Source organism: Leptosomus discolor, chromosome 6 (genome assembly GCF_034619465.1).
Source record: "Leptosomus discolor isolate bLepDis1 chromosome 6, bLepDis1.hap2, whole genome shotgun sequence".
NCBI classification, from domain to species: Eukaryota; Metazoa; Chordata; class Aves; order Leptosomiformes; family Leptosomidae; genus Leptosomus; species Leptosomus discolor.
Genome location: NC_141396.1, coordinates 62,534,026 through 62,678,204, shown reverse-complemented (window position 1 = coordinate 62,678,204; position 144,179 = coordinate 62,534,026). Strand labels below are relative to the sequence as shown.

At 40.1% G+C, this 144,179-nt stretch overlaps 2 protein-coding genes across 2 annotated transcripts in view; both read right to left on the bottom strand.

Annotated features, from left to right (window-relative positions):
* AQP1 (aquaporin 1 (Colton blood group)) overlaps positions 1-3,896 on the bottom strand; it is an 18,099-nt gene extending 14,203 nt beyond the window's left edge. Inside the window, exon 1 of the mRNA XM_009949427.2 lies at positions 3,507-3,896. Within this exon, the coding sequence (XP_009947729.1) occupies positions 3,507-3,896 (390 nt within the window). The remainder of the gene's footprint in view (positions 1-3,506) is intronic.
* Positions 3,897-59,730: 55,834 nt separating this feature from the next.
* On the bottom strand, positions 59,731-137,679 carry MINDY4 (MINDY lysine 48 deubiquitinase 4). The gene is made up of 18 exons (XM_086467056.1): positions 137,617-137,679; positions 135,470-135,589; positions 132,922-133,130; positions 129,090-129,348; positions 127,557-127,975; positions 112,948-113,006; positions 112,490-112,599; positions 111,257-111,373; positions 108,215-108,303; positions 103,488-103,589; positions 102,437-102,500; positions 101,005-101,070; positions 100,679-100,746; positions 83,042-83,105; positions 81,065-81,226; positions 68,913-69,093; positions 64,028-64,100; positions 59,731-59,779 (listed from the first exon to the last, which is right to left on the bottom strand). Exons 1-18 carry the CDS (start codon positions 137,677-137,679, stop codon positions 59,731-59,733), a joined length of 2,274 nt encoding a protein of 757 aa, XP_086323182.1.
* Between the last annotated feature and the right edge of the window lie 6,500 nt (positions 137,680-144,179).

Below are 144,179 nucleotides of genomic sequence, written 5' to 3'. Positions count from 1 at the left end.
AGGTATTCTCTATTCTTACAGTTTTACCTAATGGAAATTTGTAACATGTAGTAATCCACTTGCCAAGAAAAGAGAGAAGATTATGTAAGGAAAATAATTTAAATTTTTAGAACAACAAACTCACTGTATACTCTTTTTCAGCTTTTCCAATTCTCAAAGTTTTTACTTTGGCACCCGCACCACTACTAAAATATATGGGAAGTTAAGTGTCTTAAAAGGATTCAGTAATCTAAATACCTCTCTGAATATTGTCCAGAATGTCTTATTTGGAAACAGCCAAAGTAACCCAAAATATTTCCATTGACTTCAGTAAAGTTTGGATCAAACTCTTCATATGTGACTGCTCTGCTTGTCTTAGTATAAAACAGATCTTAATACTGAACATGTTAAAAGAGCATCCTGCTTGTTCATTCTCCCTCCCTTCTCTTCAGCCTTGCACCTTCCATGGCTGGTTTTTTGTGCTTCATTTGTTTGTGTTTCTATTTTTCCCTTTGGGCAGTAAGAACGGCACAGATTCATCCTACTTCATTTTGGACACATAACAGAGGGTACCAAGCCTTGGAGCCTCATCATGCCAAAGAAGAGCTGGCTCTGTCTGGAGAACAACTCCTCCAAGGATCTAAAGACTGAAGTACCTCTCTTTATCTCCTTCTTTGTGAACTAGAAACGAATCTATGGAAATGGGTTCCTCACTTGGCCCCTCAGTGCAGGACCTACAGCTGGGCAGGCTAAATCTAAGTCCAGGCATGCAATCCCACCCAGTAGCCACTGGGGACGCTGGATAGCCACCGACTCCATTAAACTGCTCCCACCACATTTTTCCTGTAAAAAACACCCCTCCAAGAGCAAGTCAGGATCAGAACAGAGGGCACAGTCATGCACATCCAAGCCCTCTTCCCAACCTTGTCAAACAAACAGCACTCCCTTTCTTTCTATTCTTTTTCTCAATAGTGAGTCTACACCTCGTCTTCCACAGGAAGGGCAGGAAGACAAAGCAGCTGGCAGGGATGCCAGCTCTGTCCGTCCCCTCCTTGTTCTCAGGTTAAAAAGCATGACATAAAAGCAGATCTCTGTGGTTTCTCCTCAATGTCTGTTTGTCAAAGGAGGGAGCACGCTCTTGGTGCAGGGTTGTGGTTTCAGGATATCCACCATTGTGATCGGCCCTGCCCAAGGACAGCCGTTCTGCCACTCTTCCCTGTGTCGGGATCAGATCCAACCCCCACCTCAACCCTCACCTTTCCTCCTCAGACAGTCCAAGATTGTCAGTGGGAAATGAATGAATTTGCTTTCCTCTCTAGTTCTTTCTTACAAGGGAGAACAGCTGCTGCCCTGCCATCCCCAGGGAGCTCTCCCCACGCTTCTCTAGCCAGAACATTTATAACTGGATACGGAAGAGAAAATTAAAAAAATCAAAATTCTGAGTACTTGACAGTAACAAGCACTGAGACTGGGGGTTTTAGGAGGTGTTTTATCCATTAATTCATGCATTGAAACTGTTGCCAGATTTGTAAAATTGGCATGATGGAGACTTACACTATCGGGTTTTGCCTACAGTGTATTTTATGGCCTTGAAAACAATGTATTTGATTGTATTCCAGAGCTGTTCCCTAGGGGGAACAAGGCTTCCACCCTAATGTGCAATTTTTGAGACTCATGAAGTAGTCTCCTAAGCGTACTGAAATCGGTGACTATACTGATCTTTCCTGATCTTTCCACTTGTCCCCATAGGCTCTTCTCTTCTGACATGTCCCTGTGCAGAGCTCTGAATTATATTTTTCTAGCTTGGAAAGTTACTAACCAAGGAGTAAGAACAGTTTGGGGTGATGATCTACACCCCCTTTATATATGTCCGGTTTCAGGGCTTTTGGATACAGGAAGGAGCCACGCACCAGCATTTTGTGGCAAGCAAAAGGGGAAGACCAAACGCGAGTGCTACTGAAACCAGACCTCCCGAGTTTAATGGGAGTTGGACCTCTCGAGGAAACCACTTGGGCGGATACCCGCTCCCATGCGGTTGAGCAGTTCCCTCTGCCAGTGGTTTCAGAGGAAAAGATCATGTATCACACACAGCCAGAGCCTTCTGGAGTTAATAAAATGTTTCACTCTTCTTCCCCAAAATGTTTTGGATTAACCCACCAAAATTTCTGAAATGGTGGTCCGATGGAATGCTTGCAGCCCCTAGGCTCAAGGGAGGTGAGCAGCCAGCCTGCAGAGTAACACTAAGATGTTCAGGAATCACCTTCTTAATACCAGGTGTTATATTTTCAAAAACTGCCTCCTTTTCTGAATTAACTGCAATGCCACAGCATGCAAAAACATATTACTTTAGTTCTTAATTTAACTTATTTTCTCCTTTCTTCCCCTTTTGCCTAAAAGGTTTCTGAAGAGATACTGTGTTTGTAGCTTTATGTCCCAAATATCCCTGTGACTTCAAATGGGCATAAGATTTCAAATTATCTCAAGTTTCAAACTGCATATTCTGCAAGAATATTCTGCAAGAAAGAGGCCACAAAAAAGATGTGAAATACTTATTCCTAACAGCATCAGGTGAAATTAGTGACTAGAAGGCAATTTCCATTTCTAGTGCTCTGTATACTGCAGCGGCTGTAGCACTGCCTGGCAGCAGGATGATTTCAAGTTTAAAAGTGCATCTATCTTTTTTCTCTTGTTACGGTACAATGACAACTGTAAATGACAACATTTTGAGTTGAAGGAGTTGTGGCTGGGCAGTTTTAGTGCAGCATGATGTAAGCACCTGGCTGGGAGAGTGCTGAAACCTGCACCCCTGTTAAATGTAGCTGCCTCACATCTTTCTCCAGTCTACACCTGAGAATCCAGGGGTTTTCCCATTTTTGCACAGCAAAAGGAGAAATACACAGAAAATGCAGCTGGGATTCTGTGTCAGGCAGGATCTGAGTGCTCTGCCTCATGCAACAGGTAATGCTCACACCTTTGGTGATAGGGTTTCTCTTGCTACACACTGTTCCCATAGGTTTTCACTGCAGTCATCATCAGGTTACACAAACCATTAATTAGGTATTGAAAAAGAACCGGATTCACAGAAGCAAAAACAACATTGGTATATGCACATTAATCAGCATGTTACCTGAGACCTTTAGAACCACGAAAAAGGCTCAAACATGCAACTGCCAGTGATTTCAATGTTAAATTGGTGCCAAAAGGCACCTTTCAGCAACTTGGATGTGCAAAATTGAATATAAGCCAAACCGATCAAGACCATAATGTCTCAAAGATCCAAAATGGGGGTGGTGAGGAAGGACCATCCCTATGGCATAGATCCATCCTGGTATCAGTTAGGACTGGATCCCCTGTTACAATAAGTAATTGGCTGCCTGAGGTCACCATCACCACCACCACCCCCACCCCATCTCCCCACCTCCCCCATCTCTACTAGATTACAGGTGTTACATTGCTACTCAGAAAAAAAAAAAAAAAAAAAAAGAAAAGAAAAGAAAATGAAGGAGGAATTAAGAGTTTCTACTTACCGAGTTGAGCCCCAGGAGGTTGTTTGGGAGAGAGGAGGTGACTCCCGACAGAATAGCTGTGGCCACCACTGCCCCCAGGCACTGGGCAATGATGTACATGAGCGCCTTGAAGATGCTGATCTGGCAGCTCAGCAGGAGGCCCAGGGTCACCGCTGGGTTCAGGTGTGCACCGCTGATGTGGCCCACGCTTTGTGCCATGGTAGCGATGGATAACCCAAAAGCCAGCGAAACCTTCACATTGTCCTGAGACCTTGTTGATGTTTTGTTGCCCACCACTGGGAAGCTAAAACCCAGAGCTGAGCCAATGCTGATAAAAATAAAAAGGCTCATGGCAAGGAACTCAGCCACCACTGCCCTCCAGAACATTTTCTTTTTGAATTCACTAGCCATCTTTCCCTCTCTCTCTCTCTCTCCCCCCTCCTCACTTTCCCTTCTCCCTCTCTCCCTTCCTTTGCCTGATATTTTTCCTTTGAGGTCTGAAGAGAAATCTGGAGAAAAAATACAGTCCTTGGATTATTTATAGGGCTTTGGGTGGTCTGTAGGAGGGAAGGGGTGTTGCACAAAAGGAGGAAAGAACATCTACATAGATGCTGACTGCTAGATTGATGTAAGACACTGCATGCCTGCCAAAGTTTTTTCTTCCTTTTTTTTTTTTTCCCCCCTCCCTTAACAGTATTCGGTCACTGCTGCCGTTTTTAGGAGGCTTTTTAAAATTCTTGGAAAAGTCTTTAGGAGTGCCTCTGGAATTCTACCCTCACTTCTTTAACTCCTGTATCGTCATTCAGCACACGGATTGGAATGAAAGCTTTTATGGGATTTCTGTCTCGAGCAGGACTGAAACAAAAAGCAAAGTTATCTGTGCAGGCTGGTAAGTTATTCACGTTCAGCTGCACCGGTGGCAGATAACATCCGAAAGTAGTAAATAAAACTGGCAACTAAATCCACGCTCTGGAGACTGAAGTACCTCTGTTTCATTTGCAAACAGGTAGAAATGTCTCTTCTGCTGGCTCTGTAGAGACCTGGACTTGTTTCTGATGCCAAGCCTGACGGCTGCACGGACAAACACAGGCATCTGCACAGGCTCTCGCAAGCTGATGTTGACTGATGAGTGGTAGGGGTCAGTTTTGATCTCTGCAACCACCGTGTAACTCTGACATGACACTGCAAGTGAACTGGAAGCTTTCTATGGGTGCAATTTGGATGCTGAGGGGCAGATGATGTGGAGGGGTTGGGGTTTGTAATTTTTTTTTTTTTACTTTAAATAATTTTTTCACTTCTTTTCTTTGAAGCACAGAGGTGTCTCAGGGTTTCCCCAGGCTCACTCTCCTGCACCCCTTCAGACTGGTGGTGAAAAAAGCCAATTTGGGGGCTTCCTAGCCCACGTCCCGCAGTGAAAGAATATCTCACACCACCCTGCTGAAGGTCAGCTGTCCCAGTTGTCACCAGGGAGACTGGCTGCTCCCGCTGAGCCACAGGACTGGCCGGAGACAGGGACAGAATGGCAGAGCAAGGGAGAAGGGAAATTACATGCTTGATTTTGCAGACAAAATGAATCTCCTGGCAGTGCCAGCGTGTCTTTCGGAGCAAAAGGTCTAACCGCTTCTGGTTTTATCACAGCAGGACTTGTGTACATGCCTCAGATTAACCCCTGTGTTATCAGATCTCTGCCTGCTTTAACAGCTGATGGTATCTTCACCTGTAAATCAGGGGGGTTTGCTCTGACTTCAGCCTACACAAAATCTGATCCAGAGTCAGAAACTAACTTCCCAAGCACAAGTCTTGAAAGACAGATATTTAAAATCACCCTGCTTCTCTACCTCCTGTTTTTTTCTCCCTCTTCTTGCTTTAATCTACTGGTGTGAACTTCTACATTGTACTTAAATTAATTCAAGGCTTTTTCACTTGGACAGCATGTCAGTATGAAGATAAAATCAAATACACACCTGGATAGTATTAGACAGTCAATAAGCGTTTTCAAAATATATTCAGGTTTCAAAAGATGATTCAGATAAAGCTGAAGACTGTTTGAATAAAAATCCAGATGTCTGCAGCCTGCAATCCCTGTTTTTATTCTTTCTAGACATCAGATGTTCTTGATTTTCCATATAACCAATTTTATTTGCTTCTGTTTTATAATACACTTACACAACAGAACTGTACCAGTGAAAAAAGGAAAAAGTAAAGAAAGGGGAATAGTTTAATTATCGGTTTTACCCTTCTAATTGCAGTGGTACTTCAAGGAGGAATCATGTGACAGACAAATCAAAGTTCAAATTTAGCCAAACATGGTACATGGTGGGATTTTAATATAAGATATAATTGATGCTAGTTGTATTCTGTCCAGTGAAACTTTTTATTTACTGCAGTCTCTGAGATGTGAAGATCTTAACGGACCAACTTTTCTGGTCCTACCATGCAGATGCCCCAGACACAGGGCATATATCACACATGTTGAGGAACTAGGAAAAGCAAAATTCTATGAATAGTTTACAAGAGTTTCCATGAGTCCCAAATTGGCACCTGTGGCATAGGGCTGCCTAGATATTCAGCTGTGTCCACAGGAAACTCCCTCTTTACTCACTTCTTCCTACAATTAGGATCTGGATGACCAACCAGCCTCTGTACCAGTACTGATAAGGTGAGAAGGAATCCCTCAAAGGAAAATTTGTAGAAGCCAGGAAAATAGGCTGGGGATGTATTGCAAAGTGCTTCTCTGATTTCTACAGTCTCCTCTAGGTATCCCTGACTGCCCTGTGCCAGAGACAGGGTACCAGGCAAGCAAGACCTTTACTCTGACCAGTGGCATGTGTTTACCACACACAAAGTTAATGTGCATTGAAAGTATCAGGTTGGTCACTCCCCTTTGACAGTTAATACACTTGAATTTTCATCCTGGGACTCTCCACAACTACTACCCACCTTTCATTTCATATTTTAGAACTTGATACAACAATAGCTCAATAAAATTGTTATGCAGACAGAAAAGAAAATAATCTGCAACAAGTTAAAGACAGAATCTGTACATAGAAACAGGGAAAATACACTGGCCAGTCTTTCCCGTCTGTTCTTTGATGTGAACAACATCATGATCATCACTGCTGCACTGTAACTAACTGCTTGCATGATGATGATACCCAAGGCCCCTATGCCTTCAGTGCTGCACAGAGACATCAGAGACAGCCTTGTCCTGCGTGTAGAAGAACCATCAAGTGGAGTCAGCAACAAAAGAACAAATATCCTGCAGAGGAAGTAGAGGGAACTGGCAGAGTGGACAAATTAAATCAACAGTATAGACATAATGAAGAAGGAGGAAAGATAAGACATAAGGAGAGCAGCAACATGTCGGCTGGACCTCTTCAGAAATGTCCACCACAACACAGATTTAATTGGTGCCCAACTCATTATGTCACTTTACCACAGCATGAGTTCCACCACATCTCAAGCTGATGGCAAAGACCCCAGCACCTTGCCAAGTAATCAGAGGCCTGTGTACCCACTCCCCATAAACCACCAGGAACCAAAACAGGGCAAAATCCAGTGTCCTGCATATCAGATGAACCAGTGTTTGTGCAGACAGCTTTTCTAGTCTTGGTTTTAGCTTATGTGCCAAATCACTCTTGAAAGTGGGGTTTGTTTTTTTCTGGAATTATGTATCTAGAAATAGACAGAGATGACTGACAACCTCATGTAAGTGTTTAGGGCAGGCAATGAGGAGCATATCTGATGGGAACAAGAGGGAGAAAGTATCTTTTTAGCTGAGGGGTGGTTCTTCACAGAAGATTTACACCGGTGTACTCTCAACAACTCTCTAATTTACTCACACTAGAGACAGTTGAGTGAAAATTCAAGCTCACAGTACTGGACATTTAATTGCCAGGATCCCAGAACCAACTCATTTTTTGTCTGAATCAAATCAGGTTTTGAAGGGCTGTGGCACAGTCCCCATTTACATTTCAGTCAGAAAACAAATGTACCTGTTGTTTAAGCGATAGGCTTTGCTCTGTGCTCCCACATGTCAAGTTGCTCAGGATATCTCTGCTATTTGAACAAGAAACAAATGTCAGCAACTGCAAATTTGGTCTTGGCTAACATGACGTCTCTGGGAATTTTCCACTTCGGTGGACGAACAGTCAAAGTCGAAGGGCAGAGGGAATGTATGTCAGCCCAGCGGCCAAATGACTGGCAGAACCAGGGGAACTTCAGCAAACTACAATTATTCTTCTCTTGAGAAGTATTAGTTATTCTGCCACTTTGCCAGCCAAGTCTTTTAGCCGGCAAGTGGCAATTGCTAGGAAATCCATATTACTCACAGTTTCAAGGACAACAGCAATTCCTACTTTTTGCCCATAGATTTTCACCCCTCTGAGGCATCACTGTCTCTCACCACTGTGGAGAATAGCAAAGCCATGAAGCAGGGAAGAGCTAGAGGACCCATGTATTCACGCCGCAACATCTCAGATGTGCAAAGGAGTCTGGCACTGACAGCTGGAATGAAATGTTTCCCCATGTGTTCTGTTCAGTGCTCTCCATACAGAAAGTTGGGGTTGAGAGGTGGGTTTCCTCTGAGAATAATGACACTGACTGAAACAGATTTAGACCAATATTCAGGAGCTGCTTCCTGGGCTCAAATCACTTTCTGGCTAGAAGGAGAACCTGTCCCATTTTGCTAATGTAAAAAGTACGAGGTGGCAGTTGAGTCAATGTAAAGACACTTGGGAATTTCTCTGCAAGAGAGGTGCCTGAGCACAACCAGGTGTCCAAGAACTGGGAGAGGTTTTAAACTGAATCCCTGACTCAACACTCCTAAGTCCAGGAAAGATGGAAGATTTCAGACACTCCCCCTTCCTTAGTATTTGTTATCAGACAGGCTAAGCACCCACTTGCTCCGTATGTTGACCGCTGGAAATTCCCTCCTTAGCCTCTCAGCTGACTTTATTCCCTGTACAGTAAACTCAGAGCCTGTAATATTCTCTTACAGAGCTGGACACTTAAATCACTTTGTGAAGTTGGCCCTGAATTCTCAGAAACTTGTCTAGGAGTATCAGCAATTATTTATCAACCACATGAATCACCTGCTGTGTTGGGAGCCAAGTGGCATGTCACCCTCTAATGAGTAAGATTCAAAGGCATAAAGTTCACATGATTAATTTTCATTTGGGTATTTTGTGATTGAGTGAAATCAAAGCAAGTTCTAAAGGCTGATCAAGTTTTACCTTTTCTTAGGAACAAAAAATATACGTACATTCCTCCATGTTCACCTAGTTGTCATAATTCTCTTTTGATGGATTTTCTTTTTCTAAAAATTTTTTTCACTACATATGGATATGTGAGCCTCCTTACCATAGCACTTCTCTGTTTCTGCTCTTCATTTTCCTTTTTCTTTTATTCTTTTCCCTCAGGCTGTAATAAGACAATAGAAAAGTTTGTCAGTGAATATAAGGTAAGACAAAGTCTGTGATTGTACAACTAAATGAATGAAATTCAATATTAGCAGAAGCAAAACTATTTACATCAATCACCAATTTAGTCCAGATAGATAGAGAAGATGATTAAAAAATCATTTTCTCTTGAAGGAGGCATTGAGGGCATCTGAGGAGAAAATCTCTCACTAACATCCTTGGAGAGTTTGCTTCAAACTTCATTTCAAGTTGTTCTCTCCTGTGAGAGTAAAAGACTCTACTGCACTTCCTGAAAACATATACAATGCAGTGACAAATGTGTTAGCACAGCACGATTTTTGATCACAAGTACAACAAATCTATGTGGGTGGCATTTGTCTCCCCTAATTGTAGGTATCTACCGTGAAAATGACTCCAGCTGAGCTGATGTGCTTTGTCTGCCTCTCAGTGAGTGCATGGTGTATGCATTTTCAGAATTTTCAGCCCTCGATTTTAGACATCTGCACTCCATGGGCTCCACGTACGCAACTATTTAGGCTGCCTAGCTCCAGAGTCAGCATTTACCTTTCTCTGCAAATCCCATTTCCATGGCCATGAGAGCTGTACAGCTGACAACTGTGTCAGTGAAAGGACTGTTATTACCTGGTTTTTGACACTTCTGGGACATGGAATAAAAAAGATGACTGTCTTCCAACCATGGCACAAAATGGAATTTCCAAGACAACTGCTAAATCAGCCTGCATCAGGAACCAGATTTTTCCTTCAGCCTGATTCTCTTGTACCACCAAGTGACAGCAGCATCTCCCCAAAGGAGGTAGCGTTGTGGACCGTGAAGTCTTTACCACTGCCTGCTCTCGTGACACACAGCATGTAGTGCTAGAGAAAGGGTACAGAAAAGCTGGCTCTCATCAGGGTCATCTTTTGTCTGAAGGCATCTTCCAAAATCCACGTTTTTTCTTTCCAAGCTTATGCTGGAGAGAGAAACCACATGCTTTCCTTCTTGGCAGCAAGCCATTTGCACCAGCATTAATATACCAAGCAATGTCCCTCTCATAGTAGGAATGGATGTTAACCAATAATGTTAACGTACTTTAGGATCAAGCCATTTTTGTGAGAAAGGGGATATGAATCCCTTACCATAAAATGGGAGAAAATCTTATGTCTTTCTCCAAACAAAACCTCTCACATACATGTTATTTAAACACAGCTGTCTTGTGAAATGCTTGGTTTCTCTGACAATCCTAGAAAATACCACCATGGTGAGGGTTAAATTCCAATTATTTCTTTTTTCTAAGTGAACATATTTAGCAACAATTGTCCTTTTGAATTTCCTGTGCCCAGTGCATCACTGGGAGGTTGACCAATTTTTTTTTTTTTTTTCGTCTTTTCTTTTGCCCTGCACATTGTGTTACATAAATAACAAGTCTGCCAGGAATACTGGGCATGACACATCAGTGACTGTGCTAATGAAAGCCTTGGTAGTTCATTACAAACAGAGGAGGTGAATAAACCATTGTAATTGCTATAGGAAAGTTTTCAGTATGGATCACTGTTCACTGGCTTTTTTTAACGTGCAGGAGAAATCAGGTCCAAACTTCTACAGCTATAAGTTGCAAAGCTCCACTGGAACAATGCTGATTATTTGGTTGTTTTGAAGCAGGCTTTTTTATGTAATTTTCTTGAGTTTTGCTACCCAGATTTCATCATTGCCGTATGCTCTCTGCTCTGTTTCACCATGGATTGGCTGCTCAGGCTCACAGCTTGTCTTTGGCACAGTCCGAGGTGCTGATTCCACATCAGAGACTTCATTGTAATAGTGAATTTCTTTTAACTGCCAAGTGTTATAGGGCACTGGATGTTAAGCTGATATGAAAATAAAAGGGAGACCCTGAGGTGAAACTTGTGACCTATTTCCCAAGCAGGAAAAAACCTTGAGGTGAACTTTGTCAGGTTTATCACACAGCCACAGTCTGTGAAGTGTCAGCTGGACTTGTCAAATCTATGAGATCACATTGCAGCAGCAAAGTAACTCACCATCTTAATACAGGCTGCAGAAATTAAGCAATAAAACAAAGTAATCGTAGGCAGAGCACTTGTATGCCTTACAGAATGCCCTGCAGAACCTCATAGTAAGTGGATCGTCTTGAGAAGTTACTTAGTCTTTCCTGCATCTCCAATTACACTCACAGTACTCCTGACGGCAGTTTATCTAGTCTGTCTTAAAGACCTTCCTCAAGGATGGAATCATCCCCTTTAGATGACTGATTCCAGTGCTCACCATTAGAAAGGTTTCCTAATATCTAAATTTCCCAAATCTCCCTTGTTGTAGTTAAAGCCCAACAATATGCATCTTGGAAAACAATTTATTCCCTTCCTCTCAAAAATGTGTGAGGTTTTAAAGGATTATTAGTCTTATTTTTCCTAGACTAATCAACTAATTTTCTTACAAATGTTCCTTTTTTGGTCTTCTTGACTTCTGTACATGTGGTTCTTTACCTGGTGTATATATGATTATAACACTGTGAATTTTCTCTGTAGGATAACCTCCTTTGTACTTCAGACCAGTCGTACACTTCACAAGGTTCATCTTAAATTCTAATCTTGCACCTCCAGAGTACTGCTGTTCCTTTTAATTCAATAATGTTGCACCTTTAACACCTGTTCGCTACTCCATCACTCAAGACATAAAACAATTGAAAAGAACACACCAGAACCAGACCCTAGCAGAGCCACTGTCTCATTAACATCCTCAGTTTTGACAATGAACCACTGCTAACTCTCTCTCAGGTGCAGTTTTCCAACAGTCATGCGCTTACTGTAGTTTCATAATCCTGACTGGTCCTCCTTTGTTTACAGGAACAGAAACCCCCAAGTTTGACTAAGGTCAAGAGATAACTTATCTATTGCAACTCAGCTATGCATAACTCTTAAAATAAAAAAAAATCCTTAGCAACAGTGGCATTCATCTCATCCGGCTTCAGAGAGCTACCATTATGTCAGTTGCACTTGTTTCCCTCACAGTCAGTGGAAAGAAACAGGCACTTTTGGCACTTGACTCATGGACTCTTTTTTTTTTTTTTTTTTAATAAGGTTTATACGTACACTTTGGATGCAAGACAACAGAGACGCCATTGACCACGTTGACCAGACCTTTACTTCAAAGTAAACTTTGATACGTAAAACTACTCTGCTTGTTTGTGACACAAATTATTACCAAGACCTCCCATATTTCTCCAGAAACAAGTGTAGAGCAGGTTGTCACTTGGGAAGCAGTAAGAAGATCTGTCTACTCAGGTTGTAACAAAAACATGAGTTACAATGGGGAATGGTTTATAATCTTGTGGACACGAACTATTACAGATTGAATCAGTTTCCTGGTGGTTGTATTTCAGCAGGAAACACTATATTTAGCACATGATTAACCAGCACACACACCAGCAAATCTACTGAACCTCAGGAGCCTTGTTACGCCGTTACTTTACAAACTGAAAACCTATGTTGCCCAGTTATACCGGCACAAGTATGCAAAATATCTACAAGGCCTTTAGCTAAGATTTATCCTTTTTCACATTTATACTGACTGCATTCAGTAGCATTTGGGCTTGCACAGCCATGGCAGAAGAGGGCACAGTCATTTGTCCCATAACTGGCATCCTGCAAATCCCCTTGTGATCTCCATGTGAAAGGGCTGATGACTCTAAACGGTACTTTTCATCAAAGGGGTGGATTTAAAGGAAATGCAATGATCACCACTCTGAAGACCTACTTTTCCTTTGCCATACATCAAGATGGACACAAATCACTTTCAGAAAGTGTCTGTCTTCCTCCAGTATCTATAGAAGGACCTCAGATGATCATCTTCAACTCAGTGTTTAACCTCTAGATGGCTCAAGCTAGGTGAAATAAATCTCTCTTTCAGTGAAGATCTCAGGCAGAGAAACTTCATCCAAGCCTCAAGCTGTCCATATGCTTAAGCTCAAGTATTTCTTTATACTCAAATGAGTGGAGGTGGGATTGTCTCTAGCATAGCCAAAACACAGCACTGCACACACTACTCCTTCTCTGTGTTCACTGACATGGTCTCCTAAAGCATCTTTGGTGATAAAGCTCTCCTATCACCTGTCTTCTCTCTCTTTTTATTGAAGGCATCACCTGTCTTCCCATTTCTGAACACTCAGGAGGAATAACCATGAGCATTTGTGCACCTTTGAAGGCACAGTTTCATCCCTGTGCCTCGTAGGTACGTTAATTCCCTTTTCCTGAGCACCTAACTTTGTCCTCCTTGGGATCACCAGCATCTTGCAACGTGAGTCCATATGTGGCCATCTCACTGGTTGAGCACATCTCCCTTTCTCTTTCACCTTTTGTCCTTTTCATCCTTCTTCCTCATTTTTCTCAAACAGATCCTTTTTTTCTTTCTGGGTTGAAAATCCTGTTCGTTAGAAGCCAGCATCACAAGCAAGAGTTGCCCTTCATTGTGGCTTGTTTTATCTCTAAATGAGAACATGAGGACACCAGCAAAGACATAAGCATTGGAGCCAATTAATTAAAAGTGAAAAACATAGTGAGTAACCTTCAACTACCTCCCTACATGATAACGATCATTGCAAATATCTTACCATCATTACAACTTGGGATCCTATCTGAATGTAAAAAAATAAAATTAAATAAAAACAGATTGGGAGAGATTAATTATTCCTTGCAGTTGTAATTCTAAATAAGTTCACACTCATGATATGAATATTTATAGGGACAACCATTTTCCTTCCTTTCAGGAAAACATTAATGTGCAGAACCGTGGAGTCTATCTAGAAAGTTTGCCAAAAACGAGATGAGCTAAGTTGCTGCAGAAGTAGTCTGAGATGCACAACTGAAAAAGAAAGAAAGTCTATAAATTATATTAGGTCCCAGCTTTCCTTCAGAGAAGCAAAGCTGAGATGTAGGAAGCATTAAAAGTTTTGGCCTTCCCAATGTCAGGTTTTTTATGGTTGTGTTCCCATTCTCATCTCACCAGTAATGAATGGTCCCTATCATATTCCCTCCTATTTTTCCATCTCTTCCTGATGTTATAACGAAATAAGAGTCATGAGTTAAGCTCATGCAGGTTTGTACTCTGTAAGGCACACTAGCACCTCACTGAGTGTGTTCACACTGGTTCATTGATGCCGCAGCAGGACATAAAACAGTGATTCTGACACAAAATGTGCTTTTCTAGAGCTTGCTGTAGGGGTTCAAGATATGCCTGTATCTATTGCCATGCCTGCACTGGACAGTCCCTATCCCACAGGTAAATTGGGGTCAGGGTCTATGTTCAGAGGAGACTCAAACGTGCTCACAAGGCAGTGACTTAAAATAAAACCCCTTTGACTTGGACAGAAATAGAATACAAATGGGCACATTGTGTGGTGGTGTGTCTCAGCTAGCTGGGTAGAAACTTTCCTTTAACGGATGGTAAAAGACAGCTTGAGAGGAAGCCACTATGGCTAATGTGGCATAAAGAGAGCTGGGCCACACCCTTAATTTGTGCATTCATTCCCTTCATTCAATGAAGGCTATGATAATTATATCTCCCACCGGGGTTTGCAGAGCTCTCAGTAATTCCAGACTAAGTATTTATATTCTTCTGTGAAAGTGTGTGTGTGTTGTTACATCACGCAGTTTTCCAAGCTGTTTCTTCCAGTGGGACTATCAGAATACCTGTGAGTGGTTCAAACACTGTCTTTGTATGTGCTCATTACTGTTTTGCCAATTAGAGCATATAGCCACATAAATTTTGCATTGATCTGTTAGATTCCCAGAAAGTGAAATAAAAAGAAAGACAAAAACATTGCCTTATGCCACAAGATTCCTTTAAAAGAAAGAAGACATTCTGAGAAGCAAGGCTTGTAAGGCAAAACCTAAGTAAAATCAAGTCATCAGTGAGCATGTAATTTTTAAATCTGAATGCCTGTTAACAGGGAGAGTGGCTTAAATGAGCTGCTTTTGAGCGAATTGCAGTTTGTAGGCTTTAGAGATTCGTCGCTGCTCTGCATTTCCACTTTGTCACATGGATTATATGGCAGGAAGACTTGTGTGTCTTCAGGGAGGGAGGAAAAGTAGGAGGAAGGATGACATTCAGTGGCTAAGACTTTCTGAACAAGGACAAAACAGGAAAAAGCAGACAGCTGTCTAGTTCATTTCAGATAGCAGACCTTTCCCTCACACAACAAGTCTCACTCCAACAAGATTTCTGCCATAATGTGGGATAGTGTATCCACTAGCTCTAGGACAAGGAGAAAAGGGAGAAGACTGTGTCAACATTCGTCTCCCATTGATATAAGAAGGAAGAGTTGATTTGCATGAGAGTTGGATCAGACCATCATGGAACTGGATGGAAGTTCACTTTCTTCGCATGTGGTGGCTCTGGATCTCCTTTTTGCCTTTGCTGGGCAGGAGGGGAGATGGGAATTTCCTACCAAGTGCCTTTGGTTGGCCTGAAAGAAAGGTGAGAACACCCCTAGTCTGGTGGCATCCAGCAGAACTACTCAGGATTTGACTTCCAGCTTCCAAGGGATTTCCGAGGCAAACATTTAGACCCCCTGCCCGCTAATCTGCTCCAACCTGTGGAAGAAGGAGCCATCTGATATGGAAATATGTATAATGACCAGGGATTTCAGAATTTGAGCTGAGAAAGATGTGTGTCCTGGAGGGATGTGTCTCTGCTCAGCTGGTTATTTGCACCACAGGTAAGCAACAGAGCCTAAACAGTGTTGCATAAATTAAGTCTGCCCCAGTAATTAATTCACTTTCTTGTAGTGACTGAATCAATGGTGGGAGGAAAAGAAGAGAGAGACTGGATGATTTTCTGCATTCTGAAAGGTGATACAAATAATAGAATTTGTCTGGTTTTGGTTAAGCACGTAGCTTCAACTAGTGGATCAACAACATGAATAGAAGCAGTAGCTATGGGGGCTTCTTATATTGATTGTTCTGGAATTCAAAGCCTCCAAAGCTTCTCAAGGCACAGCTGGACTCCTTAAAAGTCAGGGACAGTTGCCGCTGCCACAGAGCAGTGGCATTTCTATTGGCAAAGCAGCTGCAGATCTGGACTGGGGTGTGACTCTTTTCTTTGGTTATCCACCGCCATAGATCCAGACAGGTAAAGAGCTAGGAAGGTAAAACTAATAATCAAGCAAATTATCAAGTTTGGCTCATATACTTCATATTAGAATTATGGTAAGATTGAATCTGGTGTAAGGAAAAATGTCAGTTTATCTGAGAGATGGAACCTCAAGGGAAATGAAAAAGGAACAGCTGGACTTTGTTGCTTGCATATGCAGGCAGTTCTGGCTGGTAAAGTTGTTGCACAAATTGTCTGAGATACAACATCAGCTGAAGCTCAGCAGGTCTTGCTAAACAGCTGCCCCCAAAATCAAGATTGCACTGGGCCTCTGGGAATATCAAGCATGCCTTCCAGATGACAGTCCTTTTAGCATCATGTAGGTGTAAGACCAACCATGGCATAGGTCTCCATCATTTTGTAATCATGCAGAGGTGATCAAATTGTTATAATCATTTTGGCTTTTATGGACAATGAATTACAATGGCTGAAAAGATCAGTTCCCCTAGCCCAGCTGACACACCATGACAGGCACTGGGACTGACAGACCGCAATTCAAGTTATTTAAAATAATAGTTATACCAAGTGTAGCCCTCAATCTTTCTTCCTCTCTCTCTGTGCAATGTAAGGAGCCTGAAATGGGGCTGAGATGTGCACTAAATATGCAAGCTGAACAGTTTCACACCAATTAAAAGCCTGTTCTTCAAAAATATTTCAGATGCTGTTTTCCAAAGAATTGGCAGTCTGCAGTATTTTGTTTACATTTGATGCCTTCTATGCCTTCTACTCCTAAAAATCAAGGGATGTTAGGGTTGTACTGTGGGCACAGAAAGTAGATGGCTATCTCTAGAATATCTCCTGCCATCTGGACAGCCTGAACATCCAATAAGATGTTAAAATTTGGACAGAAATATCTGGTGCCTTACCCTATCCCAAAACATAGTTGAATTCTAATACTTCAAGGTATCAGCACACTAGTGTTTATTTTCATTTCCTGCTTTCATCTACTGGAGAGTCACTTATTAAGCCTGCTACAAGATTTCTCCAGCCTTCTCGAAGACATGGAGATGATAATTCCAGGTAGAGCCACTGGGACAGCTTAAGGTTGTGAACCAGGAGGTGTTTTCATCAGATTGCATTGTGCCTCAGCCTTCCTTGCAACAAGCTGAAAAAACTAAGCTTCTTAGGCTTCATAATGAAAGATTTGTTTTCCTGCCATGGATTGTATTTGCAGTTCTCCTTTGAACTCTCTCCATTGTTTAGATGTCTTTTCTGAACTGTATACTCCAGAGCTGGATACATCATCTAACAAATGTTTTAAATAATGTAGTTTATAGAGGCAAAGTCATTTCCTGTCTTCTACTAAATGTTCCCCCTGTACACCCAAAAGATTCACTTGTCTTTTTTCATTTTTTTTTTTGGTAATAGTTCATGTTGAAACAGTTATCAATACTTAATTTGCCACTTGCCAGATTAATTCCTCCCCTCCCACGCAGAGAACCTGTAGTCTTGTCTCCCAGACATTTTAGCCTCAGTTTGACTTTATTAAAACAAATTTGATTGGACTGTATCTATTTAGTCATTCTTGTCCTATTGATTATTTACTAATCTACCTTTGCTGTGATACCCCAAATCTGAACGCACAAAGATGTATTTTCATGGGGTTGTTCCTAAGCATTAGATAGTGTGGGATCAAGATTACTTTTAGCTTTTTCTCTCTCAGGTGCTTTCCTGAAGCCCTGAGAACTTGACAGGTTCTGGCAAACTGGATAATGTAAAGTCATTGGTTGACATGATAAATCACTTCCAAAAGTATGTCTTCTGCTGACCACATGATCTTGTTTATTCTTGATGAAGGGTCCTTCATTTCCTTATCAGGGGAACAGATAACTGTACTGCTGTTGGCTCATTGAACAACATTCTGTCTAGTTTTTCCATTTTTTAATATACAATCTTTATTATTTTAGTACAAGGATAATCTGTCTTTCCTACCCAGTCCTGGAGGCCTTTTTAGTTCTGTATGACGTCTACTGAGTTTAAGCTAAATAATTTCTCCATTCCCTCCTCTGTATCCATGTCTGTAACTTTTCCTGTGGCAGGTTCTTGCAGACTGTTCTCTTCAAAAGTTTTATCTATTCCTTCAGGTTTTGAGGATACACTTTGCTTTTTCCAACCTTCCTAATGTTTGTGTGTTCCGTAGTCTCTTCTTATCTCTTGACTCTTTTGAACTCATGTGCAATCTGCAGCAGTCTTGGGAAAGTCCAAAAAACTCCATATCATCCCTTCATACTCTTTGCAAGGTGGCCAGCAGCTCATGGACACCTGGACCATTTGGTTCCTTCAGGATTATTGACATGAAGAGAAACACTTTGACTCACACAGAAGTTTCCAAAATTATCTTTATGAATCTTTATGCCAAAAGCTATAGTTACAAATCAGACTTGCTGAACAAGCAACTGGTGAAATTACTTCCCTGGCTCACTGTGCTGTGTCCACATGGTCTGGAGAGTGGGTGAGGAATGGCTGGAGTTCAAGGCTCACACTCCTGTCCTTCCCTGTGCTCAGCAATACCCCAAAACTCTCCAGCAATTCCAGTGTTATGGGTTTCATTCGTGGCAAGGACAGGAATTGGGGCACTTGAGAGGTGGGGGCCTCAGTGTCTCACAATGTAGTTGAGGTCCAGCTGAAACTGTTGATCTTCTTAATGTTCATTTGCATTGGATTTTCCAGGATAAATGCTCAGAGAGGCTCACTCTAATCAGAAAAACCTATGAAAGAAGAGGAGAATAACACATAATGCAGAGTCCTAAATGATAAAGAACTTTTATACTTACAGGAACTTTTGCTTACACAGTGGTGGGTACTGAATTGCTCAGAGAGCTCATATACTGCCAATTACCTAAAGCTGTGATATCTTTGGCAGGATCGCATAAATAATGTTTCTCCTAGAATAACATGTTCTTGAACTGTTTCTCCAGTGTATTTTCTGCACATATGTTTCCCATCAGTAGCAGACGGGGAAGTCTTACCCAAGAGCAGTTGTATATTCAGTTTACAGAGGTGGAAACGAGAAAATGGAAAGACTTGCAACACTGTCTTTGATTCTGGTTTGAAAACTTCCTGGTTTGCCTCATGCTTCTTTACAGTTGTGTGTTAAAGGACACAGAGCCTGTGCAAGACTTTTGATGCTTTAGGACCACTTTCCACACTTGTGATCTCTGAGAATTAGATAATTCTGTAGGAGTGAAGCAAAATATTAAACACCATTATCACTGCAATATTATTGTAAAATAAAACAAAGAACCCCTCAACATCAGTCACTGTGACATGGGGTTAGAAAAATGCTGGTGGATTAGCAGGCTTATATCAGGAACGCACTGCATGGAAACTTCATATTGCCCAATGAATTGAGACAGCACAGTCAGTGGACTCTGGGGAGTCAGTCAGCAGACCAGTACATGGGGAGTCAGTCAGCAGACCAGTACATGGTGCAATTCTTCTGCCTAAACTTAATTATCTGGCACCATTTTATGCATTGCAGTCTCTTGTCTGGTCTCCGGCAGCTATGCCAGAAATACAGGGTCTCCTTGTGCTGTCCCTCTGTCATATCTTCCAGCCTTATGTGAATATCTCAGCTACCCAATGGTAAAGATGGTAAAAATGGTAAAAATGGTAAATCATAGCTTAAATGGCTAACTAGTGATGTCTGGAAATGTAAAATCAATACCCAGGTGTACGAAAGTTGTGTGGGCCCCTTCGATTGATAGTAGATAAAGATCAACACGGTCAGATGGTAACGCACCCTATCCCAGCACAGTGTCCAAAACAGGTGACGCAAAACAGTCCCTGGAAGTACCAGCTTCTCTCTAGAGAGGAATCTGCTCCTTCATTTTCAGATGGCTAAAGGTGAGGTGGATCCCAAGCTTTACACTGCACTCAGTGAACATTTATCCATTACTGTTTCTCTTACCAGGAGAGGAAGAAATGTAACTTGGCCATAAGGAATCACTTCAGCCTCACATCATTCCCTTTGGAAGCCCCTCTGACACACACACAGGCTTGTGCTAGCACTTTCCACCTTGAAAAACACACAGGACTGACACAATCTCATTCCAGGGTTGGAAACATAATTAATGGTGTGTCAGAATGACTCACATCACCACTTACCTCATGTTACCCCTGCTATATCTTAACTCTGCATAGTCTCATTTTCCAGCTGTGCGGGTGGCACACAGATCTGTCCACTCTGAATTCTCATCCTGCTCGGTGTGGCTTCTTCTTTTGACCTCCCTTTGAGGGACTAGAGATAAGCTGCAAGTTTCATAGTTTTCAAAGTTTCCATGTTATCGGGAAAGGCTGTCAGGTCATTAGCCATGTCCCCTTGCCCTAGTTAATCCATAATTGGAAATTACTTTTTCTGTCCATCCACAGAAGGGAAGATCTCATTTGGGATCTTATCATCTTGTATCTTTTGTCTCAGATATTAATCTGCTCAATCTTACCTTGCTACTACACATCCTGAATTTTCCTCCACCTTTACTTAACTGGGAGTTAATGATGTTCTCCTTTGATTATCTTGCCTCACTCCTTTTCTATCACATGAAGCAAACAGCCTGTTTCGATCTCAGAGTCTTTCATGGAGGATATTTATCTTTTCATTCAGTATTAACGAGTTGATACAAACCTCTAAGCAGGCAGTGAGGACAAACCTCTTTATCTATTGGTTTCATTTTCAAGTGATCTCATCTGAGATTTTTTTTCCAGGATATGTTTTGCACACCAGAAATTTATTTGTACGTATGTTCAAAGTATTTTTGTGGTTCTTTACTCGCCTCTTCAGAGATTCTCAGAATGATTGAGGTTGGAAGGGACCTCTAGAGGTCACCTAGTCCAACCCCCTGCTCAAGCAGGGCCACCTAGAGCTGGTTGCTTAGGACTACGTCCAGAAGGCTTTTGAGTATCTCCAAGGATGGAGACTCCACAACCTTTCCTTTTGAAACCAACTTTCACTGTGAAGCCTGCAAAGCACATGAGAACAGACAGCTTATGCTGAGTTGTGAGATGGCCATCCAGCGTAGCTCTGTAAGACAGAAGCCATCTTGTCATTTTCGCAGCTATAACCTCCTCCACGAGGGATGATGGTTCAAATCTCCGTGACAGACATCAACAACATGCAACTCAGTATTTTATTTGGCTACACATTTCAAAGGGTCAGTAACTGCCAGAAGGCCAAGTAATGTGATCTCTCACAATCTCTTCTCATGTGATATACCCCTCAGATACCACACAAGCTAGGATTTTGGGGAAAATCCAAACAGTACAGTATTGTGATTTAAATATATCTCCACGGATTCTCTTTCTTTCCTCTAAGAATACACTGTTTTGTTATTGATAGCCCTATAATCTCTCTTCTAAGACCAGCTGAGAAATCATGAGAAGTTCACATCTTAAACTGAACATCCCAAAAAGTCTGCTGAAAGAAACAAACCTACATGTTGAAAAACTTGTTACCTATGTCAAAATCTGTGCACTTGTTAGGAACGCCACGATTTTTATCTTAATTTTTTTTATTAATGGTGGGTTTTGGCGGCATTCAGATCAAAAAATCTGAAATCTCAGTGTTTGTGTCTATATGTAAAGCAGGTGCCCATGATCCCCTTACATTTAGTTGGGGTTTAATTCAGTTACCTTAATATAGGCATCAAGGTAGCATGTTTTTGCATCAAGGGCATTTGAGATTCCTTTTCCCATCTGATAACCAGTTGCTAGTCCATACGCGTGTATATCCTCTGTAAGGGCCACCATTTCTGTGTAGATTCATCCTAAATGGCACTAGACCCTATCTTTAGGCAACTGAATCAACTAGGAAAACCAACAGAGCCTGGGGAGTTTTGAAGGTTGTGTTGTAGAAAACACATATTTTCTAGACTCCACCGATTATGTTAACTGGACATCCACAGAATGCAATGGGAGATGGGTCACAGTTCCTTGTAGACATGTAGATGTAAACATCTAAATATAAGTTTCTTAATCTCTGAGGTGAAACACAGCACATATTCCTAGACAACCTGCTTCATAGCATGCTGTCTGCATCCCGTTATATTTCTTGAGAAGGCACAGTTTCAAGTTAACAGTTGGAAAAAACACATGTAGAAGAAAAATACCAAATATTTTTCTTTTTTTTTTTTTTTTTTTTTTTTAAGCAGAATGTTTGGAGATCTTCCAAGTAAAGTGTAATCAGTATATATTAGGTTTTGTTCAACAGCCAAATGTTACAGATGATTCCAATTACATACGAAACTGAAAGAGTCATTTTGAAAGGATCAGTTTATTTCTTGTTCCAAGAAACTTCTCAAAAATAATACCTGGATGCAAACACTCAGCAAGTGAATACATTTACTTCAGACCATTATGAGTCTCTTTTAATTGTAATGTTTATGTATCAATTGTACACTTGCTTATTACAGTATTTTTATACTCCTTTATTTAACCCGACTTTAGATCTCTTTGTGAAGAGTTATTTACTACCCTTGGAAAACTGTTCCAGGACCTGGCAGATGTCACTATTGTAAAGTTATTTATCGTATTCCATTTTGTTCCATCCTCCTGATTACATTCCACTGCATTAATAGCACCAAGTCTGTTTTTCTCTGTAGCACTTATCACTCTCATTACTTTAAGACTGCTTTTAGGCCCCTCAACCATCACTGGATTAAGCTATCTATAAAACATCTTGTTTTTTGATAAATCTTAGCCTTTTCATAGCCTGTGCTGTTTCTCTGAATTCATTCCAGTCTGTCTCCATCTAGAATAATGCAGTTCACAACAGTTTTTCCAGCCACAATATGTCATATATAAGTATTAAGTATGAAAAAAAATCTTTCTGTGGATTGTCTCTCTGTAATTTAGGATTATGAGGTTGCTATTTCCTGCACATTTAGCACCCTTCATTATTGGACAAACATGATAAGTTTAAGTGCCTAAGTTCTGTACTTCATCAGTTTCAAATCAAGTATTCTCTTCCGTAAGGAGCTGTATCTATTCTGAAGAGAAATAAGAGGTCTGCATAACGTTTTCCATCATGGATTTACAGTGCCATTTGGCAAAGTAATATGCCAGTTATTCATAAGAACAAAAACACAGTGAACTCAAAATATCCAGTCTATTTTTTTTTTTCTTACCACAGGTTAAAATTAGAATAAAATAATCGGCTAGATATAAACTTGGTGAACTTACAGTTTCCAGCTGAATTTTTCCTTTACCACCTGAATATGTGAAGCTAACTGCTCTGGGTCCACTTTTGAACTTGTTTACCCAAATGTCAATAAGCAGTAACTCTGTTGGAACTGAGAACACGGAACGTAAGAATAGTAAGTTGGGATGCCTAGGTGATACTATTTGCCAGCGCAGATTTTCACAGTACAATAAATGGAAATGATCCAAGAGAAGAAAACAATGAAGCTATCTATGGTGGTGTACTGCGAAAGAATAACAGAGAAGAAGCATTGTTGTTGGAGAAGGCAGCTGGAGTTGTAAGCTACCCTTCTTGCAATGTATTTATGATGCTGTAATCAATTCTCTAAAAACCAGAGCATTAATGAATGGGCTATTATACAGCAACTTACTCCAAGTCCTGGTTCTTTTCCAAGCGATTGTCAGCTTCACCCTGCCTGCAGTGTGAATATGTTGGCCCTGGGCCTTTGATTCAAGCCTAAAAGTACTCTTCAAAGATGCTTCTTCCCAGTGCAATTCTCCCATGCACTATAAATTGCAGATTCATGGTTAGTTACTCTGCCACTGACCGCAGCAGGCCACGGTCTACAGCAAAGCCTGTATTCAGAGAGATTAAATAACACACACACTTTCTTTAGGGCAACACCACACCATGCAATTAATATACTAAGGCCTTCCTTGAATTGTGGCAAGCCCACCCTCTGCTTTATGTCTCCTAGGATAGTAGAACTCCTCTTCTGTAGGGTCACAATAAAATGGGCTTAGGAAGACAATCTTTGATTTTCAGGGGCCATATTTATTATTTTCAGGGGCCATAAATTATTACTATAACAGCCAACAGAGGTTGAAAAACACTCTTTGATTTTGCTGCACTTCTTATGAAGTACCTGTAAAAAGTTAAATTACCGCAAAATACTCTCAATAGCTATTTCTACAATAACAATGCATGGAAATAGAATATGAGAAAAGAGGCAAAAAGAGTCCTAGAAAATGAGAAACAGAAATTAATCTGTGATACATGGCCTTGTTGAGGATACAGAGTGAAAGCAGATTTCTTGCATTGTTTTGAAGGTTTCAAAGAAGGAAAAAATAGCATATTTCAGGCTGGGGTTTAACTGGTATTTGGAAGACTTCCAGTGGTCACCAACTGATTGAGCCTTGTGCTTTAAAATAAAATACAAATGGCTTGACAAACCACTGGGAATTTGTGTAGCCAAGGAAAAGAAGGCAGCAGAGTGGGCAGAGGCACATTCCTACATCTCATCTTGGATGGGATGCTAGAGTGCACCAGTCCTTGTCTTGTGTCAAGGATTTCTTGCAAAAGCAAATCTGGGGATGTAAAGGGCATGGGGGCACAGAGCTCTGAGAGCATTTCCTGGGTGATCTAATAGCCAGGGCCTCAGTCTTGGCTGCTCTGCACACCTACTTCTTCCATAAAAGCATCCAGAAATTCTGTTTACATTTTGAGCCTGCTAAGTAAGAAATGCACAGGACAGACCTGCTTCAATGAGTAACAATTCAAATGCTGTTTTCTAGGATTTACCAATACATTCATTCAGTACAGAGAATTAAAGCCTAAAAATTGCTTTTAAAAAAAATCACTTAAAGCAATTTAAAAAAGTAAAAGGACATGAGGGTAGATGATGCAGATATTGCCCTTGGTTGAATTATCAGTGTCAAGGGACAGATGGCATACATTGATACATGTTAATAATCATATAGATCAGCTTTTAATACTCTATTTGTCAACATGAAAAGAAAAACATGATAGATATTCTATTATTATTTTTTATTATTTTCATTCAGTGCTGCTGGGAAGCATGTATTATTTGGGGCTCTACTATACATGAGCAGTAGCGAGTGTTCAACTGAGCATGACACCACATGATGACAAAGAATATTTTTAACTTCCTGCTCCATACTTTTCTGCACTCTCCTCCCTATTCAAAAGCAACTTTGAGACTATAGGGCCACACTAAAATCCAGTGCCTATACAAGTGTCTACAGCACTTGAACAGCAAGTGCCGTTCAAGGAATAAGACATAAACCACAACCATGTGGGCTTAAACTCTCTATACAATCAGTGGGGAAACCAAGACCAAAATATCATTAGAAATTTGACTAGACGCCTTCCACCAACACAAGTGAGAAACTCATAAACGACAGCGTCCCATTCTCACAGCTATGGATAGGATCTGCAATGATGAGGTTCTCAGCTTCAGTGTTTCAGCCAAGTTCAGTGCGCTCAGCACCCTTCTCTGGTGTTTCTGAAAGTTCAGCAGAAAGTCTGGGAAGCCAGCCACACCACGTTAGAGATGATGGCAGTAATTTAAGGATATAAATGTTTGTCTGCTGGAGACATACCCCAGATCCTGAACCCCTTCAGTTTGCTAGTACAAACACATGTAATTTCAGTCACTTGGATCCACAAATTACTGTAACAAGAGATGAGTTGCTGTGATTTGTAGATGGAACTCCTCTGTGGACTTTCAGCAGGACTGCTTTTAGTTCACCTGGGCAGGCATTAGGATGACATGAAATATTCCCTATTCTAGTATTTGTGCCACAGCAAGACCAAGATAGCATCAGCAGCAAAAGAAATGCTGGATGAACATCTGCACGGCAGATATTTGGTTAGTAGGATTCTTGTTACTTCTGCAGTTGAGGGCAGATTATATGGTTCCTGCCCCAAAGGTTTGCTCCTAACTACTCTAGGGAAGAAGGTATGATATACAGTACTGTAATAATCTCTCATCTTTGCTAGAAGGCTGCTGTATTTTTCCATTTCCGTTAGTTGGCTTGGCCACAGGGCTTCTGCATTTTTTTCTTTACTTTTATGTAACAAGAATATTAGGTAGCAAGATCAAGTGGTTCGATGCCCAGCTGATTAGGTTTATTAACTAACCTAGTTAGTGTGGAGCATTAGAGGGAGATGGGTAGAGAGGGGTAGGGTGGGCATGAGATAGTATTTCTAGATTCTTTATCTTCCTCTAGTGTTCAGTGTTCAAAAACAACAAACACCAGAGTCTCCCCACACTGTAAGATGCAGACAAAATTTCTCTACTTTTGACTTTTTTCAAATATTGGATTGATATAGCAGTAGTATACTAGTAGTAGCCTACTAGTAAACAGTAGACATATAATCAGCGAGCACTAGAAAAATTCCCATGATGACAGCAAAGGGTTTGTACAGTACAGGAGACAGGAATAAACGATCTTAAGAGTCTTTTCTGGCCTTGAAAGCAAATGAAGCCTAATGCAGCTTGAAACGCCTCAGGCACACCAAAGTCCCTAAAAGGAACTGCTGTATTAAACTGGACTTAAAAGCCACCCTCCTTGGCATTGGCCAGTAGTTTCTAGTACAGAGATGAATAGTGTGATTTTCCAACGGGATAAATTATAATCTGCTTCCAGTCTTGATTCCACTATTTCAAATTCATGAGCTGGATGAAAAAACAGGCTCTGATGTTGCTGAATGCAATAAATCGGACCATGAAGGAATAGTCTCAGATACGCATCCCCATAAATTAGACTGAGATAACTACATCATTTTATTAATAAACCAGCTTCTTCAGCTGAGAATGACAGCCTGATTTCAAAAGCTGTCCTCTGCTAAAGTCTTCCATATCCTGTCGCTAATCTCCTAAGCCATCTCAACCCTGGAGCACAAATATTAGAGAAAAACAGGGAGATACATTTTCATTCCATGTGCTTCCTCTGCTTGGATGTGAACAGCTTTCACAATACCTTAGCCAGCCAATGCACAAAGAGGACATGTGTTTTTGTCAGCATCTGTTTCTTGGAAGTGAAGTGAGCTGCATGACCTCTTCCATCATCAAATTCAATTTACCACTGTTAAAAAGACTCCCTACCATATTCTTGCTTCAGTAAATACATAAAGCCCTATCTTAGAAGCAGTTAGTTCTTTCTCACCTTTCTCTGTTTCTCCCATTACAATGCTGTTCCCAAACTTCAGTGGAAGCCTGGCTAGGAAGATCTAATCTCAAAATATATACAAATTACTTTTAAGATAACCCCCACTATTCCTGTGCTACGCTTTACCTTAAACAATTCTTCTCTTTCTCTCCTTCATCTGCCCTCAAATAACTACAAAAAACCAGCCAAAGCCTTTCTCAAAGTCAAAATTTGACTGGGACAGGATCACAGCCCAGCTATACCAGGCAGGCTGTTAGCAACTTTGAGTCAGCCAGGGCAGCTGACCTGAGTTAGCTACAGGGGTAGCCTGTATCATGACGGCATGGTCAGCATGAAGGGGGAAGGTTTGCTGAGAAATGAGAGTTCCTGGGGGATTCCTGTTGAGATTCCTGCTCCTCCTCCGGCTTTTACCTGCTCCTGAGGACTGCTCTTCTATTGATTGTGACTGCTGCATATTCGTTTGGCTGAGTATGACTTCATATGCCTTTGTTGGTATTAGTGCAGTTTCATTAACTGTTTTCATTTCAACTCATGGCTCTCCTCTCCTTCTTCTGTTTCCTTTTCCTAGCTGGTGAGGGGTCGGTAGGTAATAGAGCAGTTGCTATAATTTAGTCCTGGATATGTGCTAAAAGTAGACACTTAGTCATTGCTTTTAGCCAAGTTCTTACATGCTCTCGTCTGAAGCTAAGATGACCAATTTAAAGCAGGCATGGAAACACTCCAGAGGGGAGTTTTCTAAATCTGCAAGATTTTAAAAGCTTATCAATATGAGCTTTGATTCATTAAATTGTGTTTCTATTAAATGTGTCCTCTCTGCTCATGTACCCATTCAAACTGTAATTTCCACAAGTCCTATAGTTATCAAGTATTCCAGCACTGAACTTAAGCAGCCAGCCTAGTTTCTCAAGGCTAATCTAGACTGCTTCCATATGGGGCATCCTTTGGTATCATGTGAAGAGCCTGACAATGTCCTTATGCAGTTTGGAATATACTTTATATGAAATAAAACTGTGCTTGGCGGAAAAACAGTATCTTTTCTTGGTTAATAGTCTTACTAGGAAGCACTTTATTCCTTTTTTTTTCCGTTTGCTGCCCATACTTCTGTTTATATTATGGAGTCACTGTGTCCAGCCAAGCCACTCTTTGCTGGCAGATTAAAGATGTAATTCTCTCTTGGTTTTTAGACAGTTGAATTAAATTCTGACCAATGTCTGTTCTGGCCCCAAACTAAGAAAATTAGGTGGCCTGTATCAGGCCTAAATTTGTACTGCTTATTGAGATGAATAATTCAGTTTACTTCCATGTGTCTAGTGTGAATGAGACAGGGTGATGCAGGAGCAGATTCCCCCCTAGCTAGTTTGAGCCAGCTGCTGGATTTGGGCGTAGTGAGCAGGATAAAGTGGAAGGTGATGACCCATTAATGCTCCCCTGGTTAAAGTATCCCCATTTACATGCGGTTTAGATAGCTTAATAATGGAAATGCAAAGCTTACTTCTGCAGCTACTGCTTTCAGACCTTTTTATCTCCTTGGCTTTCAGATATAGTATATAATTTTTAGATATGGCCTGGGCATTGTTCTTGGTGGCTAACTAAGACCATCAAGAAATTTGCTGCTCTTGGACTTTTAGCTGTTCACTTGGAGCAAGTGTTTTCCATTGAGCAGAGAAGCAGGATATTGGAGTTAATCTTAAGTCCCCCCCATCTCCCAGCACTGAATCAAATAAAACGTTCCTCCACCCACACATTGCTACCTCAGCTCAACAACAAAAACAACTTGCCAATCTCTCCCCACACAGAGACCTTCAGAGTTTTCATCAAAAGTAAACGAAAGGTACTGCAAAATTTCTCAAGCACACCAGCCAGAAATTGCCATCATTCCTTTCAAACCATCTGCTGTTATTTTCTTTGAAACCACTGGATGAATCAGATCAGAAGCAAGGGAGTGGGGTATTTCCTGTACCAAATGCATACTGCAAATAAAGTCAAAAAAGTTTTGTTCCCCTCTAAAGGAGCACTTGTTGGCTAGAACTGTCAATGTTCGCTGTGCAAAAACTTCAGTCTAGAAATTCAGAGAGGCAAAAGAAAATGGGAGCCTTTAAGTGCAGCTGTAGGGATGGCAGAGCAAGAAACTGAATTTAGGTCTTCCCAGGCCTGGATATGAGTGTAGCCATGTGGCTGCGGTGACTTACTAGAAGCAAACTGCAGAAATTAATGAATATTAATAAGAGACTGCTAAGAGTCAATTCTTTATCCAAGCCATAGGCCGTGCAGATCTTTGGGGTATTGTATCACCTAACGATGTGTTAAAAAACATAATCAGGAACTTACTTGAATAATTCACATTATTTTAAACCTTTTTTCAGTGTGCCCCTCTCTAATCTGCAAACATGGACTCAGTCCATGAATTTATCTGGATCCTGCAAGTCTTCATCGACCACATCCAAGCTAGTGAATAACAGAGAGGTTAGAGACCATTCTTAGGACAAGATATGGTCAAACTCTCAGGCCACCCAGCTAAAACCTTCAGTGCCCTTCTGCTCACCAGGTGGCCTTATCCACACCATACATTGTGAACCTGGGGTCTGTGTTACTGACCTAAACCTTATAAGGGCCCTTTCTCTGGAGGTTTTGCTCATCCCAGACCAAGAAACAGTTGGGGATTGTGCTGGCAACTGTGAGAGGCTATTGATTCCCCCTCCTGGCCTTCTGCATCTTAATGGTGTGGGTGTAGCTTATGGGGTACACATCCAGCTGTGCCAAACTGAAGGGCACCGGCATATACATAGATATACGTGACACTTAAGTCATCATAAGAAGCAGTAGTCCTTATGGGCCTGTCTTTTGCTGAACAGACAAGGCATGAGGAGTGGATAAAGGGTGTTGGAAGATGTACAAGCTTGAACACAACTTTTCTTGTACCCGTGAGTCACTCACCAAGGTTGGGATTTTTTTCATGGCCTTTACCGCTGCTATGAGACAAGGTTAATTACAAGCTGTATAAGACTATTCTTTGAAAATACTTTTTCAGTTAATCTTGGTTTTCCACCCTGTGCTCTATGCTGTGCTGCAAGATGGACAAAATGAAGCCTTTAAGCCCATTTCACTCATTTTTTCTTTGGGCAGTTTTGATGTCACACGAGTGTGTGTAAGTTTCTGTACATGTGTATTTGTTCATGTAGATAGACCTTGGCTGATTTCAACCACATCAAAGGGTGGAAAACTCAGAGATGGTAAGTTTCTAAAACACTCGTTAAAATAAGCAGCTGAGTAGAAAAGTCCTCTTAGTGAACTTTAACTACCTTTCTAGATATCACAAAATCTACTCACTGGGGAAAATAAATAAGAGGGAAAATATACTCTAACATGACCAGTCTTCATTTATTCCACTGCTTGTAGAACAACTACATTTTTGCTTTAAATTTAAGTCTCGTTGCATCTTTAGCTCTTTGGTGTTTCATGCAAATTGCCAAAAATTAATCTAAGATTCCCAGCCATGACACAGTTCCTGACATTTATATTGAAGTGAAATCTGTGAGGAATATGAAGCCAATTGCTAGTTGTGTTACAGACATGAGAAATAAACTGTGCCTTCAGGGTGTTTTAGACCGCCTTTTCTGCTATCCTCATGATTTTATAAAATTTATTTTTTATTTGATGACAGCTTTCTACTATTCAAATGCAGAAATTGGAAAAGAGTATTTCAATAATCTATCTTGGGCTTTTTCTATTAATAACACTGCTGAAATGTAGACCTGCACTTAAAAAAACCCACCCAACAAACAGCAACAGAACTAGCAAAATGTATGTATACATGTGTATATAAATATATATGTGTGTATAACCTCAGGAAGAGAAAATCTAGGATAAGTTATCAAAGTGGAGGGGAAATCTTCCCAACAAGAGCTCTTACATAATAGGCCCCCTGGGGAAGTGATGAACACATAATTTCTTGAAATACTGGAGCTTTTTCAAAACCAATGAGTGTGCACTGGAGAGAAGACTTCTACTGGCAAGGAATTGGACCATTTAATAGTCCTTTCTTGTCTGTACAGTTTGTGATTCTGTGAAGATCTCTAGTGGCTAAATGAGCCACAGAGACTTTGACAATGGTTTCCAGTAGTTTATTATCAGTCACAAGTGAGAAAACAGCTGGGGAGTCACTAGAGCAGTTCATGCAGTTTCCCAAACCAGGTCAGACTAAGCAACCTGGCACCTTGGTACCTGATAGATACAAGAGTGGAAATGATTAATACCGTGTAACATCTGCCTATGCTACCCATACTGGTCTGCTGTGAAGACCTACGCCCTGTCATTAACAAAGACATTGTTCACTAACTCCTTATTAATCTCATGAGAAAAAATCAGAAAATCAAGGATGAAGACAATCAAAACCAATGAGGCAGGGCAACAAATATGTTGTTGTTTTTTTTTTCCCAAGCTTGCTTTCCAGTGAACCTCTGTTGATCCACCTATCTCCAGACCCTGGTCTGCACCCAGATGGCCAGAGGCAGTGGCTTTGCTCAACAAACAAGCCTGTGTACCCACTGCATGTGGGTTTTGCCTATGAATCACCTTCTGATGTTGTTCCAGTTCTTTTCTGTGCATTTATTAAGACCAATTCCAAGAGCAAGATGGACATCAGATGAAAGATGGCTTGGTAGAAGAGCTGTACTTTCATATGGAGTTGCTTCAGAACTTATCAGTCTGAGGAAACTGCACAGATGTTGTATTTCTAAGCATTAACTTATCACTGAATAGGCACAGTTTCAACATAATTTCTCTTTCAGTCTTGGGATTTCTCTGACAACCTCCTCTAAATCATTTCTAGCTGTTAATGTCCTGTCAGATTTAATGATTCTGACTTTTCTGACGGTTTCATCCTTCATGTGAAATAAATGCTTTCCTGATGCTTCACTCTGTGTGGTTAATGGGGTGGTAGCTTAGCATTTTTATTCATGTTTGTCTTCTGGTCTTCAAAGGCTAATCAAAGCTGGCTGCTGAAGGCCATGAAACGGATCCTGCTGGCTTTGCTGAAAGTTAGACAAGTCTCCTGGCCAGGTGGGGCTGCAATGGTCACTCAGGCAGATGTGGAGGGGGATAAAGCTCAAAGGAAACCACTCCTACCAGATAATTAAAGACAGACGAGTTACTTGAGACAAAATATTTTTGCCAGAGGAAGTAGAAAGAAGGGAAAGTACTGAGGCTCTCAGGACATCATCACAGGCACAGGGTCAGCTGCATTAAGCATAGGCCAGAGGAAGGAGTCGTTTTGCTTGCTGAAACTTCTTTCACTCCATAGAACCAAATATCCAGGTTTCACAGTGCACACAATCTAGTCACAGCACCACAACTGAATAACCAGCCCTCGTGTACCAACCACAAGGATTTACCCCAGACACAGGGAGGTGTGGTGTTTCTTTATCTGCCCTTTGTAAGAAGTAACATCCTTGACTTGGGTCAGAAATCCTCCATAAGACTGTACTGATTCCCTCTGCTCCTCTAATGTAGAAGAAAACCTGTTCAAAAGCATCTTTGAGCTACAGTTTCCTGATCTATCAAATGTTTGATTCAGTGAGGCTGGGTCAAATTCAGTGCCAGTTGGAGAAATGGTCCTCTCTGGGAAGTTATCATCTTTGCAAAGACTAAATCTGTTCCTCAGGATTTGCCTTTACTGGGCTGCAAATCTCCATACCGTAGTCCCTGGGGACTGAGAGTTATGGGAAAAGGATAATAGTTATGTGACTTGTCTCCTAGATAGTCAGTGTAAAGAGAGGCTCCTCCAGAGGCTGTCACCAAACACTCATCCCTCTTCTTTGAATAGGGAGAAGTACATAGAGCCTAATCTGCTGACTTTCACTTCAAAGTTTGATGCTTAAAATTAGGTGACATGAATATCTCCCTCCCTATAGTGTCTCTGATACAATCAACTTTCATAAGGATCCAGGAAATTTGAGGTCCTTAGCCACAGAGGTGTGGGAGTGTGCTTCCATCAAGAAAATGGGGATCCACTTGACACAGCTGTATGGAATACTTGAACCATTGGCACCATGTTCTAATACTGATAGAAGTTAGATGTTTCCCACCCAGACTTCAAGGAATACAAATTCTCTTCTCCTGGGCTATGCAGGCTACTGAGGGATGCCTATTGTTCTACAAACACGATGACAGAAATGGAAGACACTCAAAGAAGCAATTTTGCCATGGCAAGACTTGATTCTGCCTTATTTGGGTGATTTTTTGGTGCCTGCTTAATGTGACCTGCTTAATCTTCAGAATAAGACAATGCAAGAAAACAAGCTGGCCCAGAAGTATAAAAATCTGAGGTGGAGAAGGGACACTTGTCTCTAACATAATAAATATTTCAGAGAACCTCATTTTTCATACTCACTGTTTCCTTCTCTGATTTGTTAATCTTTTATTTATTTATTTATTTTCCCACAGAATAAGCCATATTAAAAAAAAACTCCCAAAAAAGAAAACCTTCTCAAAAGGTCAGAATAAAGAATAATATTTCACACTGCAGGTTGTGGAGCTATTGCATTCCTTTTCAACAACACCAGAACCACATGAGAAAGTTTGCAAATGCATTTAAGACAGCAGGTAATGAGTCACCTTACGTAGGACCTTGCTGTCCCATTTAGGTAATACTTGGCCTAGCTAAAATTGTAGTAACTGGTACCAGCTATCCCCATCAGTAACAAATACTCTATAGACCAGTTACCTCTTAATCTGCCAGTACCACTGCCAACATTTAATTAATCTGTCTAAAGGCCTGGTGCTGCCTCAATGGAGTAAAGGAATGTTTTGCCGTTTATTTAGAGTAAAACAGAACCCAGTTGCCATTTCTAGGCACTTGAACACTGTCTGATTTTCCAAATGTGCATTCATTTCAACAGCACAGCCATCTAGCTGGTTTCTACACAGATTTAGAAGCCTAATTTCTGAGCTGACAACATTTTTTTGTAATATCTGTAATGTTTAAATACCTGGCACCCTGATGGTCCTTCATCATCATTATTTTTCTTTATTCTGTGAATGAATATCCAGGAGATAATTAATTCCCAGGGCATAATAGAGGGATAAACTACTTGCAGTTTAGGTATATGAGAAACTCCAGGTTTACAACTTTTCCATCCGCTTCTTTTCCAATTCAATCAACCTACTGGAAGGGTCATTTGTTCCAGAAACCAGTCCGGTATGAAACCTATTCAACCCACAGTCTGTGAATGGAAGATGTCAGTATTTATATGAAGTGCTTACATGGTGTGTCCTTACGTGTTGGCCCATTTAGTCTTCAAATATAAAAGCAAGCACTGCATGTGTAGTCACTGTTTTGTGATAGAAATAGTCCCTCTTTCTTTTTTTGTGGTATCAGGAGCACTTTCAGCAATCGCTATAGCTGAGTGAAGTAATTTATGCCCACTCGATTTCATATGAATCCTGTCTCAAACTGGTTTCTGAATATGAATAATTTCATTCAACAACAACAATGTAAAGTTATTATATTCTTGGGATTCTTCAACAATCAGTAATGCAAAACCACAGGAAATAATAACTAAATTACCCCCCAAAAAAGCACGTACGTTTGCAAACTCCCCGCTTTTGGCCAATGACCACACCCAGCACAACCTGGAGTTCATCCTGTATCCATTTCTTTAAACAACTAAAGAACAATGAAACATTTCTGGACATTCCTGCAATTGCCTTCTATCCATCAGTTCTGGCAGCTGCTTGGCAACTCTTTACTTGGCCTCCAAATAAACCCACCCTCTGAAGAAAACACTGCAAACCTCTAGAGCCAGCCTGTTTGCCTGCAAAGTGATTAATCTTGAGCGTCTTGAAACCAAAGCCAGTGTGCTGATAACATGAAGCAAACAGAGGGAGCAGCGTGTTGAACAGCTCGGAACGAACTGTTCCCGCTTGGCAAGCCAGGCTGATATTCTTACCACGCATTAGGTTTTCCAAGGGGTGGAAAACGAACACCCTGGGCAAGTTTGAAAGGCTGGAGATGAGATCTTCCTCATTATCCACCTCTTCATCTCTATTATTGTGGAGACACCCTTTGATAAACGTACATTAAAGCTCTTCATGTTGCTCAAGTCTGAGATCAGTCTCCCTGCTGAAATCAGGGGCTTCTCTCTCTGAGACATCCCTGAAAATTCCTTCCATTATTCTATTGATAAAACATGAATATTTTATATAATAACATATACTGATAAGATGGCTGACATGAAGAGGCCTCTTATGAAACCCAGTTAAGAAACACTTGGGTTATCTCAAACAGATGTTATTAATGTCACCGCAGGAATTACTGGCTTAGATATGCTGGCCTGTGTTAGGAAGCATACAAGCCACATGATTAAAACGGTCTCTTTTAGCTTTAAAATCCACATAACCTTGCAGCTATTGAAATTGCTAACTCCTCCTCTGGAATTCATATGACTATATCAATTTATATCATCTTTTCTCAAAAGTGTTTGCAAAGAAAAGCTTAAATGTTTCAAGGGAACAAAAGAATCCATTTTCCTTTAATAATTTTCAAGTCAATATTACAATCTGGAGGGATCTGCCTCAGGATTTATGCTTTATATGAAAAGTTAGCCTACTTGCCTACCATGTATGGTTTTATCTCATGCTCATCCCATAGTTTCTGGACAGGCTCAGTTGTAGCCAAGGAAAACTTAATTAACCCTGACTTAAGTCAAGGTAAACAATTTAAAGCATTTTAAAATGCTCTCTGGGGCTCAAAGAAAAGCAAACAAGCTTCACTAATGGAATATATTATTTCATTCCACAAGCTATTTCTGAGATTTCTTCAATTTGGTTGAACATCTGTAATGATTTTCCAAAAAGAAAGCAATAAGTATTGTTTGTAGCTAGAGGGCTTGACTTCATGTCCCATCTGATTTTTCCTGACAGTCCTCAAGATGCTCCTAGGAATGCCCCAGTCTTTTCTCTTTCTTATTGCTCCCCACTCCTTCCTTCATGTATAGCAAAATGTCCTGAGGATCATGACAGACAGGGAATGGAGGTGTCACCTGCTTGTTCACTTAGTAAGATAGTGTCCTCAAAGCATGTTATACATTACATCAGAGGCATGCATGGGGGTAGTATACCTAGGGTCCCCCTAAAATGTTGAGTTCTTCTTCCACAAGTATTTTTGGAAGGAGACCAAGATGCATTGTTGCAACTAGCTTCCAGCATGTGTTTACTTAATGAAATCTGTGCTGGACATTGCTGGATAAGGTGTTATCCTCTAAAAGCTGGTTAAACTTTTTGCACTCCTTCGAAAAACACTGAAATTAAGCTGTTAAAGACAAGTCCTGAGCACATTTCAGTGCATACTGAAGTAATCTAAGTGGGTGGCTTACAGTTCATTGAACTATCACACGTTCACTGCTCCCATAGCCTGGAAAGGTTTCCAAGAGATACAACCCAGTGAGGCGGGACCAAGCAGGAAGGTGTCAGAGAGCTCCACTGGACTGCTTACATTGATGTCAAGACCCAGGCATGACCAAAGGCGAGAGAGTGACCTGAGAAAGGAGCTTACATTGAGATCAACGAGCTAGGGCCAGAGAACCAGCTATGAAGAGCAACTTTAAAAGCTCCCAAGGACTTTTGCCAACATTTGCTGTTACCATTAGGAATCCAGTCATGGCTCACAGCTTCATCTTTTGTAAAGAACAACAGTGATCTGCCCGTGTTTTGTCTTGGACCTCAAAAGCCCAACATGCATCACATTAAATTACCCCATACAGGGCCATGACTCACAGAGAGCCCAGAATGCAGCTTCTAAGTGACTTCAAGAAAAAAAAATTTATCTACTGGTCTGTCTTGGGCCTTGGCATCCTGAAAGGAAAAGGTTGTGGAAACTGTACCCTAAGGTAAATGTGAAAGAAGGGAAAAGTTGGATTTCGTTTGTTTGCTTGTTTCCAAACATAAAATGAAGGGAATTCTCTGTTGCCTTATAGTTGCAAAATTTATTTTTTAATGAAAAATTCTTTAGAAATAAAGGTATTAAAAAAAAATCATAATATATGATTATGATTATAAAGTATGGTAAAATACTTGGTGGTGTACCTATGTTCCATTTCTGAGCACTGTTGTTTTTTCATTTTGATAAAATCTTTTAATTTGAAAAGACTGTTTATCATGATAGTTCTGACAGGTGACATCTGCCCTTTTTTTGTTTTGGGGTATTTTTATGAAAATGAACTTATGGATGCTTAAAAAATGTAAATGTAAAAGATGTCTATGAAAACATAAGATGAAAATGTAATATGAATTGTCCTGGTTCTGTGCCATTGCCCTATTCTGGATGAAATATCAGACCTACCATTGATCTTGTGCTTCATTTGCTTCATGATAACTGAGTCCAGGACATAAAACCCACACAGTTTTAAAAGATCAAGAAAATATTGAACCTTAGCTGGAGAAAAGTTTTCTGTTTAGTGGGGTAGGGGGGGAGCAGAAAACATGTACCTATTTCCACCATAAGCTGTAAACCTCAAGTGTTACAGTAATGGGCAATTACTCAGAAGCGGTCCACACATTTATTACAGCCTGGAAAAGCCACGTGCTGTTCCCATCCCTCGTTTGCTGTGAGTGAATTTAAATTTCCATTTACTCATTGCAAACAGGGGTTTACTAAGGTAAGGAAGCTGTTTGTTTGGAAGGCGATTTAAGCAATCAGCATTTCACAGCAAGCACTGAAGATCTACGTGACCACAGTGTCAGAAAAGTGAGATTTGGGATTCCTGGAATATGAAGTTTGATCTAGTGGAAACTGGTAAAAGAAAGAGAATGGGAAAGAAGTTTATCTTTCAAGCTGCCCATATATCACCCCTCACTTAAATATATTTGACCTCCATGTTCACAGGAGCATAGTCTTTTCCCTCTGTCCTCAGAGATGTCAGAAGCTCCTGTAAACCTCCCACCTAGCAAAGCCCCTGAAACAGGCTGCTATTGTTTGTCATCCTCCTCCTGCAAAGCAAATCCTCCATCCCTGTGTTCCACTGTACATCAACAAAACAGATAATAAAGATGCCAAGAAGTTATTTTCTCTGTTTTTTTTTTTCTTCCTGTTTCACGCAGATTCTGTGAAAAAACATGACAGGTGGTTGATATAAAACATCCTACGTGCTTTCTGTGTTTTCATCGAAAGGCTGACAAAGAACGGCTTGTCTGTCGAATCCCTCTTGCAGTGTCTTTACTGGGACAGGCTTGGTCAAAGGCATTTTTGGAAGCAACAGTGCTCCCAAGCATTTCTGGGTGGCTGACCTGAACAGCATGTGTATGCAGATAGAGATATCAGACTGTTCTGACGCACTGCAAGCCAGTACCTTCTCTACAAGCCAACCAGGGCCACCAGGGACTTATTACAATTGAGCCTTGGCCAGTGGGTGTCACTAAAAATTAGCTGTAAGGGAAATTAAAAAAAAAAAAAAGAAAAAAGCATGGGGGCAAGAGAACCTGAATATTAAAAAAGCATTTCAGAACTTATTTTTGTCCCCAAGCCTTGTTTTGAATCCTTCCTTTGGTCAAACAATGACAATGAGATCAGAGCCAGGCATCTAGTGCCCGCTAATTACTCTCTGGACTGACGCTTGCAGTGAATAGCTGGTAGGAGGCCCGGAGAGGATGGGAAATTATTTTGCTGAAGTATCCCGCATGGATTCCCTGGTGGTGGTGGCATGTTTCTTTATGGGCTTCCTATGCTGCTCTCCCTCACGCAGTGGGAGAAAGCCAGCCAGGTGACTCACTGAGATTCTGCCCCGTGTTTACTGCAACAGCTCTCTCCACAGGGACTTGCTCACTGTGTGGAGCCTGATTTTCCCAAGAACATCTCAAAGGGCTAATTTTAAATTAACAAAAGCTTTGGAAGGCAGGGAGAAGGGAAGGGGGAGGGGGATTTCTTGCAGGAGGAAAGAGATGGCAGAAATAGACTCCTTCCTTTTTCCTTTCTCTTGTCCAAGATAAGGAAATATCACATGCTAAAGGCAATTTAAAAACAACTTTAAAGGCAGATAAATTTAGTCACAATTATTTCACTGGGTGGACAATCAAGGTGTAGAGCAAGTCTTCAGCCAGAACATTTTTAGGAAAAACTACTAGTGGTCAAGTCAAACAATCAAAAATCAAGGAAACATTGTTCATATTAAAACTACCACAAGACCAGGTCATAAACCCCTTTAGAGGAAAGGTGGTCCAGTAGTTAACACAAGAGACTTTAATTTATGCGTTCCAGTCAGGTCTCCTGGTCCAGTCTAGGCTTCCACTTTAACTTTGACAAAGTCACTGCAGCTTTTCTGTGTCTCAGTTCTCCACTCATAACATAATGATACTAACATGAAGACAGCTAGGACCCATGTGTGAAGGCCTATAAGCTTTGCTGAAATTATCATTATATTGATGGGAATTGCACTCAGATCTAAAGAGGTCTTTTGTACCCTGTGAAAAACAGGGTTGGAAGATTTTGTTGGGGAGCTCAGGTACTCCTGTTACTTTCCAGTTCATAGTCCAAGTCTCTAACTAGTTGATACAGAATAAAACATGTGAGCCCTGCAAACTGGTCCTGTAGATGACATTTACTTCCTGAGCATGTGAAGCCAATGGCACACTTTCATTGTGTGTCTCCTGAAAAGCTGGAAGCCAACTCATCCACCCACGGAAAAGGGAATCTGAACTGGGATGCCTTGATATACTTTGATTGGAGGTGTCCTTCTGTAGGAGGGGTGGACTGGCACATGATGCGTGTAGACATGTAATCTTCAGAAAGCCTAAGAGGAGATGTCCTCTATCATATTTAAGAGTTCGTGTTCTGGTTATATTGTGGCTCAAACTCTTTCACCTGTTTAAAAGGGTGAATCATAGAATCACAGAATGGTTTGGGTTGGAAGGGACCTTAAAGATCATCTAGTTCCAACCTCCCTGCCATGGGCCGGGACACCTTCCACTGGACCAGGTTGCTCAAAACCTCATGAAGAAATTAATTATTCAAGGAGATAAAAACTGAAGATGGTGAATGAATTTTGCAGTCACTGCTAGAGTCTGATGGTTCTTCTGTCAAAACCTGAAGGGACTTGTAGCTCTGAGGGAGGGAGATGCCATCAGAAAATGACACTGGCAACTACTCAGTAGAAGCAGATGTTTCGCATGCAAATAGCCTGACATAGTCACACTCCAGATTTAATACAAGGACTATAGTAAAGCCTCCTCCTTTTATGTATCTCATCAATTGTCCTTTTGCTACTCTTACTGACTGCTTTCTCAGTCGTCTTTGTGTTATGTGGAACTTGAGCCAAGTTCTAAAGTTTGATCGTCCAACAAAGATATTCTATCCATTATTGTGGTGAACATGTATCAACCACGGGTCAGCACTAGCTTGAGGATATCTGTATAATGCTCCGTTGCACTAAATAAACATGTCTTTAATCTTTCTGTACCATCTGGAAAATAATAATATTTCTTTGATTTTTTTTCCCTTTTGATTTTGTTTTCTGCTGAGATTACCAGCATTAAAAGGCAAGCCCTTTCTCTTATTACACAAGGATACATGAACACAAGTACGACAAACAGGCCAAGACCTGTTCCTTGGCCCTGAAGGCAAGTGGTGTGATTCATCTCATGGCCATATGGCTAAACTTTCTTCCATGTGAAAAAAAGCACGGCCTCACCCTTACTGCCTACTGGGAGCAGTTTCTGACCTGTGATATTACTTGAACCTTCTCTAAGCATCGTCTGGGAAAGAGAAAAATTGCATGGAGCAAAACTGTTTCAGTTGATCATTATGGAAGATTGCAGGTCCAGGCCTGGTCTTCTCTACTTGAAGAGCATACACTCAATTTAAGTGTACAATGTCTAAGACCAAGGGCCACAAGGTTGATTGGGGCATGTAGGTATTACCATGAAGCAAAAAACTCCCGTATTTTTCTAATTCACTTTCTGATTTGGCTTCTATTAATTCAAATCACAGGTCATGAGCACCTCCCTGAAGAAAAAATAGTCACTTGAAGGCAGCAGGTCTCTACACAATTACCCCTCCAGCAAACTTTCTTGTGCATTGCCAGCCATTCTCTGCTGGTTTTCCAGTTCTGGAAAATCAGCACCATGTGCTACACCAGTGTGTGAACAGAAAATGCCATTAAAGAACATGACCCTGTTGGCAGAGTGGTGAAGGTGTGTATTGCTTGGCTTGGTTTTGGTGCACTCCATTGGCCTCTTTATGCAACTGTGAAAGCAACATCACCCAGATAATCCTTCCCAAGTGCAGTGAGAAGCAATTGTTTCTGCCACAGAGCAAAATAGGCTTCCGAAACTTGATTCTAATTTCCTGATTTTTAAAAAGAAATTGCTCATCTGCAGCTAATCATGTTTATGCCTTTCGTTGTCTCCAAGAGCAACATTTTGAGCAAGGCTCATGAGAGACTGTCAGAGGCAAATTGCTTTATTTGATTATGCTTCACAAGATCTCAGTACATTCTTAACAGAAAAGAACACAACAAAGATTGTTGCTTCTCCCACTTAAATCAGTTGGACTTTTTCTCTAAGGTGGGATCAATTAGAAATGTGTTTTGATGAGTTGTTGTTACTGTTGTGAGGTGTGTAACCAGAAAAGCAGATTAGGTTACAGGAGAGCCACAGCTGGAGGTGACTTCCAAAGGGAAAAAGGCCAGGAGAGCTCAAGGTAGTAAGTTTGAAAGTGGAGGGCTCACCGCGGAACAAGAAGGGGCATCCGCACAACCTCAGCCTCACCTCTCATGGGGGCTTGGACCCTTCTGACTTGTAGGACATAGTTCCATAACTCCACCTACATTCTCAATAGCTTTGCCAATAGATAAAGGCATTTATTTGTAATGAAATTCTTCATGTGCCTTGGCAGAAAAGCACATAGTTGCTGAGCAGTTGGGAAAGTGTTTTGTCAGAGACCGTCTGGCTGAAGGCTTGCTTGTAACACTCTTTGCTAGAGTTCTATTGTTTTTTTTTTTCTTTAATTATTATTTCTAATCTGTCTAAAAGAGCACATTTCCTCAAACCCACATGAGATTTTCAAAATTCTTAAGTTAATCATTCAGCAGCAAATTCTTGCAGTTACCCACAGGTAACACAGTCTTGATTGCAGGAAATTTCATAAACTCCTTTGACAGAAATCACAAGAAACCTGCACTTCTACGTACAGGCTGTGGTTCATCTGCCAATGTATCTCCCACTTTCACTCTCTTTCTGGAAGCCAAATATTGCATAGAATTTGAATCACTTTAACATAAACAGAAACATTGTCAAAAGTTTATTCACAAGGTATAGATTCAGTCCCAGAGAAAAGCAGACTTTCCTTTCTGTTCTACCCTTTTGATGATAAACTGCTTTTGAAGAAATGAAAAACCACTTAAGTTTTCACCTGCACCTTTTCTGAGAAGTGAAAAATCGGTGGACTCTGTGACGGACTTCTCTTACATGTTTTCTTTCTTTGGTACAACTGAGATTTGGCTAGGAGAGAACATCAATCTGCCAGAATTGTGCAGAAGGCGTAGGATTCATGACATTTCAGACCCAGTGAACACAAGCAAGATTTTTCTATATTAAAATTCAGAGAACATGTCCATCACCTTAGAAGTAACTTCCAGAAAGTTTTGTTTTGTTTGGTTTTGGTATTTTTTTTCTTAAACCATGATAGTTCCAGGCTGATTTCCAGAACACTTACATTTCAAACCCTAATAAGAACTTCTGAGGAATCATCTGAGTTGAACCTCCACGTCGTTGACAAGACTCACCTGTTGAGAATAGACAGATGTTCTCCTGCACACACAGTCCTGTTTAGCTTCAGGCCTCCCTGTAAGATCTTCTTCTGTCACTGCAAAATTAATATTTTCAGCAGTATCTAGATGCCATATGAGAAAAATAGAGCAAAAATCTCCAACTGTGACCAAGATTGTTAGGCAAGTGAAAAACAAAATAATCTCAAAAGCCCTCCAATGTGCTAACAGTGCTGATCTGTGCTGATGTAAAAAAACGTGGTGCCTACAGTAAAAAATATGAGCCATTGCTCTTTGTTTTTCTATTCAATTGTTAACTCATTCAAACAACATCAGGTTAAATCTAACTCAGCCTTTTCAGAGCTATAACCCCAAAGCAAATTACATCCTCAGTTTGCTGTCAGGAGTCTTAAGAGTCAGAACTCTAAATTCCATCATTTTGGTGTAGCACCAGGGATTTTGGAAAGAAAAAAGAAATAATCAAGTAAGCTTCATGTGTGCTTTAACAGATGCAAATAATTTTAATAAAACTAAACTGTTGCCTAGGACTGTGTGCACCCTAGAGTCTCATCCATGTTTTATTCTGACATGTAAAATAAAACCTAATGAGAAGTTGCCATAGATTTATGAGAAGTTGCCATAGATTTATGAGAAGAGAAAGGAGAATATTAGTGGTATTTAATTTACAAACTGTGGAGCCAGTGAGGGATAAGACTGATTTGTGCCAGATACTACGATGTGCAGTTTAGCCTGTGGTTGTTGAATATTGGTTATTATAGAAAATCAGCAGAGAGACATGGAAAAGGAATAATTACACGGTATCTTCAGGGCTTGCTGTACCCACAGTATCCAGAAGACTTTTTTGTAACCATTATGATTTTAACCATTATCCGTGTACTAACCCTTAATATTTCAAAATTACAAAGCAAGGTTCCATATTTTCATTATCATATATCTCAAGTGAGATTCTTATATATATGGGTAAGTAAATATTCAGGAGGAAAAACGCTTCTGAAAATCAGGTCACTGATTTGGGTTTGGAATAAAGCATCAAACTCAAGAAGCCAAATTTTGATGGTGGTTTTTGTGTTGATGGTGATTTAACACTGGCGTGGTCTCTTCTCTGGTATTTGTCATGCAGCAGAAACATGCTTTCGCTCATGATTTGCAATTGAATGTTTACAATTTAGCTTGTGGTGTGCTAAAGTTTAACTATTAGTGTGTTTTACTGAAATTGTTAAGACAACATTGGCACAATTTGCTGTAGGTGGCAGAAATAAACAAATTCCATGAAGTATTTTGCTCACCTAGGTTGTTAATAGAGGAAAACCTGGGACATTGGGATTTTGAACCCTTGGAAGCAGATCACTTGTACGCCATTATCTGTCAAGAAGCTTATTGCTTACGTGCCCTAGTCATTACAGAAGAAATCTGAATAATTTTTTGTAAATAATACCTCTCTGAGTATTATCGGAAGCATAAGGCAACCATGCCATAACTTAGCCATCTCAATCAGATTTTTAAATGGAAATAGGTTCAATCTGGTCCATTGTGTCGAAGCATGAAGGTAGAAAGCAAGGGAGCCCTCTTATTATAACAAGAGTCCCTATAGCTCTCATTATCTTGACACCTCTAAAATTGTGAAAACCATTTTAAAATGCCATGAAACTTCCAGAAATGTCTTTAAAAAGGGGGCAGCTGGGATGTCTTGGGGATTCTGGTATTAAAGCAAATAATGTGTGACAGATTTCTGTTCTCTTCTCAGTTCTTACTCTTACAGAATAAGCCTAGGGTGAGGTTGATTAAATGCAGCAGATACAGATTAATGATTCTTTTGCTCCTTGACATGAGAAGGCTCCAGGATTATCCACTCCACAAAGCTTCCCTAAAAGGAGAGGAGGAGAGCATGCGGTGCGCTCTATAAATTGCTTCCCAGGGAATGTTAAGTGAGTGGTTCAGGCAGTAATGATTCCCTCGTGCCTCCTTGGGCAGGGAAAGGTCCCGTTTGCTCTGGCTCAGATTAATTTTTCAGCACGTTTGCCTTGGTAGCAGCACTGTTTTTTCCACATCCTTATTTTCTGTTGAACCAGCGATTTGGTTGCTTCAGTTCCAAGTTTTCTTAATGTTTTCTTTTCTTTTTTTCCTATGAACTTTGGTAAACAGTTCATTTGTCAGGTCCTGAATGATTGTTTTCACCTGGCTGATGACTCCACATTTTTCCTTCTTTGGTAAAAACTGCATGGATGTAGAAATTTATTCCCTGTTGCAAAAGTTTCCACTCTAATTAACTGATAAAAAGAATATCTTAGTGTACCTTATTCTTTAGTCAAATTGCCATAGTTTGTTTAAATCAAATTAACAGAACTTTCATGTTTAAATCAAGGCTATATTTTGTCTAGGAATCTGAAACTGCTCACCCAATTAATCTACCCAGAAGTGGCCATACGATCATTTGTGTGGGGGAACCATACATCATTGACCATGATCCTCAACTCAGCACTGGCAGTGAATGAAACTGAATGCTGCTGAACTAGGCTAGCCCAATGGACCAACACACAGATCTTTGACTTCAGTTGACTTACACACGATTTTATTTATTTTATGCTTTGGGAGATACCAAATTAGGAACCTGGTTTCAATTAGGGAGTTTTATTTGATTCTGTATAACTCAAAGATGATTTTTTTTCTTCTTTTTTATTGAAGACCTATTCATTTTGAAATCAAAACGTATTGATTTCAACAGGAATGGAATTTCACCTTTAAAGCCTTTTAATGAGATACTGAACTTTTAAATGGTGTCACTTTCTTTCATTCCTTGTCATAGCTGGTTTTCTCAAAGAAGCACATGGGTGGAGGTGCAGTCAGTCTCATTAGCTGGTCATTAGAAACGTGTAGGTCTGTAAGGCTCTACTGTGAACTACTCCACACATCTTACGCCAATATTGGTAAGAGTTATTTAAGACATCATGATACCGATGAATACTGAGAAGTATTTAAAGGCGAGTCAGAAGTTCTCTGATAAATTCTCATAGAAATGTTCCATTTCTAATTTTACAATATCCACTCAAATTCACATGGGAATTTTTTTTTTTTTTTTTGCAATGAGATCCTTCACGTTAGAGTACAAAGGTGTCAGTTTTGTTCTCAAACTTTATGTTGTTAAGTAATAGGAAAGGAAAAAAACCAAACCCTCAGTCAACAAAGATTTTCCCAAATATCCTTAAATATATCAGGACAGAAATAAAGACAATTAGATGGTGGTATTCTGTATCTCCTTGGTTTGAAGTCATTCTTTCTTCTCTGAATTTCCCTTCACCTTACTGCAATCATGTGTATTGCTGCTGTTACTATATTTTTTCTTTCATTTTCAAATTACAGAAGTGGAACCAGGAAGTTTTGACTATTCACTTTCAATTTTGCTTTTTTATTTTCACATACAGTAGCATTTTCTTAAATATTCAACATGGTCTTGGCTCTCCTTTTGCATATTTACTGTGAGCTTGATAGTGGAAACATGTAGAACATCACAGCTTGTCCATCTCTTTACTTTAAATGGGATTCTGCCTCAGTAGTATGGAACTGCTTAAAAATTTCTGAGATTTATTATGTTTCTCACCATCAGCTTAGAGCTCCAGTGCTCTAAGCAAATTACGTTTGCAGCTGTTCTGCTTTTGTAATGTGCAGTGCTCAGGGATCACTAAAAGAGTTTGTCCTCCCTGAACTTCTCAGGCACAGAGGGCTCCATAAACACCACGATTAATTTTGTGTGCTGTGACTCTATCCCAGCACAACTGCTTGCTGTTATCTACTTAGGTTTTTATATTGGGACTCTATTAATTTCAGATGTCTTTTGCTTGCTTCCCCAGGCTTAATAAACTGGGCCTTTTAATCAAATATTAACAAGTTAATAATAAATTGTAGTGTCATTTACAACATGGGTGGATTCAGAAAGACATCCACAATCTTAAGTGGGGATGCTGCATGCTGTTAATTTTGGATAAAGCAGCAGTTTTACACTTCAGCTCTGGAGAATGTTAAGGGCATTCACAGTTCTCACTCCTAATTTACACAGAGGGCAACTGCAGCATGGCTTAGTTTATTTGTTATAGTAGCAATCATTTTGGCACATGCTGGCACTGGCACTGAAAGCAGAATAATGTCACCAGAGGCCGTTTCCTACACACTGCACTGGAATTGCTCAAAAATCTCAGCTGGAAAACAGCCTGCTGAGCCCTGAGATCATAAAGGGCTTCTCGTGCGTAAATGACACTGATCCTGATGCTGGAACAAGTAGTTAAACCCTCTGCAAGCTCAGAAAGAACATGGAAAAAAAGTCCGTAAAAGTACACTTGATTTTTGTAATTTTATTTATGGTCTATAGTCTGCACACAGGTGCCACTGACTATGATCCACGTACAGAAAGTGAGGGGAGGACTTAAAAAAACCTCTGTACTGTTACAGTTGCAAGCACAGGGTCCCTTGAAGCATCCTCTGAAATCATGATTCGTCTTGTATGCTGTGCCCCACTTTCAGAAGTGTATTTGTGTTTTCCTAAAGTAGCTGTAAAAGGAAGGTCAGAAGGAGGCATCTGTTCATAATGACCCTAAAAGAGGTGATGAGTCCAGACATAACATTTCCATATTAAAACTAAAATTAACACCTTCCACCTCAAGAGGAAAACAGCATTTAACAAAATTATGTTATTCAGGTGTCAGTCAGTGTAGGGGTGCTCCAGACCAGAGCATCATTTCACACACACACACTCACAGCACAAGGTAGCCACCTGTCTTTCATGAGGCAATAAAAAAGCAAAGCTCTTTCCCTCATTCTGCTCCATTTTTGGTATACAATGGAAAATAGACTGGTGCTGCAGTAAACAATGTGCGATTTACTTCAACCTGAAGCGACACTTGTTTTTAAACACAGCAGTGATTCCAAGAAACATGATAGCCACGGCTTTGGTACAGAAACAAATAAAATCTTCTGCATAACTATCTTTTTCCCTATCTGCATGGCTTGTTTCTCCAGTTGTTCTCTTTTTTCACACTTAAAATTGTTGTACAAACTGCAGATTTATACAGCACAACAACTGGCCATAAGAGCCTTCCTAGGAAACCATGATCGAGATGGGTTTATTGGCTTGTTTATTTAAAAAAAAAGTCTTTTATTTTCAAAATTCATAGTAATAAACTGGAAAGCAGAGAGGAAAATAAAGGTCATGCACTGGTAAACAGCAGGTAAGCCGTATTTACTGTAAGATCTAGACAGCTAGTCTGGTTTGAAGGTTGCTGGCAAATTAGGTATACTTACGTGCACACACACACCAGACTGTAGTTCCTTAGGGACACACTCACACACCCTCGTGTCTCCAGCTCCTGGCCCCACAGACACAGAAGCCCTGTGGGACACTGGCACTCAGACCCCATACACAGGTGTGCACACAGCATAGGGAGCCCCTTGCCCAGGAAAATATTTGGAAATGGAGTTTAATAAGGAGTCAGGACAGACTGAGCTGAGCAAGCACAGAGCATGGCCAGCCCTGGTTTATACATTTTCGACTGCTTTTATCCCCTTATCCCTCTGTTTTCCCACACTTGCTCCTCCCCAGGCCACATTGATTGGTCCTTCCTCCAAACATCCTATAATAAGTCTCGCACATTCTGACAATTCCCATAAAAACATCCCACAATAAGCTTTACGCAATCCTCAAATGCTCCTCCCTTGCATCCCACTACGAGTCCTGTTCCTTTGAAGGCAGTAAACCCTGCAGCTTTCAAGGCCACCTGGGAAGCATTTCTTTGGCCAAGGCAAGCCAAGCCATCTCAGTGGGTCTCAGCCTGGATCACCCTCCCTGTGTAGCCCCAGGAGTACCTGAGTCAGAGTACTCCATTGGCACTAATTACCTTATTGGGGTTCTTCCACCTATTGTAGTTCCTCAACTCCTTGACAAGCCCTTGTGTTTATGGTGATTAGCTCTTAATCACATATGCTAACGGATCAGGGAAACATCCTGCCTGCTGCCTAGTTTATTGCTCTTCTGGCCAGCCCTTGCATAGCATCGAGCATGATTTGCCCACCTGCTGATCCGAAAATACCACACTCTGCTGCTTCCCATGGCCCAGGCTGTATTAAGCTCCCAAGGTCTGGGGAACCCTGTCTGGCCAATGTCTCATTGTGCTCTCTTCCTTTCAGCCACCCTATATCAATCACCAGCTTTTCCTCACCCACTTCTGTGAAGGTTTTGAGATCATATAAAACTCTTCCTGATACACAACATCTGTCTCGTTTGTTATTTGTGTGCCTTTCCCTTCGGCTCCTTCCCTCCAGTTAAAACACTAGTCTTTCCTCCGGGTTTCCTTCTCATTGACTCTGTGTCAAAGATATGTGATGCCTGCAACTCTTCCCCGTTCACAGCCCTACTCAAAACTCCTTTTCCCTGCAAGACTCACCAAATCAGCTGGTGAAACCTCTTCTCCACCCCGCTGCACGATATAAGGGCGAGTGAAGAGATCAGTGAAAAACAACAGCAACCCTGCTTTATCAAGCAGATATTCCAGACTTTGCAGGTGGGTTTTAAAGAAAAGAAATCGATTTCAAAGCAGGGTACACATGAAACACTTTCCCTTTCCCAAACCTGGTAACAGATATGAGGGAACACAATCTCTTCCTTCCAGACTCATTCCAGGACCCACAGGAGCTGTACAACACCCAAAACTGACCAAAATCAGCGCAACGCAAAGAAAAAGCTCCCCCTCTCAGAGTTATGTATCATAAAATTTAGCAGCACCCCAACACACATTCCTCAAAGCTAATACTTCGAAGATCCCAGTAAGAACATACCATTTCTCTCTTTATTTTACCAGCCATACATTTTACGTACTCTTTGATGCTTTACTAGAGCAGGGACTATGCTCTGAAGGTGTGACAATGGTACAACTCAACTGAAGACAGAGGATTTACGCAGTCTGAAGACCTGGCCTTACGTTTCACCTTGGCCTTTCCAGCATGCTGATTTAATTTAACCCAAGGCCAGGAATTAAAATAAAAAACAACAATTCATGCCTGGTTACATTTGTGCTTGTGACCTACGCCTGTCCGAACAGGAGTTGGACAGGACAAAGCACAATGCACTTCCTTGCTTTTATTGCTTTCTTTCACTTCATGTCATGCCAAAGAAGGTTGATTTAGGAAGTTCTAGTAATTAACTGCTGATGTTTTTGACTGTTGTTCCCAAGAGACTTACAATGACTTGTAATGGTTGTTCTGTAGGAAACTCTTTCTGGAACGATTGCAGATAACATATATTCTCCGTATGGCTTTACTTTTACTTGATTATTTTTTTAAGCAAGGAACATAATTTTTCCTTTAAGCAAAAGTCACCTGTTCCCTGCATCACGGAAACCTCATAAATCACACTCCTCCTCTCGGCCCCTGCTGACATTTTGCTGTCAGAGTCCACAAAAGAAAAAGGCTTCCTAATTCAGTTACACATTAGACACAGGGTACGTAAAGTGGACAAAACAAGCAAGGAGAGACTAAAAATCAACGCTGCCTTTATGATGTAAGTTATGGAGTGCGTTTCATTGCTCTTTGCAGTTGAGAAAACTCAAACAGCAGAAGCACAGGAGCAATGTGCATTTGGAGAGCACAAGTTGTCAGAAGAATTTAGATCCAGGCTGGTGCAATTAGAGGAGACTAATGACACCCAATGTGGTTTCATGGCTGTTTAGTCTCTCACTCTTCAGGATGCTTCCCTGTATTTTTAAGTCACTGTTCTGTTAAAAATTTGTGGCTGCCTTAGCAGTGTTGCATAAAACCTACCAAATCCTACCCAAAATTAAAAGAAATACAACAATTATCATTCTAATTCCTCTTTCTGTGCCCTCTGCTACTCATACACACATGTATTACTCAAAGCACATGGCATGCAGCCATTAGACACCTATTTTCTCTATTAAATGACTAAATACTTGGGTATCCATAGCTATATTTCATACTATAAGAAAAAAAAAAAGAGCCTGATTTTCAGATTTTCACCCACTATGTTCATTTGTTACTGATATTGAAAAGTTCTGAAAAATAATACCAATAAAAGCAGATCAGTTTCTAATCTGAGTGTTGCATTTGCAAACTGGAATCACAACTTTAATGAAACTGGATTGTTTCTTACAGAACTGACTTGACCAAGTGTGACTCAGGAAGGATATTGTGCATGATAGGAATTCAGCCCTGAGAAGGATGTCAGTCATAATAAAACCGTTCTGTATGGAATGGCTCATAAAAACCCCAGCTTTCTTCACACGCCATTGCAAAGCATTACTCATTTGTCGCACTCTCTAGGACTGACATTTACCAGCCGCAGTTTGGTATTGTGATATTTTCCCCTTCTACTTCTGTTAACCAAATGCAAACAACATATGACAGCAGATTCGAAGTCGTATCAACAATGTATTACAGCCACTTAAAAACAGGAATATGGAGATGTATCATAGACAATAAGGCATAAAGACACAAACTGTGAACCTTGAAGCGTAGGCCTAAAACTGCGTCACAAAGAAGGAAAAAATCTGAGTAACACAAAAATCAGTGAATCATGATGTCCTGTACCTCTAGAATAAAATTATTTGTAGCTTTTTCCATGTTCAATGACTTTTTCTTTTACTTGGGTTACTAAAATTAGTTCACTGTTGCACCTTCCACCCCCACTCACAATGATGCCTTTTTAATGCTTAGGATTTAGTCCCTACCCTTGTCATACGCACAGCTGACTGAGTGGCTGCACAGTAACTGCCATCTTCAGTTGGGGTTTTAACTTCTCTTTGGAATTAACCTTGCAGAAACCCAGACATCCTCAGGGGAACAGTGCCACACAGATCTGCACAGGTGGAGACCGCGGACCGCTCCCTTTCCTTAGCCAGAAGCTACATTTTTCCATGCTCCCTGCAGCAACGATCCAGAACTCAAGGTCTGGAGACCTTGGCTCGTATCCACAGCACTTACCAAAGCAAGCACATCTCAGCAAAAGGTATGTTTGCAGAACGTAACATTTAACCTCCTATTCTTTGTGTATTGTACGGAGAGGAGCTTGAACAGTTTTATTCTTTTTTTGGATACACATTCTTTGCTAGTGTTTGGTCAATTAATAAATATTTGCTGAATTCCAGTGCACAGAGTATTTTTACAAATACCCAGAATATTTCTTAGATTAATTTAGAAGTCCTTGCCAAATGATAAGGTAATGATAAGAAAATAAGCAGAACACCCACACAAGGTACAGATATCTTGGGCGTTTTGTCAGGATTCAGGATTGTGACACAGTCCAATCTATGCTTAGAAAATCACATGTCCAGGACACCTTCCAGGTCTCAACTCTGATACGTCTCCTGTGTGCCCGTGTGAGCAACCAAATTTTATCAGCAGCTCCTTCTCCAAATGCTGGCAAATTCCTGCTGCTCAATCCTGCTATTTCTTTCACAAAGAGATGTTTCTCTATCTCATAGCTAAAAGCTGTGAAGTGGAAGATAGAAGTGAGAATGGTGCAGAAGCCAGGAAGAATCTCTAACCCATCATCTCATTCACTTGTTTTGTCAAGTATATGGGTCTATAAACACATTCTTCTTCTTTTCTGACTTTATCATTCACACACAGTGGGATTCATTTGAACTAGTCACCCCGATAGCACATTCAGCAGAGATCCAGCCAGCAGCAGGCAGGGAAGTGAAAAATGCAGTTTGCTTAGTAGGCACCTAAAACAGGTTAGGTGGCTCATGCCCCTATTGTGCCTATTTCTCACCAGTGGCTTTAAAGATAGTCCTGGGTCACTGGTTTACATGGAGGTATCTACTCTGTAAACAATTCCGACTAGATTAGACGGGTCCTGCCCGAAATTCACAGATCATAGAATCACAGAATGGTTTGGGTTGGAAGGGACCTTAAAGACCATCTAGTTCCAGCCCCCCTGCCATGGGCAGGGACACCTTCCACCAGACCAGGTTGCTCACAGCCCCATCCAGCCTGGCCTTGAGCACTGCCAGGGAGGGGGCAGCCACAGCTTCTCTGGGCAACCTGTGCCAGTGTCTCACCACCCTCACAGGGAAGAACTTCTTCCTAATGTCTCATCTAAATCTACCCTTTTCAGTTCAAAAACATTATCGCTTGTCCTATCACTACATGTCCTTGTAAAAAGTCCCTCTCCAGCTTTCCTTAGGACCCTTGAGGCACTGGAAGGCCAGTCTAAGGTCTGTCCGAAGCCTTCTCTTCTCCAGGCTGAACAACCCCAACTCTCTCAGCTTGTCCTCATAGGGGAGGTGCTCCAGCCCCCTGATCTTCATGGCCCCCTCCTCTGGACTCGCTCCAATAGGTCCATCTCCTTATATTGGGGGCCCCAGAGCTGAATACAGCACTCCAGGTGGGTTCTCATAAGAGTGGCGTAGAGGGAGGAATCACCTCTCTCGACCTGCTGGCCATGCTGCTCTTGACGCAGCCCAGGATACAGCTGGTTTTCTGGGCTGCAAGAGCACATTGCTGGGTCATGCTGAGCTTCTCATCAACCAACACCCCCAAGTCCTTCTTCTCAGGGCTGCCCTCAATCCATTCTCTTGCCCAGCCTGTATTTGTGCTTGGATGAGACTAAACTTCCTACAGCAGGAAGCCACCTGAGCAGCATAACCATTGCCAAGACTAGTTAACAATGTAGGAAGCTTTTGGGTTGGGATGGCCACTTGGAGACATGTGAAAGACCTTTATTTTGAGATTGTGGATGCTCACTACTTTACAGGCCTTTATAGGCATTGGTACATCAAGCAAACACATCGTGTTACATACATCTCCCAGTAAGCAATGTATGGACCAGCTGCAAAACCAAAATGTGTTGCATCTGAACTCATTAGCCTTGTTGCATCTCAGCCAATTAGCATCCATAAAAGAATGAGGGTTTGTAAGTTCAGCCTCAGAGATGTACTAATGTTATGCTGCTGCTTCCAGATTTGCTGTCTCTGAGCACCTGAATTTAGTCTCTGCACAGGACCACCTCATCTCAAGCTGCCTACAGCCAACTCATCACACTCTGTTTTTTCACAAATAATCTCAGGTTTCTCAAATGGGTCTTGAAAATCGAGGCACTCAGATCCATGAGTTGCTGCAAGACATTTTAATCTGTGTAGACCAAGGATGTGCTATGTAAAGCATGCAGTGAACAGCAGGTAATGTGTACAGTGCCACAGAAACCAGGCGCTAGCTGAAACTCGCCTCAATGCCAAGAGCAGGACAGCAAAGGAATACCGCTCTAGTTCGAGGGTCTAGCAAAGTCCCAATGCTATCATTCTTAACAACTTAGCTAAGAGCTGTTCTTAAGCACAACTTCCATGAAGTGTCAAGTGTTGCAGTTTAGCATAATTCCTTCAAGCAAAAGAAAAATAAGAAGCCCCATAGCAGATGAAACTTGAAATCTTGGACTACTGATACTTATTCTAGAAAAAAGTCACTTTACATACTTGAGAGGCTTTTTCTTTTTAAAATTGGTGCTTGTTTCCATGTTGATATAGTCAATAACTATGGGATGCTTTCCACTGTAACAACAATCCCTCCCTACCCCGGTTGAAAGGACAAATAAAATATCTGATTGAAAATGCCTTTTTTCCTTCTCTAGTTTTATAAACAAAGCTGCTAAGGAGAAACTGCTTCCTTATTTCAAAGCTAATGTTGGATTTATTACCTTTTAGCCAATGAAAACAAACAAATGAAGAGTGCTAGTATATACAAAGTGTTCTTAAGGGGATGAGTTTTCCTTAGGTTATGCAGCAGCCTGGGCCCTGGATCATAGAGACATGCAGGAGCAATAATTTTCCTCCCTTGAAGAAACCTCTCTGTTTTCTGTATGACCTTATTGATGAACAGAAAAGTAAAATAATACATATCAGTCACAAAGGCATTGGTGCTTGATTCTTAAGTTTTATGTTTCTACAAACATGAACTGAAGAAACATTATGACATGACAAACTTTGGTGTGGGTTAACTTTTTATCACCTACTCCACAATAACTGTCCATATACCAGGTATGGTCAATGCGAAATAATTCAGGGCAGTTTCCTCCATCATAAGCTTACCGTGGGACAGGAAAATGCAAAAGTGACCAAAATAACGTAAATATCTATTTTGTATCACATTACAGTTTTTGTAATCATAACCCAAATCGTGTGGGCACTCTGAAAAACTATTTTACTCCTTCAAAAAATTGGTACCACGTTTTTCAGAAACAACCAGGGATTTGAGGTCCTCGTGGTTTAATGGAGCTCCCAACCACCATCAGAAAATCAGGCCTTCTTTAAGTACTTTGTTTCAGCAACTGAATCTTTAGAGGCCCTAAGCTACTGATTACTTCTGAAAAACTTGGCTTACAGCCGTGTCATTTTTTCCAAGCTCTTCAGCTTTCCTCTGATTTCTAAAGTGACCATTTCCTGTCATTTCAAATTAGCCCATTAGATACATTAGGAACAAAACCAAGAAGAGATCTGCCTCAGAAAAGCGAAGACTTGACAACAACAGATGCAAGTTGTCATTTTTACTCTACCTGGGAACAAAACACACAATGACAGCACAGATTCATTCATGATAGACAGCCATCCTATCTCAAAGTTTTCCCAGACTTGACCAGTATAAGGAGAGATGTGTAGAAAACCAAACACCATCAGGTTCATCAAATTAAGCCCAAATTTTACACATAATGATGAATTTTTCAGAAGTGGTTGCTGCTATAATAAAACATTTTTTCTGCTGCAGAGTAGAGCTGTGGATGAAACCCACCCAGTGTGTGCACGTACCCATCCTGCCCAGACGCCCAATAAAGCTCTGCAACACGTCTGCCGCTCCCCTGATTTCGATCAGGACGATGCAGCTCATATCAAACTAAACAACGACAAGTAATGAGGTCTTTGAAATTTTCACTACCACTTGGGCAGGTTTCAAACAGAACATGGTGGACGTGCGTACATGGAGTCAGACAGTACCTCACGCTTTAAACTAGCTTCAGACTAGTTGGTTTAAGCATCTGTAGCTGCCGAGGTGTAACACCACTGAGGTCAGCGTGGGCTACTTTATCCCACTCCAACTGCATTATGGTTCCTTTCATAGAAGAGGAGGCCTAACTTCTCGTTATTATTCCACTGACCCAGTGAGGCCCATTAAATATTTATAATCTAATCTCCCAGATTAATTTCCACTAGCAAATGAGTTATTTAAAAAATGAGGAGGAAATCTGGGCTTTTACTATCACCATTGCTTTAAATGTTTTATTTGTATGGGACATTCTGTACAAGACAAAGTTAAATATACATTTAGTACAAAGGTAATATATATGACACCTTACCAAAATAGTACCTCTGCTTACATATTCATCTACATACACAATATGCCACGTCTGTTGCTAGCTAAGGGGTCAGTTTTCAGCACAGGGTGTATTTCCTTATGCTGCAGAAGAAAAGAGAATGAAATTAACACATCACGCAGACCAAGTACCAATGTCACTGGTGTCTTTTAATGCTCCATTATCAAACGGTTGCCGTTTTGTTCATTTCAGGAAGTCACATTCATTGGGCAATGAAAAAGAAAATTAGAAACAATGAAGAGGAAAACATAATTTAAAAAAATAGATGCATGCTGTTGGAACAGGATATGATTCTACACGGACCTGCGCAAAGGTTTTTGCATTGCCATATAACATTTTGCATTGCCGTGATTGACTCTAAAAGCCCTGTAACGTCTTAAGAGAAATAACTTCTGGTGTTTTATATCAAATAAAAATATGCAAGTCGTCTTCCTGGTGCAGCGAATGAGGTAATGCTTTTGCATTTTTCTGAGACGAACTAGATCTAAATTAATGTCCCAGTTACACATTTCTTCCTTACAGAAGGATGCCCCAGTAAATCTCAAGAGCCGTCTCTCTTGCATTGTAAGGACACTGGCACTGAACCCTGGGGAAGGAGGATACTGCTTTTAGGCTCCAGAAGCAAGGATGGTGGAAGGAGCTTAGCAATGCTGAGGTTCTCAGTGCTCCACCTTGGTGGAACTACCCTACGCAGGTGAAGTGGTCCAAGTGCTTTATTTCTTCCTGAGTGAGGGCACAGGTCAGTCTGGAGTTAGTTCATCTTAAATACATGACAGGTAGACAGCGGACTTTGCAGAACAATTATACATGGACACAATGACAGATAATAGGTAAGGAAGATCTATGCATTGTGGTTCTGTTGTCACAGAAATTAACTTTCAACAAAAAAACTCTTCATAACCAGTGATGAAGGAGCCTTAAAGTTCTTTGCAGCCTGTTTTAGCAAGAGGGTCAGAGTTCAGGGCCTCTCCTCATGTTCATTTACCCTCCAAGATTAAATACCATTAAATACAATCTATTTTCAAGCCCTATTCACTAATCCATACTCTTTTCCACATCCTGAAAAATCCTCACATCTTCATGGGTAAAATCCATTTGAAGCAATCCTCTTAGGCTCCCTTTATACTCACCTTATCATCCTACAATCTGGAGCAGTTCTTCTCATCCTAGAGCAAAGATACATCACACCCTGGTATTTCCCCTCCTCTGAGCAGAGCAGAGCTCCTGTGAACACATCTGCACTGCAGACATCCTTATTTCAGTCAGATGAAATCTGGCCTATCTCAAGGCAGTTCCCCAGGTGAACACTAATCTTTGCTGCTCTTCTATCAGGGAGTGGAAGGTTATCTCCAAACTGACATATTTTAAAGCAGTGCTGTAAAGTAAATGGTGTAGGTTTACTAGACTGAAAAATCCAGAAAGGAATTTTTTGTTAAACCCGGTTCCAAAAAACTTCCACCATTTTTCATCTTACACTATTTTCCGTCCAAATGCATTCTGCAAAAAATCTTCTTACATTACAGATGCCCTGTGTGGTGGGTGGGAAAATCAAACTATATTTGCTTCAGGAAACAAAGCATAGTCTATAGTTCATAGAAATTTCAAGAGGAACAAAGGCTTTGGATCTGGGATCATTTGACTTTGAATGAGTCTCCCATTCCCAGGAACACTGAAGCTCACACTGAGGCAAGCTCTTCCTGGGAAACTGGAGTGCTTGAAGTATGGATGATGATTGTATCTTAAAGGCAGTATTGAGTTCACCTATAGCTGACAATACAAACATATCCCTATATACACAAAGATGAAAGGGTTTGCCAAAGGCCATGTGATATCCCTGTAGCAGAATCAGGAATGAGCTCAGATCTGATGCTGCCAATGTCTCAGAGGCTGAATGGGAGATCTTAATCTCACAAAGCCTAAAGAAGTTTGTTTATCTGATCTAAACCAAACAAATTACATTGCACTGAATTAAATAAAATATGCTTTACTGCATATAGACAGTTTGATGTCAATGGGAAGCAAGGAGGGACACAGACGTTCATTCAAGGACTATCTAAACCTTTCTGGTACTCTGTTATGGCTTATATTCAGGTTGGTTTCCAAATCTAGCCCAAGTGCTAATTCCCCAAGATTTGTATTTGCATAGTCAGTTTGGTATCTCCACACTACACACAGTAGGACACTGAATTTTTGTTGGAAATTGATTTTGGAAAGAGGAACTAGTTTATCAGGACTCAGAGGAGTTTGCATACTGACTAGGAAGAAGGTGCTATGATAAACATCAGAAAGTAAAAGTTCTTTATTAAAATCTCATTAAATATTCACTCTCAAGAGAGGAATAACTCTAGAAACACCTTTTACCTGCCTTTTTTCCAAGGCATTTTTTCCAATCTTCTGTTCAGTAACTTGTTCCATATTTTGGTAAAGTGTTGCCAAAATATGTCAATTAAAGAATTCATTTCAGAACACAAACTGCTGTTTCAGTACCTCACGATACTCCACAGTACATCGTTTCAGAACACGCACTTTATAATCATGGAAAACGGTGTCTATCACAGATAGGCACCACTTAACATTTCAAACCTAACAGCTCTTCTGTTTTCTTGTAATTATGAAGAAGCAAACCACAGATCTTATCTATCACTTGGGTGTAAATAAACCTAGTGTGTAAGTTACAATGGTATAAATGTAAACATACTGATACAGCTATCTCTCATCCAGAAAGAAAAATGAGCTACATCAGAGTGAGGCACTGTTACACACCAATTGCACCCAGCATAAGGAACATACGCTAGTGTTATTATTCTGGTAACACAAAACTACAATCCTTACTGCAAATTTTATGACACAGTAAGACCTTTGTATAGGCCAGACTTTATCTGAAAAGCCCATATGGCTACCAATCTGCTTAGTGCAAAACGAGACTTAGTAATATCAGGTGCAGAAGAGAATATATATTTCTTGGACAATATTTTATATTTGCACTGGAGTTTTATAGGTGAAAAACCAGACAGTACGGAGAAGGCATGTACAGTGACTGAAATCTGAGTTCAGCATCTTTCATCAGATGCTTTGAAACAATTGCAGGATGCAGAGTAGATCCAGAAAGAGACCTCAAGGGGACATTGACGACTTCACTGCTTCATCTGTAACCTTGATTTGGTGGTGGAAACTCAGTCTGCTCTCAGAAGCTGTATGTTACAGGCAGTGACAAGGAATTTACGTAAGTGTTGTTTATATTATAAGCAAAATATCTGAAGCACGAGGTGATTGAGGTGAAACTCTTCCAGCCTGCAAACCATGTCATTCTTCCTCATCGTAAACTGCACAACTCTTGTCCTATTTCCTGTATTGGTGGGAATAGGAATGTGCTAATTCAGTCATTTCCTTTTTGTCTTTACAAATAAAGTGCAGGTCAGGTCAGTCACAAGATTGGTTCTGTGCCATTCCAGTCAATAACAGCTCCTTGCCACCTAGAAATGAAAGCAATCGTTTTACATCCATCAGTTACTCAGGTCTTTGGAAAGGTAACCCAACTCCTCTCAACCACCCAACCAACCTTAGAGAGATTAGGATGGACTCATTTGGGGTAACCAATCACATCTTCTCAAAGGGAAAGGATTAGAAGTGAGGTACTTGTGCCCCCTAATTTTAGGTGCCCAAGATTGGAGGTCAGTCTCCTTACCCTTTCTCCAGTCTCTTCTAGGCAATACAGAGTCCTTAGCAGCAGCTCATTCAGAACAAGTACCTTCATGTTGCAAAGACTGTAGGGAATCCCCAAGATGGGTACAAGAACTAACTCTATATAACCAGAATCCTCAGTCTCAGCTGTTACTAGCCAGCCTGCACACTCCTATACAGGCAGGCCTCTGATCAGGAACTCCACAACTCTGAGACCCTGAGACCGGATCATTTCATTTAGCAGTTACCTTTGCTCCTGACCTTTGAAGTATTCAGTGGCTCCCTTTAATGGTAATGCTTTGCTTTTCCTATGCTGAGGTTTGCTTTTTCTCTGCCCTCATTCCTTCTTCAGAATAAAACTAAAGATGTGCACTGAGAACAGTGTTTCCAAATGAGTCCACACAGAAACCTTCCATGTCTTTAATGCCTGGCTCTGTATTGGCTGCCACTGCTCAGCTGCCTGCTCCAGGAATGTGACTAACACTGAATGCAAAGAAGGTACCGATCCTGCATTTGTCACCAAAATGCATCTTCAAATCATGGCAGAAGACAAAGATCTGAACTAAGACTTGGTGAAAGCAGGATGATGCTCTCCATTGACCTCACTGGCTTGAAGCGAGTCAACTTGCTCCATAGTCAGAGTCATTCACCGCATGCATTGTGCCCTTGTCTGTGGCATTTCTCATGTTCACAGGCTCATGATCTACATCTTCTGAGAACTAAACTATTGCGCTGCCAGTGTCAAGTGTTTTGATCTGTTTTGAAAATCTGTCTCAGAGTGCCTGTGCACAGTAGTGAGACATTGGTGAGGGGGTGGAGACAACAGTGATTGTCAGAGTGCCACATTCTTTCTGTCACCGAGGAAAGGATGTGTCAGCAAAGGGTATGGCAGCTCAGTCCTTTCACTGAGCAAGTCAATTAAGTGTAAAACAAAACCAAAAGACGAATTCATGAAGTATCTAGTGCAAAGTCTCAAAGGAAGTAACCATCTGAGGGCTGTTGTGAAATTTTTCCTTCATTTTCTATTAAAATAAAATATTTGTGGAAAGACTGTCTTCATCCCACGACTTCGCAGGAACAGACAACAGTGATGCCTCACATCTTAAGATAAAAGCAGAATATGTCCTAGCTGGGGATATTTGACTAGTCTGGCATTCGCCAGTGGTCAGTGCTGTCCCTGCCAGAGGTTCAGAATACCACCCCCAGGACAACCAAATGCAAGTGGGAAGAACAATCACTACCGTCTGTCTCCACTGGATATTTTAGGTAATGTCACCAAATCATCCCTTATCTTCACATACAACCTTCCCAAGGCACCACCTTCTATCTCACCAGGGTGATTAAAGCTTTGAGAAGGATCCACAGAGACCCCACAGAGGCCAAAAGACACTGAATGAAATCTGCTCTGAGACTACACTGTGCTCTATGAAAATATTAACGTGTGTTGATACAATTTTTGCTGTTATGGTTTAAGATGTTTCTAACCGCTATGCAGTGAGGAACTGGCATTTTTTAAAACAGGCTTTCAATAAAGAGCTTAAACAGAAAATGATAGTTTGAAGCAGGACTCAAGGTAACTTTCCTAACAAGCCTTTTTTCCTGTGTTTATTTTCAAACCATTTTTGCTGTTTATAGACTAAAAGGCAGTCTTCGGCTGTTTGCTCCCATGGAGATGGATTCAAAACTTTTTTCACCTAGTGAATCTGCACAAGAAAGGATGTTAAATAGTGAGGAACCTCACTCACAGGTGCTGAACAAGTTTTTACAGACAGAAACAAAACTGTCCAGCCAATTCTGCGTGATCATTTTCCAAAATTATCCTGCCACAATGTAATTCAAATGGAACCCAGATTCTAGCTGCTGATTCAATTATAATTTATCAGATTAGCAACATCAAAACTACATTTGACCTGTCTGGTTCAACTACAACCTCACCCAAGGGTCATGCAGTTAACGGGAACCCAAGAGGAACTGGTTCAGGCCCTGAACAATGCTCAGTCTGGAATAACATTCAGAGTATCTCCTGTACTAATCATTTGGTATTGTTTTAGAGCACTCCAATAATTGGATGAAATGTCCATGCTCTCCACTCCTCTTATCCACTAAATTTCCACACGATTTCTCACTTCAAAGCCAGACAGGTGAACTCATCTATCGTACAGCCCCACTACCACAGAGGAAAGCTGATGCTAGAGGGTTAACAAAATATACCACTGAATTCAGATTATAGTATCAGATCAAAGTTTTATTCCCCTCAGGCAGAGCTAACAGATGTTATTTCCGCCAGTGCAGAGAGACGCCGAGGATCGTGACTGTGATATGAGTATTCTTCAGGGAAGAATGGGATAAGACGTCTGCACGGCATCTCCCAAACAACCCAGGGATGCACATTCCAGACATCTCTTGGTCAGAATCTGACTGCTTCTACAGATGTCTAGGGCTGAAAGCCGCAATAAAAGCACATGCACTTGTACTGACTCTTTGGTTGGGAGCCTGCAGGTTAAAGTGATACCTCCTGGTGACTAGTCGTTCTAGCCATCTGAAGTGCTACCTGCGTTAAACTCAGATGTCACTCTTCTGATATTTTATGGAATAGGGACTAAAAACATTAGCCTCCTCCTCCTGCAGAAGCAAAACAACACTTCTCCTTGGATAATAACGAAAAAAACATAAATACATAAAGAGTATACTACATATGCAGTTTTCCCTTTGGGAAAGGATAAGAGAACAACCAGCAGACAGATGTTAGGCATCTATCCCACTGCATTACAGGATGGTGGTGTTCAGGTATTGGGTAAACAGCAGGTAAGGCTTTTCACGGATTAAACCAGGACTGAGTCATGTGAATGACAGCAAAAACCCCAATCAACATGTGGAAACAACAGTTAATCTTCTCACTTCTGATAGTTCAGACTGTGAAATTCTCCACACTGATTGAGAAACTATCCTGCATTTTTTGATGAGAAAGGTTTGATAAGGAGCTTCATCATGAATGCTTGGTCAAAATAAGTAACAGCTCATTGCTTGCTTGATTGGTTTACTAAAAATTATTTTAGGAGTGTTTTCCATAGTTGTATGATACAAAATATTTCCTTTTTATCTCCCGATTTGTTAAAATATTGTTTAGTTCAGTTTGGTTTTAGTTTTCCTTATATACTGTTTCATAGTTGGAAGAAAAAGTTCTTAAAACAAAAAGGAAAAATACAACATGAAAAACTTTTAGCAGCAAGGCCATGCTTAAATAAATACGCTCAAAGCAAATGGAGAAAACCAAAAACAAGGAGCCAGACTGATCAGGGTAAATCAGACAGTCCTGAGAATGGTACAAACAAAATAAATTGACACTGGAATTTGCTGGTAATTTACTTCTCCTGTAGATTAAAGCAGGGAATTTAAAATAAACAAACACCACCATTACAAAAACTGTGTAACTTTGATACAATGCCAGGAATGGAAGAAGTTCTAAGAGCAACTTCAAGTAGTTGCATGCCTTATTCACCCCCACTGTGTGGGTTTCTGATGCTATATATTATTTATTTTAGTTTGTTGTCATGCTTATGTGTCACTGGAACAGAGGAACCTGGACTAATGTCACTGCTGTCATGTTACAGGATGCCTCTTCTACTTTTCTGTAACTCAATAATGGCAGCCCTGCATGAACACACTGTTTGGCAGCCATTGTCCTTTTTTTTTTTTTTTCTTTTGGTGTTTTTTTACAGGACAAATTGTGGTAAGGAGAGGAGGGAAATTACAACAGAAATCTGAAGCTGCTTGGCTTGCTGATTTAACAAATGTTACGGTCTTTGACAATGAGGCTTTTACTTCTTGCTCCAGAGATATTCAGATAGCAGCTTTCAAAGTCACGCTGATGGAGTTGATATAAAGCTGATTTTTGTACCCAGTTAAATTTCTCCATTTTGCTTCTTTCATGTCTCACAAGACTGAAAATGTTCTCATTAACTTCATTACAACTTGGATAAATTGCTTAAAATTCTGTCATTTAATGTCATATAGTACGAAAAAACTGCAGTTTCACTTACTTTGTCCTAATACAGTGCTCAAGTGGAGGAGTAAGATCATTTTCTTTATCTTCAGCGCACATCTGAGTTGTATCTGCAGAGACATATCAGACATTATTAGTGGCCAGATTATATTTCTATTCATATAGAACACCACAGTAGCTTCTAAGAACTCTACCCACGGAAGTGACGGGCTACCACTCACACTGTAAATCTCCTAGCCCACAAGAGGCACTTAGCCACTTTGTATTGAAATACCCTGGAAGGTGAGCACTGCTGGCACTTGAACACCATCTCATGCCCTTGTTCACACCATCTGAACAGAGTGGCCACAGGCAGGGTCAGGAACGTTCAAAGTAGATACCATGACTATGGCCCTTTGCAAATAGCAAGGGCTTTATCGCTGACCTTAGAGTGGACATTCTGGCACTCACTGCTTTGTCATCTCTTGAACCCTTTCAGCTAGTGGTCTGCTGCCTGTTCACATGATGACAGGTTAAAGGCTGAGAGGGGGAGACTGAATGCAAACGATGTTGGGAATGATCCCCACATTGTGCCCAGTATTAGTTGTTCTGGGCCAGAAACTTGCCCAGAATTGTGTCAACTAACAGTAAAGATGAACGACGACCGTGGGACGGTGTTCAGAGTCATGCACTGATCCAGGTTAGTTTACTAATACAGATATGATTTCAAGGAAAAGCATGGATTAGAAGGTGAAAGGATATGCTGGAGGGCTGTCATGAGGTTTTTATTTTGCAGTTGATGCCATAATTACTAAGAAAGCAATTTTTGTTACTCAAATACTATGGACAGCAGTAGTCCTCCACTTGAATAGGAAACCCCAAGTCCAGTCCAAACTGGGTTAAGATTCTTTCCTCCTGGAAAAGAAGATTGTCCCTTGACTGTCGAGAAAGCAAGCACAGATGGGGGAAGACAATGTTGTGTTGGATATGAGAATGCCACCACAGGCTGTGAGCATTCCTTCGGGACAGAGAGGCAATTGCACTGTTCCGGGGAAAACAGAGAGGTCAGTGTCTCAGACACTGGATCTGTCAACAGTGAAAGTAGTCGCTGAACTTCCCAGGGAGAAAACATCCTGCTACCAGCTTGGATGTCAGTCTGCTCAGCTGTTTCCTGTTTTGGAGTAAAACATTTCAAACTGCAACAGACTACAGGTTTTTTTTTTTTCTTTTTCTTCTTTTCTGCCTGTCATCCAGCCAATGGGTAGGTTGTGAGCAACAAATGATGCCAAGACAGGGTGTAGGATATGGGTCTGCTTCAGTGAGACTGATGTAGACAGGACGGGAGGCAATTGCTCTTAAATTCACAGCTGCCAGTCTCAGATATATCTGGTTTCCTCCTGTCATAGAGAGAACCTGGTTCTCCCTTGCTTGTTGATCTTGTTGGTATAAATACATGCAGAAAAGTCTGAATGACTGTTAAGGGCTGGAGTAGTAGGAGATGGACAATATTTAAAAGTACAGAAAGTTCTGGCAGTTTTCAATCAGATCCTCAGGAGCTCAGATGCACACAGGTTTATTTTAAGCTTCAAAAAGCCTCTTTTATCCTAATATTGAAGAGTTTAGAATGGTTCATTAGAGGACTCCATTAGCATTCTAGAAATGTCTGATACTGATTTTCTGGATCTTCTCATAGTGAGAAGCAACAGCTACTGTCCTGGCCATAGTACTGTTAGCAGGATAGGCATATGGCATGGCTGCCTTTCCCAGTCACTGCCAACTTGCTGAATTTTGTCATTTTTAGACTGGAATTTTTCCAATCAAGAGGTTTTTCATACAAAGGAATAGAAAAAAAAAAAAGTATCACTAAAGGTTTATCTTACAGGAGTAGGCAAGGAACATTTAGCTAAGTTAATTAACAAATTGTGCTAAAGTGTTTCACACAACTCATTTGGAGCAAGCAATATTGAAGTTACACTCTTGCATCTTGGAGTCACCAACAGCAAGAAGGATATGAATACACTCTCTTATATCTTCATTTAGATTCCAAGCTAAGAGTAGTGAGAAACTCAGTGCCAGCACAGTTACAGACAAACCTGCTATTCAGGAGATATGATGAGCATAGGTTCAGAAGCGTGGAATCTGAACAGACAATCACTCAGAGAAGAAATACTGCTCATAATTTAAACGGCAACCTTGGGAAGTGATGTTTTATTAATTACCTTTCCAGAAGACTTTTGCACTTTGGAACAATCTCATCTTAACCGTGCAAAAAAACTGTCCTGAAAGAAAGTGTCATAATCAATACACCAGCCTTTCCTAGAAGCTATCTTCAGGATCTGAACCTCTGCTACATTCACTGCTTGCAGTACCTTCTGTGGGATCTGCAAAGCAGCTGAGGATGGTGCCTATGACTCTGGAAAAATCTTCTGAGAAATTCAGTTATAGTCTTCTCGGCAATTATTCAGCTGCTTTTTGAAAACATCTTTAAAAGGATACTGAGTTAAAGGTACACACCAATGAGATATAAGAATCATTTATTAAAACAGACTGTACAAAAACTCCCTATATCTTCCCTTGGAGACAACATATTGTAAATGTTAACACAGGTAGATGTTAACTGTGTATATCAAAAAGGAGGAGCAGTATCTGTCTGAGCAGTACAACACACTCTTTCATGCAAGTGCTCTCTGTGACATATAACAAGAATCCCAGAATCTCCACTCAGTCCCTAAGCAGATGCTAAAAGAAGATAAAATGCAGAGGGTTATGAATTTAGATACGCTGGCTTGTTTTCCTTCTCTGCCTATCAGAAATGTCTACCCCAATGGAAAAGATAGAAGAACCTTCATCTATTTAGGATAGTATGTTGAATTTGCTAGCAGGCATTGTCTGCTTTTAGGAAGGAACTTCATATTTCTTGTCTACAATCTGGCAAAGGATTATGAGCATGAAAAGCAGGGCAAACTCTCAATATAAAGTGGCAATTGCTATTAGCCCCAAAATGTAATTCTACTCTTTCTTTCTGGCTTTTTTGCCTTTCTTACCCAGTATAATTTCTTTAAGATTTCTTGAAATGTGACCTTGATTGTAATGAGATTCCCATTTCAAGGAATTCACCTTCTTGCTAGTGAAAAGCAAACAACACTGCTAACCAGCACCAGCGAGATGTAGCTGTGCAGCACACAGGACTTCATGTTGTATCTCTAGGTAACACTGCCTAACCACCATAGCTTGATATTTCCACAGCGGAAATACCAGTAATATTTAGCATTCTGATATTTCCATCTGGGACTGTACACACGGTTGAGATGTATGATCAGTGTTACCTTTTGGATGTAAAGTTATCTCAGTTTTTCTCCACGACTAACAAAGGATTACCGTACAGCCACAACTAGGAAAATGTTTCCCTGGAACGATGAAATTATTTGCATTTTACAGCCTTTTGCAGGATTTCACAGATAACAAAAGATTTACTAGGACACATGCCTGGAAGAGGGATAGCCCCAAAGAAAGATATCTACCTCTGAATGTAGGTTTAGCCTTTGAGGAGAAATAAACAGATATGCCATGACAGGCTGAACAGTAAATAGAAAAAAATATACGTACTCTGAGCACTTTCTCATCCAGGGATCTCAGAGTGCTTGGAGCTCTGGATTTTGGAAATGTTCCTGATTTATTAATGATGAAAAGACAGATAAGGACACCTGTTTTGGACAGTATGTTACACGGTACAACACAACAGAAAAAATGTGTCTCTATCTCTCTCTAGTCCTGTGCTGAACTATATCATCTGTGTCACTTACAAAGAATCTTTTGTCTGGGACAGACCCTGAGGGAACCAGTTGACGACTATAGCCCTGTAAAGATTAAGCATCTTTTTGAGATAATATATAATATGATGACTACAATAGAATGACAAGGATTTTAATTAAAATAAGAGGATAAATAACAGGCAGAAGGATGATTAAATTCACTACCGAATCTTGTGAGATGCTAAAGCCCCCGGCATTCCCACCATACAAAGAGCTTTGCCACATGGACTCAATTAGAATATACAACACCCATGTGTAACTCATCCTGTCCAAGAACGAGAATGTAGGTGCAAAGAAGGAATACAGGCACTTATTTTTAAAGAGTGGTCTACAATAGAGTGGCTGCTTGAGATTGAGAAGGAATTTGATTAGATTGTATAAATATATTGAAGGAAAGAAAACAAAAGATAAGCAGGATATTATTAGCAAATAGGAATTTAGTGGTCAAGAATGTCTTAATATGGCAATAAGTAGGAGCTTTCCAAGCATCAGAATACTTCTCCAAATGCCTTCCAGTTGGAGAAATACGTAATTACTGTAACAGCAGCTGTATAATTTGGCATGGTTTCACAAAAGAATGAGTGTAACAAGTCAGATCTTTTGCATGCTTCTGTTTCCAGGTATTCTTACAAGCAGGTGAGAGACTAGACTTTGTTAGCAGGTTACTGCCATCTTCTGAAGTAGCTGGTTTTGGAGGCAAGGATTTCACGCTTTCTCACCCTCTCTGCTCATTTTACTACAGGCATGTAGGGTTGAGGAACAGGAAATTTGCATTTTCTGCCTGTAGAAACGATGTGAGAAGATGTGAAGGAGAATGGGAGTAGTTAAATACGGTTTACAGTCCTGGGAGCATGAATAGGCCAGATCACAATCTGTTCCTTGGAAATCAGTCACTGAAAGATTTAAGTCTGTATAAAGCAGCTTTCTTAACATTTTAAAGAGCTTATCCTCAAAATTACCTTGTGAAATCTAATTTCAATTAAGCAGCAAGAATAATTATGGAAATTAGGAAACAGGCACACAATCTTTGTGATGCCTGAGATCATCATTGTTTGTATTATTGGATTCTTTCTGTTGTGATGCTGTTGCCACCACCAGAGGTGAAATGCAGAGTTACCGAGTTGTACATACCAACTGTTAACCTTATTTCTTCTTCTTGATTGGCCAAGCCATCATAATAATACAGATCAAATCTCCGCTCTGTTTTCCAGTCACCTAGTAAATCCTTTTCCAAACAAAAAAGCACACTGAAGTGGCTTTCACTGCATACCAACCAAATTGGGTATTTAGGGGTCTTCAAGTAACAACCAACCTAAAAGAAAGACAAAATATTAGAACATCACGGGGGGCAGGGGGAGAAATAATTCATTGTGGAAAACATGAGATATATAAGAACACTTATTTATTATAGTCTAGAAACATTAATGGAGCCTCATTATATACTGCTGATAGAATCACAGAATCATAGAACAGTTTCGGTTGGAAGAGACCTTCAAGATCATCGAGTCCAACCTTTGTCCGGGCTCTATCAACACCACTAAACCATGTCCCTAAGTACAACATCCACCTGTCTCAAACACCTCCAGGGATGGTGACTCCACCACCTCCCTGGGCAGGCTGTTCCAATGCCGGACAACCTTTTCAGTAAAGAAATTGAAGCAGACCAGGATAGACCTGGTAAACCATAGAACATACAAAGCAAGTATCCGGTCTTGAGTTATAGACAAGTAATGAAATCCATTTGTCATATCCTTACAGCAAAAAGCTCATATCCCAGATGATCAGGACCAAAAGGAACCCCATCCTCTGCAATAGCTATGAAACCACAGTGAGTTTAGGTCAGGAATACTACATGAGATCAATGGGACACCATGCTCTCATGCCGCAGTACCTGGAAGCCAGGCAAGAGACTTCATAGGATCTCAGATGACACGAGACACCCCTCTGTGGGCAACTAAACTGAGCTCAATATCTTTTCTTGGATTAAGAGTATAATACATTCCCTTCACATTAGCATCTTCTTCTAGCTTCACAGTCCAGGTATGTAAAATATTTTCAGCTACTAGAAGAAAACAGTAATTGAAGCACTTGTTTTGATTCATTATTCTTAAAAATAAAATATTCTCAGCTGAAAAAAATGAATTATTTCATTAACAGATGCCTTTTCTAAGCCTTTGCTCTGCTTTCGAAATTTTAGAAGTATACTTATTTATAGATTTCCTAAATATTCTGTATGAAATTGCATATAAATGATTTTTGTACTCAAGATCCTTTAAACTAGAACATTCAAGAGCTTTAAACTACAATTTCTGGGGGAAGGGGATACCAACAGGATCGCAGTATGTAAGCCAAGGGTTGGCATGGCATTACCTGAGGGTGGCAAACCTAGTGGGAATATTTACACTGATCCTGGAATCATGGAGGGCTCAGGAGCGTGCTTGAAATGCTTGTACACCAACGCACATAGTATGAGAAACAAACAGGATGAACTGGAAGCATTGGTCAGCTCCCAGAGCTACAATACCATTGGTACTAGTGAGACTTGGTGGAATGAGTCCCATGATTGGAGTGCTGGGATGGAGGGCTACAGGCTGTTCAGGAGGGATGGGCAGGGCAGGCGAGGTGGAGGTGTCACACTACACATAAGGGAGAGGTTTGATGGGATGAAATTTAACAAGTCAAAATGCTGGGCCCCGCCCTTTAGGAAGGGTGTGAAGGTCCTTGCATGCATCCAGAGGAGGGCAACAAAGCTGCTGAAAGGGCTGGAAGGGGTGTGCTCTGAGGAGCGGCTGAAGGCTTTGGGTTTGTCTGGTACAGAAAAGGAGGCTGAGGGGCGACCTCGTTGTTCTCTGCAGCTTCCTGAGGAGGGGAAGTGGCGAGGGAGGTGCTGAGCTCTTCTCCCTGGGATCCAGCGATGGGAGGCATGGGAGTGGTTCAAAGCTGCACCAGGGGAGGCTCAGACTGGACATTAGGAAGCATTTCCTCAGTGAGAGGGTGGTCAGCCACTGGAACGGGCTTCCTAGAGAGGTGGTCGATGCCCCAAGGCTGTCAGGGTTTAAGAGGCATTTGGACACTGCCCTTAACAACATGCTTTAGCCTTTGGTCAGCCCTGAATTGGTCAGGCAGTTGGACCAGCTGACTGTTGTAGGTCCCTTCCAACTGAAACAGTCTATTCCATTCTACTGATTTTAAGTATTAGTCTTAAATCTACCAGCTATTTAAAATGTTGCCTACTACACAAATTCTTTGGATTTGAGTAATTGCTTTTATCTATATATGTATACATTTACCAGTTTAATAATTTTTTTCTGCTGCTTCACCCCACAGTCTTTAAAGTTCAAGTCCAGCAAAGGACTGAGACTAGTTTTATGTATATTTAGGCTCATGTCTATTACTTCTCAAGGAATTTTTCTTTTAAGGCAGACATATATATGCTTTAATACCTGGGGAAGTGTATCTATGATTTTGAAACTTAACATATGCTGATATAAAATGAGTCATGGAAGTTTCCTGCATCCCCTGAGGTCAGTGAATATTGCAGTATTTTTTTCACCTCACAATAATGTGTTCTGAGACAGATACCATCCTCCTATCACACGATGCTGCTTTAAAGCTGCAGTATCAGTTAATGATATTAGCCCTTTCAGTAGTAAATATTAGAGCAAAAATAGTGATTAGACCGCTTAATGTAGCAAAGAAATCTGATTACTTCCACCTAGGATTTTAATATTCAGGTACCACAGATATTTCTTATTAGCTATATTCCTGTCATTGAAAGCTGTATTCTAAGTTCAAACTAATATTGTTTTTTTCCCCATTGAACTGTTGGGTTCTGTATCTTTGATAACTCACTCTGGGAAACTAAAAACCAAAATAAAACTTTTTTGCTTTCAGTGGAATGTTTCTGACTACAGCTCTGCCTATTATTCTTACAGCAGGCAGAATCACTACTGTGCAGGACACTGTGTATTACCATGTTTATTTTATCCCCAGTTTCATGTATCCTTTGCTAAACAGATGTTGCAGATTGGTATGCTACCAATCTGCAAAACAAGGAGTGGCAGCCAAGTGTGCAAATATATGTGTATAGACAAATAAGACCAGTTTCTGTCTCTGTAACATAGACACATGGAGCAAAGAATCTGCTAGTTTAGAGGCTCAGGTAGTTTTGACGAGGTTTGCATAGTAATATGGTAAGAGATATAATCTACAGAAATCATCTCTGCCTACTGCTACCTTCACCATTATGGGATTTAAATCATGCTTCAGCATATGCAATGGGTGCTAGTGGAAACTGGAAGACTTTTAACCGAAAAAAATCTTATACATGTTTTCTAGATATAGATTCACGCATACAGCTTCTACAGTACAGCCCTCAGTTCTTCACCTTGGGCACACAGCTGCACATCTCATCCAATATACTGCTAAAAGGTAGAAGCCAACATACATGCTGTTCTAATTAAAAATCCTAAGTGATAAGGAGTGTGTGGGTTTTTTTATTATTGAGATTTAAAATTTATATCTGAAGTGTTATATGAGTACAAAATCAATTCACTTCCCCAATGAGAATTTCTTCTGATGTTAGATAACAAGTCTCTAGCTAATTAAGTAACGGGTCCCTGACTCATTACTTTGCCAGTATCTATTTAAAACAGCCTTTTATACAACAGTTTTGCTTTTTATGTAAATTCTTGGCTTAAAAGTAAAGAAATTTTTTTACAAGCTTACAAAAATACTCGTAACAGGAGTTATCAAGAAGGGAAATACGCACATGCAACAAAAGACGGCAAATTAGAGGGATAAGGATGAAAAGATTCAGTTTCACAAATATGTGCATCTTAATATGCAGATAAATCAAAGCCAAAAAGAAATAGCCAGACTTCTCCTAAAAAATGTGTTCTTCCTACACATGTCTGCTAAACTAACTTCCAAGCTTCATCAAAAAACATTTGACAAAACAAGATCAGAGAGATACAGAACTGTTTCAAAGCACACATCCACTCCAGTTCTTACTCCCATGAACAGTCCTATTGAAGTCAGGACAAATTGTTCAGATGAGTAAGGTCTGTCGGAACATTTCTGGAATATGTACAGTTTTCAATTACAATCCTTGCAGAAGGTGGTGAGGGCATGAACTTTAAGACAATAAGAGAGCATTAAAACATTGCAGGTCAAATCCTCCTCTCCCATGAAAAGGGAGAAGTCTTCATTTCAGTTGCATCAGTTATACTAGTTGAGGATTCGCTGCTGCCCTTAACATCAAGTTGCGTTCCAGCTGTTGGCTTGTCACTGCAGGTTTACTTCTCCCCAAAACCATTGGCCACTCTGTCCCACTATCATCACCTTCCAGGGGCTTCTGGCTTTCCAGATACCTCAGGTTACCCCTACACTCCAGGTTTAAGGTCAAGCAGGATGGAATATTTTTTTTCTATAATGCTAAAATTTCTTCCTCTCCCCGAACACACTACTTTGTCTAGACTACCTATAAAGAACTTCCCTCTCCCATAGCATTCCCCAAAACATGTCTAGATTTTTTCTACAAAATATAATATGGAACCATGCTACTGTTTGTCAGGACAATCCTCGTTGTGAGGATTCTTTTGCCCACATCTTCAAGTATCGGTTGTTGAGTGGACTAAAAGTATGCCCTTATTTAACTGGTCCAGATGGTGAGTGGCAAACGCTTCTTCAATTGCCTGGCCAGGCCGGTTGGTGATAGTGATCCTGGAATATAACAGGACCTTGAAGCAGGAAAAACAAGCATGAACACCCAGTGCTCTGAGTCCTCAGGAAACCCTTTAAACTCAGTCAGAGTGTGTGTCATCCAACAAGTTCTTGACAGAGAATGGGACCCTTCTTTCCAGCTGTTGTGTGCTGCCCTATGAGCGTAATGCTGGCTCTGACTTCCAAAGGTAAATCAGGAATATGTGACTTGAACCTAATTTATTAAATATTATTTTTTTTAAGGGCTCTATGGCTGTATTTCTACTTTGCAGAACCGTTTTTGCTGCTTGCAGTATCATAATCCACTAAACAGTAATAACGCATTACTATTCAAATACTTGTTTTCAAACATGCTTTTTAATCTTCAGGTAAAAAAAAAAGTAAGGGGAGGGGGGAATGAATTAGGTGTCTTTTCATGCTGCATGGAGTCTTCCAATGGAGACTTCACCAACCCTAACCTTCTCCCTTACAGACCCCTTAGGAAGGCTCATAAATTTCAGGGACACAGTTCTCATCTTTGGAAAATGTCAACCTTTCAAAAGTGAGCACCTTCAAAGGGCTCGTTTTCATCACTATGGGTGGTCTTTTTCCGCATCTGACATTGATGCGTATTCACACAACGGTGAAATTACATCTACTGACAAGTATTTATTACTGGAGAATCATTCCAATATATTTGCCAGAATGAGTGTATGGTACTTCACCACACGGATTTTATTTGCACACTGAAGCTATCTTCTGTCATGTTTATACCAAACAAAACCAAACAAGAAATTTAACTTAGATTCTATGTTTCTTATACACCATTACACAATTTATTTTGAAGAGAAACAAACATTAGGTTATTACTCCTATGCTGTAGCCATGATTCAAAGAAGAAAAGATGATATCAAAATGAAGAGGGATCACTGGACATGCTAATGTGATGGCATTTTTCTCCAGGAGTTTTATTATCACTAAATATAATTTCACTTCCTTCCTTGTTGGGCTTTTTTTTTTAATTAATTAAAATTATATTCAGTTATTTCTTGCTGTATGTTTGCCCAAACACAACTGTTAGAGATGCTTATTTTCCAACACAACCATACTGTGCAGTACTGAGACCCATGTGATTCCACAAAGGTCTGGGTTCTGTCAAACTGAGTAATTGCTAGTTGTACTGAATCCAACAGGATGGACAGACAAAAGGATAATTAAATTAAGCTTTCACAGTTACAGGCCACAGCCTATTGTTTGTTTTGTCAACGTTTTTTTCCCCGCAATTGCAATGACCTCTACTGAATTGATATTAAACAATGTTCTAACAGTGTTAAGACTGAAGTGTCAGTGGTGTGAAAACAGATACCCTTGCAATAGCTCCTGGGTGATCAAGAACACCACTGATGCAGTTCACCTATTCCACCAGCACTATTAAAACACCAGGTCAGCCACATTACTGTTGTATTTGCATATAGCTAAGGGACACTGTTAGGGTAAAGCTATTGCCATTGATTCGTACTTGAATTCAATCAGATTAGGAAAAATAAAATCAATGTTCACAAGATCTGACATTCAGAGTATGCATAATTTAATGACTATGGCAGGTTAGGCAGAAACTGAGTCTTTAGCCAGATATTTATAAATTGTAGTAGAAAACACCACTGCTACGTAGAAGCCCTAGATAATTTCTCTGCAGCTTTGAATCCTTTTTGTTGCAGAAAAGCAAATCTTTCTGATAATGAATTTGGGGAGAAAAGGGCGACATTAAGGAAGAAGAATAAAAAGCAATATGTGTTCAATCCCAGGACTACCAAAACAAAGAAAAGACTCCTGGAAAGCACTGGCTTTTGACTAAAGTTCTCTTACGCTGCCACAACATAAAAGAAGATAGCAGTTGTGGCAAGGCAAACAGACATCAGGGTACCAGGTAGCCTCAGGATCTTTTCTTTATACTTGTCCCAGTCTGCTGCTTTTGCAGTATGTCCCGTCAAGTGAAAACATGTTGAGGGAGATTCAGACCCCCACTCAGACGTCAGCACTTTGCCATTCCATCAATACACATGAAGGAGTTTATAACTCATTTCAGTAAGTTACTTCACTGCCATGACAAAGATAGGTCAAGATGAAGTCCACTTAATTCTTCAGCATCTATTTCTAGGTCCTCTAACTTAGGTTGGCCCCTAGGCTTTGGCTGTCTGTGAAATGAAACAAGGAAAAGATGGGTATTTTCAGAAATTTAGACCCCTCTGTTTATCAGTCATAAAGGGAGCTGGCTGGATTCCTACTTGAAGCATTTTCAGCCTATAAAGGACCTAAAGTTGGATGGCATAAATCCAGATCCAAATGTAGGTATTTATAATCTAGAGAGACATGTGGAAAATATTTCATTTATTTTCTGTTTTGTCTGTTTGCAAAACATGTGGGGTTTGTTATTCTTATTGTCTTAAATGAAAACTCTGCAATTCTATTTTATTTGGAAGGACATTGACAAGAAATCAATGCCAATATCCCAGCAACAGTGATTGGCCTCTGGGGAAATAACTGTCCATGGATAAGTAGGAGGACAATAGGGCTTCATTAAAGAAAATTTCAGTTCCAGACTAGAAAGGGAGATGTAAAAACAAGGAATGAAGAACAGACTTTTGAAATGGCCAATGCTTTGTCAGCCTTGTTTCAGTCAAACTTGTACGTATCACATGTTTTCGCCCACAGTGGCACTCACAAATGTCTTACATAAATAGCAGCATCCCTTGCTGAATGCATCTACACAGCACAGTATCTACCGCATGCCCATTACTGAAAAATAAGCGGAAAATTAAAACCAACCATCCATTTCCATTTTGCACATGCATATTTTTGTTGTTGTTTTCTTAAACAAGATGGCTAAAACCCTCTTTTTAAACCTCCCCCTCCACAACCCCACCAATGACCTGGCTTGAATCCATCTGACTGAGAAAGGCGTCTGTTTAGCAGACGTATTTCCCAGCGAAGAAGGTTATAGGAAGGACGTTTCACTGGGCAAATAAACAGGTGAGGTGCCAGAAGACAGAGCATGTGTGCTGAATTTAATAATTCAAGCAGGTCTTGTTATAGCACAGAGTGTGCTGGTTTCATCAAAAGGACCAAAGATAATATTTCCCATCTGTGGAATTTTAATGAATAAATGCTGCTTATTTATGTTTCTCTCTCTTTTCAAAAAGAAATAGGAAAAATGAGCATAACTTTTTTTGTCAATGCCACATTCTCTCTTCTTTTTCAGATATGCAAAAACTAAAAAGCATCCGTCTCTTGAGGTGCTGACAGCTCAGGCAGAGACTTGGACGTTGTCAAGAACCAGAGTAGAGTGAGTTCGGGAGGTCAGGTGATAGTAGGTTTAACTACTATAGCAGGACCAGTTAAAAGCAGCAGAGAATCAGCAAAGACAGAAGAATCTGAGTCAAGGTTCAAAAGAAACAAGTAACCTTGAATACTTCCATTACTTCATGCACAACAGCACATACCTAAAGTGGTTTCAAAAAGCACTTCAGAAGGATGGCCAAATTCATCAGCCAGTATCATACTAACTTTAGAACCAGAGATTCAGAAGATCTATACTCTCTTCCCAGTTCAGCCATTAGCCTACTGGATGACTTATTGGGATAAGCACTTTGAATTTTGTTTGTCTGTTTTCCCCCCTGTAAAACAGTAATGATCCTTGCCTCTTTTGTAAAGCACAGATCTATTCAGAGGAAATGACACATAAAATGCTAGATATTATTATTATTATTGTTGTTGGTTTTGTTGTTGTTATTTTTATCATTATTAATAATTATACTGATAATACTGATAAAAATGACAATAGTAGTATCTTTGAAATTTTTCAGATGGGAATGCAGATTATTTTTCCCTTTCGCTGGTGTTAGTCTCTTCAACAATCTGGTATAAATATGAGGAGCATCTGTTTCCATCTGTTTCTACTTTTAACGTCACAGTAAGTTTTGAAAAGAGCATTTCATCATTCAAAGTTTTTTCACCTGCAATTTTGATGCGGCATTTAGGCCAAAGGCTCTGACCCAAATGAAGGGACTTTCTCACTCATGACTGCCCTGCCCACTTTTGTGCCTCAGCCCTTTCTCTGAGGTCTTGTCCCTGCTGCAGAAACAACTCCGCTTCCCCGAGACTCCTGCTAAACGGCGGCATGCTGCAGCCCAGCAAACAGAGTAGAACCTGCACCAGTTTTATGTGGATCGACCAGATTTTGGAAATGTTTCTAGTGCTTTAAGAGGTCTAAAGAAATACCAGGAAACCTAAAATCTGAATTTAGGCTTCTTAGTTAAATGTGTAAGACGAGACAGAATTAATATAACTTAAATACAGGCTGAGCACAAAGCAAAGAAATCCACAGGTGTGTAACTTGCCAACTGAAAAGTAACAGAATTGTACTTTTAGCTTTTTCAGATTAAAATACAGAATCTTTCTATGAAACTAAATGTTTGCATATGAAATAGATTGAATGAATCCATCTGTCATTGTGAAACAGTTTCCAACAAGCAATTACATTACAAAAAATATACTGAGTATGGTGATATGTTAAGGACTAAGAGTGATGAGTAGACATTAACAATTCCAGGCAAATTACATGAAGCACACATTTTTCTAATCAGCAAAGATAACCCATTCGGCATGATCCACTGAAAGAGATTAGTGGATCAGCAATAGAGGGATTCTCCAGGCAGTCACTGGAGAATGATCATTTTGTTTTGATTTGCTACTGTTGAAGTTTGACAGAAGGATTAATTCAGTTCTCATGCCTTCATGATACTTTCAACTCAGAAGACTTGCCAAGGGAATTGTGGATTATACACAAATACTCCATATATTAGACAAGGGAGATAAAATGGTACAGAAATCTTTCTCCATGTGGATTTACTCCATCTAGCCTGGAATCTGGCGTATCGCTTCCTCATTGTGTTGGTAAGTTGGAAGAAGTCTAGAGTAGAGCAATAAAAAAAAAGCTTTGGACAGGATGTACTGACAAAAAAGGGAGGAACTATTATATATGATTGCAAATGTCTAGCGGATGGGGATGAATTGTTTAGGGGGCAGGCTGGATTAGAAGTGGGAATGATAATCAGAGGAAACTAAGTAAATGAACAGTCAGATTTAATAGCATACCCAGCGCACAAGCTGTGTAGTAGATATTATAATCCCCACATTCACAGGTACCTGCAAATCTGTATTTGCACTTCCTCATATTTTAGAGACGTGTGAGAAAAAAAGGTAAGATTACAGTTATATGCACTACAATCAATTAATAAATGGCCATCTGAACGAAAAGGAAGAACATGGATACAGATTTTTAAAAGAAAGCCTACGATATAACAGGACATAAAAATATCCTGAATTATCCCCTGAGAGACTGGCTGGATATGACCTAAAGGGCGTTTTCCAACTCTTAACATCTATGATTCACCATATATCACGCTCAGGATTTTCTTACTCCTGGAAACAAAAAAAACACCAACCAAAAATGACAGTCCTTTTCCATTACTGGTTTCAGTTACCAACCTCATAGCCACAATGTAATTGAATGCTGAATCCACTTACTGAAACACTGAGAGGAAGAAAAGAGTCAATTTGAAAGACTCACAGGCAAATGCTATTTCCATTCCGCTACTGCAGACTATCAGTGACATTTGTATTTTCAAAATTGTTCTAAACTTATGTCTTTGTGACAGAAAGCAGAATCTGGCCCCTCATACTGAAGCCACAGTGGAGACTCCCCAGACTTGAGGCCAACATCCACCAGAATCTGGTTTTTGTCCTAGTCCTAAGGCAGGGATTGCAGCATACACTGAGGCATACGAAGCAAAAGGTGGAGCAGGCACAGATGTTCTCAATAAGAAGCAAGACAATTTGCATCAGATGCCTAACTAGTGCAAACTGCAGAAAAAAAGGAAACTACGTCTACTGGAGTTTCTGTAACTGATTAAGATGCACTGGCTTGGAAAACAGATCACTGCTTATGAGTCCAGCTCCCATGCAAGTGCACAGTCGTAGAAGAAACAGATCCTCTCCAACGTATAATTTGCAGAATAAGTGGAAGACAGTGTCTGATTCTCTGGGTAACTTTTTATTTTATTTTTAGAGGGTAGATGGGAAAGAAATAGCTCTTACCTGCACTGACCTCACTTACCATTTTGCTACGTAGAAGTCATTTTCCTCACTAGAGAATGGAAAAAGTGCTAGAGAAGTGTATAACCATTTTTTGAGGTTTTAAATGCTACATTGTTTACAGAAAAGGACAAGGAGCTTGAATTAGACACAAGCTAATTTATTTTTAGTCCACTTTGTTCTGAATTAATCCGATTTGGATACACCGATATTCTGTCTTGACTGAATTTATGCCTTATTATAATCTTGTGAATAATGTAAAGGGATGCATTAATCAAAAATAACAAAAAATCATAATTTCACAGTAGTAGGAAAATGTAACTGACTTTAGCCATATGGGAAACAGCTAAAATTAAGCTTTGTTTTCAGTCACACATTTATGTTAAATCGGTACAAACAAATTCTTTACTAATCACTATCAAATTTTTATACAGGCACTGACTAAAAATGCAGATGGGACCATTACAATTATCTAATCTAGCTTGTAACACACGCAAGAGAACTTCAAATAATATCCTTGCATCAAAGGCTAGATTGTCTGTTTAAGACAGAACACGTCTTTAGGAAAGATGTCTGTCTTGACAAGCATTTCTGGTGATGGAGAAGCAATGAATTACTTATACAATTTTTTCCAGAGGTAAATTAACGGCTGTCACTTCTTTGAAATTTTGAATCTATTTCTTAAGTTTCATGATGATTATAATTAAAATACTAATTTCAAAGACACGTTAAAGGGAACACTCCCATTATATTGGCAGCTATTTTAACTGTCTATTATTTTCTTTAGTGCTAATACAGTATGACCACCATTACACCATGGAGCAAAGGATTCAATCAATCTGGCTCCCCATCACATAGGAACTTGTGGAAAACTGAATACTTAGAGTTAGTTTCAGCTCCAGATTCAGTTGCTTATATACACATGACTAAAATATAGGCGTCCACATGTGACCTGGGTGTCTCAACTTCACTACGATCAGTGGAGTTTTAGTGAATATAGTCAGGGGAACTTGTTCAGCTCAGCCTAGAGTACACATTTTAGTCAGCTGAACAGCTTTCAACTCCACAGACTGCACTGAGCAGGTCCTAGTTTATGTAGAGAGCTTTATACAGTAGCCACTTAAATAGAAGTGTGTTAGCCTATAAGTTGACTCCTGCTTCAGGAGATCAGTTAGAAAATCACACAGGCAGGTAAGATTTGAGATGCTGTAGACTACCCAAGTCATTTACCAAGGGCTGGCAGTTGTGACACAGAACCTGCATCTAGAAGGGAGACCATGCTCTGCCTTGGGGTGTCTAAAACAGTACTAGTTGCCTCTGAGTGAGCAACTGAATCAAGCTCACCATTTCTTGGTGGCTGTACTCACCCCAAGCCAACCACAAATTTGTTTCCTTTTTAATTAAAATCAGAAGAATGGAAAGCATACCTGACAAACATCATAGTGCTCGAAGAGAGACAGCAAACCAATATCACTGCGGCTTGTGATACCTTTCAAAATTGTGATATTGCCATTTCCAGAGTCCAGCTCTATCACATTGTTGAAAACATTGGACACAGCTTTGCCAGTCAAAAGCAAGTTCACCAATTCCTGTTTGTGACACGTTTAAAACAAAACAAAACAAAACAAAAAAACAGTAGTTAAACATCTTGTTTCTACCAGACATCACCACAAGATTGATTCAGGATCGATAAAGTTACATGTGTACCAGACCCTTAATTTATGCGCTGGCTCTAAATTAGGGTTAGGATTAGGATTAGGATTGCTTGCAAATTTTTTCCAGATATTTTCAAGAAAGTCTACTTCCAAATCAAAATGAGGAAATATTAGTTTTCAATGTTCACCTTTCCAGAAGCAAACTGCTGACAATCAATTTCCTCTTACATCCAACTCTCAATCTTCTCATATTAGTGTTGGTTTTTGGTTTGTTTTTTTTTTAAATTAAAACATTTTGGTGTCCCTTTTTCTCTACAATGAAAGCTAAAGCATGAATTATACAAATTAAAAGCATGTATGGTACCATCTGATTTTTCTTCATGTGCTTAGGAATGTATTTTGTATGTTGGATAAGATTTTTTTCTCACTGATTATTTCTGGATGAACTTCAGTCTCATTCAGTAAGACATTCACCCATACGGCTTCACATCTAGTCCATATCACAAATATACTCATACTTACTATAGCAGATTGTTGATTATTTCCTCTCCAATTGAACTAGAAGTACGGGTGTGTCAGAGGCTAAATACATGGGGGTGGGGTGCATGTGCGCATCCAAGTGTGTGTAAAGTTCAAGGAACAGAGACACTAGACATTTTGCTCCGCACAAGACCCCACAAGGGCCAGCCAGGATGTAACAGAACGTAACAACATCTAGCTGCAGACTGTGCTACAGTCCAAATTACCATGCCTGAAGACACGAGTTACACTGATATTGCCAGTTTGGACTTGACGTGATTTTAAAAATACTGCACACATTTATAGCCCCATTTTTCTCCTGAAGGACTCCTCAAAGTTTATAGTTTCTTACTGATGTTTTTAGGACATCTAATCCACCAGTGATGTTCCACCACCTTCTTGAGGAATCACTGCGGTAACCTCAGTGTAAAAGTCTTCCAGCAACAGTATGAGAGAAGAACACGAAGCTTGCCTTTTGCAGATAAAATGGCAGCCCATTTAATGGCTGTGGACCATACTCAGACAAAACACCTGCCTATGTCCCAGCTTCAGGGGAATCCAGAAATTTGGGATATACATTCCACCTACGCACCCGAGGCAAAGCATTTCCAACTGAGTGGACACATCTGCAGGCCTAGAACCAGCCAGTGGGAGACATCTGGTACAGGACACCAGCTGGAATTTAGACTACATACAGTTGTGGTCCTAAGTGTCAGACAGCAATTCAGACTGCTTATTTTCAAGCACCACGTGTCTTTTAGACACACCTGTAATAAGTCAGTGTCTCCAGTCTGCAGTACCAGTTAGCTTCAGTCAGCACCAGCTCATTTAGCTGGGCAGTGACCATTTACAGAGGAGCTATACTATTGGACGTGCAACCTTAGTCACCCTTCTGAAACGGCAGGGAGGAAACCCAATTTGCAGTGTCAGTACTATCTCAGCACTAAAATCATCCAAGCAGTTCAAGAGAAGCAGATGAGAGTAGTTATGAGCCCATACGTGCAGAGGTAGGGACACAAGCAGATCAGACAAACAGGCCAAAACGCAGAAGCTCTGAAAGCAAAGACAGTAATATGGCAAAACACATGGAAAAAGAATAAAGGATGAAGGTGCTTGACACTATGGGGAAAAAGGAAAAACATAAGGAACTTGAAATACCATCTCTCCTCAGAGGTCAGATCACTGCTTTGCATGCAGAGGCATACGACATCCCCGAGACCACTCACTTACCTGAGTACAATAGCCATGGCTGCCAATCAATCGGTTTGTAAGTACATCAAAATCATTGCGCACCCTGAAAAGGAGTGGAGAATATTTAAATACAATTGCTTTTTTTTTCATTAGACGTAACATCTAAATCTTGGGGAAAAAATGCCCCAAACTGTTTCCCAACCATAAATATAGCTCTACATCTTGGAATTCTTTCAAGGCTATTTTTTTGTATGGCAAAAAAAAAAAAAAAGTGTATAAATTAACTAAACTTGTGGCAAGCAAAAGTTTGTTAGAGTTAGACTAAAGAAAACAGCTCTATAGGAGAAAAGGAGCCATTGTCACCAGTAGCTAGAACTTTAGAAATCAGAAGTACTGGACCACTTGTCTTATAGAATTACACAATCACAGAATGGCTGACATTGGCAGGAACTTCTGGAGATCACCTGGTCCAAACCCCTGCTCAAGCAGGGCCACCTAGAGCCAGTTGCCCAGCACCGTTTTTGAGTATCTCTAAGGAGGCAGACCCCACAACCTACCTGGGCAACCTATTCTGCTACTCAGATAAGATGTTCTCACAAATGCATGTATTTGTTATTCCTGTCATCGGTACTTGGAATACACCCACAAACTAAAGATGATATAATCTATACATTGTATTATCCACTAAAAGAAGAAGAAAAGAAAAAAAAACAAACCCCAAAAACCTCTAGGTGCACACATTTATAATACCACTCTGTGGTCCCTTCTTCTATTTTACAACATCAAAAAGGAAAGACCACGAAATGGCATTATTAATAATTACGGAGTACTATCTCTCTAAACCAAGTTCCCTCTCCTATTTCTGGAGAAATATTTTTCCTATTCCCTCCCTAACTCCTGGAATTATTGAATTAGTGATTGGTTGATGACCTAAATAATAAAAGTTGTAACTGTGATCATTTTTATCCTGCAGAGATAATGTAATTGCAAACATTATTTTATACAAACATCTGATCTAGTTTTGAGAAAAAACAGTGGGCTATATTCTTGGACAGCTCTGGCAATAAACTCCACAGGTTAATTCTATGGTTCATAAAAAAGCTATTTCCCTTCCCATAAAATATGTCGATCTCAATTGTTTTGGCTACATCCTTACTTTGGTATTGTTACAAAGGTAGAGAGAATGCCTAAATGATCATCAATTAAAACTTAGTTATTCTACATACATCTGGCCTTCTCTCCTTCTTTGACTTGTAAAATCTTCTATGCAGGCAATTATTCATGTTTTCTGGCAATCAGCACACTTATTTAAAAAATTAAAAGATTTCATTTGTGATAAAGTAAGAGTTGAACTGATGTAGAGCTAGCTAAAAATTTCCTTTCGACATTGCTATACATGCTTTGCTACAAAATTGATTTCTTAAGTAAAAAGCTGGGACATTTCCTGCCTTCAAACCAAACTTTACATAATTATTTTCACATGGCATTTCTTTGACTGCCAAAATCAGATTGTAATATATCATTTATAAGTTTTCCAGCCCTAATGATACTTCAAATCATTCAAACGAAGTCATAGCCATTGAATCACAATACTCTTTTTTTTAAATTTATTTTAAAGATAACTTACAAGTTAGTCTCAATCATAACAAAGTGCCATAATAACAGCTCTTGCTCGTGTGAAATCAAAGTAAAGACCATGGAAAGTGTGCCTGTGGTATGGAAAATTCTCTCATGCAACCTTGCAAGGAATGGATGAGGCGATAATAATCTTTGGATTTCGGCCATTTTTTAGTTTAGAAACAGTTTCATCTTGAAAACGCCATAACCTTGTTTGAAATGAGTAGACTATACAATATGCGTCAGTTAGGGACGATGGGACATACGACAAAGACAATAGGAGGAAGTTCTAATTTCATCTGTAGGTACAAACAATATGGGAGTTTAGAGGTGTATCTCAGATTTTCAAGAAGAACATCTGCCTTTCAAATCATCTCTGCTAATGAGGAAACAAACATCGGGCATATATCTACAAGATTTACACCTATTCTAAATGGTTTTAAGAATATTATTCATACCTGCCAAAGGCTTACCACCTTCTGTGCAGGTGTATTTGTTATGTTATAATAAAAGCTGTCAGCTTTTAAGTGCAATTACACTCTGTGTGTTGTAAAAATATCAGATGACAATAACAATATGTTTTGTTTTCTGCTGGGCTGTGAAAACATTCATTGATGACAAGCAAATCTGAAGTATTTGTTCATTTTGGCTATCAGATGTCAAAACAGATGTAATGAATAATTCATTAGTACTAATACTAATTTGTCTCTGCATGGAGTTTGCCATTTCTAATTTTTAAATCACTTCAAAACAGAAAACCCAACTAATTTTAAGCCAGGAGACTTAAGAATCCCGGTCATCATCAGACAATGAGTTAAAGGCTTGATTCTACTGAATCCCTCCTTCTTAATCCACAACTCAATGCTCTGCCTGCTGCTTTGACAGAACCACAGGTAAAAAGACACTATCAAAGAGAACAGTGTTAATGGTAAATATTTATTCCTCATGCTATTTTATCAGTATTTTCCGGTGTCACGGTAGTACATAAGTCTAACTGGAGAGTGAGCTAGGAGTATGACGACTGCTGGCACAGAACGGTGGTGTTCGCCTCACCTGCTAATACTGGGAAGTCTGTGACAAAACCCCTACTCAATCAGAGAGCAAGGCACTGATTTTTAAAATCTTCCGGACAAATATTTAAAATTAAGCATGTGTTCAAATACGCTTAAGCACAAACTTCAGCAGGAATAACTTCCTGAGTCCATACATAATCAAAAAGTTGACAATGAGATCTGCTAAATTTCAGATCACTCTGTAAGATCTCCCAGCTTGATTTTTACTTGTAGTTGCACTGTGTGTAAAGTAATATGGGTTATGTTTGTACTGAAACTGGGGAGGAGTTTGAATTCTCTATGCTAAGGCAGAAGCAGCCTGTTGAGAAAAGAGAAAGCAGCAAATACACTCAGATTAATGTACTTCCTAATGTGCATAAAGTCATAGTGTCAACTTCTGCTGTGTTTCGGTTTTTGCCCTGGGTCCCTTGAATTGCCAAATTCTCCATTCAGCAGTGCTGGAATTGCTTAGTCCAGCTTTTCTGAGATATTGACAAAATGTGCATGTATTTTTATACGTCCAGTGAACCTAAATAACATGGCAACACTCATCTCCACAGAGTTATTAATTTTGTACTGTTCTTTTTAAAAACACTTAGGTGTAAATCTTCCCCCCCGCCCTCATAAAAAATGAGCTGATCAGGGTGAGGCACCTATATACTGGAGCTAACTGTCTTTTTGTTCAGTGTGCAATCAAACACTTTTTTCTCACTTTATTATCACATAAAACGAATGTCATTGTGTGGCAAACCTAAAAGATTTGTATGGTACCTTCAGAGCAAATATCTACTTTATAGCATCTTGAGAAATTGCACCATGGCAGAAATCAACAAAACACATCTGGTGTGAATTACACATATTTCTTCATGTTTTCTAATGCTGTTGGTTTTAGGGAAGGAATGCCCAAAATAGCCTTTCCAAAAAATACCATTACATACTATAAATCTCATTTTCTTTCCATGCTCCTATTGGTGATTCTGTGTTACTCTTCAGCCTTGTCGAAACTTAGTTTGAAGTTATAAATAATGCGTTTATTACAGATGTAAAGTACTGAAGATGTACAGATGTTCTGAGCCAAACCTTTGACTCCTCTGAATTGTCAGAGCCATTCTGACATAACTTGCTGACTTCAAGGTAGCTATGACAGTTCTTATTAGGAATCTGCCTGGTTTCAATTCTTTCATCCTTTCTGGGATACACAAACTCTAAAAAAAAATACTAAAAACTTAAGACAGATGGACAAAAATACCAGAATTAGAAGAAATGGTAACAGCAGTATAAACCTTAGCCCTGGTGTGGCATTGATAAAGTAAATTACGGTGAGCTGTATGGACTCTACTAGAAGTGCATACATACAAATCCAAAATATAAATATTTTTGAGCACTGGATGCTACAGTGTAACATAATTTGTAATCAGATCAACTTTTTCTTAGCAAATAACAATGAATTAGATAAATAAGACATTTTAAGTATGCTTCATACACATTCATTCTCAATTTACCTCCAGGAAAATTCTTGTCGAGTCTTAACTAGAGAACATCTGAGCATTGAATATTAAATACAAAAGTCACATACAAACTGTAACATCAGGAATAACTCCAAACTATCAATATATGAGTTAGTCCATGTCAGTTATTTACCCTAGATATTGTTTGGATTGATAGCAGAACAAAATGAAACAATATAAAACAAACCAAAAAAGGTGAATTCAAGTAAGTGCTAGCTTTTTTAAGTCCTCAACTCTGTGGCAAAGCTGTAATAGAAAATTGATGACCTCACTTTGTTCATGGCAACAGACAGTTATATTAACAAACACACAATTACAAGTCTACTCCGAAAATAGAATCTGGGTTGGGAGGGAGAAAAAACTCATCTTCAAGCTTAAGGATTTCAAATGATTACAATGGGGATGTGGAAAATGACAGGATGGGTGACTGGCTTATTGTGTAAATGTTCCATAATATTTTTTTTTTATATACTGGCACGCTGTGAAGGTTTCAAGTGCATGTTCAAAAAAGAAGGGAACAGCCCCTATGAAAAAAAAGAAAAAAAAAAAAAAAGATTGCTGTTTAGGATTCAAACCAGTGAAAGCAAGGAAATGCCTTCATTCTTTATCACTTTTTTCACATACCTGCTAATTTCACAAAGTTCTCAAAATGTACATGTTCTGAGGTAATCATGCACATTTAATTCATCAGCTCTGCTGAGACAGGGTGCTAACATACTATAGGAAGTATTTATAATTCAGAGGGATAGATCTGATGTGTAAAGTGATTAATCTATTGGCACATTCAACCCACTATTTCATTTTTTAAAATAATTTATCTTTCTTATTGAATGCAATATGTCTTTCTGAGGGCAACACATTAAGCAAAGATACTAAACCCAGATCTGCTTAACCATGTTGACCTTATGTTTAGCAAACAGCTGAATAGTACACACTGTGACAATACATTGGCTGAAACTTGGGAAAAATATGACAGTGTTTTAGTTACTGCTCTATTTTGTAGCAGAATCACACTTATTCTTTCACATCTTTGGAGTCTTTTGAATAAATACACTTTATGCCCCTAAAATCAAAAGAGTTCATTTCTGAAATGCCTTGATTTCCTCAAGGAAAGGCAAAAAATAAGATTGGGAAGATGAAAAGCTCATCAATCACTTAGGGATGGGTTTCATATCACTAACTTTTTAATCTGAAGATGGATACATAAACATCAGCTAATAATTCTGGGCTTCTTTACATTTTTGTACATGGAGAGAAACTGGTATATCTTTAAGGTACTTTATGTGACCTTGTTCAGATAATTTGCAGAGTAGAGGAAGAAACTCTACTGGAAAACGCCTTTTCTCCATCTGATGATCATAAAGTAAAGGGAGCCTGCCATGACTCGGGCATGGCCATCTAATTGCTATATACCAGGGACTGGGCAGATAAATCATACTTACAAATACGCCAGCACTGCAGACAGTCTGAGTATATTTTTCAGATTACAAACTGATAAATAAGGTTGCTATAGAAACACCACCACGCTGTAGCCAACCTTGAAAAAACACTCCTCAATTGTACAAGCCAATGCACAAACACTCGGTTTCAACTAGTCACTTTTACCTTATCAGTAGGAGAATTTGAGCATTTACATATAGTAGAATCAGGGGAAGTTCAGATGGTCAGAAGAAACCACTGTCATGATATGGAGCAGCTTTCCTATGAGAAGAGACTACATAGACGAGGACCTTTTCACTACAAAAGGACATAACTGATGGTCTGCAACTCCTCAATGGCGAGGAGATGATTAACATTTGCTCACTTGTTTTCATAGCACAAACCAGGCAATAGTCTCTAGACTTATTGGGCAACCAGTTCAAGCAAACAAAAGGACAAACTCCTTCACAAAGCACACAACTACACTGAGGAACTCACTGCCAGAGGATGTTGTGAAGGCCAAAGAGTTTAAGGATTCAAAAAGGTTTTAGAAAAATTAATGGAGAATAGGTCCATCAAGGGCTAATGAACTCAATGGTCCGGATACAACTGCCAGCTTAGGAAGTCTCTGAATTACTGACTATCGGAAACATGGAGCATATACCAGCAGAATAATTGCTCTATATTCACCCTACTTCTTACGCAGTTTCCTTCAGCAGCCACAGCTTTCCACTATCAAAGACAGGCTAATAGGCTAGATGGACCTTTCCTTTGATCCTATACTGACAGTCTTATGGAACTGAGGGGCAATTAAACCCACATATCTCAGGTACTTCTCAGAACAACACTTACGTTAGTCATGGTGTGGACTACAGCCATATCACTTACTCAGATAAAGCAGAGTACGGAGAGGGGGAAGAAAGGAAGATGATGTCCCTTGCATCTGACACGTAAAATCCAGCCATCCCAGTTACTCTTCGTCACAGAAAAGTGCGTTTCTTATTTGCTTTCTTGGCTTTCCATACTTTTCTCAGTGGTAGATTAGGGACCTGAAATCTAGTCACACTTTGACCTGGTTTATTGAGTCACAGGCTATTAATACACTTTCATTTTGTACTAATATTGTTCTCTAAATTAAATAATTCTTGGTCCTTCTTGTTTAATTACAACTGCTACCCTCTCATTTTTTTTAGAAAACAGTTATATCTCCTCTAAAAAGTTGTTTTTCAGGCTAGAAAAGATAAAAGCTTTTGTTCTTCTTTTATAAGACAGATTTCTCATTCCCTTGGTCTCCCCTTTCCCTACATTTCTCCCAGTTTTAATGGGTGAACCTAATTTGACATAGTATTTCCATGAGGACACATCAATGCCTTGCACAAGCGACTAATATTTGATCACCTCCCTAAAACTGTTTACACTGATACACCCCAAGAGTAGATCCAGCGCTATTTATAACGCTGGCTCAAAGTCACTGTGTGCTCCACTACTCTTCTCAACTCCTCATCCTGTCGTTTACAACTTATGAACCCCCACAGTACAGTAGTGAGTAGTCTCTGCATGACCTTGTAGTTTCTGTAGTTAAATGAAATTCTTTTTTTATCACCCTCATCATGAAGCTAAGCCAAGTCTTTTTGTACAACATGATTCGTCCTCTGCATCGACAGTGCCTTTCAACTTTTGAGTCAACAGTACATTTCATTAGCACACCACTCCCTTTTTCCAGTATCACTGTAGGGAATAAAAACTAAGTTTAATCCCAGACTGATCATTGAAGAACTCTATCAGCTACCTTCCCCACACTTGTAACTCTTTTCTGAGTCCCTTTCCTTTACCCCCTTTACAATTCTTAAAAGATCTCTTATTTTCACATTAGCAAATGACTTCTCATTTGGCATGACATAAAATACAAAGCTCTCTTATTACCTCTCCATTAACTAATTTTATCCTTTTTTTTTTTTTTTTTTTCAGTTTAACTAACAATTCTCCATTTGGTACTATGATTGCATGCTTTACTGAAGTTCAAATAGAATTCATCTGTTTCATTTCCCACTTCAAAAAAGAAGTTCTTTTATCAAAGTAGAATATTAGTTCAGTCTTGTATAGCTTCTGTAAAATCAGACTGCATTCCCTGTCATTTTCCATTTATCTCTGTAGTTAGTTACTCTGTTTTCAGAATTTTGCCTACAGCTTTTCAATCTGCTGAGATAAAGGCTAAGTTGCTTGGTCTGCTTTTCCATCTTTCTTAAATGTAAGCATTGTATGCTATTACACAGTTATATGGTGACCTCTATTGTGAAAAGGTATCAAACATCATTGTAATTGATTTTAGATGCTAGTTATTTCAGTATTTGTAGCTGGAGAGCACCCACCTCTCCAGACCTACTGCACCAGAGACGCAAGTTTACTGTATGATTTAATGAGGCAAGTGGTATAGTATGACAAAGCATGTAAGCTTTTAGGATCAAGTCCATTCATAAAGTCTGAAAAAGCAAGAGGGAGCTCAGAAAATCTTGCATAAGTTTAGGAATGAGATATAGGCAAAAAGATACCTTGTTTCTTTTTTCCTTCATATCGTGTAGCCATCACTTTTTCAGGTTCAGTTCTACCTCCCACAAAATTAATTCAATTTCTATGCATGGATTCCAATTATCCATCCTGACTTTGCACCACATTGTTCTCCTTACTGAAACGCAAGGCAGAATATTAATTCAGGTTCGGAGCACTCTGCACTATTCCTAATATCAGCCGCATCCACTCTACATGGAAACTTTACATCTCTTCCCGAGATCTTCTTATTGACACGATAAGGAAATTGCTTGTTTCATTTCTGTGACTCAAGGTCTGGGTCTGACCTCGTCTGAACACATTTCACTGTATTTTCCAACACCAAGACTCAGGCTGCTAGTGCTAGAGCTATTTGTTGCTCATCACACTTTTTTCATTCCTTTGCACTCTTTCTTTAGAGATCAGAAAATTCTCCAGAGAATGAACTAATAATCTTCCTTCTCTTCAGGAATGTTCCTCAGCTTTATGATTTATCCTGATCTGCTGTAGAAAGAACTGGGTGTGCTGGGGGAACAATCTGATTTTTTTCCCCTGTTGCCGTAAGAAATCTTTCTGTTGCATGTCCACAACAAATTTGCTGTCACCCAGTATACAGATCACTTCTCTGTTTTGTGGACCCATGCTGGTGACAGGCTTCCTGAATTTTCTTAACAGGGAGACAAGACTTACATATCTCCGTCCATCATTTGTGCAAATCCCAGGTTTCTCCCCATTATTATTTTATTTTATTTTGCATTATGTCCCAGTATACCAGTCCCTTACCTAGCAAGAAGTCAAACAGAATCAGTATAACAACCTCTTTGTCTTCTTGATTCTTCCCTTTTTTGCTGAGTTTGGTTTAATTTTTTTGGTTTCCTTTATCACTAATCTCTGTTCCTTGCTCTCCAGCGCAGCAAACTTCTTCTAACCTAATTCAACTCTTCCTCTTTGCCTTTCTGGTCATGTTTCCACCTGGGTCACACTCCTTATCTAGCAGGCTATATAGCTATACAAAAAAGGTATACTCACCTTCAGATCTTATTTGATAGATGCCTACATATTTATGTTGTGTCAGACCCTGCTCTACTTTCCTGTGTATCTTGTCTTCAAAATCCCATGCTACCATCATCTCTAGCTTTATTCTTTTGTCCCTGGGTCCCATCTTTCTCAAGTGCTATAAGGTGACATTTCATACAATATATTCCACTGCATATCCACTTTCGAAAGAATATAAATCTCATAGCTTCAAATCTTGGTCTCACATTGTCCTTCGAATATTGCTAAGGCTGTCTTACGCCTTGTTGTCTTTCTTTGAAGGAAAAACATTAACTTCTTTCAAGCAAACTCCCTTTATTGCCACCCAGCAGCTGAAGCTGTAATCTGTGCTTCATTAAGGTTCTACATTTATTAATATATTTGTTAATGTAGCAAGCAATTCTTGCCCAGTGAACACTCCAGCTAGAAGGGCCACAGAGGCTAATTCACATAACAGAGCCTCAAAGACAAGGAAGAGCCTGAAGATTATGACCTATCAAGCAAGAGGCACAGAAGTTCACTTACCCAAACAAACAAGGACTCAATTCTTCCCTACCAAGGACTGGCTCCCACACAAACTCTCCTATTTGCTCTCCTCCCACTGTTCTTGGTAAATCTAATCTCATGCTTCCTCCATGTTGTGAAATCACAAATGGGTCTTGGAGAGGTCTGATACTCTCAAATATGGATTTTTCAGTCAGGTCAAGCTGCCTTTTTAGCACTATAACGTAATTGGCAGCTGTTTCCCCTTAAAAATAGCCGCTTCCCTATCTTTTTCAAACACCAAAAGACTAAGCTGTAAAATACATGCTGACATGTATTTGTATTACATAACTGTAAACACTGAGTGAAAACTGCTCACACACGTAATTTCCCCTTGCTGTTGGTCTCCCAGGCGTTCTCAAATCAGCGGGGGGGAACTACCTCTGAAAAAGTTTTCCCAGAAAACTGGCTCATAGAAAAACATATTTCCATCAAGAGCCGTGTACGCCCCATGTGATTGGGTCTTTTATGTGAAGTTGTAATTGCTTTTACCATTGGACAAGCCAATTGGTCATTTCACAGAAAGCCTTTCACCACCAGCCAAATAGCATGAGGAGAGTAGGTGCATTTTAGGGGAACTTTAAATTAGAGAATTGGCTCTGAGACAGGAAAAGGTGTCAGTTAAGGAAAGTGGCCTGAGGGTGGAGGCCCCATTGTTCCACCCACAATTCATGCACCAACAGAGCATCACTTTCTTTTTCAATGTCCTACGTGACTGAAAGAGTTTTAAGTCAAGTAACATGTCAGAATCAGGGTTATTTCACAGTAAATCATACAGAAAAGGATACAGAAAGAATGCAGAAAAAGAGACAGAAAAAATGGCTTGATACAGATTACTGCAATGATGATAATCTTCCGTTACACATCACAACAAAAACTTGTTTTATTGAGTAAAGGTAGTCCTTCCAGGGCTTAGCTTTCAGTAAGTTTTAACAGCACTTGCATTTTATAATTTTAATATGGTTATTTGCGATTATTTAAGATTATTTATCATAACGAATTTTATGGTTAATTAAGAGTGCTTATTCTGTCCTTGCAGCAATACGAAACAATCCAGATGTAAAGGGATCAGCAAATCATGTCTGAAAGGCAGGTAACATCATGGCTAGAGACACCAAAGTTCAGTAGTCAATCTACAGTTTCTTCTCTCATTTGTGTCATCTCAGTTTGGCCACAGAAAAACAATGTGTTTACATGCTTATAGCACAGGACCAACAAATTAGATATATTTGGAAGCTCTTCGCTAAAACAGTTCCTACAGGCTTCTTCCCATTTTTCACATGTCCCTCCCGTTCTATGAAAGCTCTGCAGAGCAGGAATTGTGTGGCTATGGGCAAACAATTGGTCTTACGGCCAGGTAGAATACGACCCACAGTAATTGCATATATACATGCTCTTACTCTGCAGAAAATCTGAGGTGACTTTCTCCTGTGTGAAACAAGGATGACCACATCTGTTTTCCCCTGTAAGTTAGTGCATATGTGGTCAGAGCTATTGGGGAGTAGTAGGTGGCATGCTGACATGACTCTGGAGGTGGCTTTACTCTTTCTGACTCTGGCAGAGAAAGATTCTGATCTTTCTTACAGCCCATAGGCATTACTGTATTACACATATATAATGTACATGTATAACAGTACGTCTCACAGTGAAATGCTGTTCTATAGAGATCAGTAAAGACAGAACTACTATATTTTTTTAAAAACTGATAAAAATAATTTGCCAAAGGACCAAAGCAGAAAGGTTCTTGGAATATGGCTTGCAACCAGACAAATAACTACAGAACTAAAACCAAGACGACAAATGGATGTATCTGAGCATAGCATGAGGCATAATAATGATAACAATGCATAGTTTGTCCAACATCCTCAGAGCACTTAAAAATCAGATTCCTCAGATAAGCGAGTTATTCATTCAGGAGGGTATACATTCTGTAAATGCTGAAGGTAGATGTTCTGCATAAGTCAGAGAAGGATTGTAGCCACTGGTCCTTTAGCCTGTCTGATCAGGCTTTCTTCTCACACGAAGATCAACAAGTGAAATCTTCTTTCCCCTATAACATGCCAAGTGCAGCTCAGCTTCATTTATTATGGGAAGGATATTTTTTGAGATGGAATAGGTATACTGGACAGCTATTAACATGATTTGATGCTTGTGTGTGTTTATTTCAAGGATGGATTAGAACGAAAGATAAAGGAAATTTAACTTACCTAGTTCAGTAAAATGATACCACAGGAATTAAGAATAAGTGTGCAATGGCACAGAAGAACATAGTTCCAATCATATGTTTCCTCTTAGTAAAAAATGGTTAATTAACAGAATATTTCAGAGAACTAGATATATTACTAATAACGAGGGGCAGACTTACTTGGTGTGAGAAGTCCTAGACTGACAAGGAAACAAGTATTTGTTCCATTTAATAAAAAGGCATTGGCCTTCGGGGAAAAAAAAAAAAAAGAAAAGAAAAAGAAAAAACCCTAAAAAACCCTACACAAACAAAACTCACAAACTTAGAAATGGAAACAGCAAAAATAATTTTGCAACAGGGCTGTACACATTTCTGGAGTAGTAATGACCACAGAAGGATAGTTATTAGAGTTATGGGATCACAATAAGGAAAAAGCTGTTGACGCATATTTTCCTAGGTTTGTAAGTGGCCAACCTTAACGAAGTACACAGCCTCCTCTTGACTTGCAAAATCACTCTCCCATTTTGTTCCCACAGATAAAGGTATTGTTTGCTTTATTCTCACAGAAACACTTCAGAGAAAAAAAATGAAAAAATACCCAAATGACCAATGCTGACCGCAGAATTACATTTGCGACCTGGCATCAGTAAGTGATAAAGTATCCCTCAGTCGACAGAAGAGATTGTGGACACTGGTGTTTTGATACTATTGGTCAGCAAATTTGTGAGTAACGCAGCAAGCCTGTGTTTCAGATGAGTCTCTATTTATTTTCTCCAGGTAGCTTGAAAACGGCAATACACTGCTTTTCCATAAAGGAATTTGAGACAAGGAAATTTCTCATTCAGTATGCTCTTTGCTATAACAGGTTCTAGCAACAATGGTTTTATGCCATTAAGTTATTGCACTGATAAAGAAAAATGTGGCCATGAAAAGTGTGTGACAGTGTGACTGGTTGGTAAGAAGCTGAAAATTAAAGAAAGCTTTTCAATGAATGGATTAGAATCGGCCACATCCCAGTGCAGCAATGGATTTGCATGAGTAAGCACAGTGAGCAAGGTGCCAAGTGTTAGAAGTGATGAGACAGCATCCAGCACACAAAGCTTATGCTGCAGTTCCAGTATATGTTGTAAGTTCAGTAAAACTGTGGGGTTCACTGAAGCTGCCGTTACTGGGTCAGCCTAACCAACTCCTGAGTACTCATAACTTTCCTACTTGCAATGTGCCATTCTCGGATGCAATGGTGAGGCCCACATGGACGCTTGCAGCCCATCTTTAAGCCCAGTCTTTCCCAGGTACATGGAAAAGACCTCATAGCTCTTAGCAACATGAAGAGTTTAGAACGCATTTTGCACATTCAGGAAGATTAGTCCCCTGAGCTAGTACAATACGCCCACTATTTTTTAATTTTTAACTTGTTGTAAAAAAAAAAAAAGAGGTTACAATTGTTAGTGACCAGCACTCCTTCCTGTACCAGAAGCAACAACACGTTCTCAGCAACTTCCTCAGGAATTCTCACTCTTCTTTGGCCATTTGTTATCAGCTCTACCAGTGATGATCATTAGTGCGTGAGGTATGATAAACTCATTACCAAAATCTACAAAGCAGTGCAAACCTCTGCATTTCCTGGCATGCATTCCCATTAAATAAAAATACTTAGGTTGTCAGTGATTTAGAACTGCTGCCCCTTAAACCCAGCTGAAATCTGGAACTTCTGTTTACAAGAAAAATCAGTAACAATGTAAAAATTAGGGAGGCAGACCAAAAGTCAGCCTATGTCATCAGCAGCAGTAGCAAATGCCAAGGCAGAACATGAAAATGGGGCACATGGAGGTTACATCTAGACAGGTGGGTTTAAATGTACCTTCCGGCAATTTGTCTAAATTTATTTGAACCTCTTCATACTTTTGGCCTCCTCCTCTCCCAGTATGGAAAGTTACTTATGCTGTGGGGAAAAAAAAGTACTGTGGTTTGTTTTAAAATCAAAGCCTCAGCATTTCCATGACAGTCCCCAAAGTTTTGGACTCTGAAAAATAATGTATTATCACTCCTCATTCAACCTTATCATGGATGTCTAAATTTTTATCACATCCAAGTTATACTTCTTCAATGCTAAAGAGAAAAGGTTTCATCTTTCGTCACACAGCAGTTAGTCCACACTAAAGGGAAACTTTGACTTCCCCTGTGTTCTAGTTCTAATGTGTCTTTACTGACCTGAGGAGACAAGACCACATGCAAGATAAAGACATGAGAAAATTATATATTTACAGAAAAAAAATACCATGTTTTTATTCTGTTCTCATTTCTTATCACCATAACTCCCAACACATTATTTCTCTTTTGTCTGTCATCATAGAAAATTGAACTGATATGTTCAGATAAATAAATTACTAGTAGTGGTGCCAGAATTTATCTCCTTTTTTATAATAGCCTATTTAAAGCCCGTCACTAGGGAAGTGTAGTTGAGGCTGTTTTTTCACCATGTATAGTGCTTTGCATTATTAACACTGAATTTCATCTCTCATTTTATTGACAGAATTAATTTCACTACTTGATGTTCACTGTGTAAAGCCTCTATATGAGTAGGTCATTTAGAATTTCTTTTTCTATAGGGGAGATAAGTAAGCCTTTTAGCAGATGATTTATCTCATTCTTAGCTAGACATTCAAAATAAGTTAAATGAATCGCAATCTTTTTCTCTTTTTTGAGCCTAGATAAAGGAAGCCTAGACGCAAATATTTCCATAGAAAGTAAAAAAGATAAGTCAGACAGATCATTACCCTCGAAATAGCCAACACCTAAGAAACATGAGTCTTTCTTAGCAGTTCTCCCTCCAAAATAAAAGGAACAAAGATGGGCACTGCCCACTGCCATTCTCCTCACCTTTCTTGGCACTTATTTTCGGATGAGATGACTGTCTCCTAGAGAAGCTTCTCTCTTTTCACTGATTACAGAGGGAGCTAGGAGGACTGACTTGGCGTAATTCTGAGAAGGCTACACTTAGATGACGTTACTCCACTGTTGGCGCTATGACATCCTTCTGAACTCACAGGAGTTAGTCACAGATTTAAGAAGGTGCTAACAGGTCTTGATTACTCTGAACCGCACCAAACACTGCAGCTATCATTCCCAAGTTATGTGGCATGGTCACAGCTGCACGCCACCTTCCATCTGCACAGACATGGGAAGAATCTGTCCATGGATGTGACTGCTCTGAGGAAGTCTGTAAGCTTTGTGGTCTCATCATCCTGCACTTCTACATCAGTTCTGGATGGGTTGAACTGCACAGGTCTTGGTACAGTGGTACTTATCTTTCAATTAATCAACCTCACCATTTAGTCCACAGTTCTGCCTTTTAACTTGTAATTAATGCTTCCTCACCATATAAAACAAGGTATTATTATTATTTTCTTCTAATTATATCCTGAAGTGAAAGCTTCAGTGTACACAGGAATTATTCATAGAACAGAAAACATTGGGAAGAGTATTTTTGGTTGAAAGAAACATTTCAATCTTTGTTAATCTGAATGACAGTCTTCTCTTTGCTGAACTAAATGTAAATGCTTTGCTTTGGTTTCACTGGACATACCTCTGCATCTCCAACAACGTTGTTGATAACCATGGGTCAAGAATATTCTATGCTTAGCCTTCAACTTGCTTACAAGAAATGCCAGTTATTTATAGAAAGATATTTACCAAGGGACCCCAGAGTCAGCATTGTGGGCACACGGTGAAGAACTGACCCAAAAATAAGCATTTCAATATTATTTGAGAAACTCAACTTCTCAATTAAAATTAAATGAACAATCTAGCTTTTTCAATAGAATATGCACACAGAAATCAGGGCAATTGAAACTTCCATGGAGTTTTCTTTTGTTAAAAAAAAACAACAAACCACTGATTTTCTGTTAAAAATCTGGGACAAAAAAAAAAAAAATCTCAGGGAGATGTATTACTGGATGAAAATTCCATTACCTAAACAACTCTTATTTGTATTCAACTACCCATCCAGAACTATGCCAGTTATGTAAATAATTACTTACAATACTTGTAACACTCACTAAATGGTACGTATTTCTTGGTGATATGAGCAGCAAGTTATTTGTCTTGATATTTCTAATATCCTAAGACAAGTACCCTGATATAGCCATTCAAGTCTATTCTTGAAAATTACATAAACAAAATTTAGTTTGCACTTCTAACACAACTGATGCAAAGGTCTGAAAACACATTCCACTGTATCTAGCAACAGAGAAAAATTCCTGTTTCTTATAAACAAAAGATCGGTACCAATGCAGTACCAAGCTAGAAGAGTAACGGTACTTTAAAATGAAGTTCTGTGAGAAAGTCATGAATCTTCCTTGAAATACAGCTACATTTTATAAACAATTCTGACATTGTGGACCAGATCTGTAAAAATATTTAGATACCTAAAAATGCAAATAGGCACTGTAAGGAATTTTCATGTTCACTTTAGACACTTCGCTCCCCCAAATACAAACACAGATGATTGACTGGCCTTGTCATAACCCATCTGTTATGAATTGAGAGGTGATGAGAAAAATTAATTCCTTTCTCATATTATTCAAGAACGTTTACCATTCTAAAGCAAGTAAAGCAATGCAATCAATAGCAACTAGAAACACTGCTGCTTTTGGTGACCCTACCAAATGCCAAATATACCGTTACTTGCTCAAATACCTTTACCAATCTGGTTCTCTCTGATGTTTCTAGTTCAGAAAAATGAGAATAAATGACATATGCTATAAAAATATCACATAATGTGTGTTAAGAGTGCAGAAGTGGAGTTAAGGCAAAGGCCTGTAGTGTTACTGTAAGCAAAAGAAAGGAAGAAATGTCAACCAAACCAAAAAAATGAACTGTGAACTCTTGTAGGGATCTCAGTAGGTGAGCAACTGAATGCGTATCACAAATCTGGATTATTTTCAAGACAATGCAGAGATGTAAGAAATAAAAGCTTACATAAATGAAACCCGTGCTGCTTTCAAGTGCAGCTGATCTCTTCATGTCAGTTGTTATTGCATGTTGTCAGGGACAGTTCTTTCCACTTGCAGATAACTCTAGGAGATTTTTACAAAAGTGGAATTTGACAAAATGAAGAAAGGTTTTATATTCTGACCCACTTGGATATTCACAACAGCACAGAAATACGTTTAATCTGTATAAAAGCACACTTAACTGCAACTGTGCTTCGACAAGCCTCAGTAAGCTTTTAAAGAGGCTATAATGAGTAGTTAGAATGTATTTATTACACCAAAAAACTGAGGTCAGATTTGTTGTACCTTACTTACAACCATCTAAAAATTAGCTGCCTAATCCTTTTCATGCTAGCTTTTCTTTATCATTATCATTGATGGTGAAATTGGGGCATCACAAGCAAGTTAACCATCCCTACCTAAGACAGATATCTAAAGTATGTGAAACAAATAACCCTCTAAACGAGTCTTGCTTTCAACTCTCAAGACAAGAAACACAGACAACTACCTTAGACATGATGCCTCATGTTTAGATGGAATCATTTATATCAGATATGGTGGACTGAACGCTGCCACTTTAACAGGATATATATATAGACAAGTGTGTGTGTGTATACAACAAAAAAAAGCCAAGATTAGGTGAGTAAATCTGCATAACTTCCCTATATTCAGTAAACATCAAGATAGATTAAAAAAGGCCAGAGAGTTAGTACATGGTTGTTTCCTCCCTTTGCACAGCTTGTTTGCACTTTATGAAACAAGGATACAAAGACACTCACAGATTGATGGATCTTGATAAGATGACAGACACAGTCAGAAGGATGCACCCACAGGGACCAATTTCAAACTGTAAAAGAAAAGGATTGGTTTTATTCCGTTTGTTGTGTACATTTTTTGTCCAATCCTAAAGACACACAAACCAAACAGAAAGCAGAAAGAATTATCATTCATGCTAAAATTGAATTTCTTGCTCTGTTTCTTAAATGCAAGGCATGTCCATATAGTGTTTGAAACAATGTTCAAAAGACATCCTATGAGACTGATAAGCACAGAAAGGCTGGCAGATGAACTGCAACAGGTTTAGTAGCTTCTCTATGCACAGTACCTGCCGAATATTCTGCTGAAGAAATACAATCAGATCTTCATATCTGGTGGCGCTGTGTAGTATTAGCTGGGAAGAAATGTAAGAAGAAAAAAAGGTAACTGAAACAATAACAACTCATTTTTATAACCTGAAAGCTGAACTAAAGTAGCCAAAACCTTAAATCTGACTGGAAATACTTGAACAAAAGGGAATAAACGCCTAACGAAATCTATGTCTTACTGTTGTTACTTGATATAATATCGTATCTCAGCACTTCGTATATTCTGAATTTTTAAATACTGCTTCTTGTTGTTTTTAAGTTCATTTAACAGACAGTTTGATTCAATTTTAAGCATGGTTTATGCAATGAAAAACAATTCCTAGAAGAAACATAGAAATACTGCAGCTTTAGAAAACATAGAGTGGGCAAGTAGCTCAGGAGTTTGTACCCATGTGGTGAGCCGTCTCTAGCAGGCATGTATCAGAGCACTCCGTATCATACTCAGAGAATACTCCCATGAATACTCCTATTTAACATGAAGTTCAGGAGAGTTCACAGATCCAGGCCCTTACGTCAACATTCTTTGTCTATTTTTCCATGTTCAGATTTTGACAGAAATGATGGTCTTGCAGATACTGTGTGAGGAAAGCTCAAGCAGTCTGGACTATATTCCTTTCCATCACATTTTCACTGTGGCTATGTCCATATGACCTTCAACAAGTAGTACTTAGAGGCAGCATAATGGTGTTAGTTGCACTCTGAAATAGCCAGCAGCTCAGAATTCTGTTAACGTATTAATCAAATAATCTATCTTGTCTCATGGAAAAGCGTATTATAGCCAAGGTTTTCTGCTGCCTTCACCCTATTTATACAGGTTTTCACTTCCAAAACTGTCTGGTTCTGAAATTCGTTGACACATCCATTCCTCCATTTAGGAGGCCAGTAATACTTCCTTAAACCACTAAAACCTGGCTTATGGCATCACTGTTTGCAAAGCCATATGAGAGCTTCAGATGGAAATAAAGACATAACTGGAAAGTATTTTGACATTTGGAGCTTCTGGAGAAAAAAAAAAAAAAAAGGCAAAGAATTCTGTGTAAGACAAGAAAATACTGCCTTTTGATGCTCACGGCCATGCTGGTCAACTTGAAATGATCCACATTCACTTTTACTGCATAACAATAAATGTAGGCACAGTTTACAAGCTTGAAAGGTAGATGGAACTAAAAGGACTTCAGAGAGCCCAGTTGCCCACAGACACGGGGATGACTCAGAGCCAGACAGACTACAGGAATTTGTTATTTCCTATTGGTTTTTGGATCACAGCTAACTAATTTGACATAAAAGATGCTAAAGCACTAAGACAGCAATGGAAATCAGTCATTGTGCTGAAATAAGAAAAGCTAGAAAGAGGATATATGGAGAATGTTACTGTGAGTTACAGAGTCTTACAGTTTCTAAGATTCCATCTGCCTTGTATTTTCCTATGGGAGTGAACTGCTGTCTTCCTGACGGCCTGAAGAGGACATTCAGACAAAACCAAAGCTCATATTAAAAGGAACAAAATGGCATTAAAGAGAAATTAATGTGTTACATGAACTGAATGATGAGCCAAAGATTTATTATTATTATATTTAACCATTTTTTTAAACTACCTCTTGCATAATAAGTCATATTACATATTAAACAAACTTTTATTAGTTAAGCATATACTTTAGCTGTGCTGTGCTCTCTCAGAGTATTTAATACAAATTACAAGTTTTTCTATACAGAAAAAGGATAAATATAGGTTTAAGACATCAATGACAGTTTTTGTTGGAAAAGAATATTAGAGAAATGACATTAAAACAAGCAGAAAAACATATGTACAATATCATCGCAGAGGAAGTATTTTATAGATGTAAAATATGCAAAATATCATTTGAAATGTCTTTGAATTCGCTGCTTCTATTCCAGGTTTGAAGAAGGACTTCTGTGCCAAAAAGATGCTTGATTATTTTTCAGCTTAGTTGATCTAATAACAGAAATTACCTATTCTCACAAAACCTGGCTCACTTAAAAATATCATGCATGATCCAGTACAGCCAAAGCTAGTGATTTAAGAGTTCGGTGTCTTGTGTACAAGCAGTTTAATTGCATAGCATAAATGAAGTAACTAGTAGGCAGCTACAGCAAAAGGAATTTAATCCCAGCCATAATAGAATATCCTGCATATCTTGTGGGAGTAAAATGCTGCATACGGAAAAATAACTCTTGGTAAAGATTTTGGAGAAATCCTAGCCTCAATGAAATCCACAGGATCTTTCACAGAAATTTCAAAAAAATTCGACTATTCTGTCCCAGCTACTGGGACAGCAGAAATGACATTTTGCATTTCTCCCTAAGCTATTTTAGACTGCATAATCACACCTTATGAAACTTTAATTTTGTAAACTATGTATATATACAACAAACACAACTATAGGGGCATTGTACAATAACAAAAACTGCTTCTCCTACTCACAGTGCCACAATTGCTTTTTCATTGCCTCCTGCACGCCACAGTATGTCTGCAATAGCCATGGTGAGACATTTGGTCCTGTGAACTTCTGAAGGCTGAAGACAACTGCAGTCCAGAAAACGCAAGAAACAGACAAGCACCACAATGTGTACTGGGAAACTTACTCATTAGAGGGCAAATTGCCCTAATAACACTATACACAGACTCATAGCAGGTTTGTAGCTAAAACAGCAAACACAATTTTTAGAGATTATTTAGGTGTTATCATGTCTAATAATGAGGCTCTGGCAAGTTGCCTCAGAAAAAATCGTCATTAAGGCATCTCAGTTCCTTCCATAGTCAAGAAAGAGAAAACTTGGACAGTCAACTCACAAAAATCCTGAGTTGAGCAGGGAGCTAGTATTGTTACTGAGAAGACACGCCAGGTACAGTTGACCCTTTTCTGAGGATTAAGCATCTGAATGAAGTGCCATGAGAGCACTCACTGTGCATGCAGTATGAAGACTTCTCAGCACTGGACCGAGCTGGTGATAGGAGGATGTGGTGCTGCTGTTCAGCACCCACAGAGCTCTAAAGAGGGAGATGCAACTGAAGTCACCACCACTGGAATATGGGCTTTCTGGAACCCTTCTTTGAGGTGAACCATTTAGGTTCATTTTAGGCATTTAAGAAGGTACCTTGGATCTTACTGAAGATAACCAGATCCAGTGAATACAGCTGGATTATACTTCCTCTTTAGTTTGCTAGTAAAACAAACTGGGCATAGTAGGTATCTGTCTTCTGAAGTCAGAAGCAAAACAGAAATTTGAGGGAAGTTAATTCACCTAGGTCAAGTGTTAACAGCCGTGCATTGCATCTAGGGGATATGGATGAGCTTATGTTGCTCATAATGATGGTTAGACTGCTGTTATAGGTACTTAAGCTAAGTGACTGTAAGTTTGCTAGCCTATATTTTCCATGACAATACCCTTGTAATACAGGTGAATCTAAGAGATGAGATGCACAGTCTCTACTTCTAGGACATCAAAACTAAAGATGGTGTCTGATTTATAAGGAATGATTAAAACACAACTATTATTATCATTAAGAGCAATGGACAAAAAATCAAGAGAAGACTAAATCAGGTATGATCAACAACAGGAACTGGTTATACACAGATCTGTAATCATACCCTGAAAACTAATCTTCTAAAAGTAATAGTGGATGTTCTTTCAGAGTAGGTACTTATAGTTGGTTGAACAAAAAAGAAAAAACAATAGGTAAATGTGCTTTAGGGAACATGTAGGGAATACAGTATTGGCAAATAACGGACAAGAGAAGCTAATCAATCTTTAAATCTGTAATAAAATTGCTTTAAAATTCTGTAACAGGATTGTTTTATATATTAAATATGACTTTTAGTTTATAAAGGCCTTCATATTTAATTTCTTTCTTATGTGTTTATTTCTTAACTATTGTCAACAAATCTACTCCATAATGTTCTTACCTACTACCAAACTTTACCTAAAGTACCATCTGCAATAAACACTGTGCTTTAATTTTCTTTAATAAGGTAAGCCCTGAAGTCGTGACCTAAAGCATTATGGTAACTGACCCAGTATTGGTCTGTGGAGCCCCAGTTTCTGAAATATTTTCGCTTAGATGCTTGGCTTGGAACTTACACAATGATGTGCAAAACTACAGATTGTTTACAGCAGTCCATTGATCCCAAACATGTAAGCAACACTGCCAACACATTTCCTACAAACTGTGCTTTGTAAAGTCTTCTAATACCTCCTGTTATTCTAACTTCCAAGATGTGAATGGAGAAGTAAAAGACCAGGAGGCCAGAAGTCACATAACGGAAAACTGGCAGATTTAAGAATAAAACCCAACATCCATGGGCCTGAAGAAGTGGACAACAGATCCATGTTCCTGGGATGCACAGAACTGGAATTTTCTCTAGTGGCTTCAAGAATGGCAGTCTTTGAAACTCAGATATTATCAGTCTTATGAGTGTAACCAGCACAGGAGATGATGTCAAAATCTGTTCCCAGCATTTGAGTAAAAGATCAAATAATTCAAAAAATCTAAAAAAGAAACAGCAAACATCAAAAAATTAAACAGACTTTCAAGTTCGATGTCTGCCTTGAATATAATGCTCATTTAGAGAATGATTTCCTCTCTGAAGGTCTGAAGGATGCGAGAAATGGGAAATACTTGGTCATAGAGTTTTCAAGTAAAAAAAAAATATAATCATAGCTTTCTCTTATCTCTGCCTATGTTGTAATACACTCAGAAATTTATGGGAATCATAGAAACTAATTTATGTGTCTGAGAGAGGTAGCAGACTAAGAAGGAGACATGATAATTATTTCTTGAATGTCAAAGAAGCCTGAAGTCAAACACTTACTGTGAAGTGGCTAATAACTTGAAAATTCAGGTTAGAATTAGAAAGGAGTATTAATCATCTCATTTCAAGCTCTTAGACTTCCCTTTCTTTCTGCCTGACTAAGAGTTTCTGCCCATGGCAAACACATAAGAAAAATATGTTTAGCTCATGAATAAAACAGTTCATCCCGCTACTCATTTTTAGGAGCCTGGAGGCTTTTAGCATTTCTGTGCATAAAGACAAAAAGCTCACCTGTTAACCTGAAATTCCTTGGACACTTTCTGCATACTTCAGCAGCATTCTTCATATACAAAATATGTAAAACCAAATCTTTTAAAACCACGTGGATAATAGGTTGGGAAAAATAGGGGAGGCAAATATTGCCAACAGGATAGGTTGTAGCTGGCACGAGTTGGGACACTTACAGTTTAAACAAGCTGACCTCAATCCACTTATTTGGGTGCCACACAATTTTATGACATTTACGACCACTGAACGATGTGGAAAAAGGTTAACATCTCTATTTTTACTGCAGATGACCTGAGACTCAAAGGGACCGAGGAGCAGATGATCAAAGGCTGTCCTCCAAGCTGAACAAAAACAAATTCTTAGTTTTCACAACCAGAAATAATTCTTCAGTGAATTCTGTGGAGATTCCTGGTCATAAAATCTAAGTATATACTTATTTTCTTGCATGTAAGTTCCTGAGTTTTTGGTTTATGTGGACAGAAGCCTCATTCTGCCTTGAAAGTCTCATTATAATCTGAATTAGAATACTAAAGGTTTGCTAGCTAATTTTTGCACTTTTAAAAAGAGCGCTCTGAACAGCAAGGTCTTGATATGAATTAGAGAGATATGATGCACTGAAAGAACTGAGCAGAAGAAGAAAAAAATTAAACTGCATAACGTTGTAGAATTACCTTGATATTACACTCTGCACATGTATTATACCACTGACCCTATCTCTTTATCAGTCCATGCTAATTGCCTTTAAGTTCCTCCAAGAACAGGCAACTTTTAAGTGATGAATTCATAGCACCTTGTTTATTTGGCCCTTGTCTTGGGGTCTGCAAGCAATCAATGCCAACAATAACTACACACAGCAATAGTAATAATAACAGTAAAACTTTTGGTATTGTATTTAGACTCTAAGCCAGGTTTTCAGCATTTCAAATGGCTTACTAGGTGTCTCGTATCAGGACTGCAACCTACAAGTACTTCTGGACCTGGGCACCTGTGTGGACCCCCTCGGGCCTGGTAATCCTTCTATTAGCTGTCACCTCCCATCCTGTGTGCTGAAGATAAATAATGATGTTCTACAGGTGACATTTCTTTCCATTATCGATGAAAACAGCCCAAACAATTAATTTACATTAAGTGCCAGTCAGACAGAACTAAGGAAAATCGAGAGAGACCCTGTCACTGTTCAAAGCAGAAAACTGTACATTTAAGGACGAATTTTTATACATGCTGAACATTTTTACATTGTAAGGTAATGAAGTTCATTAAAAATCTCAGGATGAAAGCTTTCCTTCTGACTAAATTGGGGTCAGTGTGTCACCCACAAATAACACAGGGTGGTGGCAGCGTGAACCTGTAAATTACTGTTATCCCTGTTCAACACACTGTACCTATAAAGTACAGGAAAGCTTTGTGAAACTTTTCCTTTGTAACGGACTTTATTTCTTACTGAAAACAAAAGGTGAATACAAGAAGTCTGATAATAAAGTAAATTTTTTAGACATTATTTTTTAATATTTCATTGAATAAGCTCTGTTCCTTTAGCAAAGTGACAAGTACGTTAACATGGCAGTCCAAGCAACTTCCCTTCACACTAGCAATACTTACCAATATTCCTTTAAAGTAAGCAGAAAATACACACACAGAATTTAAATTCAAGTCCTATTAAGAAGTTTAACTGTGATAGATCAACCACAATAGCAACAAAAAAAATTATAGCTATAACTTTAATTTTTCACCCTCTCTGAGATTCTCACTGTCAAAAACTGCATGAATTTCATGGTCTTTCAAACCTTGATTACATTTTCTTTGAAATCATATCTCCACAGGATCTGAAGGTTAAATAATTCTCATTGGCCTCAATTCAAGCTGTCGGATTTTTTTAGAGGTTCTTGGGTTAATCACAAGCAAACAATTATACACATAAAACACCAAGCTCTAAATTCCTACAGTCGAAAGGGAAGTAAATACATGTAAATCATATGCTACTTTCTTTCTCTCTCAGAGACAAAGAGAAGTTCACTAAGTTCAAATTCAAAAGGATCTTGACTGGCTGCAGAAGAGGAAAAAATTTTTACTTTTGTAGGGAAAATATTTCTGATGTCAATTGCTGACTTACCGAGTGTCTTTATTCCTGTTACTGTCTGCAAAGATAAGCTGTTGTAGGACACAAGCTTGAACTGCGGCCAGTACTCCACATGGGCCACCCTGAGGGCAATAATGGGACACTGCATGAGCAAAACTGTTTGATGCTGGTGAAAACTTTTGTAAGCCATGTGCTTCCATTCAGGCTTGAGCCATTCTTTCATCTCTCTCTTTCCATCCACGACTTTGTAGTGCTCTCTGTTGCTCTGTATTTTTCACAAGCCAATGAAAATCAGTGTTATGTGTTTCCTACCTTTTTTTTTCCTGAAAATGCCTAGACATCTATAAGGTCAAAGGAAAGGTTTTTCAAAACCTGTTCTGTGATAATGCAAACAAATGAAAGATCTCCTGATCCCTACTGAGCCACAGTCTACCTTAACTTCCAGAGAGAAATCAAATCTGACTGGTTTCCAAAGGGTGAAAATGAGCCTTGCACTCTTACCTCCTCTGAGCACTATGCCTCCCACTTACATCACCAAACAAAGATCTCAGTTTTATCTACAGCCCTCTGCACCAGGCAGCTACCTCACCGGAGAAGAGAAAGAAAATGAAGGAAGTTTGAACCTCTCAAGTGATTAATGTTGGAAAGAAAATCACAATACTAACAAATACCATGTTAAATGTAAACTCTATGGAAAATTGATTTATAGCTGTTTTGAAAGCCAGTGGGATGGGGTAGCAATGAATTTGAGTCTCCTTGCTTATTCCCTGCCATCTAACCCACCTGACCCCATTGCATGACCAAGACCTGTTCCTATGGGTTAACTCTATGGCAGAGATAGCTACACAAGTTGTCCTGAGAAGCAAATGGTATGCGCTCTTCTTGTCTAGAAAACTTCATCCAGCATAACTCTCCTTCCCTCGTCACTCAGTTCTCGTATCCCAGATGTCTCGTATCATATTATTTACTCAGGAAGTTTGCTGAGGAGCCAGAGAAAAGCCATCATTTGTCTGGAACATCTCTGCATGAACGGAGTAGGCTATGCAGGACACAAGGCCAACATCACAGATACCACAATACCACACATTACATTGGCAGTACTGGAAATTACTGCAACTTAACAGGGGATTCAGCATATTAAATCCCACAGGTGCTGTCCCATGTCTCTGTCAGAGCTTACTGCCATTCTCAGAAATCAGTTCATTCTTAACATTAGGAAGTCCACTGCTTTAACCCAGGTCCACTCTATAAACCAACATCCCATACAGCCTGACGTATCAGTGTTAGCTTTGTCTAACCAGATAAAGTAAGCAAAAGAGTAAGGAAGTATGGACCACCCAGCAGGTTTCCTGGAGAGTCTATGTTCTGATTTTAACCCATGCCAAAGTCTATGCTGCGGTTACCCTCCATAGCATAAGAGGAACCCAGGATCGCACTGCTGTCATGGTAGAGTTGCACCCCTGATTTCCTCCGTATATCATGACAAGGCTGTGATGAACCAGTTTAGGATTCCTACTGTGGAATTTACGGTAGGGAATTTAATGGCCAGTGAGTTGCTAGAAGTGATGAGATGTCGTTTTTCTAGCAGCAGGGTCTGGAAACACCACAGTAACATTTACTGTGGAGCAGTGAACATTACTGACGTGGTTCTTTTTGGAGTCTAAACTGACAGTTAATATCTTTTTTCCGCTAGGTTTTATTTAATCATAAGCAGCTTTCTTCTGAGATCATCAGCCTAATGAAACATTTAACTAGACAAGGCAAGTTAATCAAACATCCTAATGACAGGTTTATTAGCCATTGTCCTTGACCCAAAGCCTCTCTTCCTCTCATTTCTGTACAGTACATAATGGTCTACTTCTCTCACGCCAGATAAAGATTTTCTGCATCATGGCAGAAGCTCGATGAGTGTTTTGTAAAGAGGAGTCTACTCCTTCCCTAGTCTTTATCGAAGTCCTCAGATCCTTGCTCGTAAGAGAAGAGACCTGGTGCATGGATCTCCCAGAAGCACATGCACAGGATCACAGGGCAGAGACAAAAGCATTAAGCTGCAGCTGAGGATTCATTTTTACGATGGATCTGTTTGATTTTGGAGGCAGCTACCTATCCTGTGCTCTGAGTGTGGTCCTTGATCTGAGTCTATGCATCGGTCAGCCAAGAAGTCCAGCTGACCAACTGCATCCAGCATGCAGAAGACAGTCTGAAGCATCACAGTCTCGGTCTGTAAGAGTCAGGTGCCCAGACAAGGCTGACAAGATAGACGCCAGCTGAGTGAGTCTCCCACTGAATGCCCTAGATGAGAGAGAACTTTGCTAGCATGAAAAATTTCTATGGATTGGGTACACGTTTTCCAGGCTGACCCTTGTCATTGCATGGTGGTTTTATCAGCTCTGGTCACCACAGGCACCTGCTGGGGATTTTAGGAAGGGCCACTTGGTAGATGAGGCCTAGGAATTGATGAAAATCTTCTTTTAGGGAGGAGCTGGCATCTTGTGGCTGCAGTCCAGAATTACAGAAACATGGCTGCAAAAGAGGTGGTCCCACCGGCAATCCCAGTGTCCCAGTCGCAATGACACTGCAGGGGCCTTTGTTCACTTTTGTTTTAGGAATAAGCCTCATCATGTGACCCCCCAATCTCCTTGATTTCCCAGGCACTGCAGGCAATTCTTGCTACGTCGCCCTTTTTTGAGACAGCTCAAGCTCCATCTTAAACTCATTAAACATTGCCCCCACATAACTTTTTTCTCTTAAACTCCACCCTTGTTTTATGCCCTTTTATTCCTTTACACCACTAGCTTTCAGCTGAAGTGGCTTGTCTTCCTCCCTATGAACAACTCCGTCACACACACACATACGCACACTTTCTGTGGCTACTTTAATTTTCCCTCAGATATTTCCATCCATCTCAGGTCTCCTAACAAGACCTGACAAAGTGACATCATCCAGTTTTAACCAGAGAAGTTAAAAAAAGATAAGAGTCTTTAGAAGACTTTTTTTTTTTACTGCTGAAACACACAGCCTTTGTAAACTCAGTGTAAAAAGCAAAGATCACTTTAAGGAAGTAATTTACAGTACCTTTTTTTGCACAATGCCGTATTTTAACTGTGGTATGTTATTAAATGTAAAATTCTGTATTTTCCATTCTTCACTGAAGCAACAAAGACTAGAACCAAACAAAAGATTTTTTAATTCCTATTAAAAAAAAAAAAAAAGAAAGAAAGAAAAAAGTTATAATTTGAAAAAGAAATCCAAAACATGGGTACATTTTCTTGCAGTAATCTGTAGACAAGGAAGGAGGAGTGGAAAAGGGTAATGACTAACTCACTACAACCACCCTTTTCTGTTTTATACATACTGTAAATAGCAACATTCAAATGAAAACGAGCAATTTTTTCCTTTTCCTGCAATATTCCTCATAACGCTGCTCAGCATAGGAAACTGTTTATGCAGATTGTCTGGGGCACAGTTTCCCATGGAAGCATTACAGAATATTGCCTTAAATTTAACAGCTAGAAGAGCAACACCTACTAATGGTTACATTAGGGAGAAAAGGACCCTGCTGGACACAGTATGGAGAAAAGGCAGCCTGTTCTGCTTGGCAAAGCTGACGGTATGAGACAAATGCTACTGTATGTCAGACGGCATATCAGCATATGCCAAATTCAGATCTTGGCCCTTAACAACTGCAGACCTCTACTATTCAGGAAGAGCTAAACTGAAGAAATTGCACTCATGCTACAGTAAAGCTGAGTAAGTAAGAACAGACTGCTCAGTGTTTGTATAGTTACTCGAGTTCTTTGATCTGGAAATGAAATTGGAAGACACCCTCATTCTCTTTTCTGTGTCTTCTTTTTCCCCTCTGTCTGAATGGGATGGAAAATACTAGAAGTATTTAATGGTTCCATCTCTGCTCAAAATAAGGCAGATAAGCAAGGGAGAAACAGTGATGGGGAATAATAAACTTGTCCTGAACCACTGTCAATTCAAAGGACTGGAGAACAAGCACATGAATAACTGACTAGAGGCACTAATAAAATAATACAAGCTTCATTAATTGAAGTTATTATCTGTGCTTCAAGCGGGCTGATGCATTCTGGCATGCTTTTCTGGTGTTCTGAATTTTGGACAGGCATCCCTGCATTACTTTTTCACCTGAACACCAAATAAGGAATATATTGTGGAATGAATACAGTACATGTTAAACCACACACAAACATGCAACCCAGAGCGATCCATTGCAGCTTTGGCTAACAATCAAAATAACATGCTCACACATCTCTTGGTATTTACCATCATAGTTAGTCTTACTTTCGCGAGAGAAATATCAATTGCCTTTGATACTACTTGATGCATACACAATGTTGAAAGATCCAGGTTCTTGCTAACTTCTCCAGTTGTTTCTTCATCTTCAACATCAACTGAAAGAACAAAAGAAATCATATAACATGTTGGGTGAAAAAACTTGCTTCCCCCAGCAGGCTCAATGCCAGGGGGGTACATGACAAGTAACACTTTCTTGTCATCTGTCTTTATAAAAAAGAAAATACAGTTTTAGCTAGAAAGGACAGATAAAAAGTACATGACCCAGCCTTTGTTTGATTACTTCTTAATGACTTCTTTACACAGTCTTACCCAAGAATTTAATAGCAAATGCCATTACTCTGGATCACCTACGAGTTACAAAAGAAGCAACTCATACGTATTTGGTTACAGCTGCTGTGAAGAATATGATGGCAAAAGCCGAACTGAAGCTTGACATAACTTACTTAATTCTAGGACATCTTTCATCTGGTCTTCTTTATAGCACGTGGATGTTGCAGACTTCCTACATGAAAATTAATCAAAAAATGAATGACCAAATGTTCACTTTTAATGAGAAAAGTGGTTTGAATAAACAAGAAGAAATATGACACAAAGATACAATTTTTTATGTTTGTGTATATATGTACGGGGGGGGAGTGTGTAGAGAAAGATAATAAAAGATGCAGATAGATAAAAAACATATTCAATGGCTTTACCTTTCAGCTTTTAAAATGTTCTATACAAAGGAGCTCAGTCTCACTAACATTTTTGTATGAAGAAATAAATGGTGGTAGAGCAGAAACTTTTGCAATGGAAGAAAGCTGAACTTTAGGAGTCCATCAGGAAAAGCAGCCAGCACAGAGCAATCCACTGCGAGTCAGGATTTCAGTCCTGTTTCAACATCAGTTTCATTTCACTTGTGTGGTTTCAGTATATGTCAGGTCTTACAGGCTCATATACATGGGCAGATTTTACACTGCCCTGAATTTCAAGTGAGGATATTGATGTATACATGACTGCCTCTGAGTTCGAAGGATCAGGACATAAAATAAAACTCACACCCCTGACAGCGATCAGGATGAGATTCAAGTTAGTCATTAAACTACTTGAAATATCCGAATAACATAAGCAGGAATAGGTGTTAGACTGGCTTCCTTTACCAGGGTAATTTTTTAATCCACTAATAGGTAGCAGTTGTTCAACTGCTTTTGTGATTTAATTGTATATTACATAAATAACAGGTTAAAAATTCATATAAACAACTGCTAAAAGGACAAAGCATTTAAACTTGGCTGTGAAAGTCAGAATTGAAATAGAACGCTAGATTTTCAGAGATGAGATGAGTTTATTCTTCCTGTTGAATTCATACCAAAATGAATTCAGAACCAAGGAAAAGTTTCACATAACTACTGTAAAAAGATGGTCTTTTTTTTTTTTTTTTCCCCAAAAAAGTGCAATACTGCATCATTGGCCTTTGCTTTGGAAAAAAAGGTATTGCACTGACAGAGCTTTCAAAAATAGTATGGAATAATTTCCTCAGCAACATTCTTTGTATGCACGGTATTATTATAGCAACAACTGCTCTCATATCACATACTTTCCATTAACTTAATTTCCTTTGTCAGTGTGTGAAAGATGAATAAAAACAGAACACAGACATATCACACTCATGACTTTTCCAGTTTAAAAGCATTTTGGCACCTTTCTCACTGATAGTCTTTGATACTATGAGAAAAGAAACACTTCTCCTTTTCGCTATAAACAAGTTAAAGCATTTCTACAATGAAATGCGGGTGGCCACAATTCATTAAAAATAGAATGGAATGGAAATGAATCTCTCATGTTACTAGGAACCTGAGGTAAAAATAAATAGGATGCCCAGCAGGTCAATAGAAATAAGTGGACTGAGAGCAAATTTTTATAGTGGCTTAAGTAGTATCGAGCTCTCACTGAATATAACAGTACTTTTGATGTGATACAGTTTAATGTAGTTGACTGTGGTACACTTCAAAATACAAACAGATCTCCCCTTGCTGTTTGCTAATAGTGAATTTTAGCTGAGATTTCTTTCTGCTAGCTGCTTGCTAGTATTTTCATCTCTCCTGGTCAGGGAAAGGGTCTCAATGAAACTAAATTTGCAAATAAACCACTTCTTCTCGGTAGTGTCTGATCTGAAAAGATCTATAAATGAAAATAATGGTACAATTCATACATAGCTCACCTGGAACCAGTTTTTTTAACATTCTTGCTTTCTGGAAAGTCTAAAAGATAGTTGGTCCTACACCCATTCCAGGAAGAACCAAGACCATAATGCAAAGTGTTTTGAATTCTCAAGGCACAAGGAAATTCCCATCAAGCTGAGGAAAATGCTGACATCAAAGATTGATGTAGGGTGTTTTCTGGTTAAGTGGGGTATTTTTGCAGGTGTAGGTTCCCTCCTTAAGGGGAACTTGTGCTTCTCAAAACACTGTGAGGACTTTTACTGCAATTTCCATTTCAGCAGACAGTTACTGTTCCAGGAAAATTTATCGTACACATAAAACCATACAGTTAGAATACTTAGGAAGGGGGAAGTCATCCGTCATGGCAGAAAAATGGGACAGGAAGAAAATACGTTTCATTATAAACATACTATACAGTACTTTCTCTAAATATTTGAACATTCCTATCTGACCTTCACGCATTGCAGAAAACTGAATTTACGCAGAATAGCTGAACTTGCACAAAAAGCACTTCTCAGCACAATAATGCATGTACATTCCACTATTTCCTATTTATACTACCATACACAAGAGGTCAAATAAACAAAGGGCTTAAAAAATAAACACTGGTCAGCAGTGGCTTGAAGATGACTGTGTTGGTAAAACTTATTTTCACTGCCTGATTACAACAGCTTTTCTACTGGATGTATCTCTTTTCTGCATAATCATTTAGTGCCAGAAGGATGCCTAGAAGTCGTAATGCAATCCTCTGGTCTTGAGCTGTTATGCCATATACAGACAAATTATTGGTATAGTGAGTAAGAAGTGGAGAGTAGGTAAGAAAAAAATTAGACTCTCTTACTACTTGCAAAAGAGTAAACAAGGCCATTATATGTGATGCAGCTTGCCCCGCTTTGGCACAAAATTATACAAACAGAATTATTAAAAGCAATGGTAAAGATGCAAAGGAAATTATCATAACCAATACCAGGCAATATATTTGTACAGGAAAAAGACCTTGTCAAGAAGATTTAATATAAATTCTGCCACACTTGTAAGTCTGGTTGACAAAGGTAACAGAGTTCATACTCTTAATTCCTCCAAATTTCCTTTTTAGTAAAGACACGCATCTGATTTGATTGGCACATCAGCCATATGAAAAATTAATTCATGAACAGATGGCTTATTGACAGATATAAAAAAGGTAAATGAAAAACTTGTCACTGAAAGGGTCATTTCTAATAAGCTCACACAGAAATCTGCATTTGTCCTGCCGAATTTTAACTGTAGTAACAATTCAGGAGAAAACTACATCTTTGCCGGGAAGGTTTGTGTATTAAAAAAATATGATAATGATGGGTTAGGCTACAAGATGGTTTGAATAGCATGATGGGGCTGTTTAGCCTCAAGAAAAGGAGGCTCAGAGGAGACCTTACCGCTCTCTATGACTACCTGAAAGGAGGGTGTAGCAAAGTGGGTGTCAGTCTTTTCCAAGTAACAAGTGATGGGAGTAAATGGGCTCAACTTGCGTCAGGGGAGGTTTAGATGAGGTATTAGGAAAAAATTCTTCACAGAAAGGGTTATCGAGCATTGGAAGAGGTTGCCCAGGGAAGTGGTTGAGTCACCATCCCTGGAGGTTTAAAAGACACGGAGATGTGGTGCTTAGGGACACGGTTTAGTGGTGGATTTGGCAGTGATGGGTTAATGGTTGGACTCAAAGATCTTAAGGGTCTTTTCCAGCCTAAAAGGTTCTATGATTCTGTAAGTTGACCTCACCTGAACAAAATGCTCTCTCACAGGCAATGAATCAATATCTAACTCCAGCTATAAAACCAGACCTACTATAATAAAAGCGTAGTTCCTTTATTCATACTGTACTCTACCAAAGATTTTTCAGTGCAACACTCCCACACTGGAATATTCAAGGAGCACAGTACCACTCGTGTGCACTGACCATTGCATTCAGCAACTCAAAACAGTTGCCAGCAAAATAAACAAGTATCAGTAAAATAAATCAGGAAGCTAAAATTCCATCAAATAAAGCTGCTTACAAGACAAATAAAGCTGCTTATTACAAGAAGCACTGCGAAGGCTCCCAGCCTTCAACACTCAATCAACTCACATCAGCCGAGACAAATACAACCCTCCATTCTGTTTGTCATACATAAACTACCCACTCTGCATGGGTTTGGCCTTCAACTTTTAGATCATTTGTTTTTAAGGATGTGGAATTTTCGTGGCCTTACATTTCCTGTCAGAAACCTCAGATTTTTAACAGTCCAAACCACAGTAACCAGACAGATTTAGCAAAATAAATTATCTTCCTGAAAGGTAAATATCAAGTGTTAAATTGGAAGAAGACAAAAGATTACACTGAGGAATGGGGTAGTTCTGTTATCTAATTTTATTATAAATCAAGGTTAATACAGATATCGGTGAACACGTATACTGCAAAGAGAGCTCTTACCTCCCGGTAAAGTAATCTTAGGGAGAGTAACATATCCGGGACAAAAATTCCTTGTGCTACCTGCAAACTACTGACCGTTTTTAAGGAGCAGGTAATTTCTTACAGTGCTGCCTGCTGCGCTCGCCTCAGTGCTCATATGGAGACACAGTGAAAGGAAATGGTGTGAAGCTCTACCAGCGAAACGGGCTGTAAACTGTCTGTTCTGGCTTTACATTTGAGAAGATCCAGAGTCCCTCTATGTTTGCATGAACAAGGCAAATTCTCAATTGACTGAACGTATTTTAGGCAATGGGCTGGACATTTCCAGGTTTACATCCTTTCCAAAAATAAAGAAATGATACAGAAGCCATTTGCCATTTCCAGTAATTGCAAAGTGCTTCTTCCTATGGAGTGCTGGAAAAATACTAAAAGGGCAAATGGCAGCACACACAGATGTTACGTCGAAGGCTCTGATGCCATAAATCCATTGGCACAAAACTAAAGTCACAATAGTTTTTTACTTTTATTTTAGGTCCTTTTTTCCGGTCCAAGCATTATGTTTTAAAAGGTGTTATGCAACTCCAGATACTTGAAGGTTTTCACTGCTGAGTGACTTGGCAACTACAATCTCTCTCTCTTTTTGTGTACGGGTGAGTTAAATCCATATTCCCCAAAGATGACCCCATTTTGTTTGACACCCATTTTTCTGATTGCCAATTGCAAGACTCAAAAAAAGACTTATTCCCCGGCTGGCAGCTAAGCACACTCCAGGAGGATTTGGTTAGTCTCTCAGGGAAGGTGCCGACTGCACTATTCTTACTGTGCTTCCTGCCTACAAAGCCACACCAAAGCATTGACGAAAGCTTGAGATGACACCATGTGCTTCTTCGTGTGGCTGAAGGACAACGCCTGGTGCTATGCACAAGTCACATCCAAGGATGGAAGGAAACATGCCAAGGTAAATTACTATTAGGCTGCTCCAACTCTGCATTCCTTTCCATTCTTTTATCAGAAATGTTGCACTCTGACTAAACTTCTGTTTCCTAGAAATGCCACCGTAGACCAATACATCCTCTTCCGCTCATAGTGGGAAAAATTTAATGAATTCCTCAGACATTGCTCATACACACTGCATGTCACCAAGTATGGTGGCATATACTGAAATCAGTTTTCTGACTGATTTTAAACAGCCTCTATAACAATACGGCCATCTGAGCTTAGACCTCATTTCACAGAATAGGCTACCAAGGTGATGGACACTTTTAGGAACTGCTCAGCATCTCACAGGATCAAACTTAATGTATTACTTTCCAAAATGCCAAATACTATTCTAGACAAAGAAATTTCATCTGACACATTGATTTTGTATATAACAGTGAAATATTATAGCCCACTGGGCAAACAGTACAGAATTCACTATTCCTTGAAAACCTATTTTTACACCAAAATGCATAGTAGAAAAGACTGGAGCCAATCATAACTGCTGAGTAAGCAACATACATCACATAACTTTGCTGGAAAATCAATTTTCTTTGAAAAATACAATTAGAACTGTAATGCTGATTAACTTTCTTTATGAAATCTGACATTCATATATCAACCTTCATTAGGCACTGTATCAGTGATAGCCCATATTTAAAAGAGGGCAGTTGCTTCAGCTCTCTTATTTCTGTCATCAGAATCACAGAATATCTGAGGTTGGAAGAGACCTCTGGAGCTCACCTAGTCCAACCCTCTGCTCAGAGGAGGTTCAATTAAAGCAAGTTGCTCATGGTCATGTCCAGTCATGTTTTAAGAATCCCCAAGGATGGAAACACCACAGACTCCCTCAGCAACCTGTTCCAGAGTTTCCACTCTCACAGAAAAAATTCCTTGATCATCTGTATCAGGAAGTTATCATCAGTGCAGTCCAGAAACCTCCTGGATTGCTTGTGCTCTGCTTTATTGTTTAGGCTGATGAAGGGAACAACAATTCCTGCTCTGAAATTGCTCAGAAATTCATGGCCAACATTCTCTGCCAATGTCCTAATGTAAATCAGCACAGCTCATGGCCAGGAATGATGCAGGATAAAAACGTGTGAGTGGATCTTGGCAGTTTTAAGCATTCAATCATGTTTAACTGACAAGTATAGACTTGGTCCTTACATAGAAAATAAGCTCTTTTATTCCTTTTAATAACAGAAAGCATGGATATTAATCCTTTAAGGACCATAACCCTTTCAAAATATTATTTTGAAAGTCTCAGACATCTAAAAGAATATTAAAATCCTGCTTATATTTTTAAAGGACTTGAAGGAATTCTTTGAAGAACATTAGTATTTTGTTTTCCTCTAAGGATTTCCTAGCTCCATAAAAGTGAATTTTCAGGGTCTTTTTGTTGGAATATATTAAAGGGAAAAGGCAGGAATTTTCAGTAACACAATGGGTTCACCTGTACTGGTCTCCATTCAAGATGAAGAAAGCCATAGGTAGTTCAGAAAGCAAAGTAAAAGCTGTTCACCCCTTGCCAGTCTTACACAGAAATGCAGCGAGTTAAAAGGAGGCACCTCTTCTATAGGAATATACTTTGCCTTACCACAGAAGATTAGACTGACTTCATAATTCTACTACAAAGGCCATTTTGGAGGAAAACACACTAAAACACTGAGAAGACATTTTGCATTCAATGCGCTTGAAACTGAATGTAAGAAGGCATATGCCTGTGATAAACTGCAGTGATAAATGTGCTAATGTGATATCATAATGCTAAGAATCATGGCACAAGCAGCAGGTGACTGTTCTTACCCTGTATTAGTGAGACTCACAATACAACAAAGTTAGAGCAGACCTTAAATACATGAAAGAAACATAAAACAAATCAATAAAACCTAATAGAAAAACAACAGTAAAATTTCAAAGCAAGAAAGATAAAAAGACAATACAAACTTTCGACAAAAAATGCCTAAAGCAGCATGAAAAATATTTAGAAGTATTTTAACAGAGACAAATATGTAGAAGGGAACAGAAAGATCAGTCAAAATTCAACTTCAGCTATGGATAACAGGGGAGAAAAAAGCAAACATAAGGTGACTATAAGGGAAAAATTCCTAAGACTAAGGACTGCTAGACACTGGGATATATTCTTGGGGGAGAGGTGTCACTTGAGTCATGTAAGACTAGACAAAACCCTGGAAAAAAAGTATTACACCAAATATATATATATATATATATATATATAGTAATGAATAATCTGCCACAGAAAAAAATGGCCTTAAAAGGTCTTTTCCATCTGTAATTTCTAAGATTCTATGAAATATGAGTAATGTTCCACTAAGGAACTTAGTATCTATGGCAATTCACTAACTCTACCCTATTTGTGTTAGAATGCAGAGCACTGCTAGAAAAAGGCTTATTACAAAATAATGAGTGATATTTTGGGAACCATTAAAGAGTACTCAGCAAAGGCAAACTCAGTTGAGAGACTATTGGAGGAAGAGAAATTCTGGCTCTGAACTCCCTGGCACTTGCTCTCCTGGTGGTGGTGATGAAGTGCATCAGAGATACTTAGGTTTTGGTTGGAAAAGGCATCTGAAGCCAAGCTACACAGTCATAAAACAGTCCCTACTGTCTAAAATATCCATCTGTACTGGCAGACTTCTGAAAGGAAACCACTAGCTCACATTCAGCGTGTAGCCAAGACTGACGGCAAGGCAAAAGAGGGTATGGCAGACACAATTAGAACCGCATAAATAGGGTGATTGTTCACAATGAAAGGATGAGTGCAGAAGCAATCATCTTCCCTGCTCCTGAAACTGTAATATAGATCTCTGCCTTTGGACAACAGGATCCACTGCTGTATCCTTTTGCTCACTAATGGCAGGAGGAATTTTTGTTCTGATATAACAATATTCCCATTTCTTTTTGCTTTTCTGATAGCCATTCCCTTTTAATTTCTCTGAAATTGGCAAGATATCCTTAACTTCAAGTCCTGATTGCTAAGTCCTTTTTTTCCCTTGGGTCTTTGACTCCAGTTTTACACTTTTTTCTTTCTTCATCACTCTGATTCTAGCTTCTATGCTATTTTTCTTGGAATTGGAGGAGGGAAGGTGGTTGGCTTTATAAATGAAAACTAGAAGTTCAAACATCACAATATGTTCTTCTTAACTATCAGAAGTGAAACAGCTCTACAGATAGTATCTGCCCATCTAACTTGCCCTCTATAACTACCTGAAAGGAGGTTAAGTGACACGGGTGTTGGACTCTTCTCCCAGGCATCAAGTGATAGGACGAGAGGAGATGGCCTCAAGTTGCACCAGGGGATGTTTAGACTGGATATTGGGAAAAATTTCTTCACTGAAAGGACTGTAAAGCATTGGAACGGGCTGCCCAGGGAAGTGGTGGAGTCACCATCCCTGGAGGTATTCATAGATGTGGCACTTAGGGACACGGTTTAGTGGTGGGCTTAGCAGTGCTAGGTTAATGGTCGGACTTGATGATCTCGAAGGTCTTTTCTAACCAAAATGATTCTATGATTCTATGATAAGGTGGTTCCACCACACTGCAGAACTGCCCAGTCAGCCAGCTCAGATTTACTCATCTAGAAACTATTCAGCTGAGAACTGGAGGGTTTCCACATCAAAACCACACCTTAGATTGATAGAATTAAGAGGCATTGAAAATTAGGAGAGCACTTCAACTTCAGAGGCTGCATAAGCAACAACTGCAGTGTGTGTCTAAAGCTGAGACAGAAGAATTGTTTCTCCACTGCTGTGAAGTGGTTTTGCTTGCCTTTCCCCGATTTTGTTCGCTCAAGCCGTGAAACATGGGGAAATCATGACCTTCTAACACCATTTAGCCTTCCCAAATAACTTATTATTCACCACAGTTTTTTCTGGAAAAGCAATAGAAGGATTTTAATCCAAGGTCAGGCATCAACTTCAACAGGTACTTCTTGTTTTACAGTTCCTAAAGATCACAAATTCCATTGCACTATAGACCCTCATTCTGTATTCTGTGTGCTCATTTAGTGTTAAATACTTCCTTCTTGTAGGAGATTTAGCATTAAGGAGAATCACAGAATGGTTGAGATTGTAAAGGGCCTCTGGAGGTCACCTGCTCCAACCCCCAGCTCTAGGGAGAGTTGACCCCACCTCAAGATGTTAAAGGTGGCAAAGAACCTTTCCTCACTGACATTCAAGGCTCTACCCAGGCTAAAAGACCCATGAAAGTCTTTAACAGTTTGCTACCTTTGATCTGAATATGTTCCTTCAACATCATCTCTCCCAAGTTCCTGTGGAAGCCACAGCATTTTAAAAAAATCATAACTACAGATACGGCAACTTTTTAGTTGGAATCTTGGATCATTCACTTGAATTATGTATTTTTAAACATAATTTTTATTCCCTTGAAAATCTCGAACTAAAAAAATTTTAAAAGCAGTGAGTCATCCGCATCTTGCTTGTGCCTTGCACACAACTAACACTACTGAGGAACGAGGCCTCAACAGAAACGAGAACAGTGAGAAATACTCCTTTGAGAATGAACTATAAATAACAGCATCAAAATTGCCTGAAAGATAGATGAGATTTCAAATTCTTCACTGAAGCAGCACTGAGACATAATGTCATTTTTAATTTCTTAAGTTAAATAAAATTGCTACGAAGGAGCATGGAGGAATTACTGACATAACTCTGTATACATGTGTGTGAGTAGCTTAGTATCAATACACAAACCGCAGATTATATATTTGTCTCCATATGCTCTTGGAGAAAATTTTTTCATTTCCTTAAAGTGGAATAATAGTAAGTAAAATGATAGAGTGTGGTGATTCTTCAACACTGGACACTTTCAAGATTCGGCCGAACAGGGTGCTGGGCCACCTTGCCTAAACCGCGCCTGTGCCAGGAAGGGTTGGACCAGATGATCCTTGAGGTCCCTTCCAACCTGGTATTCTCTGAGTCTATAAATTGAGAAACTAAATTAGCTGCTGTTTGCTTACAGCTGAGGATACATGAAGATTTGCTGCCACATATATATTGCTTTTTTTCTGGATTAATTAAAAATAAAAGAATTCTAAAAAAAAAGGCATCTAGATTGCATTCACAATTACCTCTGAGTAGGTATGCAAACTCTGCAGCATATTATACTTTCTTTATGGAGTAACTCCTACTGGCATAGTAAAGAATACAACCATGACACAGAGAGCTATCATTGACCCAATGGAACAAAAATTTATATTCCCCCTGTAATACAAGGAAGAAAATTCTTTTCTTTTAATTTTTTGCGATCATTATTCTCCCTTTTCTGGGGAAGAGTTCAGACATCACATTGCCAGGTACCATGTAGATGAAGATGCAGGTAAACAAATTGTTCTTCACCTCCGTGTTTCTGTGATTAAAGGAATGCGATGCACTCATTATGTTATGACAATATGTCTGCAGCAAGGGGATCAACATTAAGCCAGAGTATACTGAAAAAATAACAAGCGTTTTTCTATAAAAAGTCAATATTTTATTACAGTTATGAGCAACTAGGTAATAACTGCAGTTAAGCACTGGCCTTTCAAACCATCACTAGAGTTACCTGAATTTGAAAGCAGATGCTCTCAGCAGTAGCAGTTCAACAAACAAGCAAACACTACATCTGTATCATTAGTCTCCATTTGATTGACTCACTAACTTGGTTCCATTTTCCTAAAAAGAAATAAGGAATTGCAGCAATAGCAATGCAAATGAATGAATTTGCCATTTTTTTTTCTTTCTATCTATGGTGGGTATGCTGGTCTGTCACTTTAGAAAAATTAGTGGTCACCCTTGAATTACACAGCCCTCTTTGCAGGTAAGCATTTAATGTGGGTCATTGCAGAAATCCAAATGCCTCCTCACTGTGAAGATAGTAAAACATTATCTATTTGAACAAAGACAGAACCTCCAACTCTTAATGGGGATAAACTTTTATGTGAAATATAGTACTCAGAGGTCTAACTCCATTTTGATACTGTAAGATTGAAATACAAAGTCACAGATCTGGCCTCTTGACACAACTAACCTGCCACACACACTTTTCTCACAGTAGCTAAGAATTAGATCGTGGATGAAAACAAAGCACAATCATTTCTTGCATTAAAACGTGTTAGTCCAAATACTGTGGATATGTATTCCCCCAGGATATCTTTATAGTTAGGTATTTCTGCCCACTCAATTTGTAAGCATTTCTTTGATAACACTCAGCTTGTCTTTTGAAGCATGGCAGTGGTTTTGCTTCATTCTTTTCTCCTATGTAGACAATGGACGCCTGCAGCCACAGAACAACAGTATTTTTTGCATATGAGAAAAGAGAGTGAAAAAGTACAGTAAATGGAAGGAAAAATAAGATTTGTATGTCTTTAGTTTTCTATGGGAAACAAAAACAGAACTGCAGATGCCCATCAGTGAACTAGCTGTGGTTAATCCTATATAGATTTTCAGCTACTCACCTAAACACTTAGATTAGCATTTATGTCAGAAGTGTCAGGTAGCAGTAACAGAGAATAGAAGAGGATCCAGACAAATATCTGCTCCTACATTGTAATTTTTCATGCTTCAAAATGCTCAAGAACTCTGGTCAAATCCTGAAAGGCTCTCAAACACTGCAGGATTTGGCCAAGGGGATAAAAAAGCCTTGCAGGAGCCAGGCCTCATACTGTAATGGTCGATGTTTATTTGGAGTCTCACTTCCACTCTCTGTTACTTCCACTTAACTTCAGGAGTATCAGCCGTCCTGCTGCTTTCAGTGAGAGTTTTCAGGAGCTCAGAGCTCAGCATGGATTCAAATGCTCTACTGGCTTTAACTCAAATCATCTGGCAGCAACGTCCCCGTTTTGCTTTGGAAAGAGATTACACGTCCTCTGCTTAGGAAATAGCTCCCTCTTCTGTGCTTACTGAAACCAAACCAGCCCTCGGAAAGAAGGAAACGATTTCAAAACCTTTACTACAGCAATGGAGCACGGTACTGCTGCACATTGCACGAAACGGTGCACTGGGACAGTCCCCTTTCAGTCCACTTGTCCTCTTCTGCTCACCCCACAATTACTGCATTCGGTCAGGGAGTGTCAGCATGTCCAACCTCAGCTGAGCGAAGTTAGTACAAGAGATTTCTTGGTCAGACAGAGTCTTCCCAAAGAATTTTATCCAGTCCAATGTGCCTTTGACACTCGTAAATAATGTACTATATATTCATGGATTACCAAATACCAGGAACACACTTACTCTTCTCAGCTTTGTTTGGGTGCTGTCAAAAGCCCACTGAAGCTATATTCTCTACCTCAATTAATGCTGAGCGTGAAATAATAAACCATCCTGAAACTGGGAAGGATGAAGTGATGGGTGAGCACTACCTTATACGTTCTGTCAAGCTGTATGAAACACGAGTTGTGGAGTCAGACCCCGTTGCTTCTGCCTTGACAGTGACTTATGAGCTGGCTCTCTGCATCTACACAGAGTCATGCAAGACTTAATAAATCCTTCTGGAAGCTGAATATCAAAGGTGGATCAGCAGGTCCTGGTGCCAGTCCAGCAACAGTTGGACTTGTACTGCCTGAGTTCAGCTGTTATGTGACACAGCTCAGCTCTCCAGTACAGTACAGAACGAAGAACTGACTTCTTGTGGATTTTAAGACTTAAGATCGTAAGACTGTCACTCAATAATCTTTTACAAAACAAGTCACCTAACACAGATAGATAACTGTGTAATGCTGGTGGCTATTTTCAGTTGCTTTTTTGGTTCCAGACAGGAAGCAAGTGCCACTCCTGGCCCATTTGCACCTTCAGTAGATCCTCAGTTTGTTAACTCTCACAGCCCCTAACATAAACGTGGAGAGACCTAACATATCATGGCCTGAGATCCAACAAAGCCCCAACACAGTGTCTCAAGATTTATAAGAAATCAAATAGGAAACCAAAATAGTAATAATAATTTTTTAAAAATCTGTGGTTGCAGTTTTAGCATATTAATGAGGTTTCTCGGCACTTTAAAAAAAGCGTAAAACCTGGCTGCTGCTATATTTAGTAAAACAGAAATATTGCTTTGTGGCCCACAGAAGGGGACAATGGCCTGTGCCTTAGTTTGTGGAGCAGCAGGTGATATAAACACAAAAATATTTCTACCAACTATAGCACAGACTCACCTCTAGCACAGGGAGTGCACCACAAAACCAACAGTCAGGGTGCCTGAGCCTCATGCATGACTCTACTGTTGGCATGCTCTGTGACCTGTCGCATGCAGGTTCCTCTCTACCTACTTCAGTTTTCCCATCCACAGTACGGGCAGAGTGACACTGCAGCCCCTGCTTCAAGTTGTGTGAGAGCTGCTGATGAGAAGTGCTAGACAGTGAGGCAGCAGGTTTTATTATGTAGATTTTATATAGGCATGGACAGGGCACAGTTGCCCTGCACTGCTCAAACAAAACCCAATCATTCCAGATTGGTTAAACTCAACAGATGACTCAACCTGAAGCATTTCCAAACCCAGTCCAACTCACAGCCCCACTACGAACCCAACTTTGAGATGTGTCAGTATAGGTCCTACTGCTTCACAACCCTCACATAAACAAAATCCCATACCTCCCACTCTTCTCATATCCTGCACAGAAAAAAAAACCAAAACAACAACAAATAATGAAGAGTATAAGACAGAAAAAGAGAAAAGCCAAAAATACATATTTGGTGCTCACAGAAGGAGGCTCTTCTAAACCTTTTATATCAATGTGAAGCAACGCAGCACAACAAAAATAAATCTGAGCTGACTTTTGAGTAAAATACTTTGAGACACAGGAGCTGTGTGGCTGCAGCATCACGGTGCACAGGGATGCTAATCGGGCTTAGTCTCAACACTGCAATGACATGGGCTATCCCGCTTCAAAGACACCCTGCCACAGTGCCTCTGCATGGCACAGCACTGGGCTGGCAGCTAAACCAGCCAGTTTGTGCACGGCTTGGGTATCTCAACACAGCACTGCACTGAAGCACGTGGACATACGTGGCTGGTATTCCTTAATTTTATCCTCTGAGGTTTTCTGGATGTACTATCGCAATATTTAGGGGTAACACTATTTCCTAAGGAGTGAGCAGTATCTCCGTGGAACATGGTAGGTGACCTCCACAGGTGGGAGTCACCTATACTGCTTAGATGTCTAAGTGGTCCAAGTCTGAACTACTAAACTAGGTCCCTCGTGAAGCAGTAAGGAGAACCCAGCACCTCTAGGGTCTCTCCACTGATCAAAAAAGGAGTCTTCAGTGGTTTGGGATGTCAAAAGTTAGTAAATTAAATCTTAAAACTTCTCTGCCTTTCCATAGCTTCCCCTCTTGGAGCTACTTCCCCTCCACGAAATCAGAAGGCGTATCTCATCACCCCTAGTCCTGCATCAGATTTCCACAATGTTTTAGTATAATATTCCTACAAATATTCCTACCTGTGGCCTGACAACCGACTCTCATTTTTCTTGAGGGGTCTTTCTCTTTTCTCTCTTCCAGACCCTGAATGTCTGTGAGGGGCACTCACTTTAAGGCTTTTTTCATTGCTGTCTGTACCAAAGCTTGGGACTGATTTTCTTTCTTCTGTTTTGGTCCTCTCTCTTTCAGACAGCATTTTGGCCAAAGAGTCATCTGTATCTTTGGGGATGTTTCTTAGTTTTTCAGAGGCTGAACTTCCATGTGAGCTTGACATAGTTTTTGATGCAAACTCCATATTTACTTGTGTTGAGGATCCTTTGCTTTCTTGAACATCAGTACTTAGGACACTCAGGTAATTTTCTTCATGTTCTTCACCCTTCAACTGTGCTGTGCTGCTTATGCTAGTGGATCGTTTTGAGAGCCTCCTCTTCTGCAGATCCTAGAAATAAGTGCCACCAGAACAACAGATTAAAATTCAAGCACCTTCAAATAAACAAGAAAAGCAAAGAAATCATAGAATCATAAAATAGTTTGGGTTGGAAGGGACCTTAAATATCATCTAGTTCCAACCCCCCTGCCATGGGCAGGGAAAGTAAAGCTCTATCACTAATTTCTGGGCTAATTGATTTGTTTAGTGTTAGGAATTAGGTTATATAGTAAATCAGATTTTTTAAAAGAAATTATAAGACAAACATACATTTTTACTCAAAATTTGTACAGTATTAAAGATGTTATATACCATTAAAAAATGCTTTCTTTTACCCAACAAAGTACCTCCTAAAAGCTTAATTTTGGGGTTGTACCCAACTCAAGTAACCAAGACATATAAGGCATTTTACTGGAAAGACTGCTTACTACAGGTATCTAATCTTTATTTCCAAATCAGAAATATTTAGACAAATCCAATAAATTAATTTAACTCCCATATTCTCTTCAGTATTATCTAAATGAATTGTTTAATTCAGGGAAAGTTCCTGTCTATATAAAAGCAGCACAAAGAAATTAAAAAAAAAAAAAAAAAAAAAAGAGAGAGACAAGAATTTTAGAACTGTGTTTTGAAAACACTTACTGATGGAATATGGTCCGATTGGACCAATTTTGAAACATATTTCTAACTGAAAATAATTTTCAATTCCAATCTGCTACTGATTAAATGGGGGGTTTTGGAAAAAAAATGAGTAAAACAGATACCCATGGCTAAGAAAACTTTAAAAGCTGTAGATACTGCTAAGATAAAAAAGCACTTTTCCTAGGAAAATGGCAAATCCCATCTGTCAAGAGATATCAAGAATGGAATAGTTTATAAAGAATTTCTGTAACCCAGGATCACAGACATGTAGGGGGTAGTTGCCTGTAGTGGTTATATCTGAAACAGTTTGAATTTCTGAATTAACCAGAACCACTTCCCTAACTTACCACGTATTTTCAGACCGCAGATTTAACAGATTAGCATGCAGAAGTCATTTTAATATTATTTGCAAATGACTTTATTGCAGAAGGTTAGATATCAAATCCATGGCCACGCCAAATATTTTGTAAGAGTTGGAAATCACCTCTGGTGAACTTGCTACTGGCCCAGCCATCATTCCTCTGACGACGAGACCAGACCTGGGCCTTGCTTTCTCCTTCACTGTGGATTTCAGCTCCTCGGAAACCGCTGCTGCTTTTAAATCTTCTGGACTATCTTTTAACTTCTTGTCCCCATCAGAGGCTAAGTGGCTGTTGTGTATTGTCCCTGTGTGGCATTTTTCACTTTTGTGCTGGTGTTTTCTGGACGGAAGGATTTTATCTAGTGGATTCTCAACATCATATCTACAAGGAAGAAAAAGGCAAAACTTCAAACAGCAAAATAATGCCCAATGAAATCAATTAAAATGTTTGGCTCATTAAAGCTCTGCTGTCAAATTAAGTTACTTATTATCTAGCAATGGTACTCAAATACAACCATTTTCCAGTTAAACATCTCTATGTAGGACTTCAGGACATTATTTCAATATCATTATTATGTGTCACAATTGGCTATAACATGGGTAACACTTTAATCTTATGCTGATTTATTTTGATATGTACCATATCGTAACAGAAAGGAAACTATATATATCATACCAGACAGGTCCTAAGCTACCACCAGTAATTCCGATTACTTCTCCACCTGCTTGATTGGCAGTTTGAAAATTTGTTAACATCCTCTGTTAAAATCCAACATTTTTGCTAACATCCTCTGTTATCATAGAAATTACACCAACTCTGTTGAGCCCTTTCACTCTTTGTTCAAACATAGAACACTTATTTTAGTTCAGACAGAAAGGTACTTTCGTATTTGGGCTTTTCCTTGGTAATAGGTTGCTACACTGCTGTCATTTGACCTCTTCCGTATGCTTCAGCCTGGTCCTCCAGATAGCAACACAAGGAGTAGTTCACTGTTTGCATCTGTTCTCCTACGCGTACGTAATGCTATAAAAGAGCTTTTCTGAAATGCAAGTGAGATTCACCTGGATCTATAACTCCGTTTGCACAACACTACATGCATCCATTTCTTTTAAAATATCTTTTCACAAATCATGTTCTTACTGAAAAAACAAAGTCATCATTTGAGCCTGTAAGAAATCATGATGAGTCTGATTTTCTTCATCAGAATCAGTTTCACTTCTGCATAATATTACATCACTATTAAATGGAAGTTCTTTTATTGAGTAGTTCCCACTTCACTGGGACCTCTTTTGTGCCAGTTGATAAATTTTACACTCTGTGTAACCTGAAAATGCTAGCCTTCTTTATGACTGTCTTTGAACCTGTTTTTCACTCTAGGATGTTTTTCTCCATCCTATTTCATAGTAAAGCAATTCTGTGAGTTGAAGCATCTTGTAGCACAAAACATTCCTTTTACTTAACCAGATAAAAACTGGTTTCTAAAGTGGTATGTCTCACATTGTGAAGACGCTGCATTATGCTAACTGATGGGAACAGGGTCAGTTTCTGGGAGCATTAGGAAACCTAAGGACTGTTACTCCTGACCTAGGAGCACATGATCCCTCATTGCCAAAGGGCACAGTGTGCCAGCGTAGACAGTGTTTTATAAGTTACAGGTATTAAAAAAAAACTTCAAGAGGCAAGTTAAAAGAAGACTCTAATAAGGAACTAGTGAAGAGTATCTAATTATACTCTCCATTCCTGAAAGCATTGTTAAAAATTATCCAGGGAGTTGAAATTAAAACTAATGTCAGGCCCTAGGGTCAGGTTCTCCGCTGGTTTCAAAAGAAAAAATCAGTTACAAATCCTGATTAATATTAGGACAGGCCCTGAAATCCACATTTCCCTGTCACACCCACTCAGCCCGTTTTTCCTTCCTTGCACCTCTGGCAGCCCCACCTCAGGGAGGCATCACTGGTAAGGTTGGTGCTTACAAAGGCAAGAAAATACATACAAAATCACACCGGATTTAGATGGAAACTGCAAGTCAACCAAGGATTTTGCCCTCTCCAGAGCCAACAGCTTTCAGTGCGTAGTTGGGTAACGTTTCCAAGCTCACACACCAAAATCTATCAATTGCAATGAGTGCCACAGCCTTCAAGAGCTTAAGCACCGCTTTAAAAGAACCTGTCAATTATTTAATAGAAATCCTTTCCTAGCACAATGTCGCTGATCTATGTCTCGCATCCAACGGTTAATTTAATGCCTAAAATGTAGCGTTTCCAGTATGTTGCATGAAATAATTTATCTTGGAAAAAATGTAGAGAACAAGGAAAGACAATTATTCACGTGACTAAGAGACCATGAATTACAAAAGAGAGAAAATTATATCTATGTAGTGCAGACATGCAAAGATCAACCTGTTATACGAGGCAACACGGAGAAAGGAGACTTAAATTGTGAGGTAAAACTGTAGCTACAGACAGTAATTTTAATATTTTTGGGTTTTTTTTTTTTAAAGCAGAGAGTGTGTTCGCGTATGTGCGTGTAACACGCGTGTACGTGTGCGGCGGGGTGCGGCGGTGGGGGGGGGGGGGGGACTGCGGGGAGACCAACTCAACAACCACACTGCGCATGTCTTTCCCGCCAGTGGAGGATTGTAAACCATAGAGTGCCCTCCGGTGTAAAGCAGAGCGGCCCCGTAACGCACCACTTCCTGCGCAATGGCGGCCACTCTGGGCGAGCAGCCGAGCACTCGCTGTGAGCTCACACACCTCCCTCGCCCCCCCCCCCCCCCCCCCCCCCCCCGCCCCCGGCGCTCGCGTCGCGCGGCGGGCGCGGGAGGGGAGCGCGCCGCTGCCAATACGCATGCGCCCACCGGACTCTATGTAGCTGCGGGACGGGGGTAGGGTCGCCATTTTGCAGGGGGCGGATACGGGGGCGTTGTGGCCCGTTAACTGCGGCGGGTGCTGCTGTTCGGTGTCAGGGCGGGGCGTTAGTGGATTCCTCTGGAGGAGGAAAATTTTTCTGTGGTAAAACAAGGCCTGCAGGCCCTGGAGAGGCTCGCGGGGGGAACGGAAGAACTTGCAGGGTGTAGGGTAAAGGGAGAGAATGAGGCAGGTACGAGCTCTGAGGCTGTGTGAGGTGGGATAGTATCGCGCAGGGGGAGAGAAGATGACTGGCAACATGTGAAAAGCTCCTGCGTCTGAAAAAAAAAAGCAGCAGCTAATTCTCCTTTTTCACTGCCTGCTTTTCAAGTGTCACTTCTCAGCTGGTAGCATCGACTTTTAAAATCTTGGCTTTCTTCCCCTTTAAGGAAAGACTTGCTGGGGTTTTGTGAGCACCGATGCTCAGACTTAGCTACTCGGAGCATGCTGTGTTTAGAATAATGAATAAAATTAGAATAACTCCCCAAGAGTCAAGGCTGTCAAGGTGAATTACTGGGTTTTGCCCATTTTGAAAGTTTTCTACTGAAGCACAGTTAGGGCTGTTACTCCACTTTGAGGCACTAACAAATGCAATTGAAAGATTTGGTTACGTACTGTTTTCAGGTATTTTGCAAGAAGGAAATAACTGAACCTACGTTGCAACAATACTGAATTTAAGGCAGTAGGCATTGCTTTTAACTGTGTAAGGCATGAATACACCTGTAGTTTTAGTGCTGGTGGTTGGTTTCTCATCGGAATATGAGAAATACTTCCAATTCACAAGGCATAAAAGCTCATATTTCTGTGTGCTTCAGTGACCGAAAGACGTAATTGAGATTATCAAGCTTCGTAATTGGTAGGGAACATAAAAGAGCATTTTTGGAAGGGTGGCTTGCATAGGAGATTTTATAAGTTTTGTCTTATTCGGATAACTCATGAAAGGTAGTGTAGCCAAAGGTATAAATGACAAAACTTTTAACCCTTATTTCATTAAAAAAAAAAAAAAAAAGTGACTAGATGGGGCAAAGACAAAGAAATAAGATTGTACCTGTAGGCTTGAGTTTTGCTTTCAGTGGGCATAATGGCACTCCCACGCACATGGTCCTCATCCGAGAGGTCAGGTGGATGAGATGTTGAGGCCTTACTTTGAGGAGCTGACAGAGCAGAACTTGAACTGGTGCTTCTGGAAGTCCCACGATGCTCAAGGAAGTAATTGGTAATAATTTCAAGGAGTGTTTTCAGTGGGTTCTCCTTTGCCTATCCAAAAAGAAAAATGAAGTTCTTGGTGACTGTTACTGCAGCCTAACATAGGATACTCTTTGTATTGTACCGTAGCTGAACATAGTAACTCCTTTCTGGAGTTCGCTGCCTGTGAGTGTATCCCAGATGTGACTGTACAAACAATCCAGGACACTGGAAGATGTCAGCTAGAGAATGTCAAGAGCTCCAAGGTGTTCCTGTGTGGAATGAAGTCAGCAGGATACAGAAGAAACAGCCTGTTATGGTCATTCCTTGTTCTCATTTTAGCTAAACATTGCAAAACAGGTAACTGCTAGAATAAACCTTGTCTAACGTTACCTGGTCCAACTGCAGAAAAATGTAGAATGAACTGCAAGTATATTTATGACAGAATCAGTAGGTTGGAAAAGACTTGTAAGATCATCAAGTCCAACCACCAACCCAGCACCACCATGCCCACTAAACTGTGTCCCGCAGTGACACATTTGCACCTTTGTTGAACACCTCCAGGGACAGTGACTCCACCACTTCCCTGGGCAGCCTGTTCCAATTGACCACTCTTTTCGGTAAAGCAATCTTTCCTACTATCCAACCAAAACCTCCCCTGGCGGAACTTGAGGCCGTTTCCTCTCATCCTGTCACTTGGGAGAAGAGACTGACCCCACTTCACCATAACCCCTTCTCAGGGTGTTGTAGAGAGCGATAAGGTCTCCCCTCAGCCTCCTCCAGACTAAACACCCCCAGTTCCCTCAGCCGCTCCTCACAGACCTGTTCTCCAGACCCTTCCCCACCTTTGCTGCCCTTCTCTGGACACGCTCCAGCACCTCAATGTCCTTCTTGCAGGGAGGGGCCCAAAACTGCACCCAGCATTCGAGGGGCGGCCTCACCAGTGCCGAGTACAGGGGCACAATCACCTCCCTGCTCCTGCTGGCCACACCATTGCTGATACAGGCCAGGAGGCTGTTGGCCTTCTTGGCCACCTGGGCACACTCCTGGCTCATGTTCAGCCGGCTGTTGACCAGCACCCCCAGCTCCTTTTCCACCAGGCAGCTTTCCAGCCACTCCTCCCCAGCCTGCAGCGCTGCGTGGGGTTGGTGTGACCCAAAGGCAGGACCTGGCACTTGGCCTTGTTGAACCTCATGGCATTGGCCTCAGCCCATCAATCCAGCCTGTCCAGGTCCCTCTGCAGAGCTTTCCTGCCCTCGAGCAGATCAACACTCCCACCCAACTCGGTGTCATCTGCAAACTTACTGAGGGAGCACTCGATCCCCTCCTCCAGATCATCGATAAAGATTTTAGACAAGACCAGTCCCAGTACAGATCCCTGGGGGACACCACTTGTGACCACCCGCCAGCTGGACTGAACTCCGTTCACCACCACTCTCTGTGCTCAGCCATCCAGCCGGTTCTTTTACCCAGCTTAGAGTGCACCCATCTAGGCCAGGAGCTGCCACCTTTCCTCGAGGATGCTGGGGGCGACAGTCTCAACTACTTGACTTCTGCATTTGTGGTTCATTTTATCAGAACTTGGTGAGAATCAGGGACTCTAGAACTGTATTTGTGTGCTTGGGATAACCCTTAAAGTATAGGGCAACACCCCCCCACACTCCTGGTTATACTGTTTTTCAAGAATACTCTGGAAAAAACATGTCCTGTGTACATGAGCATTTCATTTAAAAAAAAAAAAAAAAAACAACAAAAAACAACAAAGAAACACAACAAAAAAAAGAAACCAAAACACCACAGAAGTTCAGGGCTTAAGTAAAAGATGCTACAATGTCTGCTATAGCGATGCAACTACACTGGGAAATTTTTTTTTGAAGTGACTTACTACAGGGTAGCCTTATGCCGCTTACCAAAGCACTATGGTGCCTTAAGTCATGAGTGGACAGGGATGGGTCTTGGGGCAAAATCGAAGTTATCCATTGATGTCCTTGACATGAAACATTGCTGTCTATTACATTTCCAAGAATAATAAATGCTAGAAGTGTGATTTTATCTACCAGATCTTATATAAAGTTGCAAACAGAAACAGGCATGCGGGGGCATTTCCAAATAGAACAATCCTGCCATAACGGTGGAAAAGATGTTAAAGTGAGTAACTGCTCCTGGTTTACCGGGGGTTTGTAACAAGGGTTCATGAAGTGCCAGCTTCTCAGCTTCGTCCCGGGAGCTGCAGGCTCACCTGAACGTGAAGCTCTCTGTTCCTCAGGGAACTGCCAGTGTGTCCACAGCAACGCCGCACCAAACACGAGCTTAAGCTCTCTGTGCTCTGGACATTCGCTACAGTCTCGATCCAGTTGGCCTAGTCATGGTATCTGATACCGCATTTTGGGGAGCGCGGTCCGTTTCCTTACCTTGTTCTGCTTGTACAAGGAGTGCAGGTGGAGGACGTTTCGGAGTTCATTCCTGTTGTTGATGCTAAGTGCAGAACGTGGAAGCTCTCGGTCCATGGTAGTGATGGTTTTTTTCAAACCCTGAGAAGGAAAAGTGTCAGTTTTCAGAGTACTTGAGACAGCACAACTTACCAAAGCTTTTATTCTTGACTTCGTTGGATGTAATAGGAAATTTCTGGTTACATTAAAATGGCAGTGATTAGTAACAAGGCAGCCCTTAGGACCTGTACTTTAATGGTAGCATCTTGGATTCCTGTAGCCCACAGGTGTGAAAACAACTCAAGTGACTGTGTTATCTGTGAGATGGAAATTATTGAACATCAAAAAAACCCACCAAAAAAAAAAACAAACCTCCATGCAGGTGACTTCAGCTGCTAAACAGCCTCATAGGGCTGACTGGTCTGTAGGAAGGCCCCAGCTAATACCTGGGCTCCTGGTTCGAATAGTTCCAGAAATAGCGAGTTTGCCTTTTCCCATCAAGATGTGGTACAGCGTTTGATAGATGTGACTCTGACTTGGGTAACTGCAAAGCCTGAACATCAGATGTACTCTGGCTCTCCGTGGGTCCAGAACAGGTTTCAGAACCTTTATCGTGAGTTGAAGTTAGTCTGATGAGCCTCAGGTTGGAAGTCGGTCAGATCTCCATGGCATCAACTGGTTTGGGGTCTTCAAACTTCCACAACTGTAGTCAGCATCCGTGGGCACTTCCGAGACAAAATGCATGGGTGTCAAACCTTCTTGGGGGAGAGATGGATTTATTGTGAAATGTCGGAGTCAGATCCCAAACTAAGTGGTACTCCACCAGACCACCACTTTGAAAGTCACGATGCCCTCTGGGGAGGATTACTGTTAGAAGAAAGGATTGATTTTTCCACAGGGGAACTGTCTGGCTCAGATTTGGGCAAGTTGTTGCAAATAAAGGACGGTTCTCAAAGTTGGCTCTGATGTGTCTTAAAGATTTGGGGGAAGGAGGAGAACACTTATGCAGAAGCACCAAGGATTATCAGTGCCCCTTGTTATTGTCTCCAGGGTCTGAAATGGATGCGGCGGTTCAAGTGTAAGTGGCCACTGTAAGCTGCGGCTGGGCATGCCCTTTCCTTCTGTGCTTTTACTCCGTTTTCCGTTTACACATTTCTAACTCGGAAAGGTCTTTCATTTGAAAAATCTTTGCAATCAGTTGAACAGACAGACTTGAGCCTCTCGTACTTCTGGCAGTAAGTGGCAAGTGATGCATTCTGCATCTGAAGTTCTGCTGGCAAACGTTTCCGCTTTGTTCACAAACATTGAAAATGTGCATTTGGAGACGGGATGAAAAACAGATGAAGAAAATTGAGGTTTGCGTAGCACTTCGTAAGACAGGGGCTGTTTCATTTCTGATACAAACCAACTCACTTGTGACGCTGAGGGACTGGCATGGGACATCAGCAATATTTCTTTAGGATGGAACATAAACACAAGGTGGTTGGTACTTTCACCTGGAAATGTGAAGGTGCCTTTCCTCCTGCTCGGTCCCGCACTTACGTACAGTACAGCTTTTGCTTTACAGCATTAACTTTGTGAAAAGTACAGTGGCTTCTCCTCCCCTTCTCCCTGTCCCCTTCGCCCACCCCCCCGCCCCCAATAAATCTGCCAAGCGATACTGAAAACCGGAAAAAAACCAAAACACACCACGTTACTGGTTCCTCTACGCTACCTTTTGCCTTTTTTTTTTTTTTTTTTTTAAATATTTGCCCTGGGAAGTTTTATATGCCTGTTGTTAACAGAAGGCCAGCAGCAAGATAGCTGATTAATGAGAAAAAAACAAAACAAAACAAAACTGAAGCTGCGTTTCTTGATTTAATCTTGGGGTTTTCAGGCGCGTGTGGGTAAGAGCCCGGGTCTCTCAAACAAGGAGGAAGCTGGTTTCCATATTGACCAGTACAAAGGCACTGTGGGAAATGTAGTGCAGATACTTACCGACTGGCTTGGTACGGTTCAGGTCGAGCTGCTTTAAGGCTGGAAGAAGCCCCCCCCCCCCCCCCCCCCAGCATCCCTCAATCTTTTAGCACTTAACATTTTTCATGTGTCATTCTTATTTGTACTAGCTGGAGAAAATCGAGACAAATTACCTTTCTACTGAGAAATTCTCTCACCAGTGATGCAGCCACTTCTTCCACAAAGGAGTTGTCCATTTTTAGCCCAAAGTGTGCTTAGGGGGCGTATTCTGTACTTCATCTAACGAATCATTCGAGCCTGCCGGCATTGCAGCTCCTCGGTGCGGCTTTTCCCCACCGCAGTCCTGAGGCAGCGGCGGGCTGGGTGCAGTCCAGTTCTGGAGGTGTGTTGCCGTGGAGACCGTGTCATCGGAAGCAGGGACAACTCCTCCCCCTGGGAAGGAAGCCGATGATCGACTTAAAACTGTAAGAGCTCGTGGTGTAGCACCGCAGCAAGCACCTCAGTGATTGCTTTAAATAATAACATTTGAGAAAAAAAAAGGTTCAGATCTATCAGAGGGGACAGTTTTCTGATTATTTTTTTTTTAAGACGCATACGTAGTTATTTGCAGCCCGCTACTCCTGTGCTAATGCAACTTTTAGCCATATATGTTTCTCTAGTAAAATTGCACTCTTGTATGAAAACAAAAAGTGCAGCTGCTAAATTAAGCTTGATCTCTCATACTGGCAACATTTAGGGTGGGAGCATTCATCAACTGAATCTTTCCTTCCAGCTTGCCATCTCCATTAGCCAGTAATATGCTAAAAACCCAATATGCTAACGGGAGGGATTGGGGCAAGTAACACTTTGGGCTTGGGGATCTGATGTGGATAGGAGAGGCCCTACAGCAGGGTAACCTGTACAAAGCAGGGTGTTGTCCCAGGATGGAGATTCCGCAGCCTGGGCAACTTCTTCCAATATTTGACCACTCTTGGGTGGGTAAACTGTTTTCCTTACCTAATTTGTCTACATTTAGCCTGTACCCAGGGCTAAACTGTAGCAGTTGCTCTATCACCCAACAATCCCTCACCAGCCAGGGAGGAGAATCAGGGAAAAAGGAGAGCAGACCCATAGGTGGAAGTGAGAACAGATTTAAGGAGGTAACAGCAATACCAACAGAGATGTACACAGTTATACTTAGCCAAATTAATACCCAGTTGTCACAAGCTGACCAGAGAGCAGTCCTCAGGAGCAGGGAGAAACCAGATCAGGGGCAGGAGGAACCCCACAGGAGCTCCCCTTCCTCAGCAAACCTTCCCCCTTCATACTGACAATGCCGTTATGGGATGGGCTACCCCTGTAGCTGACTCGGGTCAGCTGCTCTGGCTGACACCAGAGTGCTAACCGCCTGCCTGGCATGGCTGGGCGGGGATTCTGTCCCAGCCAGACCAGAACACTAGTTAAAATTTCCCTTGCTGCGTCTTCTGAGTGTTTTTTGCCTTGCCCCTTTAACCGTACCCTCTGAGACAAGCCTGGCTCTGTCTTTTCTTTAACCCACATTCAACAGCTGTATGTAACATCTAGACCCTCACCTGTTTGTTTGGTTTTTTTCTCTTCAGGCTGAGCAGACACTGTCCTCTCAGTTGCTCCTTGCATCTCATGTACTTCAACCCCTTTATTGCCTTACTGGTGCCTTGCTGTGCCTGGTCCACGTCATTTACCTCGCTCTTAAACTGAGTAGGGGAAGGGCAGTAAAATTCGGTATTCCATACGTGAGCTCAGGAGTGCTTCACAGAGGGGCGTTGGTGCTTTTACGAGTTCATTTCAGCACGTGGTTGGGTGCCTTTGCTGCAAGTGCGTCCTACTGGCGCATTTTCACCTGCTCTCCAACATCCTTTTCTGCAAAATCGCTTTCTTGCGTAACCAACACTGTGGTTTCGTGCGGGTTTCTTTCATTCTTACTGCAGAACTTTGCATTTAACCTTCACATCACCCACCAGTTTTTCCACATGCAGTGACTACCCGGGAAAGGTGACAGTGACCAACAGCCTTCATTCCTGGACAGTTTTGTGTTTGAGCTGTAGGTGGTGCTGTTTCGTTTTAGACCTGGGCTCTGGTGAGGGTGAGGGGGGTCTTTCATCAACAGCATAAGCATTGCCTAATCTCTTTCAATATTTTCCACACCTTTGGCCCATATAACTTTGTCACAGATTTCTTCCTTTTTACTTTTGTTTTCACTAAGTTTAATAGTGCGTGCTGTGTTATTAGTTTCTTCCCTGCTAAGATCTAAGTTGAAAAGGCCAATCTTTTTAACAGTGAGGTCTCAGGAACCTACAGGACACGGACCTGCCTCCAACACGAACAAAATTCTTCAGGTAACTGCCTAGGAGTCATATGTGGCTTCTACCCAGGACTTCAGCTGTCTCCAGGCAAGGCCAAAACATTCCAGAGCTGCCTGGGAGAGCTCCAGAGCACCCTGCCTGACCCTGGCTCACATCTGGAGATGAGCGTGCTCTTGGCAGTTGCAATGCGTGCACGCACACGCACACGTATGCACGCACACGCATGCACAGCCTCAGTCACGGCATGTGCCTGGGCCCAACCCTACGAGCAGCTGCGTGCCCTCTGTGCACACAGAGGACACACATTTCGCACCCAGCGAGAGCAAAACCAAACATGTTCTTCAAGACTCTGAAGGTGCCTTGCGAGGCCTGTGCAAGGGCATGTGCCTCCTTCCACTGGAAGGCAGTTCTCCAGGGACACTTTTCCTTGCCTTTCCCCTCATTTCCCAAAGCACCAACCCCTTCTCTGCACAGTGGACCTTCCCCGAAGGACGGCGTGTTTGTTGGAACCTTTCACAGCTAGAAGCCATGGCCACGATAAGGACAAAGAGGCAGCCAGCTCCTTTATCCCGTGGAAGATCCCAGCTTCTCCCATGGCTGCCTACCTATGGCCCGTGGGGCAGATACAACCCACTCTGTGCCTGGGGAAACGCTTCTTTCAGCCCTTAAAGTCTCCTACAAGCATCACCTGTGGATGAGCTCTGGCTTTTCTAACACCATCTCCGTGTGCCCTTCAGTGTTTCTAAATTCCTCTGTTGTCACCTGTCATCTATCACAGAGCTCTAGTCATCCAGGCCTTTTGATGTGCTCATGGTCTCGCTTGGCTCTGTCAGTGCTGCCCATGTGAATGAGCAGCAAGTGTCCAAGGACTGGATGAGCCTTGGCAGTCTCTCTTCAGCATCCCTGATCTGAGCCCAGGGGAAGCAGCAAATTTCCCTGGACAGGGTGGTGGTTCTTTGACTTGTCATCTGGCTCTGGTTAAGGTTCCAGACCCCAAAGTAGGGGCTCTGAAATGGACTGGAGTCCTGGTCACAAATAATACGGGGAGCTATACCAGCCTGCTCTAGAGGAGTGGTTTGATTCTTTCAAATCCTGAAAAGTCCTTGGAAACAGGATGAAACTGGCCTTTGAGATTTCACGGGAGGTCTTGCCTTTTTTTTTTTTTTTTTTTTCCCTTTTTTTAAATCATTGTCTAGGCTCACTGATCAAGAACAACTCAGGTGTCTGGTCCTCTGCCTGCTGAAAAAGCAGGTCCTACCCCTGATAACTCACCGTCCTTGGTTTTGACTAACCTTTGTGTGAACATCACGGGTGTGGGTTCCTCTGCAGACCTAACAGGCGTTTGTGTGTTCTCATTCATTGGAGACCTTCAGAAGGAAGAGTGTGTAGTGGCAGTGCAGGTGTACCCGAGTGGGTTTAAAGAGGATTTCTGGGTGGCGTGGTAGCACCTTGACTGACTTGACCAGGATCTATAGCGAACCAGATTGCTCTCTGCTTTAAAAAAACTCCCCAAAAAACAAAAAAAAACAACACCAAAAAAAGATAAAGAGTACTATATGTAGCTACAATTTTACAATTTAAGTCTCCTTTCTTTGTGTTGCCTAATATAACAGGTTGATCTTCGCATGTCTGCACTATATAGATATAATTTTCTCTCTTTTGTAATTCATGGTCTCTTAGTCACGTGAATAATTGTCTTTCCTTGTTCTCTACATTTTTTCCAAGATAAATTATTTCATGCAACATACTGGAAACGCTACATTTTAGGCATTAAATTAACCATTGGATCTGAGACATAGATCAGCGGCATTGTGCTAGGAAAGGATTTCTATTAAATAATTGACAGGTTCTTTTAAAGCGGTGCTTAAGTTCTTGAAGGCTGTGGCACCCACTTCAATTGATAGATTTTGAGTTTGAGCAACATTATTCATTTAGCTTGAACTTGGCTCGTTAGTGCAGATATTAATGAAAAATAATTTAATTTCAGTTCTGCAGTTCTTTTATTTTTTTTAAAAAATGGTTTATTGTTATTTTAAAATGTAAAGTAGTTTGTTCTATTCTAGAGCTGCTGCGAGTAGGAATGTAGGAAATTAAGCTGATGAGCTGGAAAAGTATTAAAATACATAGTAGGAAGCACTGTTACACAAGGAAACTTGAAAGGCTTTTGAAATGTCTCTGGGGCGGTTGCTCTAGGAAGCACGGTACTGCACTTTGGTCACCACCTGGAGGTGGTATGAGCCTGTTTCTGAGCATGGATGCTCTTTGGTCATGTCCTGGATATGATACCTTCTTTCCAAACCTGAGGCAATGTAGCTTATTAATGAGAAGTTATTTCAAATTACAAATACATCGTGTCCATGGGGTTCCCTTTACTGGAATACTGACAGAAACACTAATCCATACTGACAGAAACACTCATCCAAGTCCAGCAGCCTGCTGAGGCCGGATTTCCCTTTACGAATCTGTACTAATTCTTTCCAAATAGAGTTTATTTGTGCATGTGCTCAAAATTTACTCTTTGTTATGGACTCTGTTGACTGCCAAGGAGGTCACTCACAAGCCTGCTCTGTCACCTCCATCCAGACAACTGGTATCTGTCATTTAAAGAGGAGACTTGAAACAAGTACCGTCTTACTGCCTGTGTTTATCGGAACTATCTTCATTTAACTGTTAGAAATCAGAAGTAGAAATGACTGGAAGAATTAAACAGTATCAGCAAGAAAATTTTGAAAAACTTTTCGAGGATGAGATGTTAAATTCTGGTGCTTAAACGCTGTTCCATTGCTTTTCTACTCAGGACTGCTGCTGTAAGTCAGTGCTACAAAAATTAGCCTGTCAAAAATGATACCTGAAGAATGCACTCTTAAGGAAAAACACATTAAAATACCACCCTCTGAACGCTTCAGTATTAAGGTAGCCCTGGATTGAAACCAGCAGAATCTGCCTGGTCCACAAGTATTGTGTTTATCTTGCTATGTATTATTTAGCAGGTATATTAAATCAAAAGATTTGTTTTAATAACTGTCATCTTGGAGATGGTTTGTATTCCTCCAATGTGGTTTGGCTGGTGTTTTCTTAAGAACTTATTTGATGTGAGGTTGAAAAGCTGTTTCATTTTGTAAAAAGAAGAGGCATAGCACCATGGGTTTTTTTCAGCATTCTTCACTCCTCATCAAATTTAAGGACGATTGGGAATAAAGGATAGGGCTTCAAACAAGCCTTTGTTTCTGTACTGCGTGGTAGCCTTGTCTGCTTTGCTAAAGGTCTGTGCAGTTCTGCATATTTCAGAGTTACAAACATAGAGCGAGTAATCACAGAGACGCCAGACGCAGTTTGAAGTACAGTAATGTAATCCTTCGTATAAGTCATGAAGTGTGAGTTATGGCTTTGTTTCCATCTGGAACTTCATCCACCTTTCTGTCTTGCTTCTCTGGAAAAGGAGTACTGGTTTAATGGGAACCTGAACTTTCTGTTACAGAAAAGGTATGAAACATAGGTACGAATTACATGTCTTAAAAGCACACCAGTGACAGCAAACAATATGTAGTTTTCTACCACCACTGAGTTTTGTAATTGCATCGAAGGCCTTGAGAGTAAGCAGCTGTGTAATTTTCAATATTTCATATAGAAATGTGATGGATGCCTTGTTCTTCACCAGCCCTGTTGTTAGAGACTGCTGGATACCCTGAAGCATACTTCACTTTAACTATACACGTGTGTGTAATGACGTGTGTCTTTTGGGTATGATGCTGCTATTAGTTTCCTAATACCAGGTTGTCATACTCTGTGAATAATGCATTTTAAATAGTTAAAAACTAATTTAGTAAAAATCTCTAGGACTGTTTGCTAATGTAAGATGTTAAGCAGCAGGAGTCAGAGACAATAGTCTTACCTTAATGCTTGGAAAATACTTATACAGAAACGTTCGTCATTATCCTGTTGGAAATATGGAAGCAATACAGCTTAACAGCGGGACTGCACTTGGAGCATTCGTGCAGCACCTGATGACAGTAGACGTTGTTGCTCATTCTTTGTGCAACTCTGACATGGTAGCCGATAGCCAATTTTTCTTGTGTTCTTCCGTTATTATTTCATCCCGTCTTACTGGATAACCATCCTGGTGTCTGCGGAGATTCTTACAGAACTTTATTGTCCTACAGTTTATAAAGCAGGAGAAGAGAGAGAAAACACAGGCCGTGGATGGATGCGTTTCACATCTGCCAACTTCTCTTCACTGCAGTCTGTTTTAGATGACTATACTTTGACCAGTTTTTTTTTCCTTTTTGTGATATTCATTCTTTGTTTGCTGGAGCAGTTGTGTGGGTATAGAAGTACTCCTGACCCATTCTACCATGGAAACAAGCTCCAGTGGCTTGATACTGTGGTAATTTAGATGTCTTGCTTAGGATCCTGAA

Bases quoted from the DNA above. Each gene is read 5' to 3' on its own strand.
- MINDY4 (XM_086467056.1), bottom strand. From the start codon at position 137,679: ATGGACAACTCCTTTGTGGAAGAAGTGGCTGCATCACTGGTGAGAGAA. The intron at 135,590-137,616 runs GTAATTTGTCTC...TTTCCTTCTCAG, and splicing joins GAGAATTTCTCAGTAGAAAG to GGTTTGAAAAAAACCATCAC. The intron at 133,131-135,469 runs GTAAGGAAACGG...CTTTTTGGATAG, and splicing joins CCTTGTACAAGCAGAACAAG to GCAAAGGAGAACCCACTGAA.